Source organism: Ranitomeya variabilis, chromosome 1 (assembly GCF_051348905.1).
Source record: "Ranitomeya variabilis isolate aRanVar5 chromosome 1, aRanVar5.hap1, whole genome shotgun sequence".
NCBI lineage: Eukaryota > Metazoa > Chordata > Amphibia > Anura > Dendrobatidae > Ranitomeya > Ranitomeya variabilis.
This window is the reverse complement of record NC_135232.1, coordinates 29,091,296-29,235,474: the sequence shown is the minus strand read 5'-3', so window position 1 is coordinate 29,235,474 and position 144,179 is coordinate 29,091,296. Positions and strand designations below refer to the sequence as shown.

Below are 144,179 nucleotides of genomic sequence, written 5' to 3'. Positions count from 1 at the left end.
TCTCTCATCTGGGGGACTGCCCGCCTCTCATTTGGGGGACTGCCCGCCTCTCATCTGGGGGACTGCCCGCCTCTCATCCTGGGTGTCTGCCCGCCTCTCATCCTGGGTGTCTGCCCGCCTGTCTCGCGCTGTATCTGTGGTCACTATCCAGGCATACAGAATGTGCCAGGGTGAAATGTAATGGTGGCCGTAGTCCACTTTCAGACAGACGTAATACAGGTGTAAATTCCAACCGTCTAAAAACTCGTCAGCTTCACATTCTTGGTCAGGACGAAACTTTTATTCGTGATCCCATCACACAGAAGTGGCCTTCATATGCTCGACAGAAACTAGTCATAATGGATTAAAGCCAGAAGGAGTTACAGGGGTTCTCCAAAAATGTAACAGAATGTCAGCCTGTCCTAGTCACGTGTCAGGACAGGCTGCAGTATGAAGAATTCCAGCTCCCGAGACCTGTGTCTTAACTGACAGCGAGCTGTATCGTAAGCACACTTACAACTGAGCCAAGGAGAAGGGCAGTGACAGGAGATGAAATAAATCTTCTCGGTTGTCTGAGTTTGGACGACTGAGCCTGGAGTAAAAAATCCTCTGCGCTTAGTCAGTGAGTAGATTTATTTCCTCTCCTATCACAACCCTTTTCTGGCGTCTCCAGTATGTGTATGCTTACCATACAGCTCCTCTGACAGTTGAGTCTCAGGTTTCAGGAATTGTTTCTTCAGACTGCACCACGTCCTGACACATGACTGGGGTCGGCCTGCTGTTTGGGATATTTGACAGGGGCCATTTTATTACAGTTTTAGAGAACCCGTGTAACTCCAGGATGTTTTTATCCTTTCGAGGAGAGTTGTGCTTTCACATGACACAAGTACGATCTGTGTGCAGTGATGCACAATAATGACGCACTGGTATATTATTAACTTTCTCTCTCTGGGACGCTTCCAGTCATTCATACTGGGAGGTCAGGAGATGAGATCGGACAAAAATCAAAGTTATGGAAGTGATCATCGTTACAGGGACTTTATTGCGCAGACGTTACCCTGGAGTCTAAAAACCTGCTGACAGGTTCCCTTTAAATATGGAAAGTTGTAGAACGTTTCCTCTATACTCTTATTGGGCTATATTTGTATAAAATCCTGTGTGCCTGGGATCCATCTGGAAAGGACAGTTGGGATGAGCAGAGTTAGCCAGTCATCATCACTGAGGACGTTAGCAGGCATGCTGATTGGCTGGGAGCTGCTGACCTCACAAGGCTCCTCGCAGATGTCCCTTTCAGTTGGATGCTCGCTCAGGTTTTCAGCTTCCTAGAACTGCGGCGTTGTATTGGTGCATCTTACAGTAACCGGGCTGGAAAGTGACAAACCTACAAGTGTCGTGAGCCCGACACTGAGACTTTTCAGGGAATCTGCACAGTAATAATTGTTGCCGACAATCCATACTCTGAAACGTTTTGAAGAAAACATACTTTGAAAACCCATAAAGCCACAGTGCGAAGGAGCAAAAATTAACAATTAGGTGGTTGAGAAAAAAGGGAGCCGGGACAGGTTATTATGGGATTAAATGACTTCCTCGCTGCTATTTCTAGTCCCGCTTCCTAGTAAGTATTTCGGGTGCACTGTGATGAGTTATGGCTTACAGGGTGTACTTTATTATTGCAGTATCCAGGGTGGGGTCAGGAGGGTGCACGTGTTTATCCTTCCCTGTGATAATCTGCTCTGTAATGAGCATTTCACAACCCCTGAGCTGCCTCCTGTATATAGGAGGCCGCGGGTGTACAGTCAGTAATGGAGCCATGTTGGACTCATTATAGCTCGTACTGCAGTGACCGGAGTGGGCAGCGCTGCCATAGAAGTGTATGGAGGGGGCTCATACGAGGGGCCGCCTCTCTGGTCACTCTTTGTTGACTGGGGAAGCCTAAGGCCACCGTTATGTAGATGGCTTCAGGTCCCAGAGGTGACTGATATCGGTCAGAAATTATTAGGGTGTCAGGTGCCTGTGGTGGGAGTCCCCCCTATAGTTTTTAGAGCTTCCTTGTTGCGGATTAATGTTTGTATTTCTTTGTATATGTTGCGCTTCCCGCTCCCAGCAGCTTTCCTGTATGTGTTATGTTGTGCACAGTAAACCTTTCCCATCTTCCGCTCCCGCAGGATTGACCCCGGACTGCTGTCCAGTATCCTGGCGGGTTGGTGACAATGAGCGGCGCTGCCCTCGGTATAGAGGTCGTCTTCGTCTTCTTTCTTGCCCTTTTCCTTCTGCATCGATATGGTGACTTCAAGAAGCAGCACCGCCTGGTTCTGGTGGCCACCCTGCTGGCCTGGTGCCTGTGCTTCCTGATCGTATTCATCATCCCGCTGGATGTTAGCGCGGTGAGTAGTAATGTTCTGCCAGGATGTACGGTGTATAATGTGCCGGATTGGCTGAACACACAGATTACGTACCTGTCAGCCTTTTCTACAATACACTTGCATATTTGATATATGTTCTGTATGGGGAGAGGGGAGTAAGCAGCTGCCAGTCTCCTCTTCCCTCCTCCAGAGGCACCCCTATCTTCTCTCTTTTTCCCTCTCCTCCGTGGCCCCCTTTGTCTTCCCTCCTTTTCCCCCCCATCTCCTCCGGGGCCGCCTCCCTCTTCCCTCCTTTTACCCCCATCTCCTCCGGGGCCGCCTCTCTCTTCCCTCCTTTTGCCCCCATCTCCTCTGGGGCTGCCTGTCTCTTCCCTCCTTTTGCCCCCATCTCCTCCGGGGCTGCCTCTCACTTTCCTCCTTTTTCCCCCATCTCCTCTGGGGCCGCCTCTCTCTTCCCTCCTTTATCCTCCATCTCCTCTGGGGCCGCCTCTCTCTTCCCTCCTTTTACCCCCATCTCCTCCGGGGCCGCCTCTCTCTTCCCTCCTTTTGCCCCCATCTCCTCTGGGGCTGCCTGTCTCTTCCCTCCTTTTGCCCCCATCTCCTCCGGGGCTGCCTCTCACTTTCCTCCTTTTTCCCCCATCTCCTCTGGGGCCGCCTCTCTCTTCCCTCCTTTATCCTCCATCTCCTCTGGGGCCGCCTCTCTCTTCCCTCCTTTTGCCCCCATCTCCTCCGGGGCCGCCTCTCTCTTCCCTTCTTTTGCCCCCATCTCGTCCAGGGCAGCCTCTCTCTTCCCTCCTTTATCCTCCATCTCCTCTGGGGCCGCCTCTCTCTTCCCTCCTTTTTTCCCCCATCTCCTCCGGGGCCGCCTCTCTTTGTCTTGTGATACTGACTGTTCGGCTCTAGTGAAGTGATGCACAGATGCTCGTGTCATGGCTTCCGCTAATACAGGAGCTGATCTGTCAGAAGTCGTGACTTGTGTGCGGGAACTGCTTGGCGGTTAGACTGGTGCGATTGTGATCAGGGAGGAGTAAAGCTTTGCCTTTTCTCACTCCTTCAGACAATATACAATCGATGCATCGCAAGGAACGCCGTCACCCCCGCCACCATCAACGTGAGCCAGCTGACCACCACCACGAGAGCTGCTATCGCCAACGCTTCCGCTCCTGACGTGACGACCAGCGCACTAAGGTACGACACATGTGACCGGCGATGACATCTTTTATTTTCCTGCCGATGAAGCGGGGTGAGGACTTGTATTTTACATGTCAATTTTAGTTTTAAAGGAACCAGTTTGGCTTTCTAATGTTTTTATTGCTTCTTTTTTCTTTGCATTTTTGGGTCAGAGATGTAGCGACTGAAAACTGCGATTCTCAATGCTTTATTTTGGCATTTAAATCATTTTATATAGTGATCGGAGGCGTCTGTACCAAATATTTATTTTAATTTTTTTAATGTGGGGGGAAAAGAGCAGACGATGTGATTATGTCCTTGTGATTATGTCCTTGTGGGCCGATGCTTTTTTGTGGAACCGATGGGGCCGGACGGAGGATACGATTTCGGCATTGTCCTTTTTTTTCCTTCTTTTAAATTTGGTTTAGCAGAAAAGAACAGCAAACACATTTAATGACTGACTGCGAGATCTGCCGCAAACAATGCAGTCAGTTTACACAAGTCTGATTAGCCCTTTTGTGTCCAGATTTTAAGCCAAAAATCCCGCCCCTGACCAATGGGGAGGAGGGAGCAGCCTCACAATATTTGGGTTAGATGGGGGAGGTCGGTGCACCTCTAAACTCACCATCCCCAGTGGAAAGTTGCTGACTCCATCCACTTTAATGCCGCCATTATGATTGACAGCAGCATCGAAGGGGTTAATCGGGGGCCAGCTCCTGGCAGGCGCCATACATCTGGTGCACATAGGCGCTGTACCTGTATGGCGGATGTCGCCATAGCGTTACACTTATATTTAGCCATTTTTTGGAGGGTTCTTTGTAGCATATATGACTTTTTGCCGAAGTTGTAAAAACTTTTTCCAAGTCTGTTTATCGATGTGTCCAGCTGTCGCCTATGAGGCAGCTTTTACTCCCCAGTTATTACTTGCTGTATACCTGAGATTTGGGCCGGGGTGACTTCGTCCATGCACTGATTTTGGCTCCTTTTTTTTTTTTCTTGTCAGCACGGAGAGCCCTTCACCCCAGGAATGCTACAAGCCATGGAGCTACATCCCGAAGGGCATCATGCCCATCTTCTGGCGGGTGGTCTACTGGACATCCCAGTTTCTTACTTGGTAAGTATGAGAAGGCAGCCGTGATCAGAGACATAAAGGGCTGCTGCATATCACTGGGGATCCAGCAATTAGGTACTCCGCCAGTCACAAGAATATCACTGGAAATGGTTATCACTCCCCATTAAAGGGATCCCCCATTTTTGATGCTCTCTTCTTGGTATAAGTGTCCCAACAGGGATCTGTTGTAATCTCTGGGGAAACCTGGCAGTTATTGCTCTGTTTCCCTGCAGCTCCCCCACAGGTGACATAAGGTATTACACATCATCCATTCTTATCAATGGATGTGTGTGTAATCTAGGACAGCTCGGGTCCTCCAGAGAGAGAGACGCTTTTTATAACCGCGCTGGTCGTGACCTGACCCTCCTGAGCACGGGCATCCTTTCATTAGCTCAGTATTAATTAGTTGAGCCCCATAGCATAACAGTGAGATTTGTGGCCCGTCCTGCCAACATTAATGAGCCGGTGACCTTATTAGTGGCCTTGTATGTAGCCGTCCGCTGTGCAGTCTAATGCTGGGTGTCTCTTATTTTGCAGGATCGTCTTGCCCTTCATGCAGTCGTATTCTCGATCCGGCGGCTTCTCCATCACTGGAAAGATTAAAACCGCCCTGATTGAGAACGCAATCTACTACGGCACGTACCTGTTGATCTTCGGCGCTCTTCTAATTTATGTCGCAGTGAATCCGAAATTTCACCTGGAATGGTAAGAAGTCTGCCACCCTCAATATCACTCATTACTGCTCCATTGTTTGCATGAACACGCGCCTACTAATCAGAGGAGGACTGATCGCTGGGACCGGCACTGATCGGCACGAATGGCTGAACAATCGGCTGCTAGTCCTTGAAGGCAATGGACGCCTTTGACTTTTTACATATGTTAGCGACCACCTGTAGCTTATAACATGGCATTGTTTCTTTCTGCAATCTTCAATGATTCATTCATTTTCAGATCCTCCCTCATATGCAGTTTGCAGCCTGATCCAAGTTTTAGACTTTTGTCATGCAGCCTGCCAGTAATACAGGCTGAATGTGCGGTCTGTGGGGGGAAGGGGGGTGATTGATCAAGACTGGTGTTTTGTCCTATAACCTGGATAATAAATGTGACCGATATTTGGGCTGTTAGTGCATCAGGAAAGTAATCTTTCCATCCATGAGCTGGCGTCGATTTCAACTACAATGTTTGAGGTTTTATGTCTTTTTGTGAAGCAGCACAGCTTCATTCCTGCAGTGATTTCCACCTTACTGCTCATATAGGATCATGTGCTTTCCTCCCTATTTACAGTCTGAGTGAGCTGCCCTCCATAATAACTCGAATGCTTTCCCCTGTCTTTTTCTGATCTGTGTACACTTCATTATCTGTTGGTATCATTTGGAGCAGTTTGTGTTAGTTTTTGCAAACCAGATAGGTGGGAGAGGAACTCGGAAGAAGAAAAAAGGATGGAACTTTGTATTAAACACTTTTTTTTCAAACTTTTTTTTAATTTTTTTTTAATGTGGGAAGCAATAAAAAAAAAAAAAAATCTGTGCACTTGAGTACAAGACCTTAATTTTTTTCTTCTTGTCGTTTTTTTTTAAGGTACCAGCTTCAGACTATAGGAATCGCTGCAGCCAACACTTGGGGTCTCTTCCTCCTTGTGTTGCTCCTGGGGTACGGCCTGGTAGAGATCCCACGGTCCCACTGGAACGGCGCGAAGAAAGGCTATCTGCTGATGAAGACCTACTTCAAAGCAGCCAAACTCATGACCGAAAAAGCAGACGCCGAGGAGAATCTGGAGGACGTCATGGAGGTGAGGTCAACTTGATGATCACCACCAGGCGGCACACGTGACCCATACAGTCTCTCTTCAATATTATATTTTTATTTATTTATTTATTTTTTAACAGGAAGTTCGTAAAGTTAACGAATGTATTAAGTACAACCACCCCTTGCGGAAATGTGTGGACACCATATTAAGAAAGGTAATTCTGACTTCCTAGTAGACTTTTCCGTTCCGCATGTGTGCGTACAATGGAGGCCGGGCAGGAACGATGCAGCATTAGTAATCTGGACGCATCAGGCCCCAGCGAGGACATGTCTCCGCCACGACTCCCAGTGTTTGGCGTTGGAGGTGGCACTGACGTCATGTCGGCTCTGCTAGCATACACGGATCTCAACGTTCAGCTGCTGAGCTCCCTGATCGGCTATCGCCTTATTGACATGACGCAGTGCCACAGCCTATGTAAGACACCGAGAGGTTTATGGTTTATTGTTTTTTGTTTTTTTTTAACAAACTGCAGTTGAGCGCTATACGTTATGTAAATTGGAACATCCTCTTTAAATGACCGGGATCAAAGGTTTCTCCAATCCTGGCCATAAGAACAAGTATCTTGGGACGCCTGTGCAGGACTTAATGTTCCTCTCTAGGATAAGGCCTCTAAATGACTAAAAATGTGTATTTATTGTTGTTTATTAGGGTGATAATAACATCAGATTTGACACCATGATTTCTATAAATTATTAAATGGATCTGATGAGACTGGTGTATTTATTATGAAAACCAGAATGGCTGTATAATCCTAATTTGAACCTGGTCAGGTTGACAGCTCCTCAGTGTCCCTCTTCCCTGCTGCTCGCACACTGCTGAGTATAAGCTGTTGACTTATAGCGCAGTCAGGCTGGGGGTGGGCGGAGACTGAATAGCGCAGTCAGGCTGGGAGTGGGCGGAGACTAAATAGCGCAGTCAGGCTGGAGATGGGCGGAGACTGAATAGCGCAGTCAGGCTGGAGATGGGCGGAGACTGGATAGCGCAGTCAGGCTGGGGGTGGGCGGAGACTGAATAGCGCATTCAGGCTGGGGTGGGCGGAGACTGAATAGCGCAGTCAGGCTGGGAGTGGGCGGAGACTGAATAGCACAGTCAGGCTGGGGGTGGGCGCGAGAGAGGACGTATTTTTACTTTTTATCTGGACTCATAAAATGAAATAATTAACTTGATAGATTTGTTTTTCACTTTTGTTTCCTTCCAGTGTCCCACCGAGTACCAAGAGAAAATGGGGAGAAACATGGACGACTACGAAGATTTTGAAGAAAAAAACATCAACTATCCAAGTGAGAAGACGCTGGTAAAACTTCATAAGCAGGTAGGGCTGCACTCACACCGGGTCCTGAGCTCAGGTTCTCCTGTTCTGTTCTAGCAGCAGAAGAACGAAACTCTTACAAGGAAACATCTGACGCATGAAGGACACAACTAAGCCTGACGGACCCTATTGACTACAGTGGGCTCTACTGAGTCTCTGTGGTGGGTGTTCTGACCCCCTGCGCCCCCCACAGATCAGCTGATTAAAGGGAATGTGACGAACCCTACATTCCCGTCATTATTTCCCTCCGCACAGTGCCAAATTATCAGCTGTGTCACATTCTTTCCAATGGACCCAGAGTCTAAAGTCTTAAAAACCCTTTTAAAATAAACTTTACAAGACGTTATGATTAGATCAAACCTCTGCAAGTCTCCTCGTCTGGATTCACACTTGCCATTGACACCCGCTTTTATTACCAGATTTATGTCCGAATTTTTTTTTTTTTCTCTAACCCATCTGCAGGTGATCTATGCGGTGCAGAGACATAACCGCACCCAGGTGCAGTGGCGGATGCTTCTGGAACAGGCCTTTCACCTGGAGGACGTCGCAAAGAACGAGACCAGTGCGACCAGACTGTTCGTGCACAGCTTTCCCCCCCTGGAGCCAGAGAGCTGGACCACCAGACACTTTTACACCCCCGCTGTCGGTGAGTACTCTAATCTGTCCTCCAGATGATGCTGGGCCATTTTTCACTATTTGTTTGGGATTTTCTATGCACCGCGCACATCATAGTCTGCAGTTCCTGGTCCAGTCCTTTCTTTACTACTTTACTTTATCTTTTCGTTGGGGGACTCAGAAGACTGATGTCAGTGATTAATAGTGGCATTTCAGTGGTCAAACGGCAGCAATCGGAGCTAGTTCTGGTCGCTGCTGTTACAGGAAGTTGTCGGCTCATTAGCCTCTCCATACATCGGCACCGTACTTGTGACGCAGAAAGGTTCAGGGTTCCCAAATGATCAGATTTTTCCTGCTGTGATTGTTTTCTGTTTTCTTCCCCAAAGAGTGGTACTGGGAGTGTTTGTTGCGCCCCTGGTGTTCTCGCATCTTGGCCATCATCCTGGCGATATTCTCCGCCATAGTCGTGTGGTCGGAGTGCACGTTCTTCAGCACACACCCGGTCCTGTCTCTGTTTGCCGTGTTCATCCAACAAGCCGAAAGAACCTACAACTATATTTATATTGAGGTAAGGACACAAATGTGCGGCACACGATGGGACCCTGGTGCCACCGGCAAGGGAATAGTGTCAACTATGGGAAATCTGCATGTAATCCCTTATCATGGATGTACTTATAGAATTTTTCCACCATAGTCATTGATGACAATTCCAGGCAATATTCAACCTTTCCTATAAAGTCACCACCCCAATACTTGATGGCAGGGGTGCAGATAAGTTGCCATGTCACCGCCATGTTGGTCTTGTGAAGCCAGGCTGGGCTTCATAGGAAACTGTGATTGGTACGAAACTACTGAAAAAGCAATTTCTTTGGGTTCCTGGATCCATTATCTCCAGGACCCTTAGATCCGTCTTTGTGCATTATAGTGCACCATGCTGTGTTGTTGGGTGGGTGGGCGGCCGGTAGACAAGGGCAAGGACCGTTCACCTGATTGCAGACTGCATCATTGTATATGGTCCTGCCATCCAGACCAGAGAGAGGAAAAGGAAAATCCCTAAGACCTCTCCTGGGAGGGGACTTGCACATATAGCTGGAGAAGAGCTGACACTTCAAGATTCTTTTGAATTCGGATTAATTACAGCTAGGGAGAGAGAAACTAATTAAACACCCTTTTGAAGCAGAGATCTCTTGCCGTGGACAGGTGATTAAAACAGGAAATCTGCTGTGGAAAAAGACAGTAAGCTTTGAGATCTGTTTATGCACGAGGAGAAGTACAGGCAGCTGCCTTTGTTCCAAGGAAGAAGCATCTTGGGTTCGAAGGATTTTTCAGGCTTTGTATCTCCACTGTCTAGATATGAATATTGTGGTTTTGTATTGATCCAATATTTATGGGATATATATTTTCAGTTTCCTAGCAAAGGGAAAGATGTGATGCATTCACTCACATCGCTGTGGGGCCACTAGAACTCATCCAACTTAATAACGGTCCGATAGATGATGTGAATCAGGCCATGTTTGATCTCTATGTAACGGTAAAATCAGGATAAGAAATATAACGTTAATATCTAATGCCAGGGATTTTTAGGGAGAAGATATCCTGTAAGTTAGGGATCTCAAAAAAATTCAACAGACCCAACACATCCCACACTCCACCCCCACATGAGCTCCTCAAAGGAAGAGGTATGAGGGCGTAACTTTAAGCTAATAAGAGGCAGTGTTTGGGTCATTTGTCAGTCCTTGGAAGACATAGTTTGCTCTGGTTCTGTCCGTTTTCCTTAGGAGTGCCCCCCTCTGCTAAGGTCTGAGCCATTTCCTTGACATCAGGTTTAGTAATTCTCTTTCGTCATTCCTTTATATTTCATGTAATTGTATATATTGTATTGTTTTTTGGGTTTTTTTTTTCCATTTTGTATCATCTTTGTATATTTTTATATACTCTGCCTACCTTCCTGGATTAAATTGATAAAATTTAATAGCTCTGTTCTTCTTGTTCTGTAAACCGCACCCATGAAGCCATACACTGCCTGTAACGGGTGTCCAATTGGCCTGATGGTGGTGGCAGTTAATAGTTCCTTTTTGTTATTGTCGAGTGCATCCCATGGTTCCTGCATCTCCCTGATGAAGCCACCAAGAACAATTTATAGTGGAGAATACAGAAATGTCCGTGGCTGATAGGAGGCTAATATCTAACAATCGTCATCTGGTTTATGCAGTGAACAATCGTTTATTTTCCCAACATTTGCGACCGTTCACAGCTCCAGTTGATGATCTGTATCTTCGTCTGGAAAAAAAAAAAATCTGATATTTGCTGATTAGGTCAGAGGTGTATTTGGCCGTGCATCATTCCTTCAGCCCGCTTTCATCTATCGTGTATGGGGCTTACAGATACTGCACGCAGCTCCCTGCCATCCTACATATGTTGTGTCCTTGCTCCGCAGGTGGCCTGCTTCCTCACCATATTCTTCTTGAGCATCTGTGTCTATTCCACGGTCTTCAGGATCCGGGTATTTAACTATTACTATTTCGCGTCCCATCACCAAACGGACCACTACAGCCTCCTGTTCAGCGGGATGTGAGTATGTCGCCAGTTCTCGGTCTGCAGAGCATCGCTCCTCCAACGTACGTTTTACTCACAGGTCGCATGCAGGGGGTTACATGGAGGTCGAAGAGCTGAAGCCCACTCAATAAGGGGCAGATACCGGCAGTGACTGGTGCTTGCTAAAAAAAAAAAAACGTAAAAAAAAAAAAGTGAAAAACAAAGTTAAAAAATATGTATATATAAAAGTTAAAATCTCATCCCTCTCATTTAAAAAATAAAAAGTGTTAAAAATGAAATAAATAATTTTTTTTTATTTATTTTTTTTCTTGCAATAAATGTAAATTTATTTATTGCAATTTTGCTGCACATTGAGCGCCATAGAACTAACGGCAAAAACACCATTTTTTTTCCCACTTGAAATTATTTGTGTAAGAACATTACATGGTAAAGTGAAGTCATAGGAGACTACAAATCATTGCACAAAAGAACGAGCCCCCATACAACGATGTCAGGGGGAAAATTAAAAAGGTTATGGTTCTTGGAAGCTGGGCAGCAGTGAGCATGTGCAGTCTATGGGAGCATTGGTGGCACTCGCACCATTCACACAAAGAAGCGTGAGACCCCCCCCTCCTCGATTTTGGGATCACTGAGGGGGTCTCTGCAATAAAAGAAATAACAGCCTTCACATGCCCCGACCCAATCACACTACATAGATAAATATGTGCTCTGATCCGTCCCCCTCCAGGTTGTTCTGCCGGCTGACGCCTCCGCTGTGTCTGAATTTTTTGGGTCTGACGCACATGGACGGGTCAATATCCCACCAGAACGCGGAGCAGACGGCGTACACGTCGGTAAGTACGGGGTCGTGTGCTGACCGCTCGGTCGGTGATGGAAACCTTCTAATGTTACTTATTTTCTTGCCCACAGATTATGGGATCCCTGAAGGTCCTGCCGGTGATCGCCGGTGGATTCTACATCTATTACCCCATGCTGGTCGTCATTCTTTGTATCGCCACTTATTTTAGGTAACAAGTTTGTCTTTTTCACTCTCACTTTTCCTACTTTTTGTGACTGTATGGAGCGGGTTCAGGTCCGTATAGCTGGTGGGCGCATCCTCCGTACCTGTTACATAAGGGAATTAATATAAAGTGCAGGATTAGAGATCAGCGGCGGTCCGGAAAGCAGTCGGACTTGTTTTGGGGGTGTCGGACACTAGGACGCCCCATGTGTTTGTCACTATGAATTGCTCTCTGTGCTCACTCCGTAGTTTGGGGACGCGCTGCCTGAACCTACTAGGATTTCAGCAGTTCATGGGAGACAACGACATGACGTCCGACCTGACCGACGAGGGGAAGGAGCTGATCAGGAGAGGTACGTGCTCGAAAGCGAAATGTCAGAAAATAGCCCGGACCTGTTCGTATCACACGGCATCACCGATCGTCAGGTCACCTGCATTTTATATCTCTGGACCATCCCTGGTGTAGAAGTAACAGAACACATTACCTCTTATTGTAGAGAAAAGAAAACGTCAGAGGCACGAGGATGGCGAAACGCGCAGACGGGTGAGACGCAGCAGCGAGTCCTAATCACCCTTCATCACCCGAGGAGCCACCGAAAAGCAAACGTTCAGCTTTCCTGCAGCAATCGCTTTATCTTATTTTAATAATTTTTTTTTTTTTAGATACATATAGCATACGGTACCCGATTCATTCAGACTGGTATTATCCCTTTCACTTCCAGACGATTTTCCGTTTTTGTTTGTTTTTTTATTTCTGTTTTTTCATTCTTTTTTTTGCAAGAGCAATAACTTTTTTTTATTTTTCCATCAATATGGCTGTATGAGGGCTTGTTGTACATTTGAATGGCACCATTCATTTTACCATATAGTGTACTGGAAAATGGGAAACAATTTCAAGTGAATGGCAAGTGCAAAAGAAGTGCAACTACACCATTTTTTTTATTTTTTTAATTTACCATGATTAGTGATGGATGAACCCGAACAGTGCAGGGTCTGTACCAAACACCTCGTGTCTGTGCAGGGACCCCGAACACTGACTTCTCCACGGTGTCCGTGTTACTGTTAGTGTTTGGCACCCTGAACATCATCTGTTTCCAATTCTGTAATCTGCATGACCGCTCTATTTGGCCGTGAGTTTGGTTCCGCAGGGCAGAGAGCTGCGGTTCCAACGCTGTCAGATCACATCATGAGCCAGCAGCTGTGACCGGTGGTAAAAAGGTTACCGCCAATCACGTGTACTACTCTCATCATCCCAGAGCTGGCAAGGCTGATGAGAGTATTAAATAATTAAAAAAAAATGGCATGGGTTTTTCCCCCCTTATTTTTGACAACCAGCCAAGCTAAAGCAGACAATTGGAGGCTGATATTCTTAAGGTGTTAAGGAGCCATAGATATTGGCCCTCCACAGCCTAAAAATGGCAGCCCACAGCCGCACCAGAAAAGGTGCATGGGGGACCTTGTTTTTAGACATTTTAAAGTGTTTTTCCGCCTGAATTTTTGTATCAGCGTCTCAATGAATCGGGCTCGTAGATTTAGCACATCATCCGTAGACAATGACGTCTTATTGCTCTGTTTTCGCAGGAGTGGAAGGAGCGTTACGCCACCAGCAGGGAAGACACCAGCCGAAACCGCAACGTCAACTCTGAGCCGAAAGAGCCGACGTACACCGAGATGACCAGCAGCCGATGTGAGCGTCGCCCGTATAGCGGGAGCACCGCTGTTTTATATTCTTTTCGGGCTGTGATACGTGGGATTGATAAGTGGAGCTTTACTCAAACTTGCTCTGTCCTGTTAAGTGACCTTAAAATCATATTATCATGGCTCTTGGAGGGTGTAAAGAGGTTGTGCAGCGCCTCATCTCGCATGCATTATCGTCCATTTCATGGAAGATAATGAGATGGTCACCTGTGGGGCAGCATCTCCCCCCGCGTTGGACGGTCGCCTGTGGGGCAGCGTCTCCCCCCGCGTTGGACGGTCGCCTGTGGGGCAGCGTCTCCCCCCGCGTTGGACGGTCGCCTGTGCTGTGTGCAATCCGCTTTCTTCCCCGTCCGCCATCCTGACACTTCCACACAACATTATCCCTTTCAGCCTCGAAGTACACGCGGTCCAATAACCGCACGGAGCGGGATCGGATCGAGCTGTTGCAGGACGCCGAACCCCTGGATTTTAACGCAGAGACTTTTACCGATGATCCACTGGATGCAGAGTCCGGCAGGTCAGTTTTCTACGCTGGGATCCATGTTGTTGTTGTTTTTTTTTTTCACAATCAGCCATTTGAGTGTATGGGAGTGAGACAAAGTAGCAAAAGAAAAAATTGGCTCCATGAATATAAGGTATCATTGTAAGTGCACTTTGTGGTCTGCATAACCGCTTAGACCAGTGATTGGCTGCAGCGGTCATGTGTTGTACTTTAACCATTTCCTGCCATGTAGATGTTTTTCCCATTTGTTATGTGAGGTGTCCCCCCTGGACGTCCTCCTCTTACCCCGCAGGGTACCGCTGTATCACTGCCATGTGTTACCTTTGGTTTTGCAGGTACCAGCCGGCCGGCCGCTATTTATCCATGTCCAAGTCAAACAGCAGAATATTCGATGACGTATAATGGCCGCACGGGACCCGGAGTGCGAACTCCTCGAACCCTACAGGTCTCCTGCGAGCGTCCTGCCTCACACTCCCCACATGGGATCCGGGGCGGCGGCAGGATTTCCGTTTACAGGCGCACAACACACTGGGATCCGGCCGCCGGCACAGACGGTTATGGCGCAGCGCAGGGGGAGGGAGCGCTCACATGTACGGACCGCGGCGTCTCCAGCTACTGCATGCACAAATTCACAACCTGCTCCGCCAGGCGAAACGGGAAACCTGCTGTACAGGGATTTCTGATTGTCACCTATATATCATCTGTGCAAATACTGCTGCTTTATTTATTACCTTTACTCTGAGGTTCTCCTGCTTGGACTCGGCGGCTGTGTGACCTGGTCCTGGATCGCAGCCTGCCCTGTTTGTCGCGGCGGCCTTTTTCCTGTACGTATCCGGTTAGTTTCTGTGAACGGCGCAGATGTTGTGACTCAATTCCGCATCCTCGTATACATTTTTCTTCTCTTCCTGCAATCACCACCAGGGGGCGCTCTCTGCACACCGTCTACACAGCAAGCTCAGTATCCGCACACAATGCAGGGAGCTCCCTCTAGTGGTGGCAGAGAGAATGCTCTCGTTTACCTCTGTACAGGAGGATTTTTGAGCTCCGTACCAGGGGGGAAATAAACAATGTGATGACTGCTATGAAGATAGTAGATAAATTAGCCCAGAATATCAACCTCAAAATGGTGACAAAATATGACAATTCACTGTGTATAGTGTGCACCTGTGTGATATGGAACTACAACCTATGTACTGCTGGGAGTTGTAGTTTGCCCAACAACCTGAAATCCAAATGTGAGGGATGAGTGCGTTAGGATCTAGTGTGCCGCCAGTACCCGCCACTAGGGGGTGCCCAGATCCCAGCCAGTATGGGAGCCGCTGTGTACATACAAGGTGTATATAGTATCATGTACACTCAGTATTGGGATGGGGAGAAAGGAGTCTAGGGATTGTCTTTCAGGAATTAAGTTTGTTTTTTTTATTTTCTCATAAGTGACCATTTTTGCACTATTGATACGGATGACAATTTTTGCATAATTCCACTATTGCGGCTTCCTAGAACCATTCTCTCTTTCTCTCTGGTCATCCGGTTTCTTGGGATTTTTATAATCATTCTGTCCAGTAATGAAATTCATCTGTCTATAATGTACCAGTGAGGAGAGCTGCAGTGTAAAGTATGGGGGAAAGGCCAGAACGGGCCATGTGGGGAGTCGGAGGCACACGTGCACATATATCCTGATAATGGCAGACCCCGCACCTTCTAAGAACACCCACAAGGAATTTTAATTTTTTTTTTTTTTTTTTTTTTTTTAATTTTACCTCCTTAACATTTGCTATGAAGACAATTTTATTCTTATGTTTTTGTGAACTGGAAAATGGAAATGCAAAGTTATTGCACAACTTCTGCTCCCTACCAAAGTTTGGTAAATGGAGCACTGAGCTTGTGAGGTCGTCTTTTTTTTTTATTTATATATTTTTTTTTATTTCATTAGTTTATTATTTTTTTTTTTAAATTTCATTATTTTATTTATTTATAATTTTGTTTTATTTCATTTTCTTTTCTTTTTTAATTTCATTATTTTATTTTATTTTTTTTTTTTTTAGAATTGCTCAAGTTGTCCAGGAAAAAAAAAAAGCTGATTTCTTAAAAAAAACAAACAAAACCACAGCGCCACACCCGTGCACTGGTTGGGAGTGGTATTACAGCTCGGCACCATTCACTTCTATGAAGCTAGGGAATTAGTCACAGCCTGTAGAAAGCTACCTTTCTGGATAGCCATTTTTAATGTTTGCTTGCCGCAGCTGCTGGTGATTAGCTAGTTGCAGTTATGATCCGTCTGATTACTGCTGATGAAATCACTTTGGAAATTATTCATAGAAAATTGTAAAATGTATAGTTTTTTTTTTTTTTTTTTAGAATATACAGTGCCCCATGTGGTGACTGCTGAGCATCGCTCCTCTCTTCCTCTACACACCAAAAAAACTTGTGAAAATATTGTCCGCCTGATGCGACCACTAGAGGGCAGTGTATATGCGGCTGTCTGCTCATCGGCCCTCCGGTGGCGGTAAGCGTGAACTGACATCTGTACACTTCTGTTTACGGAAGAACAGAGGGCGTCGGTAGTAAAGAAATGGTGCATTTTTTTTGTATACAGCTCCAGTGCAGACTAATGTCTCCCCGCAACTATAATTTCCTCCATCCGTCCTCTACCACTCACATACATTGGGAAGCATAGCGAGAAGTAGATAGAATAGAACACGACTGGCGGATCTGACTACAGAGGGTTTGTTTGTAGTCTGTTACCATGGAGACACAGGTCTGCATAGTAGAAGTAGGAACTAACCATTAGTTGAGACCTGTTGCAAATTTGGTTCATTTTTCTTTTTTGACGCATTGACAAATACAAACATAAGTTTTAGCAATTTTAATGAAGGGTTATGAATTCTTTCTAATTAGATTTAAGCCGACTGATATGATACATACGGGGTCTCGTCTACCAAATCGGTCAGAAAATCCGACTTTGTTGTCTGCAGCGCTGCTCCTCCTCCCCTTTTTTATGTTTGGTTTAGTCCTGGCTGTATATATTTCAGATGTATAGTTACATAGTTCATCTTAAGTCTGTGATTAGCGGGTGACACCATTCCGAATAATGGGGCCGACAAGATCTGTCTACTGCGTCGTCTCGGGCTCTTCTCTTTGCCTTAATAGTCCGGCCGGTGTGAAGGATTTTTAGGATTCTATTTATTGAGAAATCGCTTAACACTGTTAATTTATTTTGTGGAGTATTTTTTTTTTTTTTTTTTGTGGATTTTTTTTTCTTAGTGGATTTTTTTTTCCCGATTTGTCATGCAGCGACCTGTTATTTGTATGCATGGAATAAAATCCTGTATATAGAAAATTGTCTGTTTCTGTACACGGTTACACAGGATATCTACCAGGATATAATCAGAGGAGCACATGAGGTTGGTAAGTGGGTGCGGGGTGTCCAAGATAGATATAGGTATGTATTTGTGTGTGTGTGTGTATATATCATTACATGCAAGAAAAAACAACACTTTACACAAATCCTGTAGATGTGAATATAGAGTTTTGGAGGAAAAAAAAAGTGCCCTCCAGTCTCCACTCCCCTCTATATAGGGAGCTGTAGAAACATTGTAATATATAGAGGGATGTGGGTCATTGAAATGTATGTAGGGGGATGTAAAGGCCATCATACTGTATATAAGGAGCTGTGGGGTCATGCTGTGTACAGGAAGTTGTGGAGACTTGTACTGTATATAGGGAACTATGGGGACATCATACTATACAACGCGTGCAGAATTATTCGGCAAGTTGTACTTTGATTACATGATACTTTTTATACATGTTGTCCTACTCCAAGCTGTTCAGGCTTGAGAGCCAACTACCAAGTAAGTAAATCAGGTGATGTGCATCTCTGTAATGAGGAGGGGTGTTGTCTAATGACGCCAGCACCCTATATAAGGTGTGCTTAATTATTAGGCAACTTCCTTTCCTTTGGTAAAATGGGTCAGAAGAGAGATTTGACGGCTCTGAAAAGTCCACAATTGTGCGATGTCTTGCAGAGGGAGGCAGCAGTCTTGAAACTGTTAAACTTTTGAAGCGTGATCACCGAACAATCAAGCGTTTCATGGCAAATAGCCAACAGGGTCGGAAGAAGCGTGTTGGGCAAAAAATTTTGCGTGTTGCGCAAAATAACTGCCCAAGAATTGAGGAAAATCAAGTGTGAAGCTGCCAAGATGCCATTTGCCACCAGTTTTACCATATTTCAGAGCTGCAGCGTTACTGGAGTAACAAAAAGCACAAGGTGTGCGATACTCAGGGACATGGCCAAGGTAAGGAAGGCTGAAAAACGACCACCTGTGAACAAGAAACATAAGATAAAACGTCAAGACTGGGCCAAGAAATATCTTAAGACTGACTTCTCAAAGGTTTTATGGACGGATGAGATGAGAGACGCCAGCAAGGTGGAGGTGGGGTACCGGTATGGGCTGGGATCATCAAAGATGAACTTGTGGGACCTTTTCGGGTTGAGGATGGAGTGAAGCCCAACTCCCAGACCTACTGCCAGTTTCTGGAAGACAACTTCTTCAAGCAGTGGTACAGGAAGAAGTCGGTATCGTTCAAGAAAAACATGATTTTCATGCAGGACAATGCTCCATCACATGCCTCCAACTACTCCACAGCGTGGCTGGCCAGTAGGGTTGAGCGACCTTTAGTTATTTAGGGTCGAGTCGGGTTTTGTGAAACCCGACTGTCTTAAAAGTCGAGTTGAGTGAAATCGGCCGACCACCGTGAAAAGCCGGGTTTCGGCTGAAACACGAAACCCAATGAAGAAATTTTGTGAAGAAATTTTTGTTATTATTTTTTTAATCTCTCTCTCCTCCGTCCCAGCACAGAAAATTTCGTATTGCAAATCGCTACTGCGCACAAGCGATAACATGACGATAGGCGTTCACTCCCCTAAGACCTATGTCATCACTCTGCCCACACTCATTCATTGGCTGAAAAAATGGCGCTTAACGCGTCATACGAAACGCGACTTTGGCGCCAAGATCGCGTACCGCATGGCCGACCCCACACAGGGATCGGGTCGGGTTTCATGAGACGCCGACTTTGCCAAAAGTCGGCGACTTATGAAAATGAACGACCCGTTTCGCTCAACCCTACTGGCCAGTAAAGGTCTCACAGAAGAAAAAATAATGACATGGCCTCCTTGTTCACCTGATCTGAACCCCATAGAGAACCTGTGGTCCCTCATAAAATGTGAGATCTACAGGGAGGGAGAACAGTCCACCTCTCGGAACAGTGTCTGGAGGCTGTGGTGGCTGCTGCTCGCAATGTTGGTCATAAACAGATCAAGCAACTGACAGAATCTATGGATGGAGGCTGCTGAGTGTCATCATAAAGAAAAGGGCTATATTGGGCACTAATTTTGGGGGGTTTTGTTTTTGCATGTCAGAAATGTTTATTTCTATATTTTGTGCAGTGATATTGATTTACCTGGTGAAAATAAACAAGTGAGATGGGAATATATTTGGTTTTTATTAAGTTGCCTAATAATTCTGCACAGTAATAGTTACCTGCACAAACAGATATCCTCCTAAGATAGCCAAATCTAAAAATACCCCACTGCAACTTCCAAAACTATTAAACTTTGATATTTATGAGTCTTTGGGTTGATTGAGAACATAATTGTTGATCAATAATAAAAATAATCCTCTAAAATACAACTTGCCGAATAATTCTGCACATACTGTATATAGGGAACTATGGGGACATCATACTGTATATAGGGAACTATGGGGACATCATACTGTTTATAGGGAGCTGTGGGGACACCATACTGTATATAGGGAGCTGTGGGGACATCATACTGTATATAGGGAACTATGGGGACATCATACTGTTTATAGGGAGCTGTGGGGACACCATACTGTATATAGGGAGCTGCCTTGGCTAGACTTCATCTAGGCACGGTGCCCTTCCCTATAAGCAACCAGACAAACCCCATTGCTATTTTCTGCTACAGAAGGAGAAAATCCTTCAGAGTGTAATCTGCTCCGGCAGTTGTATACCCCCATAAACCCTAAACATGTAAAGGCCAATGGAGTTAGCCCCCTATCCCGGGAATTACACGTTTCCAGAGTTTAACAGGTTCCTCGTCCTGCAGTCTCACCACCACCACTAACTTGGTACAAGGTCATGCCCTCCTGATCCAGGCAGTAGCTAGGGCTGAGGCTTGGTGGATGTGTGGCAATGGTGACTTTTATCTAATACTGCCAGCGGGACGGGAGGATACACGTGCCATCGTTAAATTCCTGATCCCATTCCAGATTGTGACTCCAAATACAGACAAACTCCACAAATATGCAACGAAAAACCAGAGACACAAGCGTGACACCACCATTCCTACTTCTTTCGACCCTCACATGTACATTTACTCTATTGGGGTTCCAAGAGGATGAGTTTAAAGCCAGAGCTCATGTAGCAGCCGGGGGGGTTTGAATACTTATTCCGCATCGTTACAGCAAATAAAAATGTGGACTGGATAAATTATATCTACTACAACCAACAAAGATTTGTTAATTTTAGTAGGGATCCATTCAAGGGGATAGCTGAACAGTTGGGTGCCATCGGCCATGCCCTTTCAGAATAGACTCAACCTTGACATGATTCTAGCAGAGGGGGGGTATGTAAGATGGTTGGGGCATCATCATCTTGTACTTTTATTCCCAACAACACTGCTCCGGATGGTAGCATAAGTAAAGTCCTGAGAAGAATCGATGCCCTGTCCAACAACTTCGGTGAAAAGTCAGGTGTTAGTAACCCCTTCAGTAAGTGATGGTAAATGGGGATCTCTTCTTAGTAACATAGCGTGTACTTTGGTGATGGTTCTGGTGGCCATTGCGGTGCTTGGTTGCGGCCTCATACCCTGTGTTTGAGGCATTGTTTCTAAAGCTATGGACAATGCCACAGAGACCATACCTGGTGCAGGATTGCGCCCAGTGATAGCGAAAGATGGTAAGTACTATGGCCAACTGTTGGATGCCAACTCTGACCAGCGCATGAATGTGGCACCTGTATAGTTTCTTTGCTTGTTGTGGCTTGTGTGTGTCCATCTGATGGTGTGACACCCAGAAATGGTGTAGGAAGACCGGCTTCTTCTATTGGAAGAGAATGTATCTGGGGGACGCTGTAGACGGACACTTCGGCTGGAACAGCCACAAGACAAGGGAACTGATTATGGGGTTAAGGTCAGGTGAGTTTGCTGCCAATCAAGCACAGTGATACTGTTATTTGTACACCAGGTATTGGTACTTTTGGCAGTGTGGACAGGAGCCAAGTCCTGCTGGAGAATGACATCTCCAAAAAGCTTGTCTGCAGAGGGAAGCATGAAGTGCTCTAAAATCTCCTGGTAGACGGCTGGTGGCCTACACCAGCAGATGACATGGCTCCCCAAACCATCACTGATTGTGGACACTTCACACCAGACCTTCAGCAGCTTGGATTGTGTCCTCTCCACTCTTCCTCCAGACTCTGGGACCTTGATTTCCAAATGAAATGCAACAATTACTTTCATCTGAACACAACACCTTAGAACACTGAGAACAGTCCAGTTCTTTTCTCCTTGGCCCAGGTAAGACGCTTCTGGCGTTATCTATTGGTCATGAGTGGCTGACAAGGAATGCGACACTTGTAGCCCATGTCCTGGACACGTGTGTGTGGTGGCTCTTGAAGCAATGTCTCCGGCAGCAGTCCACTCATTGTGAATCTCCCCCACATTTTTTAATGGCCTTTTCTTAACAATCCTTTCAAGGCTGCAGTTATCCCGGTTGCTTGTGCACCTTTTTCTACCACACTTTTTCCTTCCACTCAACTTTCCATTAATATGCTTGGATCCAGCACTCTGTGAACAGCCGGCTTCTTTAGCAATGACCTTTTGTGGCTTCCCCTCCTTGTGGAGTGTGTCAGTGACGCCTTCTGGGCATCTGTCAGGTCAGCAGTCTTCCCCATGATTGTGGAGCTACTGAAACAGACTAAGGGACCTTTGTAAACGCTTAGGAAGCCTTTGCAGGTGTTTTTTGATAATTATTCTAATTTACTGAGATTGGCTGTAAGCCATAATCATCGACATTAACAGAAATAAACACGTGAAATAGATCACTGTGTGTAATGACTCTATATATGAGAATCACTTTTTGTATTGAAGAACTGAAATAAATTAACTTTTTGATGATATTCTAATCTTGCGAGGAGCACCTGTAATTCTGGAGAAGTTTCTACCAATTCTAACATGGATAGATCCACAGCGATCCCAGCAATACAGGAGATTTGATGGGCGCTGGATATATCACGATAAATGGCCGGTAACTAGGACGGGATGATACTACTATATAAAATCACTCATTTCTGGATCCGCTGCTGCTTTCCTCAATAATCGTAATTACATCACCAAGAAGGAAAAGTGGTGGCATGACGGAAAACCTAGGATGGAGATGTCACTGATCTACAAACGGTGGAAAAATGGAAACATTTCTAAGCATCTCAATTTTTGCAGACTGGAGTCTGAGCCACGTGCAGAAATCCCGGCACCTCCAGCCTCAGCTGCCACCAGTGAGGTTATAAATGGTCATCTGAGGAAGATTCTTCTGCAAATCATCTCAGGTTTAAACTGACACATTGTAACAAACGCTCAGCTGTGTCTGCAGGACTAAGTATGAAGGTTTCAGGGTATGTGCACACATTGCGGATTTTGCTGCGGATCCGCAGCAGTTTTCCCTGAGTTTTCAGTACCATGTAAACCTATGGAAAACAAAATCCGCAGTGCACATGCTGCGGAAAAAAACGCGCGGAAACGTATTTTCTGCAGCATGTCAATTCTTTGTGCGGATTCCGCAGCGGTTTACACCTGCTTCATAAAAGGAATCCGCAGGTGGAATCCGCAAAAAAATAGCGGTAAATCCTCAGTGCGGATTTACCAAAATCAGTCCGGAAAAATCCGCAGAGTAATCCGCAGCGTGTGCACGTGGCCTCAGTTTCCTAGTCTTAAGGTTGAAACAAGACACAAACTCATCGTGTTCAACCTATTTCCAAATATGTTGATCCAGAGTAAGACAAAACCCAAGAAGGGAGACACTAATTGCCACATATTAAGGAAAAAACTCCTGCTTTACTTCAGACAGTTCTACAATGTCACTGCTGGTACAGTAAAGAATCCATAGTCTCACTGCTCACACGCTAAAGAATCCAGTCTCACTGCTCGTACAGCAAAGAATCCATAGTCTCACTGCTCACACAGTAAAGAATCCATAGCCTCACTGCTCGTACAGCAAAGAATCCATAGTCTCACTGCTCATACAGTAAAGAATCCATAGTCTCACTGCTCACACAGTAAAGAATCCAGTCTCACTACTCGTATAGTACAGAATCCAAAGTCTCACTGCTCGTACAGCAAGGAATCCATAGTCTCACTGCTCATACAGTAAAGAATCCAGTCTCACTACTCGTATAGTACAGAATCCATAGTCTCACTGCTTGTACAGTAAAGAATCCATAGTCTCACTGCTCGTACAGCAAGGAATCCATAGTCTCACTGCTCGTACAGAAAAGAATCCATAGTCTCACTGCTCGTACAGAAAAGAATCCATAGTCTCACTGCTTGTACAGAAAAGAATCCATAGTCTCATTGCTTGTACAGCAAAGAATCCATAGTCTCACTGCTCACACAGTAAAGAATCCATAGTCTCACTGCTCACACAGTAAAGAATCCAGTCTCACTACTCGTATAGTACAGAATCCATAGTCTCACTGCTTGTACAGTAAAGAATCCATAGTCTCACTGCTCGTACAGCAAGGAATCCATAGTCTCACTGCTCGTACAGAAAAGAATCCATAGTCTCACTGCTCGTACAGAAAAGAATCCATAGTCTCACTGCTTGTACAGAAAAGAATCCATAGTCTCATTGCTTGTACAGCAAAGAATCCATAGTCTCACTGCTCACACAGTAAAGAATCCATAGTCTCACTGTTCGTACAGTAAAGAATCCATAGTCTCACTGATCACACAGTAAAGAATCCAGTCTCACTGCTCGTACAGTACAGAATAAATAGTCTCACTGCTCGTACAGCAAGGAATCCATAGTCTCACTGCTCGTACAGAAAAGAATCCATAGTCTCACTGCTCGTACAGAAAAGAATCCATAGTCTCACTGCTCGTACAGTAAAGAATCCATAGTCTCACTGCTCACACAGAAAAGAATCCAGTCTCACTGCTCACACAGCAAAGAATCCATAGTCTCACTGCTCACACAGTATGGAATCCATAGTCTCACTGCTCACACAGTAAGGAATCCATAGCCTCACTGCTCGTACAGTAAAGAATCCATAGTCTCACTGCTCGTACAGTAAAGAATCCATAGTTACATAGTTATTAAGGTTGAAGGAAGACTTTAAGTCCATCTAGTTCAACCCATAGCCTAACATGCCCTAACATGTTGATCCAGGGGAAGGCAAAAAAAAAACCCATGTGTAAGAGTAAGATCCACCATGGGGAAATAAATTCCTTCCCGACCCCACATACAGCAATTCGACTAGTTCCCTGGATCAACACCCTATCAAGGAATCTAATATATATACCCTGTAACATTATACTTTTCCAAAAAGGTATCCAGTCCCCTCTTAAATTTAAGTAATGACTCACTCATTACAACATCATACGGCAGAGAGTTCCATAGTCTCACTGCTCTTACAGTAAAGAATCCGCGTCTGTTATTATGCTTAAACCTTCTTTCCTCCAGACGTAGAGGATGCCCCCTTGTCCCTGTCACTGGTCTATGATTAAAAAGATCATGAGAAAGGTCTTTGTACTGTCCCCTCATATATTTATACATTAACATAAGATCACCCCTTAGTCTTCGTTTTTCCAAACTAAATAGCCCCAAGTGTAATAACCTATCTTGGTATTGCAGACCCCCCAGTCCTCTAATAACCTTGGTCGCTCTTCTCTGCACCCGCTCTAGTTCAGCTATGTCTTTCTTATACACCGGAGACCAGAACTGTGCACAGTATTCTAAGTGTGGTCTCACTGCTCACACAGAAAAGAATCCAGTCTCACTGCTCACACAGAAAAGAATCTATAGTCTCACTGCTCACACAGTAAAGAATCCATAGTCTCACTGCTCGTACAGTAAAGAATCCATAGTCTCACTGCTCACACAGAAAAGAATCCAGTCTCACTGCTCGTACAGAAAAGAATCCATAGTCTCACTGCTCGTACAGTAAAGAATCCATAGTCTCACTGATCACACAGTAAAGAATGCAGTCTCACTGCTCGTATAGTACAGAATCCAAAGTCTCACTGCTCGTACAGCAAGGAATCCATAGTCTCACTGCTCGTACAGAAAAGAATCCATAGTCTCACTGCTCGTACAGTAAAGAATCCATAGTCTCACTGCTCGTACAGTAAAGAATCCATAGTCTCACTGCTCACACAGAAAAGAATCCAGTCTCACTGCTCACACAGAAAAGAATCCATAGACTCACTGCTCACACAGTAAGGAATCCATAGCCTCACTGCTCATACAGTAAAGAATCCATAGTCTCACTACTCGTACAGTAAAGAATCCATAGTTAATAAGGTTGAAGGAAGACTTAGTCCATCTAGTTCAACCCATAGCCTAACATGCCCTAACATGTTGATCCAGGGGAAGGCAAAAAAAACCCATGTGGTAAGAGTAAGCTCCACCATGGGGAAATAAATTCCTTCCCGACCCCACATACGGCAATTCGACTGGTTCCCTGGATCAACACCCTATCAAGGAATCTAATATATATACCCTGTAACATTATACTTTTCCAAAAAGGTATCCAGTCCCCTCTTAATTTTAAGTAATGACTCACTCATTACAACATCATACGGCAGAGAGTTCCATAGTCTCACTGCTCTTACAGTAAAGAATCCATAGTCTCACTGCTCTGCTCACACAGTAAATAATCCATAGTCTCACTGCTTGTACAGTAAAGAATCCATAGTCTCACTGCTCGTACAGCAAGGAATCCATAGTCTCACTGCTCGTACAAAAAAGAATCCATAGTCTCACTGCTCACACAGAAAAGAATCCAGTCTCACTGCTCACACAGTAAAGAATCCATAGTGTCACTGCTCACACAGTAAAGAATCCATAGTCTCACTGCTCACACAGTAAGGAATCCATAGCCTCACTGCTCTCACAGTAAAGAATCCATAGTCTCACTGCTCACACAGTAAGGAATCCATAGCCTCACTGCTCTCACGGTAAAGAATCCATAGTCTCACTGCTCGTACAGTAAACCATAGCCTTAGTGCTCTCACGGTAAAGAATCCACAGTCTCACTGCTCGTACAGTAAAGAATCCATAGTCTCACTGCTCACACAGTAAATAAGCCATAGTCTCACTGCTTGTACAGTAAAGAATCCATAGCCTCACTGCTCACACAGTAAATAAGCCATAGTCTCACTGCTTGTACAGTAAAGAATCCATAGCCTCACTGCTCACACAGTAAAGAATCCAGTGTCACTGCTCACACAGTAAAGAATCCATAGCCTCACTGCTCACACAGTAAAGAATCCATAGTCTTACTGCTTGTACAGTAAGGAATCCATAGCCTCACTGCTCTCACGGTAAAGAATCCACAGTCTCACTGCTCGTACAGTAAAGAATCCATAGCCTCACTGCTCACACAGTAAAGAATCCAGTGTCACTGCTCACACAGTAAAGAATCCATAGCCTCACTGCTCACACAGTAAAGAATCCATAGCCTCACTGCTCATACAGTTAAAAAGCTACATCTGTGATGATGAATAAACGTTCTTTCCTCTAGTTGAAGAGGATATCTCCTTTTTATCATTTCAGGCCGAGGCTTAAAAACCTCACTATAAAGATCTGTGTATTTTCCAGTGATATATTCGGACATTGTGATACGATCGCCCCCTCGGTGATAGACAGCAGCAATCCCCACTGACCACCATCACTGTAAGGGGAAGGAGCAGGAAACCTCCCAGGACGTGGAGGGAAGGCAGCTGCTGTCATGGAAACACTGAACTTTTTGCCCTGCAAGACGTATCGGTACATCCAGTGTCAGGAAGTGGTTAAAGCCAGCAGTGCGGGCTCAGCAACTGGGACTGAAGAATCTGAGCCCAAGGCAAGGAGCCGATGTCCCTTACAGGCAGCCGTTATAGGAGATGGCTCCTTTAAGTATTAGAACTTTTACTACATAGAGATTAAGGATGATTCACAATAACACAGAAAACCCCTTTAACTCAATGGCGGTGACTTGGACCTGGTGAGGGGGAGCTCTACTAGATCTATTAACACTTAGTGCAATGATCCTTTTCTTCTGGCCCACGGCGGTGACGTGGTCCTGGTGAGGGGGAGCCATACTAGATCTATTAACATTAATGCAATGATCCTTTTCTTCTGGCCCCTGGCAGTGCCGTGGACCTGGTGAAGGTGAACATTAGTAGATTTATTAACATTAATGCAATGATCCTTTTCTTCTGGCCTGTGGTGGCGACGTGGACCTGGCGAGGGGGAGCACTACTAGATCTATTAACACTTAGTGCAACGATCCTTTTCTTCTGTCCGCCGGCCCCAAACTCATTTATGTCCTATGCAAAAGAGAAGACGACCGTGGAAAGAAAACAGCGACCATTCATTTTCGACTCGAGTTATATATTTAACAGGAATTTGTCAGCAGCCAAAACAAACATTTGGTTTAGCTGTAAATTCCACAACGGATTTTGCTAGAAAAAAAAAAATCTTATCAAAGGAAAGTAAAGCTAAAAATCGCCTACTGCAGAATGAACAAGCTGTAAAAATTGCATCTTGTGGCCATAATACATCATTTCTTTACAAATGTACAACAGTCGCTGATGGCGGTGACAGCAGGTCTCTGTAACAGACGTCATATCTTCTGTGGTTGGACTGATCCCGCCTTGCACATTATCTGAGGGTCCTGAGGATATGGGGGGGATTAGGACAAGAGGTTCCGCAGTTTTCCTGGAGGTGGAGGTTCCCTGCTGTTCACTCATCCAGAAGCACGGTGCACAGAGCGTCCGCGCCGTCCATGGATATCGTCACAATTGCACCGTCATTGAATTCAAAAGATGTACCTCCGTCCACCACCATACAAGCGTCCCAACACCGGGACCGCACACTCACCCTGCAACGCAAAACACAACATAGTCAGTGTGACATTCTCAGTTTTAAGGGCTCCCCTCTATGGGGGTCAGACTACCCCTTATTCCCACATATATACACACACGTGAAGGTCAAAGGACAGGATCTCCGTGCCAGGAGCTTTATGAAAATGTCCTAATTATATAGATCATTTGTGTCCAAAATTCTACCCTTATTCTGTCTGTAGTCACCACTAGGGGGAGCTCCCGTATATAGAGATACATGATAAGATTCTGTCTGTAGTCACCACTAGGGGGAGCTCCCTGTATACAGAGATACATGATAAGATCCTGTCTGCAGCAACCACTAGGGGGAGCTCCCGTATATAGAGATACATGATAAGATCCTGTCTGCAGCAACCACTAGGGGGAGCTCCCTGTATACAGAGATACATGATCAGATCATGTCTGCAGCCACCACTAGGGGGAGCTCCCTGTATACAGAGATACATGATAAGATCCTGTCTGCAGCCACCATTAGGGGGAGCTCCCTGTATACAGAGATACATGATAAGATCCTGTCTGCAGTCACCACTAGGGGGAGCTCCCTGTATATAGAGATACATGATAAGATCCTGTCTGCAGCAACCACTAGGGGGAGCTCCCTGTATATAGAGATACATGATCAGATCCTGTCTGCAGCCACCACTAGGGGAAGCCCCCTGTATACAGAGATACATGATAAGATCCTGTCTGCAGCCACCACTAGGGGGAGCTCCCTGTATACAGAGGTACACGATAAGATTCTGTCTGCAGCCACCACTAGGGGGAGCTCCCTGTATACAGAGATACATGATAAGATCCTGTCTGCAGCCACCACTAGGGGGAGCCCCCTGTATACAGAGATACATGATAAGATCCTGTCTGCAGCCACCACTAGGGGGAGCTCCCTGTATACAGAGATACATGATAAGATCCTGTCTGCAGTCACCACTAGGGGGAGCTCCCTGTATATAGAGATTCATGATAAGATCCTGTCTGCAGCCACCACTAGGGGGAGCTCCCTGTATACAGAGGTACACGATAAGATTCTGTCTGCAGCCACCACTAGGGGGAGCTCCCTGTATACAGAGATACATGATAAGATCCTGTCTGCAGTCACCACTAGGGGGAGCTCCCTGTATACAGAGATACATGATAAGATCCTGTCTGCAGCCACCACTAGGGGGAGCTCCCTGTATACAGACATACTTGATAAGATCCTGTCTGCAGCCACCACTAGGGGGAGCTCCCTGTATACAGAGATACATGATAAGATTCTGTCTGGAGCCACCACCAGGGGGAACTCCCTGTATACAGAGATACATGATCAGATCCTGTCTGCAGCCACCACTAGGGGGAGCTCCCTGTATACAGAGATACATGATAAGATCCTGTCTGCAGCCACCACTAGGGGACGCCCCCTGTATACAGAGATACATGATAAGATCCAGTCTGCAGCCACCACTAGGGGGAGCTCCCTGTATACAGAGATACATGATAAGATCCTGTCTGCAGCCACCACTAGGGGGACCTCCCTGTATACAGAGATACATGATAAGATCCTGTCTGCAGTCACCACTAGGGGGAGCTCCCTGTATACAGAGATACATGATAAGATCCAGTCTGCAGCCACCACTAGGGGGAGCTCCCTGTATACAGAGATACGTGATAAGATCCAGTCTGCAGCCACCACTAGGGGGAGCTCCCTGTATACAGAGATACGTGATAAGATCCAGTCTGCAGCCACCACTAGGGGGAGCTCCCTGTATACAGAGATACATGATAAGATCCTGTCTGCAGCCACCACTAGGGGGAGCTCCCTGTACAGAGATACATGATAAGATCCTGTCTGCAGCCACCACTAGGGGGAGCTCCCTGTATACAGAGATACATGATCAGATCCTGTCTGCAGCCACCACTAGGGGGAGCTCCCTGTATACAGAGATACATAAGATCCTGTCTGCAGCCACCACTAGGGGGAGCTCCCTGTATACAGAGATACATGATCAGATCCTGTCTGCAGCCACCACTAGGGGGAGCTCCCTGTATACAGAGATACATGATAAGATCCTGTCTGCAGCCACCACTAGGAGGAGCTCCCTGTATACAGAGATACATGATAAGATCCTGTCTGCAGCCACCACTAGGGGGAGCTCCATGTATACAGAGATACATGATAAGATCCTGTCTGCAGTCACCACTAGGGGGAGCTCCCTGTATACAGAGATACATGATAAGATCCTGTCTGCAGTCACCACTAGGGGGAGCTCCCTGTATACAGAGATACATGATAAGATCCTGTCTGCAGCCACCACTAGGGGGAGCTCCATGTATACAGAGATACATGATAAGATCCTGTCTGCAGCCACCACTAGGGGGAGCTCCCTGTATACAGAGATACATGATAAGATCCTGTCTGCAGTCACCACTAGGGGGAGCTCCCTGTATACAGAGATACATGATAAGATCCTGTCTGCAGCCACCACTAGGGGGAGCTCCCTGTATACAGAGATACATGATAAGATCCTGTCTGCAGTCACCACTAGGGGGAGCTCCCTGTATACAGAGATACATGATCAGATCCTGTCTGCAGTCACCACTAGGGGGAGCTCCCTGTATACAGAGATACATGATAAGATCCTGTCTGCAGTCACCACTAGGGGGAGCTCCCTGTATACAGAGATACATGATCAGATCCTGTCTGCAGCCACCACTAGGGGGAGCTCCCTGTATACAGAGATACATGATCAGATCCTGTCTGCAGTCACCACTAGGGGGAGCTCCCTGTATACAGAGATACATGATAAGGTCCTGTCTGCAGTCACCACTAGGGGGAGCTCCCTGTATACAGAGATACATGATCAGATCCTGTCTGCAGCCACCACTAGGGGGAGCTCCCTGTATACAGAGATACATGATAAGATCCTGTCTGCAGTCACCACTAGGGGGAGCTCCCTGTATACAGAGATACATGATAAGGTCCTGTCTGCAGTCACCACTAGGGGGAGCTCCCTGTATACAGAGATACATGATAAGATCCTGTCTGCAGTCACCACTAGGGGGAGCTCCCTGTATACAGAGATACATAATACAATTCTGTCTGCAGTCACCACTAGGGGGAGCTCCCTGTATACAGAGATACATGATAAGATTCTGTCTGCAGCCACCACTAGGGGGAGCTCCCTGTATACAGAGATACATGATAAGATCCTGTCTGCAGCTACCACTAGGGGGAGCTCCCTGTATACACAGACACATGATAAGATCCTGTCTGCAGTCACCACTAGGGGGAGCTCCCTGTATACAGAGATACATGATAAGATCCTGTCTGTAGTCACCACTAGGAGGAGCTCCCTGTATACAGAGATACATGATAAGATCCTGTCTGCAGTCACCACTAGGGGAGCTCCCTGTATACAGAGATACATGATCAGATCATGTCTGCAGTCACCACTAGGGGGAGCTCCCTGTATACAGAGATACATGATAAGATTCTGTCTGCAGTCACCACTAGGGGGAGCTCCCTGTATACAGAGATACATGATAAGATCCTGTCTGCAGTCACCACTAGGGGGAGCTCCCTGTATACAGAGATACATGATAAGATCCTGTCTGCAGTCACCACTAGGGGAGCTCCCTGTATACAGAGATACATGATCAGATCATGTCTGCAGTCACCACTAGGGGGAGCTCCCTGTATACAGAGATACATGATAAGATCCTGTCTGCAGCCACCACTAGGGGGAGCTCACTGTATACAGAGATACATGATAAGATCCTGTCTGCAGCCACCACTAGGGGGAGCTCACTGTATACAGAGATACATGATAAGATCCTGTCTGCAGTCACCACTAGGGGGAGCTCCCTGTATACAGAGATACATGATAAGATCCTTGTCTGCAGCCACCACTAGGGGGAGCTCCCTGTATACAGAGATACATGATAAGATCCTGTCTGCAGCCACCACTAGGGGGAGCTCACTGTATACAGAGATACATGATAAGATCCTGTCTGCAGCCACCACTAGGGGGAGCTCCCTGTATACAGAGATACATGATAAGATCCTGTCTGCAGCCACCACTAGGGGGAGCTCCCTGTATATAGAGATACATGATAAGATCCTTGTCTGCATCCCGAAACAACATGTCGTTAATTACATCCCAGCAACAGATAGATCTAATGATTATGTACAGTATGTGGCCAGTTCACCTGCTGATGACATTCCCTTTAATCTTGGACAATCCCCTTAATTGAAAAATGAGATGTCACCAAAGTAATGGATTCGGTGAAAAGCTCGGTGAATTAGCTCCTTAGATGAAAGGAACAAACAAGCTGTGATTGCGCGGCCATCAGCTGCAGCATCTCTACATGGCCGGTCACAGCGGGTTACACAGCAGCACAGGATCCTGTTTTTCTGTATTTATCGGCACAGGAGATATATATATATATGCATATACATACATACATACATACATACATACATACATACATACACACACACACGTATTTTTATTTTTTTTAAATACAACAAACTGTGGAATTTTTTAATTTTACACAATTTAGTAAAATACACTTTTGTTCGGGCGAGCATAAAACTCATCATTATGAGAATCGCTTACTTGGAGGTAAAACCGCGCTGACGACTGCTGGAAAATACTCTATTTGCGATGGGTTCCCGGACACTGAAAAACATTCTTTGCTCCTCAGGGCTGAATATTAAAGAGTCGTTGTATTCGTTGGTCACTGCGGGAAAAAAAGGAAAACCATTCACTTACAATGGGATACTCTACAGGAGGAGAAACGGAAAACACCCATTTTAAAGTCAAGCTGTGACTTTCTCTAGGCTCAGGAGTCCAGTGGGCGGAGCTACAGTGACTGTACACTGGTCAGTGCCATGTAACATGGTAAGGACATGAGCACTGAAACATGTCGGCTTTCTTCCACAAACAATAAATGCCACACCCTGAGCAATGGAGCAGAGCTGTAATACCAGTCATCACCCATGAACACGTGTGGCGCTAGCTCTGAAAAACATTTTATCAACTCCTCATCGAACGCTGCTCCAGCCCCTTCACTTTAGATGGTTTCCTCTGGTGAACAGCGATCTTCACGTCTGACCACAGATTCCCCATTGGATTAAGGTCTGGGCTGTGACTCGGCCACTCCAGAACATTCACACGTTTCCCCTTACACCACTCCAGTGTTGCTGTAGCAGTATGCTTTGGGTCATTGTCTTTTTGGAAGGTGAACCTCCGCCCCAGTCTCAAATCACTGAGACAAATGGGTTTTTCCTCACGAATATCTCTATTTCACACCATCCATCTTCCCCTTGACTCGACCATTTTCCCTGTCCCTGCTGCCGAAAAACATCACCAAAGTATGATGCAGCCACCACCATGTTGCACTGTGGGTATGGTGTTCTCGGAGTGATGAAGTGTGTTGGTTTGGCGCCAAGAATACCGCTTACTTTGGTAGCCAAAAAAGTTAAACTTTTGTTTTCATCTGACCACAGCACCTTCCTCCATACATTTCGGGAGTCTCCCACATGTCTTTTGACAAACGCAAAACAAGTCTTACAATTTTTGTGTCGAAGTAAAGGCTTTTTTCTGCTCACTCTTCCATAAAGGACACCTCTATGGAGTGTACGGCTTATTGTGGTCGTATGTGCTGCCTCTCCTTGCCCAGGCTGAGAGTTTTGGTGGGCGCCCTCTCTTGGCAGGTTTGTTGTGGTGCCATTTGATAATGGATTTGATGGTGCTCTGGGGGATAATCAGATTTGGAGATTTTTTATTTTTTTAACCCCTTAGTAACAGAGCCAATTTGGTACTTAATGACTGGGCCAATTTTTACAATTCTGACCACGGTCACTTTATGAGGCTATAACTCTGGAATGCTTCAACGGATCCCACTGATTCTGAGAATGTTTTTTCATGACATATTGTACTTCATGTAGTGGTAAAATTTATTCGACATGACTGGCATTTATTTATGAAAAAAATGGAAATTTGGCAAAAATTTCAAAAATTTTGCCATTTTCCAATTTTTAATTTTCGTACCCTTAAATCACAGAGATACGTCACACAAAATAGTCAATTTCCATGTCTACTTTACATCAGCACAATTTTGGAAACAATTTTTTCTTTCTTTTGCTACGAGGTTATAAGGGTTAAAAGTTGACCAGCGATTTCTCATTTTTCCAACAAAATTTACAAAACCATTTTGTTAAGGGACCATCTCACATTTGAAGTGATTTTCAGGGGTCAATATAACAGAAAATACCCAAAAGTGACCCCATTATAAAAACTGCACCCCTCAAGGTGCTCAAAACCACAATCAAGAAGTTTATTAACCCTTCAAGTGCTTCACGAGAACTAAAGCAACGTGGAAGGATAAAAAAAATTAAAAAACGAACATTTAACTTTTTTCTCAAAAAACAATTTTTTTTTATTTTCACAAAGGTATCAAGAGAAAATGGACCACAAAATCTGTTGTGCAATTTCTCCCGAGTACGCCGATACCACGTATGTGGGGGAAAACAACTGTTTGGGTGCATGGCTGGGCTCAGAAGGGAAGGAGCCAATTTGACTTTTTGAACGCAAAATTTGGCTGGAATCAATGGTGGAGCCATGTCGCATTTGTAGACCCCCTGATGTACAGGGGTTGGACAAAATAATGGAAACACCTAACGTTTTGGCATCATAATGTTCGAACATGTTATAAACATGCAATCCATGCCATATAGTAATGTTTTGTAGTTGATTATTTGTGTTATGTGATATGTGTATGTAAATTAACTTTGTTTTGCATAATTGTAAGAACATTGATGAGAACCTGATACCAATGGCAGACCTCTCGGATTTTCAAAGAGGCCAAATTGTTGGTGCTCGTATGGCAGGCGCTAGTGTAACACAGTGCCCGAATGCTTGGCGTGTCGAGAGGTACTGTCTCCAAAGTAATGACTGCGTTTGAAAGAGAAGGAAAAACGTCCGCAGCAAAGCACAGGTCCGGCCGAAAGTCAAAGGTGACTGAGAGAGATCATCGGACTCTAAAGCGAATTGTGAGAGGATCGCAAGACCACGGTTCCGAAAATCACTGCTGAGCTCAATGAACACCTACAGAACCCAGTTTCCACGAAAACTGTTTGTCGGGAGCTGCACAAATCTGGATTCCACGGAAGAGCTGTAATTAGAAAACCGCTGCTCTCAATGACAAATGTTTCCAAGCGTTTAGAGTGGTGTAGAAACCTCCAGAATTGGTCCCGCGAGCAGTGGAAACATGTGATATTCTCAGACGAATCATCGTTTACCCTATTTCCGACCTCCGGCCGAGTGTACGTTTGGAGACCGCCGAAAGAAGCATTCCATCCAGACTGCCTTCTCCCAACCGTAAAACATGGCGGAGGTTCTATGATGATCTGGGGTGCTATTTCATAGAGATCCGCCGGGCCAATGATATCCCTTCATGGAAGAATAAACAGCCGAGATTATTTAGGCATTTTGGGCGACCAAGTGCATCCAATGGTTCAAGCACTGTTCCCGGAGGGGAACGCCATCTTTCAGGATGATAATGCACCAATTCATACACCTAGAATCGTTAAAGCATGGCACGAGGAACATTCTAATGAAGTTGAGCATCTCATCTGGCCCCCACAATCCCCAGACCTCAACATTATTGAGCATTTATGGTCGATTTTAGAGATTCAAGTTAGACATCAATTTCCGCCGCCATCATCGCTCAAAGAACTGGAGGGTGTTTTAACTGCAGAATGGGCTAAAATTCCTATGGAAACAATTCACACCTTGTATGAATCCATACCTCGGAGAATTGAGGCTGTAATTGCCAAAAAAAGTGGACTTACACAATATTAAACTAACTTTTGTTGATGTTTCAAGGTGTTTCCATTATTTTGTCCAACCCCTGTACCTAAACCGTGGAACCCCCCCAATTCTAACTCCAATCTTAACCGTAAACCCAACACTCACCTAACTTTCGGCCAACCCTAATGTAAAAATGGAAATAAATAAAATGTATTTTATTATTTTTACCTAACTAAGGGGGTGATAAAGGAGGGTTTGATTTACCACTTTTTTTTTATTCTGATCACTGTGATTTGATCACTGTGATAGGGTCTACCACAGTGATCAAAATAAACCAATAGGAAAATGTTGCTACTGTTGCCGGCTGGCAGTTCTCGGCAGGCGCACTGCACCTGAGCTAGCCATTTTCTGTCCGGAAGACAACGCAGGCCGGGGATATCACAGGGGGATCCAGGGACACCAAAGGTACTGGGGGGAGAATCAGGGGACCCCATTTCTCTATCCTCTGATGAGAGAAATTAAATGGGAAAATCACACCTTTTTGTTTTTTTTGCGGTCAACGTTATTAACGGTGATCGCAACACTGGGGTGAGTAGAAACCAACCCGAATCATGTTCTCTGGGATGCCAGCTACGCTCTGTAGCCGAGACCCTGGAGAAATTTCGACTCTGGGGGACGCTATACACTTATTTCTCAGCGCTGTTAAAAAGGGGTGCTGAGGCGTAAGTACCCTTAACTGCCGTTAAATGGCGTATCGGCGATCGTTGAGGGGTTAAATAACCCAACCCTGACTTGTACTTCTCAACCACTGTGTCCTTGACTTGACTGGAGATCTCCTTGGTCTTTATGGTGTTGTCTAGAGATCTCCTTGGTCTTTATGGTGGTGTTTGGAGATCTCCTTGGTCTTTATGGTGGTGTTTGGAGATCTCCTTGGTCTTCGTGGTGGCGTTTGGAGATCTCCTTGGTCTTCGTGGTGGCGTTTGGAGATCTCCTTGGTCTTCGTGGTGGCGTTTGGAGATCTCCTTGGTCTTCGTGGTGTTGTTTGGAGATCTCCTTGGTCTTCGTGGTGTTGTTTGGAGATCTCCTTGGTCTTTGTGGTGGTGTTTGGAGATCTCCTTGGTCTTCATGGTGGTGTTTGGAGATCTCCTTGGTCTTCGTGGTGTTGTTTAGAGATCTCCTTGGTCTTTATGGTGGTGTTTGGAGATTTCCTTGGTCTTCATGATGGTGTTTGGTTAGTGATACCTCTTGTTATTGGTGCTGCAGCCTCTGTGGCCTATCCGAGAAGGTAATGTGTATATACTGACAGACTTGTGACACTTAGATTGCACACAGGGGGACGTCCTGTCACTAAGCATGGGACATATGAAGGGAATTGCTTGCACCAGAAATTGTTAGGGGCTTCATCGCAAAAGGGTGAATAAATATGCACATGCCAATTTTTAGTTTTTTGATCCAGTAAATTTAACTTTCACCTACATTTTTCTCACTTCACCAACTTAGTCTATTTAGTGCTGATGCATCACACACAAATTAGATTCCAAAATTAGGTACAGAGGTTGTAAGGTAACAAAATAGGTAAAAATCCAATGGGATGAATACTTTCTCAAGTGACTGTATAGAAAACTCACCTTGCTCTATCAGGTCGCTGTCCAGAGTCCGGTTCACAATGTTATAACGTTTCACTAAAAAAAAAAAAAGTTTGATTAAAGCAAATGTCTCGTGTATTTAATTCCGTCAGTATTCTGTAATAATCTGATGACTCTGCTCACTCTGGCATAGTCTATACAGCAAAGCTGATAAGCCACACAAAGGGTGAGGAAGAGATGAAGTCTAGGGGGGGGGGGGGCTGTATACAGAGTATTGTAAAAAATATAGTGCTACCATCCTTCAAAATCTAAACCTCCAGCAGTGCAATACAGCCATCACTTACCATTTCGCCCGCTAATGATAACTCTGTTCAACCTCTCTGAGTCTACACAGTAGAGCCGTCAAGTGAGCCACTCAAAATGGGAAAAAGTGATGGGTACAGGAAATCCCCCAAGAGACCTGCATACAATGCCTTATTCTCCAGGGGGCTCGACCCCACTCGGGGAAAGGACACAGCCCCCCAGTGAGCTCTACTCAGACTGCAAGAAGCCATTCCAGGTGACGACCGGCTGAGGCTGCCAGAGAGAAAGCCAAGGGGGTGTAAAGCCGTCATTAGGGTAAAAGTGGGGGACTGTGGGGAATCTAAGGTGTAATAGTGTGTGCATGACGTTAAGAATCCGTATCTACAGGGACGACACTCACCAACATGCAGTATTTCTTCCACCGTCTGTGGCGCCATCTTGTTTATGTTGTAAGACCTATAAACCAAGAATATACAGCTCTGACTCCTATATATCTTGTATATGAGGTGTATATAGAGCGGCAAATGTAGTGCTATGGAAAAGCTAGGTAACACTATGGGACATTTTCATCCATTTTCGCCCAGTTGTCTGCCCCCACTGCACATAGCGCTTCATTGTCACTGCAGCTGCATCTCCCTCCTCCCCCTCTTCTAGGTTTTTGAGAAATGAAGGTTATGAACATTTGCACAGAGTTAAAGGGGAACCAACGACCGCCTGCTGCTCTCCTCCGACACTGGAGGCCGCCTATACACAGAGTCAGAGGGTGGCCGCGGTCCCCTCCTTGGTCTACAGTGATCGGTGACGGGCGGCGTACTATTCCCAGACGTTACCAGGCTTTCGATCCTGTCCCAGTGCAAACGTTCAGTCCTGAGCTCTTCTGCTTCTCCCAGGGCCCGTCGTCCACTGAGATCTCGTAGTAGGACGCCCTATGAAGCGAGAAGGTAAAACGAGGTTTGCAGAATTTATAGTTCGCCCTAAATGAGACAGAACATAAGTGTGTATCAGGGGGACTAACCTCACAGCCGAGGGGGTCACATGGAGAGTAAATTACAATACAGCAGGGCAGAGAAGCCGAAGGAAGCGGCAAAGTCAGAAAGTCTGTGCAACAACCGAATAATGAGGGTATTTAAAGGGAAACTTCAGGCAAACTTCCAGTATCACTAAAATTAATCTATGAGGGTCATGTGACACATTGGGATCATTAATTATTTTACCCCTGGTCCCTGAAAAGCAATTTACAAAGCTGCTCTGTAACTTATAAAACAGGAAGTGATGACTGCTGCATGTTCCTGGATGTGTCAAACCACGCCTCCAAGTGACATCACTTCCTGCTCTGCAGCGATTGGCTGAGGCAGCATCACACAAGCCTTCCAACTCTGCAGCGATTGGCTGAGGCAGCATCACACAAGCCTTCCTGCTCTGCAGCGATTGGCTGAGGCAGCATCACACAAGACTTCCTGCTCTGCAGCGATTGGCTGAGGCAGCATCATACAAGACTTCCTGCTCTGCAGCGATTGGCTGAGGCAGCATCACACAAGACTTCCTGCTCTGCTCGCCACTGCAGGAACTTTGCACGTGACACCAGTCATACTTTGAGCTCTTTGCTTTCTGTGAGAAGTCTGTGTGATACAGCCTCAGCCAATGGCTGTAGAGCAGGAAATTAGTGAGGAGCAGCTTCAGCCAATGGCTGCAGAGTTGGAAGTCAATGAGGAGCGGCCTCAGCCAATGGCTGCAGATCGGAAAGTCAGTGAGGAGCAGCTTCAGCCAAAGGCTGCAGAGCGGGAAGTCAGTGAGGAGCAGCTTCAGCCAATGGCTGCGGAGCAATGAATGGGGCACTATTTTGGTATTTTTTGCTATATATGGAGGAACTAGAGTTTATCTTCCGCAGTCCTGTAATGTAACGTGACCACAGTGGCTCCATCTTGCGAATTATGAAAATTTGCCCGGAGTTTCTCAATAAAGACTGAGGGGAATTGTTGCTGTAGATGTATAGTGCAGAGCAAAGAATAAAGCAACAGGGGTTTCAGTGAAGAATAAGATCTTTCCCTTTAAGATGGGGGGAGACCATGAAGTGAAGAATCGGAAGCCTTGCAGAGAACAGCGGAGTGCAGGCTGCCACAATGTCACAGCCCAGAATAACAGCAGAGAACAGCGGAGTGCAGGCTGAGACAGCCCAGAATAATACAGCAGAGAACAGGACATGCTCAGACGATGCACCCAACAGCCCTGTGCACAAGCCCCAAACATCGAGCAAAGGCCAGCGATGGTACCTGGAGGACAGAGACTCCCCGATAAACACTTCATTCAATGCTCTTACGGGCAGCAGGTGGGGCCCCGAAACAGTCGCAGATGCTGGGAAACAAAAACCAGAAGGTGAATAAACCCACGACAGACATTGTGCAGTCACAGAGTACAGGCTGCTGCACGCGACACTGATCTGATGGTTACACTGTCACTCCGTGTTCACACACTGTTAACGCTGCTGTTTTTGTGCAGAAAATCTGACGCCCTTAACAGTTTAAGCAAAGTGGATGTGATTAGATGAAAACATCCGCCCGCTGCGTTCTAAGACGCTGGTGATCGGTGCGTTTTTGGTGCACTTTTTACTATAAGTTTATATGAGGAGCCAGAAAAGAAACTGCAGTTATGTTTTTAGTGCAGAATCCCAGTATTTGTGCTCTAAAAATACGCAAGAAAAGGTGTACAGAAAACGCAAAAAAACAAAAAAAAGCAGTAATCAGAGTACTTTTGGTGCAGGCGCTATCGAAAGGCTACAAGGGAAAACAAAAAACAATGGTCGTAGCTGGCACATAGCCCCGGGAGACAGAACATAACGATCCTTCTGTCCCCATGCAGCCTTGCTGGCCAATAAACAACCACAATTCGAGCTGGTTAATGGGAAGAAACACCAAACCAAAATTAATTTTTTTACAGCATATGCAGCGGTGCAGACAAAGCTAGGGCCGTTTCGCGCTGCCTGATGCTTCCTCTGGCGTCCTGAAGGCCAGAGGAAGCATCAGATGTCGCGAAACGACCACGACCTTTGTACGCGTCTCCACTGCTCCTGCTGGATTTAGCAACATCGGTGAGTGCCGCAGTTTTTTCCTCCACCTTTATTGGTGGACGACTAATACTATAAGTCACCCCTAGCCCTACTCTTATCACTGAAGTCCCTTCTGCGTGAATTACAACATATCCACTGACATTTTTTGTGTTCCCAGCCATGTGCAGTGTCAAGTACAGCCGATTCTTCACCTTACTTTGCTCTGGATGACCTCCGGCACTATGGGCCTTGCTGTGCTGTTCCAGGCTCAGTTGCTGCTCATGTAGGTCTACGGGTGTGAGGTTTATTCCGGTGCCTTCCAGGAACAGTCTGATCCGCTGACGCCACTGCCACCTAAAAAATAAAAGAAATATCCTGAAATCACCTTCATACGAACTAACCAGGTCTGGACAATGCCCTAAAGCAGCAATTGGAGCTCGGCTCCGGTCGCTGCTGTTACCGGCAGGTGCCGGCTGTGTGACACAGCTCTTCAGCCGGCTCCATATACCTGTGCAATGTATGTACGGGCGGATGTCAGGAAGGGGTTAATTGGCTTAGACTTTGCAGCACGTCGTAAATGAGGGAAACCTCTGTCAGAGAATTTGTCAAGAATATTACCTGAACTCACCGCGATAAAGCTTGTGCAGAGCTTCGGGGAAGGAGCGAGTGTACCGCACCGGTAGGCAGAGGTGTCCTTCAGATCTGGGGGAGATAAAACACATAAGAGGTATATTACTGATCGGGTAATGTGAACAACGGCTACAGGCACAGCCCAATCTTCAGATCTACGGAGGTCTCCCCATTCTGAGCCATCATCTGAGCCATCACTGCCTATTACTGGGCGTTTTATAGGTTTCTGCTTGCTCAGCATTCACCTGACAGTCACGTCTCGTTACCTCTCCGGATCGGTGTTCACTCCGATCACTGGCTTGGACTTGTCCAGCACTTTACTAGCAGCGAGGAGCATCGTCCCGTCCCCTAACGAAAAAAAAAAAGAAAAAAATACAATAAATTGTGGTGCAGAAACGCACGCATGCACCACTTGTTTAAAGGGGAGGTCCAGTACAGAAAACATTTATATACTCCATTATTAAATAGAGGAGGGATTATCTCAAGACTCTGGAGGACCCGACAGGCATTGATAAGAATCGACACTGTGTAATGCCTCATTTCTCCTATGGGGGTGCTGTAGGGAAACGGAACAATTCCTGCTAGGCGATCACATAAAAGTGGACGTCTCATCTTTTCGTCAGGAGCGCATCGCTCCCCTGCATCCATGCTCCTGTTTGCCAAATGGAAGGTGCGCTCCATCAGCGGACCCCCTCGCGCCGCGCACCTCCAGCGGACGCCATCGCGCCGCGCACCCCCAGCGGACGCCCTCGCGCCGCGCACCTCCAGCGGACGCCCTCGCGCCGCGCACCTCCAGCGGACACCCTCGTGCCGCGCACCTCCAGCGGACGTCCTCGCGGCGTGCACCAGGTCAGCCATTATTGCCTTTTGGATGCATTTTGTAGTCCATCACCAGGTCCTCATGTGGCCACATGATCTGCTCTCGAATAATCAAGCTTGTGTTTTGCATTTTTGCATGTGTAGGGGCGCGGAGGGCGCCAATCGGGCAGGTGCAGCCGTGATCCTATTTGTAGGGGGTCAGGCCAGGTGACATCTCACGTACGATCACTTGGCTCACTCCCTAAATATGTCGTGTTGTGAAATGCTGCTGTCAGGTGCTCGGTTGCATTTTGTGCCACTTTGTGTTTTTTGGCAGATCACACCAAGGTCAGGGGATGCGGCCGGTCCTGTGACACGGATCTGACGGGGTGAGAGGCCTGGGACGTGCGTCTCCTACAGGGACAATGCTCCCTGGGAAAAGGGCATGCAAATCAGCTCTCCTCCTAGAGGACAAAGCTGAGCAATAACAAGGGATGTGAACCCCAAACCAAGGCAGGCTACACCTCCATATACTGAAGGTTCTGGTAGATATTCCACCCAGGGGGTCCAGAACACGCCCTATGCCCAGATTGTGCCCCTTTAAAGACTGAGCGACGATGCAGTAAAAGTCGTTCCATCAGTGCAGTATAAATCTGTACCTCCTGCGGAGATGACGGCGTCGGCCCATCGCACCGTCTCCTCGTCGTAGTCTCTCCTCCTCACCACCCGCACGTCGATGCCTTCATTCCTGCAAGAAAACAAGCGATTGCATAAATCACAGCAGAGCAGAGATCGTCTGAGCGGGAGCCGCACTTTCTTAGATGCTCTGGACGTCTTCTCCATGCATAAGTCAGAAATGAGGGCAGCGCATATTCGGGGGCAGGAGACACGGACCTGAGGCTCTGCACCACGTGCTCCACGTTCTCCGAGTGAATGTTGTGTCGCTGTAACAGGCCGTTGTAGCTGGAACCTTTCAGGGCGAGCTGGAGAAGAAAAGAGGTGACACTGAGTATAAGGATCAGACGGGAGCATCAGCCGGAGCTGGAATCACAGCGCTGCACACTGAGAAAGGAGCAAACGTTAGAGATGTCATTTAGCACCGGCCCTTTCAATGAGTGAAGATTTATTAAGCCGCTGGGGATGAGCCATGAATGACGGGGTTAAACATGGATGAACACAACATAATCCTGAAGAGTATTATGTCTGGGCGCCCGGTGTGACACTCAGGGGGAGATTAAACCGTCTGCAGGAACTGGTGTCGACCCGCACAATCCAAGAGTACAGTCAACAGTGTTCTGGAGGAGCGGAGAGCAGTGCGCGCCGGAGGTGTGGGGCGCAGGAGCAGAGTGCACCGGGGGAGCGGAGGATAGTACAGCACTGGGTGTACCGGAGGATAGTACAACACCGGGTGTGCAGGAGGAGCGGAGGATAGTACAACACCGGGTGTGCAGGAGGAGCGGAGGATACTACAGCACTGGGTGTACCGGAGAATAGTACAGCACTGGGTGTGCAGGAGGAGCGGAGGATAGTACAGCACTGGGTGTGCAGGAGGAGCGGAGGATAGTACAGCACTGGGTGTGCAGGAGGAGCGGAGGATAGTACAACACCGGGTGTGCAGGAGGAGCGGAGGATACTACAGCACTGGGTGTACCGGAGAATAGTACAGCACTGGGTGTGCAGGAGGAGCGGAGGATAGTACAGCACTGGGTGTGCAGGAGGAGCGGAGGATAGTACAGCACTGGGTGTGCAGGAGGAGCGGAGGATACTACAGCACTGGGTGTACCGGAGAATAGTACAGCACTGGGTGTACCGGAGGATAGTACAGCACTGGGTGTGCAGGAGGAGCGGAGGATAGTACAGCACTGGGTGTGCAGGAGGAGTGGAGGATAGTACAGCACTGGGTGTGCAGGAGGAGCGGAGGATAGTACAGCACTGGGTGTACCGGAGGACAGTACAGCACTGGGTGTGCAGGAGGAGCGGAGGATAGTACAGCACTGGGTGTGCAGGAGGAGCGGAGGATAGTACAGCACTGGGTGTGCAGGAGGAGTGGAGGATAGTACAGCACTGGGTGTGCAGGAGGAGCGGAGGATAGTACAGCACTGGGTGTGCAGGAGGAGCGGAGGATAGTACAGCACTGGGTGTGCAGGAGGAGCGGAGGATAGTACAGCACTGGGTGTGCAGGAGGAGCGGAGGATAGTACAGCACTGGGTGTACAGGAGGAGCGGAGAAGAGTACAGCACTGGGTGTGCAGGAGGAGAGGAGGATAGTACAGTACTGGGTGTGCAGGAGGAGAGGATAGTACAGTACCGGGTGTACAGGAGAGGAGGAGGATAGTACAGTACTGGGTGTACAGGAGGAGAGGAGGATAGTACAGCACTGGGTGTACAGGAGGAGAGGAGAAGAGTACAGCACTGGGTGTACAGGAGGAGAGGAGAAGAGTACAGCACTGGGTGTGCAGGAGGAGAGAAGCATAGTACAGCACTGGGTGTGCAGGAGAGGAGGAGCATAGTACAGCACTGGGTGTGCAGGAGGAGAGGAGCATAGTACAGCACTGGGTGTGCAGGAGAGGAGGAGCATAGTACAGCACTGGGTGTGCAGGAGAGGAGGATAGTACAGCACCGGGTGTACAGGAGAGGAGGAGGATAGTACAGCAGAGGATAATACAGCACAGGGAATGATGCATTATTCGGCGGCCTCCTGCACCTTGCACACTCCCGGGCGGGCAGCTGCTCTTGTCTTAGACATTGCTGGGCTTCCTTGGCGTCCCCTCCCCCTCTCCCAGTTAGAGACCTGATGACAAGTTCACTTTAAGAGTGCACAGATTTAGGGGTGAGCAGTGCAGCCCCGGACCGACGGTGTGCAGGGAAGTGAATGGTTTCATACGGGGCTGGTCAGATCTCAGGAGCCGGCGTCACCGAGAACAGGAGCCGACTTCTATCCAAGTCCATGGAAACTGCAGTTATATTCCCCAGACCCCTGGAGGGGTGTGAGCGGTTCCTAATGTCTGCAGTAACGAGCCCACCCCTGGCAGATTCCGCCTATTTGGGCATATAACCAGTACAACTTGTTCTGGGCACTTTGCTTTCTCTGCCCCCTCCTGGCACAGAACCCGACATCTCCAGAGCAGCGCTCCAGACAGAGCAGGAATCCGGACACTGAACAAAGGAACAGAATCCCCCAAATAGTTACAATGTTTCCGAAAAGTCCCATAGAAGTGTAGGATTGTGTGTGTGGCCCCTGAGCCTGGGACATGATGGAGGGGCCACAGCACTTGCAAGGTAGGGATTAGACATTGCAGATGGGCCTTGCGGGTGGGTGGATGGTGAGTGCGCACCATGGCGGTGAATTTCTAAATTAAGCATCCCCCACCACACACAACTTATGATTCCCACACCCTCCCCCACCATCAACTCAATTTTTTCCCCAGAAACTTAATTATAGAACAATAATCTATTTTTACGATTGGGTGTCTTAGGGAAACCAATAACAATAAAAAAATTACCTTTTTTTTAATCACCATTCCAGTTTTCCACCCAAAAATAAATAAATAATAATAAAAAAAAAGCATTACCGTATATGTAAATGTAGAACTGATAAAATATTATAGTATCTATCCCGTATGGAAGACGGAGGCTAAAAAAAACTGCGGCAATAAAGGGGAAAAAAAAAAAAAGTGTCTACTAGTGGTCGCCCATTTCTCAGCTCTGGTGGTTGCCCATCTCATCTCTCAGCACTGGTGTTCGTCCATATCTCGGTCTCATCGGTCGCCCCGTTCTCGGTCTCATCGGTCGCCCCGTTCTCGGCCCCGGCGGTCGCCCATCTCTCGGCCCCGGCGGTCGCCCATCTCTCGGCCCCGGCGGTCGCCCATCTCTCGGCCCCGGCGGTCGCCCATCTCTCGGCCCCGGCGGTCGCCCATCTCTCGGCCCCGGCGGTCGCCCATCTCTCGGCCCCGGCGGTCGCCCATCTCTCGGCCCCGGCGGTCGCCCATCTCTCGGCCCCGGCGGTCGCCCATCTCTCGGCCCCGGCGGTCGCCCATCTCTCGGCCCCGGCGGTCGCCCATCTCTCGGCCCCGGCGGTCGCCCATCTCTCAGCTCTGGTGGTTGTCCATCTCTCGGTCCCGGCGGTCACCCTGGTCTCAGCGGTCACTCTGTTCTCAGCCCCAGCATTTGCCCATCTCTCAGCTCTGGCGGTCGCCCATCTCTCAGCTCTGGCGGTCGCCCATCTCTCAGCTCTGGCGGTCGCCCATCTCTCAGCTCTGGCGGTCGCCCATCTCTCAGCTCTGGCGGTCGCCCATCTCAGCTCTGGCGGTCGCCCATCTCTCAGCTCTGGCGGTCGCCCATCTCTCAGCTCTGGCGGTCGCCCATCTCTCAGCTCTGGCGGTCGCCCATCTCTCAGCTCTGGCGGTCGCCCATCTCTCAGCTCTGGCGGTCGCCCATCTCTCAGCTCTGGCGGTCGCCCATCTCTCAGCTCTGGCGGTCGCCCATCTCTCAGCTCTGGCGGTCGCCCATCTCTCAGCTCTGGCGGTCGCCCATTTCTCGATCCCGGCGGTCACCCTAGTCTCAGCGGTCGCCCCGTTCTCGGCCCTGGCGGTCGCCCATCTCTCAGCTCTGGCGGTCGCCCATCTCTCAGCTCTGGCGGTCGCCCATCTCTCAGCTCTGGCGGTCGCCCATTTCTCGATCCCGGCGGTCACCCTAGTCTCAGCGGTCGCCCCGTTCTCGGCCCTGGCGGTCGCCCATCTCTCAGCTCTGGCGGTCGCCCATCTCTCAGCTCTGGCGGTCGCCCATCTCTCAGCTCTGGCGGTCGCCCATCTCTCAGCTCTGGCGGTCGCCCATCTCTCAGCTCTGGCGGTCGCCCATCTCTCAGCTCTGGCGGTCGCCCATTTCTCAGCTCTGGCGGTCGCCCATCTCTCAGCTCTGGCGGTCGCCCATCTCTCAGCTCTGGCGGTCGCCCATTTCTCGATCCCGGCGGTCACCCTAGTCTCAGCGGTCGCCCCGTTCTCGGCCCTGGCGGTCGCCCATCTCTCAGCTCTGGCGGTCGCCCATCTCTCAGCTCTGGCGGTCGCCCATCTCTCAGCTCTGGCGGTCGCCCATCTCTCAGCTCTGGCGGTCGCCCATCTCTCAGCTCTGGCGGTCGCCCATCTCTCAGCTCTGGCGGTCGCCCATCTCTCAGCTCTGGCGGTCGCCCATCTCTCAGCTCTGGCGGTCGCCCATCTCTCAGCTCTGGCGGTCGCCCATCTCTCAGCTCTGGCGGTCGCCCATCTCTCAGCTCTGGCGGTCGCCCATCTCTCAGCTCTGGCGGTCGCCCATCTCTCAGCTCTGGCGGTCGCCCATCTCTCAGCTCTGGTGGTCGTTCATCTCTCGATCCCGGCGGTCGCCCTAGTCTCAGCGGTCGCCCTAGTCTCAGCGGTCGCCCCGTTCTCGCCCTGGCGGTCGCCCCATTCTCGGCCCCGTTCTCAGTGCTGGTGGTCGTCCCACAGCGCTCCCGGGGGCTCCCCACTCACCAGCTCCCGCAGCTCGTCCTCGGACAGCCCGGAGGACCGGTACCGCTGCTGCTCGAACTCATAGCGGCTGGTCTTGGTCACCACGGCCACTCTCTCCGGTCTGAAGCCTCCGCCCGGGTCACTGGGCCGCGTGCACACCCGCCTCTGGTGGAAAGCAGCGGGCGCCCGGCGGGTGAGGCGCCCAGAGCAGCCGGCGCACAGGAGGACCCGGCACGAGCTCATGGGTCACCGGAAAGCACCGGGCGCTGCTGCAGGCTCCGGCCGTAGACTTCCGGTTTACGGAGGGTGCAGGAGAGGTGACCCGCCCCGGCCGCTGCTGCTGCTGGGCGCTCCTCCCGGCTCCTGAGTGCAGAGAGGCGGCGGCGGAGGAGGAGGTCATTCATCACCGCCCTGTCCCCGGCTCTGGACGTCGGCCGCCATTTTCTTGTAGACCAATGTCTCCCGCAGAGCACGCATTGGGTTAGTTGCCGGGGTAACTGCGCCGTTTTTGCACCATTTGACCAGGGCTTGGATTATGCAGCATTTACTTCTTCAGTTTTTTTTTTAACATTGTTATTGATAGTATTTTGTAGTATGTACAGCTTTTTATTGCTCCTGTTTTAGGTTCTGGGGGAGGGGTGGCGACCAAAAACGGGCACACCGACACCGCTGCTACGTCCAGCAAGAGCGACAAGTGCGGCGGAGACAAAAAACGGGCACACCGACACCGCTGCTACGCCCAGCAAGAGCGACAAGTGTGGCAGCGACCAAAAACAGGCACACCGACACCACTGCTACGCCCAGCAAGAGCGACAAGTGTGGCGGAAACCAAAAACAGGCACACCGACACCACTGCTACACCCAGCAAGAGAGACAAGTGTGGCGGAAACCAAAAACAGGCACACCGACACCACTGCTACGCCCAGCAAGGGCGACAAGTGCGGCGGAGACCAAAAACGGGCACACCGACACCACTGCTACACCCAGCAAGAGCGACAAGTGTGGCGGAAACCAAAAACAGGCACACCGACACCACTGCTACACCCAGCAAGAGTGACAAGTGTGGCAGCGACCAAAAACGGGCACACCGACACCGCTGCTACACCCAGCAAGAGCGACAAGTGTGGCGGCGACCAAAAACGGGCACACCGACACCACTGCTATGTCCAGCAAGAGCGACAAATGTGGCGGATTCCAAAAACGGGCACACCGACACCACTACTACACCTAGCAAGAGCGACAAGTGTGGCGGCAACCAAAAACGGGCACACCGACACCACTGCTATGTCCAGCAAGAGAGACAAGTGTGGCGGCGACCAAAAACGGGCACACCAACACCGCTGCTACGCCCAGCAAGAGCGACAAGTGCGGCGGCGACCAAAAACGGGCACACCGACACCGCTGCTACGTCCAGCAAGAGCGACAAGTGTGGCGGCGACCAAAAACGGGCACACCGACATCGCTGCTACGCCCAGCAAGAGCGACAAGTGTGGTGGCGACCAAAAACGGGCAGACCGACATCGCTGCTACGCCCAGCAAGAGCGACAAGTGCGGGGGCGACCAAAAACGGGCACATCGACACTGCTGCTACACCCAGCAAGAGCGACAAGTGTGGCAGCGACCAAAAATGGGCACACCGACACCGCTGCTACGCCCAGCAAGAGCGACAAGTGCGGTGGTGACCAAAAACGGGCACACCGACACCGCTGCTACGCCCAGCAAGAGCGACAAGTCTGGCGGCGACCAAAAACGGGCACACAGACACCGCTGCTACACCCAGCAAGAGCGACAAGTGTGGAGGCGACCAAAAACGGGCACACCGACACCGCTGCTAGGCCCAGCAAGAGCGACAAGTGCGTCGGCGACCAAAAACGGGCACACCTACACCGCTGCTACGCCCAGCAAGAGCGACAAGTGCGTCGGCGACTGCGCTTTATGGCCCCGATTCACCATTGTCCCGTATTTTTGCCTAATTTGAGTGTTGTGCACTTTCTTTTGCACCCATATTCTATTTGCACCTTTTTTGTGTTATTGTTTTGTTTTCCGCTTTGTGGTCAGCGTTTAGTGACTCCAGATATTTTCAGCCGATTCTTTATGTGCGACTTTTTAAAACATTACAAAATTTGATGCATCTTTGCTCCAGTCCCGTCCTGCTCCCTCCCGCTGTGTTTTTGTGAATGCTACCTTTTGCCGACATTTTTGCCAAACGCGCGACTTTTTGCACTTAACAGTCCCAAATACTATTTCAGAGGGAAGAAAAAAACATTTTTTTTTTACTTTTCACTAAATTTGGGAACCGCACGCGCCATTTTAAAGAATTTGGCACAAGAAAAATGACAATGGATAAGAAAAATGGGACTTGGGGAAAAAATGCAAATGATGAGTCCACGGCTTCTGTGCCTGTCGGCAGCACGGTGTATATGGGTCTTATGTAAGTCTCATAGGAGGGTATGAGAGGGCTCATACTGTATATAGGAGGCTATGTGGGGGCTCATACTGTATATAGGAGGCTATGTGGGGGCTCATACTGTATATAGGAGGCTATGTGGGGGCTCATACTGTGCATAGGAGGCTATGTGGGGGCTCATACTGTATATATGAGGCTATGTGGGGGCACATACTGTATATAGGAGGCTATGTGGGGGCTCATACTGTATATAGGGGGCTATGAGAGAAGTCATACTGTATATAGGAGCTGTGTGGGGCCTCATACGGTATATAGGGGCTGTGTGGGGGCTCATACTGTATCTATGGAGGCTATATCAGGACTCATACTGTATATAGGAGACTATGAGGGCTCATACTGTATATAGGAGACTGAGGGCTCATACTGTATCTAGGGAGTTATGTAGGTGTTCATTCTGTACATAGGATGCTATGTGAGGGTGTGTACTGTCTATAGAGAGGCTATGTGAGGGTGTGTACTGTATATAGCAAGGCTGTGTGGGGTTCATACTGTATAAAGGGGGCTGTTTGTGGGCTCATGCTGTATATAGTGTATGTGCGCATGCTGTATTGCTATGTATGGGCTCATACAGTTTATAGGGGGCTGTGTTCTGGCTCATAGGGGGATTTAGGGGGATATCCGCATATTACAGAACCCCCCAGCACCAAGAATATGTTATGCAGTATATCTAATATATAATTGCCTAGAATACTACTTCCTGCAATTTGTGCCAACTTCCGTGGCTTTGTCCGGAGCTAATGTCCGGAGCTAATGTCCGGAGCTAATGTCCGGAGCTAATGTCCGGAGATAAGTGACGTCACCAGTGTCCTACACCCAGGCAGAGCACAGGGGCCCCAGGCAGCATATGGGGCCCCAGGCAGAGCACAGGGGCCCCAGGCAGAGCACAGGGGCCCCAGGCAGCATATGGGGCCCCAGGCAGAGTACAGTGGTCCCAGGCAGAGCACAGGGGCCCCAGACAGCCTATGGGGCCCTAGGCAGAGCACAGTGGCCCCAGGCAGAGCACAAGGGCCCCAGGCAGCATATGGGGCCCCAGGCAGAGCACAGGGGCCCCAGGCAGCATATGGGGCCCCAGGCAGAGCACAGTGGCCCCAGGCAGACCACAGGGGCCCCAGGCAGAACATGGGGCCCCAGGCAGAGCACAGGGGCCCCAGGCAGAGCACAGGGGCCCCAGGCAGAGCACAGGGGCCCCAGGCAGCATATGGGGCCCCAGGCAGAGCACAGGGGCCCCAGGCAGCATATGGGGCCCCAGGCAGAGCACAGTGGCCCCAGGCAGAGCACAGGGGCCCCAGGCAGAACATGGGGCCCCAGGCAGAGCACAGGGGCCCCAGGCAGAGCACAGGGGCCCCAGGCAGCATATGGGGCCCCAGGCAGAGCACAGGGGCCCCAGGCAGCATATGGGGCCCCAGGCAGAGCACAGTGGCCCCAGGCAGCATATGGGGCCCCAGGCAGAGCACAGTGGCCCCAGGCAGAGCACAGGGGCCCCAGGCAGCATATGGGGCCCCAGGCAGAGCACAGTGGTCCCAGGCAGAGCACAGGGGCCCCAGGCAGCTTATGGGGCCCCAGGCAGAGCACAGTGGCCCCAGGCAGAACATGGGGCCCCAGGCAGAGCACAGTGGCCCCAGGCAGAGCACAGGGGCCCCAGGCAGAACATGGGGCCCCAGGCAGAGCACAGGGGCCCCAGGCAGAGCACAGGGGCCCCAGGCAGAGCACAGGGGCCCTAGGCAGCATATGGGGCCCCAGGCAGAGCACACACCAAATCGGAGGCCGAGGGGCCCCGCCAACCAAATCGGAGGCCGAGGGGCCCCGCCAACCAAATCGGAGGCCGAGGAGCCCTGCCCACCAAATCGAAGGCCGAGCGGCCCCGCCCACCAAAGCGGAGGCCGAGGGGCCCGGCCCAGCCCACCAAAGCGGAGGCTGAGGGGCCCCGACCACCACATCGGAGGCTGAGGGGCCCCGCCCACCAAATCGGAGGCCGAGGGTCCCCGCCCACCAAATCGGAGGCCGAGGGTCCCCGCCCACCAAATCGGAGGCCGAGGGTCCCCGCCCACCAAATTGGAGGCCGAGGGTCCCCGCCCACCAAATCGGAGGCCGAGGGGCCCCGCCTACCAAATCGGAGGCCGGGGGTCCCCGCCCTCCAAATCGGAGGCCGAGGGGCCCCGCCCACCACATCGGAGGCCGAGGGGCCCCGCCCACCAAATCGGAGGCCGAGGGTCCCCGCCCACCAAATCGGAGGCCGAGGGTCCCCGCCCACCAAATCGGAGGCCGAGGGTCCCCGCCCACCAAATAGGAGGCCGAGGGTCCACACCATCCAAATCGGAGGCCGAGGGGCCCCGCCCACCAAATCGGAGGCCGACGGGCCCCACCCACCAAAGCGGAGGCCGAGGGTCCCCGCCCACCAAATCGGAGGCCGAGGGTCCCCGCCCACCAAACTGAAGGCCGAGGGGCCCCACCAACCAAATCGGAGGCCGAGGGGCTTCGCCAACCAAATCGGAGGCCGAGGAGCCCCGCCCACCAAATCGAAGGCCGAGCGGCCCCGCCCACCAAAGCGGAGGCCGAGGGGCCTGGCCCCGCCCACCAAAGCAGAGGCCGAGGGGCCCCGCCCACCACATCGGAGGCCGAGGGTCCCCGCCCACCAAATCGGAGGCCGAGGGTCCCCGCCCACCAAATCGGAGGCTGAGGGTCCCCGACCACCAAATCGGAGGCCGAGGGGCCCCACCAACCAAATCGGAGGCCGAGGGGCCCCGCCCACCAAATTGGAGGCCGAGGGTCCCCGCCCACCAAATCGGAGGCCGAGGGGCCCCGCCCACCAAATCGGAGGCCGAGGGGCCCCGCCCACCAAATCAGAGGCCGAGGGTCCCCGCCCACCAAATCGGAGGCCGAGAGTCCCCGCCCACCAAATCGAGGATAAGGGGCCCCGCCAACCAAATCGGAGGCCGAGGGGCCCCGCCAACCAAATCGGAGGCCGAGGAGCCCCGCCCAACAAATCGAAGGCCGAGAGGCCCCGCCCACCAAAGCGGAGGCCGAGGGGCCCGGCCCCGCCCACCAAAGCGGAGGCCGAGGGGCCCCGACCACCACATCGGAGGCCGAGGGGCCCCGCACACCAAATCGGAGGCCGAGGGTCCCCGCCCACCAAATCGGAGGCCGAGGGTCCCCGCCCACCAAATCGGAGGCCGAGGGTCCCCACCCACCAAATTGGAGGCCGAGGGTCCCCGCCCACCAAATCGGAGGCCGAGGGGCCCCGCCTACCAAATCGGAGGCCGAGGGTCCCCGCCCACCAAATCGGAGGCCGAGGGTCCCCACCCACCAAATTGGAGGCCGAGGGTCCCCGCCCACCAAATCGGAGGCCGAGGGGCCCCGCCTACCAAATCGGAGGCCGAGGGTCCCCGCCCACCAAATCGGAGGCCGAGGGTCCCCGCCAACCAAATCGGAGGCCGAGGGTCCCCGCCCACCAAATCGGAGGCCGAGGGTCCACACCAACCAAATCGGAGGCCGAGGGGCCCCGCCCACCAAATCGAAGGCCGAGGGGCCCCGCCCACCAAAGCGGAGGCCGAGGGTCCCCGCACACCAAATCGGAGGCAGAGGGACCCCGCCCACCAAATCGGAGGCCGAGGGGCCCCGCCCACCAAAGCGGAGACCGAGGGTCCCCGACCACCAAATCGGAGGCCGAGGGTCCCTGCCCACCAAATCGGAGGCCAAGGGTCCCCGCCCACCAAATCGGAGGCCGAGGGTCCCCGCCCACCAAATCGGAGGCCGAGAGTCCCCGCCCACCAAATCGGAGGCTGAGGGGCCCTGCCAACCAAATCGGAGGCCGAGGGGCCCCGCCAACCAAATCGGAGGCCGAGGAGCCCCGCCCACCAAATCGAAGGCCGAGCGGCCCCGCCCACCAAAGCGGAGGCCGAGGGGCCCGGCCCCGCCCACCAAAGCGGAGACCGAGGGGCCCCGCCCACCACATCGGAGGCCGAGGGGCCCCGCCCACCAAATCGGAGGCCGAGGGTCCCCACCCACCAAATCGGAGGCCGAGGGTCCCCGCCCACCAAATCGGAGGCCGAGGGTCCCCGCCCACCAAATTGGAGGCAGAGGGTCCCCGCCCACCAAATCGGAGGCCGAGGGTCCCCGCCCACCAAATCGGAGGCCGAGGGGCCCCACCAACCAAATCAGAGGCCGAGGGGCCCCGCCCACCAAATCGGAGGCCGACGGTCCCTGCCCACCAAATCGGAGGCCGAGGGGCCCCGCCAACCAAATCAGAGGCCGAGGGGCTCCGCCCACCAAATCGGAGGCCGAGGGGCCCCACCAACCAAATCGGAGGCCGAGGAGCCCTGCCCACCAAATCGAAGGCCGAGCAGCCCCGCCCACCAAAGCGGAGGCCGAGGGGCCCGGCCCAGCCCACCAAAGCGGAGGCTGAGGGGCCCCGACCACCACATCGGAGGCCGAGGGGCCCCGCCAACCAAATCGGAGGCCGAGGAGCCCTGCCCACCAAATCGAAGGCCGAGCGGCCCCGCCCACCAAAGCGGAGGCCGAGGGGCCCGGCCCAGCCCACCAAAGCGGAGGCTGAGGGGCCCCGACCACCACATCGGAGGCTGAGGGGCCCCGCCCACCAAATCGGAGGCCGAAGGTCCCCGCCCACCAAATCGGAGGCCGAGGGTCCCCGCCCACCAAATCGGAGGCCGAGGGTCCCCGCCCACCAAATTGGAGGCCGAGGGTCCCCGCCCACCAAATCGGAGGCCGAGGGGCCCCGCCTACCAAATCGGAGGCCGGGGGTCCCCGCCCTCCAAATCGGAGGCCGAGGGGCCCCGCCCACCACATCGGAGGCCGAGGGGCCCCGCCCACCAAATCGGAGGCCGAGGGTCCCCGCCCACCAAATCGGAGGCCGAGGGTCCCCGCCCACCAAATAGGAGGCCGAGGGTCCACACCATCCAAATCGGAGGCCGAGGGGCCCCGCCAACCAAATCGGAGGCCGACGGGCCCCACCCACCAAAGCGAAGGCCGAGGGTCCCCGCCCACCAAATCGGAGGCCGAGGGTCCCCGCCCACCAAATTGAAGGCCGAGGGGCCCCACCAACCAAATCGGAGGCCGAGGGGCTTCGCCAACCAAATCGGAGGCCGAGGAGCCCCGCCCACCAAATCGAAGGCCGAGCGGCCCCGCCCACCAAAGCGGAGGCCGAGGGGCCTGGCCCCGCCCACCAAAGCAGAGGCCGAGGGGCCCCGCCCACCACATCGGAGGCCGAGGGTCCCCGCCCACCAAATCGGAGGCCGAGGGTCCCCGCCCACCAAATCGGAGGCCGAGGGTCCCCGACCACCAAATCGGAGGCCGAGGGGCCCCACCAACCAAATCGGAGGCCGAGGGGCCCCGCCCACCAAATTGGAGGCCGAGGGTCCCCGCCCACCAAATCGGAGGCCGAGGGGCCCCGCCCACCAAATCGGAGGCCGAGGGGCCCCGCCCACCAAATCAGAGGCCGAGGGTCCCCGCCCACCAAATCAGAGGCCGAGAGTCCCCGCCCACCAAATCGAGGATAAGGGGCCCCGCCAACCAAATCGGAGGCCGAGGGGCCCCGCCAACCAAATCGGAGGCCGAGGAGCCCCGCCCAACAAATCGAAGGCCGAGAGGCCCCGCCCACCAAAGCGGAGGCCGAGGGGCCCGGCCCCGCCCACCAAAGCGGAGGCCGAGGGGCCCCGACCACCACATCGGAGGCCGAGGGGCCCCGCACACCAAATCGGAGGCCGAGGGTCCCCGCCCACCAAATCGGAGGCCGAGGGTCCCCGCCCACCAAATCGGAGGCCGAGGGTCCCCACCCACCAAATTGGAGGCCGAGGGTCCCCGCCCACCAAATCGGAGGCCGAGGGGCCCCGCCTACCAAATCGGAGGCCGAGGGGCCCCGCACACCAAATCGGAGGCCGAGGGTCCCCGCCCACCAAATCGGAGGCCGAGGGTCCCCGCCCACCAAATCGGAGGCCGAGGGTCCCCACCCACCAAATTGGAGGCCGAGGGTCCCCGCCCACCAAATCGGAGGCCGAGGGGCCCCGCCTACCAAATCGGAGGCCGAGGGTCCCCGCCCACCAAATCGGAGGCCGAGGGTCCCCACCCACCAAATTGGAGGCCGAGGGTCCCCGCCCACCAAATCGGAGGCCGAGGGGCCCCGCCTACCAAATCGGAGGCCGAGGGTCCCCGCCCACCAAATCGGAGGCCGAGGGTCCCCGCCAACCAAATCGGAGGCCGAGGGTCCCCGCCCACCAAATCGGAGGCCGAGGGTCCACACCAACCAAATCGGAGACCGAGGGGCCCCGCCCACCAAATCGAAGGCCGAGGGGCCCCGCCCACCAAAGCGGAGGCCGAGGGTCCCCGCACACCAAATCGGAGGCAGAGGGACCCCGCCCACCAAATCGGAGGCCGAGGGGCCCCGCCCACCAAAGCGGAGACCGAGGGTCCCCGACCACCAAATCGGAGGCCGAGGGTCCCTGCCCACCAAATCGGAGGCCGAGGGTCCCCGCCCACCAAATCGGAGGCCGAGGGTCCCCGCCCACCAAATCGGAGGCCGAGAGTCCCCGCCCACCAAATCGGAGGCTGAGGGGCCCTGCCAACCAAATCGGAGGCCGAGGGGCCCCGCCAACCAAATCGGAGGCCGAGGAGCCCCGCCCACCAAATCGAAGGCCGAGCGGCCCCGCCCACCAAAGCGGAGGCCGAGGGGCCCGGCCCCGCCCACCAAAGCGGAGGCCGAGGGGCCCCGCCCACCACATCGGAGGCCGAGGGGCCTCGCCCACCAAATCGGAGGCCGAGGGTCCCCACCCACCAAATCGGAGGCCGAGGGTCCCCGCCCACCAAATCGGAGGCCGAGGGTCCCCGCCCACCAAATTGGAGGCAGAGGGTCCCCGCCCACCAAATCGGAGGCCGAGGGTCCCCGCCCACCAAATCGGAGGCCGAGGGGCCCCACCAACCAAATCAGAGGCCGAGGGGCCCCGCCCACCAAATCGGAGGCCGACGGTCCCTGCCCACCAAATCGGAGGCCGAGGGGCCCCGCCAACCAAATCGGAGGCCGAGGGGCTCCGCCCACCAAATCGGAGGCCGAGGGTCCCCGCCCACCAAATCGGAGGCCGAGGGTCCCCGCCCACCAAATCGGAGGCCGAGAGTCCCCGCCCACCAAATCGGAGGCTGAGGGGCCCTGCCAACCAAATCGGAGGCCGAGGGGCCCCGCCAACCAAATCGGAGGCCGAGGAGCCCCGCCCACCAAATCGAAGGCCGAGCGGCCCCGCCCACCAAAGCGGAGGCCGAGGGGCCCGGCCCCGCCCACCAAAGCGGAGGCCGAGGGGCCCCGCCCACCACATCGGAGGCCGAGGGGCCTCGCCCACCAAATCGGAGGCCGAGGGTCCCCACCCACCAAATCGGAGGCCGAGGGTCCCCGCCCACCAAATCGGAGGCCGAGGGTCCCCGCCCACCAAATTGGAGGCAGAGGGTCCCCGCCCACCAAATCGGAGGCCGAGGGTCCCCGCCCACCAAATCGGAGGCCGAGGGGCCCCACCAACCAAATCAGAGGCCGAGGGGCCCCGCCCACCAAATCGGAGGCCGACGGTCCCTGCCCACCAAATCGGAGGCCGAGGGGCCCCGCCAACCAAATCGGAGGCCGAGGGGCTCCGCCCACCAAATCGGAGGCCGAGGGGCCCCGCCCACCAAATCGGAGGCCGAGGGGCCCCGCCCACCAAATCGGAGGCCGAGGGTCCCCGCCCACCAAATCGGAGGATAAGGGGCCCCGCCCACCAAATCGGAGGCCGAGGGGCCCCACCAACCAAATCGGAGGCCGAGGAGCCCCGCCCACCAAATCGAAGGCCGAGCGGCCCCGCCCACCAAAGCGGAGGCAGAGGGACCCCGCCCACCAAATCGGAGGCTGTGGGGCCCCGCCAACCAAAGCGGAGGCCGAGGGTCCCCGCCCACCAAATCGGAGGCAGAGGGACCCCGCCCACCAAATCGGAGGCCGAGGGGCCCCACCCACCAAAGCGGAGGCCGAGGGTCCCCGCCCACCAAATCGGAGGTCGAGGGTCCCCGCCCACCAAATCGGAGGCCGAGGGTCCCCGCCCACCAAATCGGAGGCCGAGGGGCTTCGCCAACCAAATCGGAGGCCGAGGAGCCCCGCCCACCAAATCGAAGGCTGAGCGGCCCCGCCCACCAAAGCGGAGGCCGAGGGGCCTGGCCCCGCCCACCAAAGCGGAGGCCGAGGGGCCCCGCCCACCACATCGGAGGCCGAGGGGCCCCGCCCACCAAATCGGAGGCCGAGGGGCCCCGCCCACCAAATCGGAGGCCGAGGGTCCCCGCCCACCAAATCGGAGGCCGAGGGTCCCCGCCCACCAAATCGGAGGCCGAGGGTCCCCGCCCACCAAATTGGAGGCCGAGGGTCCCCGCCCACCAAATCGGAGGCCGAGGGTCCCCGCCCACCAAATCGGAGGCCGAGGGGCCCCAACCAAATCGGAGGCCGAGGGGCCCCGCCCACCAAATCGGAGGCTGAGGGTCCCCGCCCACCAAATCGGAGGCCGAGGGGCCCCGCCAACCAAATCGGAGGCCGAGGGGTCCCGCCCACCAAATCGGAGGCCGAGGGTCCCTGCCCACCAAATCGGAGGCCGAGAGTCACCGCCCACCAAATCGGAGGATAAGGGGCCCCGTCAACCAAATCGGAGGCCGAGGGGCCCCGCCAACCAAATCGGAGGCCGAGGAGCTCCGCCCAACAAATCGAAGGCCGAGCGGCCCCGCCCACCAAAGCGGAGGCCGAGGGGCCCGGCCCCGCCCACCAAAGCGGAGGCCGAGGGGCCCCGACCACCACATTGGAGGCCGAGGGGCCCCGCCGACCAAATCGGAGGCCGAGGGGCCCCGCCCACCAAATCGGAGGCCATGGGTCCCCGCCCACTAAATCGGAGGCCGAGGGTCCCCGCCCACCAAATTGGAGGCCGAGGGTCCCCGCCCACCAAATCGGAGGCCGAGGGGCCCCGCCTACCAAATCGGAGGCCGAGGGTCCCCGCCTACCAAATCGGAGGCCGAGGGTCCCCGCCCACCACATCGGAGGCCGATGGGCCCCGCCCACCAAATCGGAGGCCGAGGGTCCCCGCCCACCAAATCGGAGGCCGAGGGTCCCCGCCCACCAAATCGGAGGCCGAGGGTCCCCGCCCACCAAATCGGAGGCCGAGGGTCCACACCAACCAAATCGGAGGCCGAGGGGCCCCGCCCACCAAATCGGAGGCCGAGGGGCCCCGCCCACCAAAGCGGAGGCCGAGGGTCCCCGCACACCAAATCGGAGGCAGAGGGACCCCGCCCACCAAATCGGAGGCCGAGGGTCCCCGCCCACCAAATCGGAGGCCGAGTGTCCCCGCCCACCAAATCGGAGGCCGAGGGTCCACACCAACCAAATCGGAGTCCGAGGGGCCCCGCACACCAAATCGAAGGCCGAGGGGCCCCGCCCACCAAAGCGGAGGCCGAGGGTCCCCGCACACCAAATCGGAGGCAGAGGGACCCCGCCCACCAAATCGGAGGCCGAGGGGCCCCGCCCACCAAAGCGGAGGCCGAGGGGCCCCGCCCACCAAATCAGAGGCCGAGGGGCCCCGCCCACCAAAGCGGAGGCCGAGGGTCCCCGCACACCAAATCGGAGGCAGAGGGACCCCGCCCACCAAATCGGAGGCCAAGAGTCCCCGCCCACCAAATCGGAGGCCGAGGGGCCCCGCCAACCAAATCGGAGGCCGAGGGTCCCCGCCCACCAAATCGGAGGCCGAGGGGCCCCGCCCACCAAAGCGGAGGCCGAGGGTCCCCGCACACCAAATCGGAGGCAGAGGGACCCCGCCCACCAAATCGGAGGCCGAGGGGCCCCGCCCACCAAAGCGGAGGCCGAGGGTCCCCGCCCACCAAATCGGAGGCCGAGGGTCCCTGCCCACCAAATCGGAGGCCGAGAATCCCCGCCCACCAAATCGGAGGTCGAGGGTCCCCGCCCACCAAATTGGAGGCCGAGGGTCCCCGCCCACCAAATCGGAGTCCGAGGGGCCCCGCCTACCAAATCGGAGGCCGAGGGTCCCCGCCCACCAAATCGGAGGCAGAGGGTCCCTGCCCACCAAATCGGAGGCCGAGGGGCCCCGCCAACCAAATCGGAGGCCGAGGGGCCCCGCCCACCAAATCGGAGGCCGAGGGGCCCCGCCCACCAAATCGGAGGCCGAGGGTCCCCGCCCACCAAATCGGAGGATAAGGGGCCCCGCCTACCAAATCGGAGGCCGAGGGGCCCCACCAACCAAATCGGAGGCCGAGGAGCCCCGCCCACCAAATCGAAGGCCGAGCGGCCCCGCCCACCAAAGTGGAGGCAGAGGGACCCCGCCCACCAAATCGGAGGCCGTAAGGGCCCCACCAACCAAATCGGAGGCCGAGGGTCCCCGCCCACCAAATTATTCTTACATTTGAATAAATAAAGTATATATGGATTCTAGACTCCCGATTCTTTAGAATCGGGCTGCCATCTAGTGTATGTATAATAGGTTCCATGTGAAATGAATCAGTCCACAGGCTGCGCCCCTGGGCAGAGGGGACAAGATATTCTCCTTCTGTCCTCCCCCACCTTTGTAATTCCCACAGTAAATATCGGCAGGCTCCGGCCACCTGCGGCTATTGTAATGTATGTCTGGCCTGCTGTTTTTCTATTGGCCTGCCCTCTGTATCTGTGTTATATATTCTGTGTGCTGTGAATAAAGTGTGGTTAGACTGGAAATATGTGGAGAAGCAGTGAGATTTTATATGCACCCATGTAACCAAAGAATTCCAGCCAGCGTCCTTCATTCAGAATCCAGCCAAGGCAGAGTGGACCTCCTGAAACACGGGGTGATGCCTAAAGAGGTACTACAGCACAGTAGACCCCGTTACACTGGTGGCAGACAGCAGGATGTGAGACCTCTTCTACAGGAGGAAAGGAATGAATGGAAAACAACTACCAGAAGTTAAAGAGGACTACATTAAAAGATCTGGTGGAAGCCCGAGGGTTAATCGCCAGCAACAAAACAAAAGCGGATTTGATAGCAGCCATCATGGAACACAACAGTGCAGCGCCCCCCAATGTGAACGTGGAGGAGACTGAATTCCAGAGGGAGGTAAAGAACAGACTGGCGATCTATGGCCCAAACCCTGCAGTAGAGATCATACGAGAGGTGATGGCTGATGTGCGTACTGATCTGAAGGAAAAGATGGCCGAGCGGACCAGGATAGAGCTAGTCAAGGTGGAGATGGCAGAGCGGACCAAAGTGGAGCTGGCCGAGATGGAGATGGCAGAGCGGAGAGAGGAGAGTCAGCGAGCAGGGGGAGCTCTGGCCTCCGCCCACGTACCTTCAATCGTAAGCCACAAAAAGATCCAGTATAATGCCTTCCGACAGTTGGGGGAGGCTGAGGAAGACATTGATGGCTTTCTGCAGGACTTTGAGCGGCAGTGTGCCCTTCACCAAGTGAAGCCGGAGGAACGGGTTCAGATTCTGGCCAGCAAGCTGACAGGCCGGGCAGTGGACGCCAATCGCACGGTACCTGATGAGGACTGTATGGACTATGAGCGGATCAAAGAAGTGATCTCGGCCCGGTATGCGCTGACACCAGAGGCATACCGCCAAAAGTTCAGCGGACTTATAAAACGAGTAATCGATACCCACGCTGAATGGGCCTGTAAATTATGGCGGTCACTGCTACAGTGGGTACAAGGGAGCCAAGCAACCACTAAGGAGGACGTCCTCCAGCTCTTCTTGTTAGAACGATTCTTTAATGGACTAACCCCTGAGACAAAGGAATGGCTTCGGGACAGGCGGCCAACGACTCTTGAGGAAGCCGCTGGTCTGGCCGATGAACATCATGATGCCAGGAGGCCTCAGTTGTCCGGATCAAAGATGGTCACTAGGGGTCCGCCCATGGACCTGGAGGGCCCCAAACCACCGAATATTGTAGGGGGACCAGCTAGAAACCCGGCCTACCACAGTTCCCCTGGGGCGCGATGCCACACCTGCCGTCAGCTGGGCCACCTGCAAAGACAATATCCCAACCGGACTCAGCATACCCAGTGGCCAAAGGCGGGAACAGCTACCTTCAGCCGGGCCGCTGTACACTGCTACCAAGGCGAAGCTGACCCAGCATTGGGGGCTACAACTAACCAAGGGGTGGAAGAAATGGAGGAAGTGCTGCATGAAGTGGACCCCGTGCAGGCAGCCTGGGCAGATAATCGACAACAGCATCGACAGGTCATGTGGGTTAATGGGAAACGTATGCAGGGAGGGACTAAGAGATTCCGGGGCAACTTTGACCCTTGTGAAGCCTCATCTCGTCCGGGACCAAGAGAAGACAGACCGGACAGTGGCAGTCCGTGTAGCAGGGGGAGCCATACATCGACTGCCCACTGCCCGGATTCACCTGAACTGGGGAGTCGGGGATGGCCTTGTTGAGGTCGGCTTGATGGAGGATTTGCCTGCAGACGTCTTGCTGGGAAATGACTTGGGGCCCATGTTGTCTGCCTTCTCGGTCGGCCCTCTGGCTGAGACATATCCTGTGACCACCCGGAGACAAGCTCGAGCTGCGGAAGTGGAATCACACACAGAGGAGGCCCAGGTAAGACATCCCAGCCCTACACGTATTCCCATAGCCAGGCACATTTCTTGGGCCACACCAGATGAATTTAAGAGGGAGTTACTTGAGGATCCTTCATTGGAGTGATATCGTGGGAAGGCACAAGAGGGGAGAGGGGTACTGGAAGGGGAGCAGTTTGTATGGAAGCAGGGACTCCTCTACCGGATCACAGAGCAGCACCACACAGGGACGAGCCCCACTATAAAACGACAGCTGGTAGTTCCCAAGAAGTATAGGCAGGAGTTACTGCGAATCTCTCATGACATACCCTTGGCCGGGCACTTCGGCGTCAGTCACACCAGGCATCGTCTGACACAAAACTTCTTTTGGCCGGGGGTAACCTATGATGTTCGTCAGTACTGCCAGACCTGTGACAGTTGCCAGCGCATTGGCAAGAGGGGAGATCGATGCAAGGCCAAATTACGCCCCCTCCCCATTGTGGAGGAACCATTTAGCCGAGTAGCGGTCGACCTGATAGGGCCGTTAGCCAAACCCAGTCCGTCAGGGAAAAGGTATATATTGACAGTGGTAGATTATGCCACACGGTATCCAGAGGCGGTTGCGTTACCTAACATATTGGCAGAGACGGTGGCGGCTGCCCTGCTCCAGGTTTTCTCACGGGTTGGATTTCCCCGGGAGATTATCTCGGACCAGGGTACGCAGTTTACAGCAGAGGTGACCAATCAACTGTGGAAGTTGTGTGGCGTAAAGTCCATTAGAAGCGCCCCGTACCATCTGCAAACCAATGGGTTGTGTGAACGCTTTAACGGGACGTTAAAACAACTCATTGGGACTTTTACCAGGACCTACAGGGTCTGGGAGAAATTCTTGCCTCACCTCCTGTTTGCCTATCGGGAGGTGCTCCAAGAATCCACGGGGTTCTCCCCGTTCGAACTGGTATACGGGAGACGGGTAAGGGGACCCCTAGACTTAGTGCTAGAACACTGGGAAGGGGAGGGCATCATAGAAGGGGTACCTATTGTACCCTATGTGCTGGAATTCCAGGACCGCCTACAGGAGCTGACCCAGGCTGTACGTGGGAACATGAAGGAGGCTCAGCGGCGCCAGCGCGTATGGTACGATAGGAGGGCCAGAGAGCGCACCTTGGAAATAGGACAGAAGGTCCTGGTGTTAGAACCCACTAGACAGAACAAGTTCCAAGCTGCATGGCAGGGGCCCTACCAGGTAGTGGGGAAAATAGCCGACACCACCTATAATGTCGCCGATTGTGACGACCCCAGGGTTATCCGCATGTTCCACGTGAATATGCTGAAGCCCTACCGGGAGCGCCCTGAAGAGGTAGTGGCCATCTGTGCACCTGAAGCAGAGGATTTAGCCGGACTTTCCTTGCCTGATGTTTTAGGGGAAAGGACTCAGTCTAAAACATGGGACCAGGTACACTTGGGTGAAGACCTAGGTCCCCGGGAGAGACAGCAGGCAGAGGCGTTGTTGAGGCAGCGACAGAGGATGTTTTCAGGGAGACCAGGGTACACTCGCCTGGCACAACACAAGGTTGAGTCCCAGGATCAGACCCCCCTGCGACAACCCTCCTTCCGCGTCCCTGAGTCTGTACGAGAAGGGATGCGACAAGAGATACAAGAGATGTTGCGTTTAGGGGTCATTGAAGAGTCAGATAGTCCCTGGGCATCCTCCGTAGTGTTAGTGCCCAAGAAGGATGGGACTACACGGTTTTGTGTAGACTATAGTAAGCTCAATGAGAAAACAGTGACGGATGCGTATCCCATGCCGCTTGTGGATGAGTTGTTAGACCGGCTGGCAGGGGCAAAGTATTTGACCACCATCGATCTATGCAAAGGCTACTGGCAGATTCCCCTTAGTCCTGACGCTATTCCCAAGTCTGCATTTGTCACCCCGTTCGGCTTATTCCAGTTTCGAGTTATGCCATTCGGGATGAAGACTGCCCCGGCGACCTTCCAGAGGCTGGCTGACCGGCTTCTGGATGGTCTCCAGGACTATGCGTATGCCTACCTGGATAACATCGCCATCTACAGCGCGACATGGAAAGAGCATCTAAATCACATAGAGACAGTATTGGACAGGATCCACAAGGCCGGAATCACCCTGAACCCAAACAAGTGTCACGTGGGCAAAGCAGAGGTTCAGTATTTAGGGCATTGGGTGGGAAGTGGGAAACAGCGACCAGAACCAGCCAAGATTGAGGCCATTGCCAAATGGCCCACCCCACGCACTAAAACCCAGGTCATGGCGTTTCTAGGGATAGCGGGGTATTGCAGGAAATTCGTTCCCAATTACAGCAGCGTAGCCAAGCCCCTCACTGATCTGACCCGTAAGAACCAACCCCGCCAGGTAACCTGGACCCCAGAGTGTGAGGAAGCCTTCCGCCAGCTAAAGGATGCCCTCACCAATACCCCTGTATTGGCCGCACCCGATCCAACTAAACGTTTCCTTGTTCACACGGACGCTTCTATGTTTGGTTTGGGGGCAGTACTAAGCCAAGTCGGGCCGGACGGCCAAGAACACCCGGTAGCTTACCTGAGTTGGAAACTACTGCCCCGTGAAGTGAGCTATGCGGCCATCGAGAAGGAGTGCCTGGCAATAGTATGGGCACTCAAAAAAGTACAACCATATTTGTATGGACGACAGTTTTCCCTCCTAACGGACCATAATCCCCTAGTCTGGCTTAATCGGGTCTCCGGAGACAACGCCAGACTACTGCGGTGGAGTTTAGCCCTACAACCTCTGGACTTCACCATCCACTACAGACCCGGCAAACAAAACAGTAACGCCGATGGACTAAGTCGACAAACGGAACTTGTACCAACCCCGTAAACTTCGGTCATCCCCAAACCGATCCGTTAAAGGGACACTGTCACCTGAATTTGGAGGGAACAATCTTTAGCCATAGGGGCGCGGTTTTCGGGTGTTTGATTCACCCTTTCCTTACCCGCTGGCTGCAATATGGGATTGAAGTTCATTCTCTGTCCTCCATAGTACACGCCTGCGCACGGCAAGATTGCCTTGTGCAGGCATGTACTACGGAGGACAGAGAATGAACTTCAATCCCATATTGCAGCCAGCATGCAGCCAGCTGGTAAGGAAAGGGTGAATCAAACACCCAAAAACCCCGCCCCTATGGCTAAAGATTGTTCCCTCCAAATTCAGGTGACAGTGTCCCTTTAAGGATCAGACTGTGTATGCCGATCGCGTCGCTGAAAAGGGGAGCCGTGTTACAGAACCCCCCAGCACCAAGAATATGTTATGCAGTATATGTATGTATAATAGGATCCATGTGAAATGCGTCAGTCCACAGGCTGCGCCCCTGGGCAGAGGGGACAAGCTATTCTCCTTCTGACCTCCCCCACCTTTGTAATTCCCACAGTAAATGTCAGCAGGCTCCAGCCACCTGCAGCTATTGTAATGTATGTCTGGCCTGCTGTTTTTCTATTGGCCTGCCCTCTGTATCTGTGTTATTTATTCTGTGTGCTGTGAATAAAATTTGGTTAGACTGGAAATATGTGGAGAAGCAGTGAGATTTTATATGCACCCATGTAACCAAAGAATTCCAGCCAGCGTCCTTCATTCAGAATCCAGCCAAGGCAGAGTGGACCTCCTGAAACACAGGGTGATACCTAAAGAGGTACTACAGCACAGTAGACCCCGTTACAACGCATACTTAATTCTGCTTAATATTAAGTGAATATTAGTTTAAAATAATGATTATAATAAATATATTAAGCAGAATTAATTTCGGTCTGTTGCTTCGGCCTCCATAACAATCATGGTCTATGTCGCCCCATGGGAAAATTAATTTCCCATCTCTGCTCTGTTATGTATAGCGCTACACATAGGGGAAAGAAACATAGAGAATGGGGGCCTATGTCTTCTAAACTACAAGGGGCTCGGGCTACTCTTAATCCGCCCATGCTCTCCACCCAGATCACCCATCTGTACATCAGCAGGGTTCCCCAAAACGAGGATACCAAGGTTCTGACGCTTGCCCGCTACATGCTGTCTTAGATGTGGTGCTGAAGAAATGAGAGATTCCACCCAATGTCTCTTTCATCATGGTACTCCCAAATTTCAAAGCCTGAGAAATTGGGTGTCATTCCTACCTGTCCATTAGATTCCCCCTTTATTTCAGGAGTTCTGGAAGGGTAGAGATGGATTTGTTGTGTTTTTCCGCCTTGATCACATTCTCCCTTCCCCATTTTTCCTCCTTAGAGATCTCCTCAGTTCTCCTGGGATTTTCTGGTGTTGGACATTACGAGAAACTAATGAAATTGACACTTGCTTCATGTTTCCTGAGAACTGGAATGATTTATGTCTGAGGCTATGTCGGTCTACGGCACATGGTTCCTTCTGATCTTGGTCTTGCCATATCTGACTATATTCTGACCATCTTGAAGTTCATAAAACCTAATAACGAGGGTTTATCCACCCCAAAAGTATTCTAGTTGCTTACTATAGATCTACAGTTTACAGCTCGTTGCTATTGCTATTGTCCATCTTGGTGGCGGATGGTTTTTCTAGGTGGTCGAGCACGCCCGCAAGCTGTTCTATGAAGCTGGCATTATCTCTTTAGTGCTCCCACACTAATCCGGTACCACAGAAGCAAAGTGTCCTCTGCTAGCAGAATCCGAGAAGTCACAGTTTGGGACAGCCGGCCCAAACGGACAGTCTTCAGGAGCAAGAAGGAAGCAGGGGAGAGGTGCGCTCCTGAAGAAAGATGAGTAGATGCCTTTGAAAGTTTATCCTAGGACAAGATTGCATAACGGATCAACATCGGTTGGATGAAACAAGCCCTGCTGTATGGAAATAAGGAAATATTGTTAATTGGCTGCTTGACCCTGAAAAAGGTTGGAGACCAGTTTGTTGGACCCTTCTGGTATGGCTTCCAGAGAATTAAGGTTTAGATTAGATCTTGTCTGGAGGTCTACTCTAGGTGAATATTTTACCCTTGGCTTCTACTTCTAACATCAGTGGTTGGCATTTCTAACTGTTGATGCTCCTGGTGCAGTGGCATAACCTGAAGCTCTGGGCTCCGATGCAAAATCTTCAACAAGGACCTTAGCTATCACGGGTCTTTAATAGTATTACTCTTCTTATATCGGCCAAAGGGACCTTTTGCTCTAAAATCCTGGTACTAAAATGAACATTTTATGAGTCCAGCTAAAGAGTGTGAGAGCTCAGGAGTACCAAGTGTATGCAGTTTCTGCCTACCCAGCCTGATTGACAGCTGCATGTGTACTGAGCAGTGCAAGATCTTATTAGGGAGGAGGGACAATGAGGAGCTATCAATCAAGCTACATGGATGGAGTTTCAGCAGTAGAAAGGAAGAGGGAGACTAAGAAGCTGTCAAATAGGCTAGGGGGTTGGGACAGCACCGAGGAGCTGTCAATCAAGCTTGGTGGATATTCAACAGTAGCAGTGGGGATGGGCACTGAAGAGCTGTCAATCAGGTTAGGTAGGTGGAGTTTCGGCAGCAGCAAGGAGGAGGGACACTGAGAAGATTTCATTCAGGCAAGTTCTGGAGAGATTCAGCCCCATCAATAAGGAAAGGCAATGAGGAGCTTTCAGTCAGGCTCTGTGGATGGAGTTTCAGCAGCAGAGAGGAGGAGGACTGAGGAGCTGTCAGTCAGGCTCTGTGGTGGAGGTTCAGTGGCAGAGAGGAGGGGCACTGAGGAGCTGTCAGTCAGGATCTGTGGGTGGAATTTTAGCAACAGAGAGGCGGGGCACTGAGGAGCTGTCAGTCAGGCTCTGTGGGTGGAATTTCAGCAGCAGAGTGGAGGAGGACTGAGGAGCTGCCATTCAGGCTCTGTGGGTAGAATTTCAGCAGCAGAGTGGAGGAGGACTGAGGAGCTGTCAGCCAGGCTCTGTGGGTGGAGGTTCAGCAGCAGGGAGGAGGAGCACTGAGGAGCTGTCAGCCAGGCTCTGTGGGTGGAGGTTCAGCAGCAGGGAGGAGGAGCACTGAGGAGCTGTCAGCCAGGCTCTGTGGGTGGAGGTTCAGCAGCAGAGAGGAGCACTGAGGAGCTGTCAGCTAGGCTCTGTGGGTGGAGGTTCAGCAGCAGGGAGGAGCACTAAAGAGCTGTCAGCCAGGCTCTGTGGGTGGAGGTTCAGCAGCAGAGAGGAGCACTGAGGAGCTGTCAGCCAGGCTCTGTGGGTGGAGGTTCAGCAGCAGGGAGGAGGAGCTGTGAGGAGCTGTCAGTCAGGCTCTGTGGGTGGAGGTTCAGCAGCAGGGAGGAGGAGCTGTGAGGAGCTGTCAGCCAGGCTCTGTGGGTGGAGGTTCAGCAGCAGGGAGGAGGAGCTGTGAGGAGCTGTCAGTCAGGCTCTGTGGGTGGAGGTTCAGCAGCAGAGAGGAGGAGCACTGAGGAGCTGTCAGTCAGGCTCTGTTGGTGGAGGTTCAGAAGCAGAGAGGAGGAGCAGTGAGGAGCTGTCAGTCAGGCTCTGTGGGTGGAGGTTCAGCAGCAGAGAGGAGGAGCACTGAGGAGCTGTCAGTCAGGCTCTGTGGGTGGATGTTCAGCAGCAGAGAGGAGGAGCACTGAGGAGCTGTCAGTCAGGCTCTGTGGGTGGAGGTTCAGCAGCAGAGAGGAGGGGCACTGAGGAGCTGTCAGTCAGGCTCTGTGGGTGGAGGTTCAGCAGCAGAGAGGAGGAGCACTGAGGAGCTGTCAGGCTCTGTGGGTGGAGGTTCAGCAGCAGAGAGGAGGAGCACTGAGTAGCTGTCAGTCAGGCTCTGTGGGTGGAGGTTCAGCAGCAGAGAGGAGGAGCACTGAGGAGCTGTCAGTCAGGCTCTGTGGGTGGAGGTTCAGCAGCAGAGAGGAGGAGCACTGAGGAGCTGTCAGTCAGGCTCTGTGGGTGGAGGTTCAGCAGCAGAGAGGAGAAGCACTGAGGAGCTGTCAGGCTCTGTGGGTGGAGGTTCAGCAGCAGGGAGGAGGGGCACTGAGGAGCTGTCAATCTGGCTCTGTGGGTGGAGGTTAAACAGCAAAGAGGAGGGGCACTGATGAGCTGTCAGGCTAGGTGGGTGTTGGTGCTGTCAATTAGCATTGATTTTCATAATGAGTACACCAGCCTCATCAGGTCTAGAGATCCATTTGGAAATGTACGATATTTGTATTGTGAATTATGATCTGCTTTAATTCTTAGAGAACCAATTCTGCTCATCACTTGCACTGTTAATTTACAGAAGGAAATAAGGAGACAACGTAAATGTAACCGGACTTTATTGGACTCGGAATAAAGTAAACCTTCCCCCATTCCAGCTCCTTCCTGTGATGACAATGTAACTAAAACTGTTATATAAAAGACAAGATGTACAATGTATCCCTGCGAAACCGAGCGCTGCCTCCTGATACATCTCCATAAAGAATGGATGACGCGGGGGCATCAGTCTACATCCGCGAGGTCATAAAGCGTCACATGTAAACAGAATATCTGTTATAATATCATGTCAAGCGCAAACCTGTTAAATTATCAATCTTATATTACACTAGCCTTCCATAAAATAGAAATATATATATACTTATAAGTATACAACAATTTTAAATACACATAAGATTAGATATACATATATATAGTTTACAATTAGCCCTCAAAAACCTTTGAATTGAAACTCCAACTGTAGAGTTAAGGAACGGTATTTCTAGCAATTCTCCAATACTATTCCCGGACAATCATCGTAGGGATCTCCCACTGTAACGAGGTATTTATGGAGTATCCACTTTTTGATTTAAGGGTTCACCAATGGTCCCTCTTCTTGAATCCCTAATGATCGCTTTCGATCTGTGAGGACAAGTGTTCAAATCTCCTGCAGTGCCCCCGTAGGAGAAAATAAGTATTACACATTTTTTACTTAAATTATTGGCAAGGATTTTCTGCCGGAAATAATGGATATAACAAGAGAACGTTTAAAAACTCTGATAAAGGAGTTTTCTTAATTCTCAAATTAATAACCATTTTGCCAAGGACTGGTTGAAATATGGCTGCAAGTTGAAATTGGAGTTGAGCAAAAAGATTTGCAGGACGCTGGTCTAACGGTTTCATCAGCAGTCCATGGCCATCGGACCAGAACCTCCAATACCTGCTGGAATCCCCAGTAGCTCTTCTGGTTGGTTACCCCCCCATGACTTTATATGTATGACACGCCACAATGTTCTGATGTCAGAATGCCGGAGGTTGAGGAGGAGGTTTGTAGTCTTCTGGTCCGGTGGCGTGGGACTAGCGAGGAGTCCTCTGGACCAGGATCCAAAACATCTCTTTTCTCAACTCTTGTAGGAACATATCTCCTTTTGATCTTCTATCGTTGCGCCAGTGCTGGATTATCAGACTGTCTAGAATATTGGAAACTGGATTTAAAGGGGTTGTCCTCTCCAGCACCACCGATCATACAGAATAGAGTGGGAAAATAACTAGTCACCCAACTGCTGTAGGCAATCTCTGACCTCAGCGGCGGGGTGACCGAGGAACCAGGGCTGTGGAGTCAGAGTTGTGTAGTCGGAGTCGGTGTCATGGAAATTGAGGAGTCGGAGGTTTGGCTTACCGACTCCACAGCCCTGCGAGGAACGGGACATGCTCCCACCCAGTCCTGGCTGGTGGAGCAGGAAATTATAGGTTCACTTAGTGTTTTATGATTTTGAACTGTTTTTAAGTCGGACACCCTCTTAAAGGAAAACTATGGATTTGCATTGGAGAAGTGCTAGTAATCCGCTCCGGAGTAATGCTCCACTTTGGTGGTGGCCGAGCAGTACATGGCGCCAAATGTAATATTATTATATAACCAAAGAAATCCCAACACTTATAAAAAGTAAACTCGATCCATCAATATGATGCACAATCCTCGCTTCATCTATGTGTGAATTTGCGCTCGGACATCGGATGGATTCTTGAAGCAGATGAATGATCACAGTAGCGCGCTTTGAAAATTTTGAAAATAAAAAATTTGGGAGGGATTTTGGGTAGAAACCCACTGACAGAAGGAATGCTTCTCTTAGGATCTGCCTTACAAATAGTAAGGTGCATTCATAGTCGTCGTCCTTGAGGTATCTGTGTTGCCCGCGAGTCCTGCCTGCTGCGGTGTGTGGACTGTGGCGGACGGCTCCCGGACTGTGTCTGCATCTAGACATCGCAGTCTGTTCATACAGTTCCTGGTCGCAGTCCACGACTTCGGTCCACACAATTTATTTTATTTTTTTCCTGTTTTGTAGATTTGTGGATTTTTCCAGATGTGCATTTGCTGGATTGTGTCCTTAGAGTGTGAAGATGTGAGGCCGAGAAAGGCTTGGAATGATGGCTGATTGTCAGGAGTAGAGGACGGGCTGACGCCGGATCCACTGGTGATGGGCTGCAAGGAACCAAGAGGTCATTTGTTGTAGGGTCATACAGAAAGGAGTAGAAAATACAGGCACGATGCATGGAAAAAGTGTATTCAGTAGAGTAAATCGGATAGAATGTATCAGACTCAGCGTGCATGATGTAAAGGAGTGTGTCCTGGAGAATGTATCTTGTAGAGAGTCTCATGCTGAGCGTGCATGATGTAAAGGAGTGTGTCCTGGAGAATGTATCTTGTAGAGAGTCTCATCCTGAGTGTGCATGATGTAAAGGAGTGTGTCCTGGAGAATGTATCTTGTAGAGAGTCTCATGCTGAGCGTGCATGATGTAAAGGAGTGTGTCCTGGAGAATGTATCTTGTAGAGAGTCTCATGCTGAGCGTGCATGATGTAAAGGAGTGTGTCCTGGAGAATGTATCTTGTAGAGAGTCTCATGCTGAGCGTGCATGATGTAAAGGAGTGTGTCCTGGAGAATGTATCTTGTAGAGAGTATCATCCTGAGCGTGCATGATGTAAAGGAGTGTGTCCTGGAGAATGTATCTTGTAGAGAGTCTCATGCTGAGCGTGCATGATGTAAAGGAGTGTGTCCTGGAGAATGTATCTTGTAGAGAGTCTCATGCTGAGCGTGCATGATGTAAAGGAGTGTGTCCTGGAGAATGTATCTTGTAGAGAGTCTCATCCGGAGCGTGCATGATGTAAAGGAGTGTGTCCTGGAGAATGTATCTTGTAGAGAGTCTCATGCTGAGCGTGCATGATGTAAAGGAGTGTGTCCTGGAGAATGTATCTTGTAGAGAGTCTCATCCTGAGTGTGCATGATGTAAAGGAGTGTGTCCTGGAGAATGTATCTTGTAGAGAGTCTCATCCTGAGCGTGCATGATGTTAAAGAGTGTGTCCTGGAAAATGTATCTTGTAGAGAGTCTCATCCTGAGCGAGTCTCATCCTGAGCGTGCATGATGTTAAAGAGTGTGTCCTGGAGAATGTATCTTGTAGAGAGTCTCATCCTGAGCGTGCATGATGTAAAGGAGTGTGTCCTGGAGAATGTATCTTGTAGAGAGTCTCATGCTGAGCGTGCATGATGTAAAGGAGTGGGTCCTGGAGAATGTATCTTGTAGAGAGTATCATCCTGAGCGTGCATGATGTAAAGGAGTGTGTCCTGGAGAATGTATCTTGTAGAGAGTATCATCCTGAGCGTGCATGATGTAAAGGAGTGGGTCCTGGAGAATGTATCTTGTAGAGAGTATCATCCTGAGCGTGCATGATGTAAAGGAGTGTGTCCTGGAGAATGTATCTTGTAGAGAGTATCATCCTGAGCGTGCATGATGTAAAGGAGTGTGTCCTGGAGAATGTATCTTGTAGAGAGTCTCATCTTGAGCGTGCATGATGTAAAGGAGTGTGTCCTGGAGAATGTATCTTGTAGAGAGTCTCATCCTGAGCGTGCATGATGTAAAGGAGTGTGTCCTGGAGAATGTATCTTGTAGAGAGTCTCATCTTGAGCGTGCATGATGTAAAGGAGTGTGTCCTGGAGAATGTATCTTGTAGAGAGTCTCATCCTGAGCGTGCATGATGTAAAGGAGTGTGTCCTGGAGAATGTATCTTGTAGAGAGTATCATCCTGAGCGTGCATGATGTAAAGGAGTGTGTCCTGGAGAATGTATCTTGTAGAGAGTATCATCCTGAGCGTGCATGATGTAAAGGAGTGTGTCCTGGAGAATGTATCTTGTAGAGAGTATCATCCTGAGCGTGCATGATGTAAAGGAATTTGCCCTGGAGAATGTATCTTGTAGAGAGTATCATCCTGAGCGTGCATGATGTAAAGGAGTGTGTCCTGGAGAATGTATCTTGTAGAGAGTATCATCCTGAGCGTTCATGATGTAAAGGAGTGTGTCCTGGAGAATGTATCTTGTAGAGAGTATCATCCTGAGCGTGCATGATGTAAAGGAATTTGCCCTGGAGAATGTATCTTGTAGAGAGTCTCATGCTGAGCGTGCACGATATACACACGTGGTCAAAATTGTTGGTACCCCTTGTTTAATGACAGAAAAACCCACAATGGTCACAGAAATAACTTGAATCTGACAAAAGTAATAATAAAAGATCTATGAAAATGAACAGATGAAATTCAGACATTGCTTTTCAACCATGCTTCCACAGAATTAAAAAAAAATAAAACTGATGAAATCGGCCTGGACAGAAATGATGGTACCCCTGAAAATAATGTGACAAAAGGGACATGTTAAATCACGGTGTGTCCACTAACAAGCATCACAGGTGTCTACAGTCTTGGAATCAGTGAGTGGCCTGTACATAGGGCTGCAGATACTCACTGTGCTGTGTGGTGACATGGTGTGTATCACACTGAACATGGACCAGAGGAAGCGAAGGAAAGAGTTGTCTCAGGAGATTAGAAAGAAAATTACAGACAAACATGTTAAAGGTAAAAGGTATAAGACCATCTCCAAGCAGCTTGATGTTCCTGTGGCTACAGCTGCACATATTATTCAGAAATTTAAGATCCATGGGACTGTAGCCAACCTCCCTGGATGTGGCCGCAGGAGGAACATTGGTGACAAATAGTGTTGAGCATTCCGATACCGCAAGTATCGGGTATCGGCCGATATTTGCTGTATCGGAATTCCGATACCGAGTTCCGATATTTTTGTGATATCGGAATCGGAAGTTCCCAGTGTATGGTTCCCAGGGTCTGGAGGAGAGGAGACTCTCCTTCAGGCCCTGGGATCCATATTCATGTAAAAAATAAAGAATTAAAATAAAAAATATGGATATACTCACCCCTTCGGCGGCCCCTGGACCTTAGCGATGTAACCGGCAGCCTCCGTTCCTAAGAATGCAGTGAGTTTAGGACCTGCGATGATGTCGCGGCTTGTGATTGGTCGCGTGAGCGGTCACATGAGCGGTCACGCGACCAATCACATGCCGTGACGTCATCGAAGGTCCTTCACTCCTCATTCTTAGGAACGGAGGCTGCCGGTTACATCGCTAAGGTCCAGGGGCCGCCGAAGGGGTGAGTATATCCATATTTTTTATTTTAATTCTTTATTTTTTACATGAATATGGATCCCAGGGTCTGAAGGAGAGTTTCCTCTCCTTCAGACCCTGGGAACCATCCAGGATACCTTCCGATACTTGTGTCCCATTGACTTGCATTGGTATCGGGTATCGGTATCGGCGATATATGATATTTTTTGGATATCGGCCGATCCCATCCGATACCGATACCTTTGAGTATCGGAAGGTATCGCTCAACACTAGTGACAAATCAAAGAGACGAATAATAACGAATGGTAACAAAAGAGCCAGAAAACTTCTAAACAGATTAAAGGTGAACTTCAAGCTCAAGGAACATCAGTGTCAGATCGCACCATCCGTCATTATATGAGTCAAAGTGGACTTCATGGGAGGCGACCAAGGAGGACACCATTATTGAAAATAAATCATAAAAAAGCCAGACTGGAATTGGCCGAACTACATGTTGACAAGCCACAAAGCTTCTGGGAGAATGTCCTATGGACAGATGAGACAAAAATAGAACTTTTTGGCAAGGCACATCAGCTCTATGTTCACAGACGGAAAAATTAAGCATATCAGGAAAGTAACACTGTCCCTACTGTGAAACATGGAGGAGGCTCTGTTATGTTCTGGGGCTGCTTTGCTGCATCTGGCACAGGGCGTCTAGAATCTGTGCAGGGTGCAATGAAATCTCAAGACTATCAAGGGATTCTAGAGAGAAATGTGCTGCCCAGTGTCAGAAAGCTTGGTCTCAGTCGCAGGTCATGGGTCTTACAACAGGATAATGACCCAAAACACACAGCTAAAAGCACCCAAGGATGGCTAAGAGGAAAACATTGGACTATTCTGAAGTGGCCTTCTATGAGCCCTGACCTGAATCCTATTGAGCATCTTTGGAAAGAGCTGAAACATGGCGTCTGGAAAAGGCAACCTTCACACACGAGACAACTGGAGCAGTTTGCTCTTGAGGAGCGGCCAAAATACCTGTCGAGAGGAGCAGAAGTGTCACTGACAGTTACAGGAATCGTGTGATTGCAGTGATTGCCTCAAAAGGTTGTGCAGCAAAATATTAAGTTAAGGGTCCCATCACTTCTGTCCAGGGCTATTTCATGAGGTTTTTTTTTTTTTTTTTAATTCTGTGGAAGCATGGTGGAAAAGCAATGTCTGACTTTCATCTGTTAATTTTCATAGATCTTTTATTTATTATTACTTTTGTCAGGTTCAAGTTATTTCTGTGACCATTGTGGGTTTTTCTCTCATTAAACGAGGGGTACCAACAATTTTGACCACGTGTGTAGGTCGTCAGTATCAGATCTGTGAGGGTCCGACAACTCTCACCCCCACTGATCAGCTGTTACCAGGTCTGGTTGGGGTCCGATGCGCACAATGCATGGATCTGTAACTGCACAGCAGTAGCAGTTCTCGATACTGCAGCTCAGATCACATTCACTTTCATAGGAGCTGAGCTGCAGTACTTAGAATGACCACTACATAGCATATGGCGCTATTCTGTCCCGACCCTTTATACTGTATAAATTTTGCCACCAGTAGATGTCGCCCTCCCTCCCAATTATCTGATGTTGATGAAGTAAGAGCGTACGATATGACGACTACGAGTGCAGTCAGGGTTGTGTGCGGCTCGGGCTGAGCCTAGGTGTCTGCCGATCCGTGGTGATCGGTCTCGCGTTTGATTTCCTGCTCTGGTGTCAGATTTTAGTCGACGTACCCGCGATCTTGCTGGGAAAAAGCAGCATTTCATCGTCTTCATCATCCTCGCTGTCGCTGTTTAGCGGACGTATGCGTGATTCCGTCTCCGGGTTGGGGTCGCTCTGCTCTTGGTCCTGGTCCCGTTGGCTCCTTAGCGCGATCAGGCGGTGATGAATGGCGGCGTAGAGACGAGCGGCGTCCTTTACACTTGCCTGAGAGATACAATATTTTGGTTTGTGCGGTGTAACGTGGACGGTGTTACATTAGTGAGTTCTTCCGAGCAAAAACTTTTGAGATTTGGAGAAGGATTTGGAGAGTTTCCGCTCAGATTCTGCTCCAAAAACTCACATCCCAAACTGGTTTTCATCCATCGGGGCCAGCAAACTACGGCAGTAGCCATAATCGTTTTTTGACACCCACCTGAGTCCCTGCCTCCGTAATTGAGGATTCTGCACAGTGGCCCTTACGAGTGGCCCTACATGAGTTGTGTAGGAGGATTATTGCCCCTGACGTTCCTCCGAGCCCTGGTTCTGATAGCGGGGGGTCTTACCTGCACCAGGAATATCTTGAGGGTCCGCTCCGTCAGGTCGGTGGCGGTGATGCGCACACTTCTCCGGTTCGCCCTCTCTAGTATCATCTCGTCATAGACTTTACTGTTCAGGATCAGTTTCAGATTCCCGTGGTTTCTCATCACTAAACCCAAAAAAATAATAATAATAAAAAAAAAAAACAGAAAGGAAATGTTTAGATTTGATATAAAAAGCGAGAAAGTACAAAAGTGTCGCGTAATAACGAGCTAGTAATTATACCAGGAGCCACATTCATGAGTCATTAGCCACACACATCAGATAGCCGCAAGCGTGGATGGACGGCCGGCTAGGTGGAGTAGCCCATCAGACCCCGTACAAACGAGATTGATATATGGATCCTCAGGAACCTGGTCCAGTGGTCGCATCGGTAGTCCGTGGCCACCGGCCCTGAGCCCCGCGAGCCTCCGCCTGCCTATCGCCATTTACTGATTAATGGGGTCAGTAGCGAAGACCCTACTAATCAGAAGAACTGCCGTGGAGGTTCTCAGGTGTCTGGATCGATGGCCACGGACGACCAGCGCGACTGCAGGTCCTGAGAATATATCAATATGGCGAGTGTTACCTTATCTGTGCACATGCGTGCTCAGTGCGTGCGTGCTCAGTGCGTGCATGCTCAGTGTGTGCAGGTTCATGTCTCTAGGGATAGAGAAAAAAAAGCTGCAAACCCTTATGTAAAGCCAGGAGCTGGTACTATGGGGGGCACTGGGAAATAAGAAACTGGGAGGAGTGGGAGGAAAGCACTGACTGCAGATAGGAGACCGCTGGGAGGAAGATACGTTACATTCTGGAGGTTTTTTTGTAACTTTTTGCAGGTTTTGATCAAAGTTTAATGTTTTGATTAACAAAGACGAATGTATCGGAGACCAGCCACCACAGACGCCCCCCAAAGTCTGTGACCCATACCAATCAGTGCAACACATATTAGAACCATTGCTGCAGAAGGGAGGACCGCCCCGGTCCGGCTGTCGTATAGGACCGAACATTCAATAACGAAAGCCATCACTCCCAATCCAGGATGGGGCAGAGAAACATTTACATGCCCCATCTTTGTCTTCCGGGCACAGGCTGAACGAACGGCGGCTGAAAAGCCAATACAGATTAGCTGTGTATCAGCGGCGCGGGCAGCCTCAGGCTAATGTGTATGGCCAACTTACAACTTACTTGGACACTCACTGCACTCTTACCAGTTTCCTTCATTTATATAGCTGTTCTTTGGTGGCATTATTTCAGCCCTGTATGGTAGGATATTATTTCGGCTCTGTATGGGGGTATTATTTCAGTGTAGTATTAAGGCATTATTTTAGCACTATGTGGTGGTATTGCATTGTATTGCAGTACTATGTCAGCTCTGTAGTATGGTATTATTTCAGCATTATATTGTTTTATTATTTTAGCTCTGTATGGTGGTAGTATTTCAGCATTGTATTATGATATTATTTCAGCACTATATTATGGTATTGTTTCAGTGTTCTAGTGCAGTATTATTTCAGCACTGTATGGTGGTATTATTTTAGTGCTGTATTGCAGTATTATTTTATCACTGTATGGTAGGATATTATTATTGTGATATTATTTCAGAGCTGTATTGCAGTATTATTTCAGCACTATATGTTGGTGTAATTTCAACACTTTATGGTAGGGTATTATTTCAGTGCTGTATTGCCATATTATTACAGCACTGCATGGTGTTATTTTTTAAGCTCTGATGGCAATATCATTTCAGCACTGTATGGCGATATTATTTCAGGACTGTATTATGGTATTATTTCAGTACTGTATGGTGGCATTATTTCAGCACTTTATTGCAATTTTATTTCAGAATTGTATTATGGTATTATTTGAGCACTGTATGGTGGCATTATTTCAGCACTGTATGGTGGTCTTATTTCAGCACTGTATGGTGGCATTATTTAAGCACTGTATGGTGGCATTATTTCAGCACTGTGTAGCTGTATTATTTCAGCACTGTATGGTGGTCTTATTTCAGCACTGTATGGTGGCATTATTTCATCGCTGTATGGTGGCATTATTTCAGCACTGTATGGTGGCATTATTTCAGCACTGTATGGTGGTCTTATTTCAGCGCTGTATGGTGGCATTATTTCAGCACTGTACGGTGGTATTATTTCAGCACTGTATAGTGGTATTATTTCAGCACTGTATGGTGGCATTATTTCAGCACTGTATGGTGGCATTATTTCAGCACTGTGTAGCTGCATTATTTCAGCACTGTATGGTGGTCTTATTTCAGCACTGTATGGTGGCATTATTTCAGCACTGTATGGTGGCATTATTTCAGCACTGTATGGTGGTCTTATTTCAGCACTGTATGGTGGCATTATTTCAGCACTATACGGTGGTATTATTTCAGCACTGTATAGTGGTATTATTTCAGCACTGTATAGTGGTATTATTTCAGCAATGTATTGCGGTCTTATTTCAGCTCTGTATGGCGGTGTTTATTTCACAATTCTTAGGCTCTGTTGTTTAGGCTGCTTTCACACATTTGAGTTTCACGGTCTGTGTATGGATAATGATTTCTGACCCAAATTTGACAGCCTCGTATATACCTACGAGATTGTTGCGTTTGGATCAGGAGACCCGGCGCCGTTCTGGAAATCACGGTCTGTACGCCGCCTGCGAAACTCAGATGCTTGAAATCGTCCATGGGCTCTGGACATTATATAGCGGTCATTCTTTATTAGGCAGCTGTATCTATACGATCTATGGCACTGATGTATCGGCACCATATAATATGGACATTCGTCCAGTAGAAGGTACCAGAGCACCGTCCAAAAGGTCAATCCCTGCTTTTATTTTAGGGGGCTACATTGTGCTGCGGGAAGTGCCCCGGGCTGATTGCTCAGGGTAGCATTATGGCGGGTGTAACCTGCAGAAGGCACATTGCAAACATCGGCCAAGCGTAGCACAGGGGGCCATAAGCTAAAGCAATATGGACTGATGAGACACACGATCTGTAAGATTAACCTCAGAGGCGTCCTCCTTGGCCCCTACACGCTTCTCCGTGCCCCCAGGACGTAAGTATTTATCAACCTGACCAATGTGCAATCCTGACCCCTCTGGAATCCACAGTGGAGCGCTATAGAATAAAATGTCGGGTGTACACGGATGCCCAAGATAAAAAATGCCTTTTACCTCTCCCTTTGGGGGGCCGTCACCTTTTGCTGCTACCTAGCGGGAGTTTTCTGCTTTCACAGTGCCCAAACTTCCCCACCATGCTGATTCGATAAGTCGGGTACAGCAAGTCACTGGGAGGAAAAAGCCGACACAGTATTTAAAGAAGCAGCGAGGCCATCGCGGAGGCTTCGGATATGGCCATTTGTAGGATTATCATGATTAGAAAGAGAAAAGGCAATAAAAGATGGGATTGTGAAACCAGATGGAAAGAAGGTTCACCGGCGGCTCAACTTTTTGGGTTGGGATTCAATGGACCACCTGTGTTTGCAATGTTAGTTTTCGGGGGTCTAACTGTTGATATGGTGGACAAGTCCCAACACTAGAAGCCTCTTTATACCCCTTTCAATGTAACTTCATGTATGTCCACATAAGGGGCAGGTGGTGCCATCGCCTGCCCAAAGTTACCACCTATATCAGCCACTTGCAGGACATGATGCCAAGTGAACCCCAACCATCTGCTGAATACCCCCAGGCACTTTCCATTTCAGAGAGAAATAAAAAGCCAGGGGGCAAGGGTGTGTCAGTACTGATATTGCACTTTTATGGCCCCCTGTCCTGGCTGAATGGGACCCCTTTATTGGGGAGCTGATGAGGCACAAAGGTGGCCGTTCATGGCTGCGGCTGTCTGGCTATCTTTATTGTAGGGTATGGGAGCAGTGATTCACCTACAGTGGAGAAAAGGGCAAAGTAGGCAGTGGCATAGGGCACAAATAAAGGTGGGAGCGTCAATGTACCACTATGCTTCGCCTAGCCTTGTAATGCCTGACCGTCTACAGCGATAGTGATCGTACATGTACACCAGCTATCACATAGACGGCCGGTGCCCGCTCCTGTTCACCTCTCCCTTCACTATGATGAATGTGGCTCTGATGGCGACACCTCGAGGCTCCATCCTCTACCTATTCGAGATCTGAATAATCCGCTGCCATTGCTGGCCGTGTCATTAAGTCTTAGGTATCCACGTCCTCGTTCTGTCCACGACTGGTTCTCCTTGTCGAACACAAACAGCTTACAATTAACCTAAAAAAAAAAAGAATAGCGAGTGCAGCTCTGAAGTATAATACAGGATGTAACTCAGGATCAGTAATGAAATGTATGTAAACAGTGACTGCACCAGCAGAATAGTGAGTGCAGCTCTGGAGTATAATACAGGATGTAACTCAGGATCAGTAATGTAATGTATGTACACAGTGACTGCACCAGCAGAATAGTGAGTGCAGCTCTGGAGTATAATACAGGATGTAACTCAGGATCAGTAATGTAATGTATGTACACAGTGACTGCACCAGCAGAATAGTGAGTGCAGCTCTGGAGTATAATACAGGATGTAACTCAGGGTCAGTAATGTAATGTATGTACACAGTGACTGCACCAGCAGAATAGTGAGTGCAGCTCTGGAGTATAACACAGGATGTAACTCAGGATCAGTAATGTAATGTATGTACACAGTGACTGCACCAGCAGAATAGTGAGTGCAGCTCTGGGGTATAATACAGGATGTAACTCAGGATCAGTAATGTAATGTATGTACACAGTGACTGCACCAGCAGAATAGTGAGTGCAGCTCTGGAGTATAATACAGGATGTAACTCAGGATCAGTAATGTAATGTATGTACACGGTGACTACACCAGCAGAATAGTGAGTGCAGCTCTGGGGTATAATACAGGATGTAACTAAGGATCAGTAATGTAATGTATGTACACAGTGACTGCACCAGCAGAATAGTGAGTGCAGCTCTGGGGTATAATACAGGATGTAACTCAGGATCAGTAATGTAATGTATGTACACAGTGACTGCACCAGCAGAATAGTGAGTGCAGCTCTGGAGTATAATAGAGGATGTAGCTCAGGATCTGTAATTTAATGTATGTACACAGTGACTGCACCAGCAGAATAGTGAGTGCAGCTCTGGAGTATAATACAGGATGTAACTCAGGATCAGTAATGTAATGTATGTACACAGTGACTGCACCAGCAGAATAGTGAGTGCAGCTCTGGAGTATAATAGAGGATGTAGCTCAGGATCAGTAATGTAATGTATGTACACAGTGACTGCACCAGCAGAATAGTGAGTACAGCTCTGGAGTATAATACAAGATGTAACTCAGGATCAGTAATGTAATGTATGTACACAGTGACTGCACCAGCAGAATAGTGAGTGCAGCTCTGGAGTATAATACAGGATGTAACTCAGGATCAGTAATGTAATGTATGTACACAGTGACTGCACCAGCAGAATAGTGAGTGCAGCTCTGGAGTATAATACAGGGGGTAACTCAGGATCAGTAATGTAATGTATGTACACAGTGACTGCACCAGCAGAATAGTGAGTGCAGCTCTGGAGTAAAATACAGCGATTGCTTGGACCTATAGAATCTGATAGCTGTGTCTACAGAAGGAATATGTGACTCACCTGCAGCACATTGCGCTCAGACTCCTCTCCGGTGACCACATCCACTCGGTCCAGTTCGTACTTCAGTTTGGGTCTGGCCGTATACGCTGCGGCGGACTCTATAAGGCTTGTCTGCGTCCTGCGTCCTATAATACAGAGAAATCACAGGAAATCATAAGGGCGATGTGTATGATCATCTACAGAGCACCATGGAGGTGGCGATCCCAGAGGTGGAACCAGTATTAGAGAATTAACTCATTATATGGGGGATAGTGTTTTAGGATAACATAAGTAAATTATTCACACTGCCGTAGCTACAGAGTGTATGAATCCACCGCATGCACATGATCTACTATTAGTAGGCACCATACTACAGTGCTGCAGATAATGCTGTAGATAATGCTGCAGATAGTGCTGTAGATAATGCTGCAGATAGTGCTGTAGATAATGCTGCAGATAGTGCTGCAGATAGTGCTCAGACAGTGCTGCAGATAGTGCTGCAGATAGCGCTGTAGACAGTGCTGCAGATAGTGCTGCAGATAGTGCTGCAGATAGTGCTGCAGATAGTGCTGCAGATAGTGCTGCAGATAGTGCTGCAGATAGTGCTGCAGATAGTGCTGCAGATAGTGCTGCAGATAGTGCTGCAGATAGTGCTGTAGACAGCGCTGCAGATAGTGCTATAGATAATGCTGCAAATAGTGCTGCAGTTAGTGCTCAGACAGTGCTGCATATAGTGCTGTAGATAATGCTGTAGATAGTGCTGTAGACAGTGCTGCAGATAGTGCTGTAGATAGTGCTGCAGATAGTGCTGCAGATAGTGCTGCAGACAGCGCTGCAGATAATGCTATAGATAATGCTGCAAATAGTGCGGCAGATAGTGCTCAGACAGTGCTGTATATTGAGGTCTCTCCCGCTCAGATCGTGGCTTACGCTGATAGGGCCAGTCCCTGTTACAGGACACTCTGGGCGCTGGGACTTCCCTCTTGGATGTGTTGGTCTGAGTCGCCGTCGGCCTCTTGGGGCTCTGCAAATAGAGAGATCAGTTTATCTTACGCCCGGCTAGAGATAGGAGGCCGGGGTTTGTACTAAGCACAATTTCCTTTTCGGGTCTCCTCCATGAAAACCAGATAAAATACCCCGAAGTCTTTCTACATTTCTGGCTCAGTGGTCACAGAGTATTTTGGGAACCATATTAGCCGTCCCCCCATCCAGACACAAATCTGATGGAAGTGGATCGGTCAGCGGCTCCGGTCCCATACACCTGATCGGAGAGGGTTGTGCCCATAGGGGGCCACATCTCCATCCATTCTTTGCTTTTGTGGCGTCAGTGGCCATCAGGGAGCCCCCATGTTTCCCGTAGGGGGTCTCTGGTTAGTAGATCTCCCCATTTCAATTGAATAAATTAAACTTTGCATCAAGCAACAAAGAAAAAAAAAAGAAGCTAAAAACAAGCGAAAAGCTTGTATATCTACTATATAATTGTCTAAGGGGTACTTCCGTCTTTCTGTCTGTCTGTCTGTCGGTCACGGATATTCATTGGTGGAGGCCTCTGTCTGTCATGGAATCCAAGTCGCTGATTGGTCTCGCCAGCTGCCTGTCATGGCTGCCGCGACCAATCAGCGACGGCCACAGTCCGATTAGTCCCTCCCTACTCCCCTGCAGTCATTGCCCGCCGCCCGCTCCATACTCCCCGCAGTCAGCGCTCACACAGGGTTAATGCCAGCGGTAACGGACCGCGTTATGCCGCGGGTAACTCACTCCGTTACCGCCGCTATTAACCCTGTGTGACCAAGTTTTTACTATTGATGCTGCCTATGCGGCGTCAATATTAAAAACATCTAATGTTAAAAACAATAAAAAAAATTAAAAATTATTATATACTCACCTTCCGCCGCCTTTCCCGCTCCTCGCGACGCTCCAGTGACCGCTCCATGCAAGCGGCAGGTTCCGGTGGCAACCATGGTATGCGAGAAGGACCTGCCATGACGTCACGATCATGTGACCGCGACGTCATCACAGGTCCTGCGCGTTTGCGCGAGAAGGACCTGCGATGACGTCACGGTCATGTGACCGCTACGTCATCCCACCCTGGGACCGGAAGCTGCCGCCTGCACGGCACACAGGCGACAGAACTACAAGGGGCCCTCGGAAGGTGAGTATATGTTTATTTTTTAACCTGTGACATACGTGGCTGGGCAATATACTACGTCACTGGGCAATATACTACGTCACTGGGCAATATACTACGTCACTGGGCAATATACTACGTCACTGGGCAATATACTACGTGGCTCTGTGCTGTATACTACGTCACTGGGCAATATACTACGTGGCTGGGCAATATACTACGTAACTGGGCAATATACTACGTGGCTGGGCAATATACTACGTAACTGGGCAATATACTACGTGGCTCTGTGCTGTATACTACGTAACTGGGCAATATACTACGTAACTGGGCAATATACTACGTCACTGGGCAATATACTACGTCACTGGGCAATATACTATGTGGCTCTGTGCTGTATACTACGTCACTGGGCAATATACTACGTCACTGGGCAATATACTACGTCACTGGGCAATATACTACGTCACTGGGCAATATACTACGTCACTGGGCAATATACTACGTAACTGGGCAATATACTACGTAACTGGGCAATATACTACGTCACTGGGCAATATACTATGTGGCTCTGTGCTGTATACTACGTCACTGGGCAATATACTACGTCACTGGGCAATATACTACGTCACTGGGCAATATACTACGTCACTGGGCAATATACTACGTGGCTCTGTGCTGTATACTACGTGACTGGGCAATATACTACGTCACTGGGCAATATACTACGTAACTGGGCAATATACTACGTAACTGGGCAATATACTACGTCACTGGGCAATATACTATGTGGCTCTGTGCTGTATACTACGTCACTGGGCAATATACTACGTCACTGGGCAATATACTACGTAACTGGGCAATATACTACGTAACTGGGCAATATACTACGTCACTGGGCAATATACTACGTCACTGGGCAATATACTACGTCACTGGGCAATATACTACGTCACTGGGCAATATACTACGTCACTGGGCAATATACTACGTCACTGGGCAATATACTACGTCACTGGGCAATATACTACGTCACTGGGCAATATACTACGTCACTGGGCAATATACTACGTCACTGGGCAATATACTACGTGGACATGCATATTCTAGAATACCCGATGCGTTAGAATCGGGCCACCATCTAGTCCCTTATAATGACTTGTCACAACGTTTCCCTTTCCCAGATGCCCGTCTTCAGCTCACCATGACTCTTCTATCCATGTTCTGTCCAAAAACAAAATCCACATTATATTTGTGCGGCATAAACATTTGCTGGAAAGTCTGCATCCTGGATAAAGAGAAGAAGGAGGGGATCGTCATACAATAATCCGACAGTCTCGAGAATAAGAGTTTACTATATAAAATGCTTTAAAGGGACAATAAAACTTTAAAAAAAAGTATCACATGTAAAGTATAAGGGATAGGTAGAATGCAGACATACAGTCTACACCTGTGGCCGGGAGGAGACTTTCTGCAGCAGAAACCTTCCCTCGCTATATTATTCCCACCCCTACCAGTATTATAGCCCCTCAAAGCCCTGTGGATCTGTCGGGGTCCAAGTTATGAGACCCCCATTGATCGCTTAAACCATGGCACAGAAGTTCTCAGATTATGGATCAGCATGCACACAGTGGTGTATAGGCTCAATGAAAAGTCTTTGGGTCTGTCCTTCACTGCGGGCTGAGCTATTGCTGGGGGTCTCGGGATGTGGACCCCAACGATAAACACCACTTTTTAAAGATAGTTCTAACTTTAAAGGAACTTTCAAAATGTAGAAACTATATCCCTGTCCTTTCTCCCTTCATTTGGATCCTTTTGGTCTGATATTACAAATAATACTGTGAAATCTAACAATAAATGGTCTCTGGTCAGCCTTTCCAACATTATGAATCTTTATAGCATAATCTATTACCTTATTTTGCTTCCATCTCTCTCTTTCTCAACACCGTTGCTGAAAGTGCAGTTTTACCTGCTTATTTCATCCTCTTTTACGTGCTGCTTTGAACTGCTGCCCTAATGAAAAATACGCACTCAAACGCTATTTACAAAGACTCTCCTTTGTGAACTCCTCGGCTCCTCTTGCCCAGGCTCAGACAGTGATAGTGTCTGTAAACAGAGGCCGAGTACGGATTCTCCATAGAGCAGCAGTTCAAAGCAGCATGTAAAAGAGTATGAAGTAGGCAGTTAAAACAGTGCTTTCGGCATTGCGTTTGAGATAGAAAGAAGGAAAATCAGGTAACGTTGTAAATTAGAAAAATTCACAACTTTGATTAATATTTAACTAGAAAAAATGTGTTCGGCTGAAACTTGCCATTTTGGAACTACTTTTGGGTGAGGGACACAGTATTGGGTATATGTCTGCATATAGCACAGGAAGCTCAGCTTTAATTGAGAGGAAGACAAGTATACAAGACTATCAACAGATGTTGCTCTGCAGGTGGTTTCCTACACCCCCAAGGCTTTGATGGGTTCCATAAAATTCCTACTGATCAATAAAGATCCTAGGCAGATTCTTGTCACTCGGCGGTAGCACTTATGCTTCCCCTCCCCCACCTTACAGACACTTCTTGCTTATCTCACCTTATTCCAATGCCAGTGGTGCACGCAGGTCCAGGAGATGATTTCGGCTGATCAGCGTTGCTTGCTGGTGCGCTGCTTTTATCTACGTGTATCTGCCAAAATTAATAGGAAACTGTAGTCTCGTCTGTACAGAGTTACAGAAAGTGCCCTAAATCTGGAGTTTCCTTTGTTGGAGAGGGTGAGGGGCTGCAGACAGTCCTTTTTTTGTAAGGATTACCCAAAAATAGGCCGATCACAGATGCCCCAGCAATCATTTGTAATATGTTGGTCTTCAATTTCCCAGCAGCTCCCCCACAGGGGAAATCAAGTATTACAGAGTCAGGTCCTCCAGAGCAACACCGGCACTGAAGCTGCTCTCTACTCTGAAAATCTCTCCAATGGAAAGTTCTACAATTTCTGTTCCCTATTGATTTCTTGCTGTTCATGAACATTATGGCTGAAAACCTACAGTTGTATCCAGTCTAAGCAATCAACTAGAAGCTAAATCATATCAGCCGAGTCTGCTACAATGTATCAGTGCAGGAAAAAATGTAGCAACCTGGAGTCCACACTTGTGAATCACAGGACTGGCTACTACTGTAGCAGACCCTCAGCTGTGAGAAGTGTTGGGTCAGGAGCTTGGAATCTGAAATACAACGTTACCTTACTGTCTGGTCTGGTGGAGACGGCGGCGGCTTCTGTCTCCTCCACATCCCTGCGCACGGTGATCGGCGGAGGCTGCAGCGTCGCCGGTTTGATCACCGTCCAGGAGGGAACATTTCCTGCAGAATGTGGACAGTTACTTATCATGGACGTTACTCCCGGGGTAAGAGGACGTCATATGGCTAATGTGGCCGAGAGGAGGATGATAGAACCGCAGGGAGCTACGTCTCCACTAATGTGCAGAAATAAAAAGCATCGACAGGGAGAAGCTGGAGCGGAGGATGAGAGGTGTACTACCGGGTGCGCCGTCATCCTCAGCTAATTAGGAAATCTGCTGAGTGCAAGGTAGTGAGGCGATCCGGAGGGATCAATGGTCCTGACACAAGTCAGCTGAGTGCAGAACAACAACTCATCAATCTCACATCCACCCACCCATCTATCTATCATCTATCATCTATCATCTATCCATCCCCCCATTCATCCACCCACCCACGCATATATTCATCCATCCCTCCCTGCATCCATCCATCTATTCACCCATCCATCCACCCATTCATCCGACCAACCACCCATCCATCCACGCATCCCCCCATCCATGCACCCATCCATCCATCCCCCCATCCATCCATCCATGCTCCCATCCATCCAACCACCCATCCATTAATCCACACATCCATCCAACCACCCATCCATTCAACTACCCATCAATCCACCCATTTATACATCAATCCACACATCCACCCACCCATCCATCCATGCATCCACACACCCTTTCCCTCATCCACCCATCCATCCATCCACGCATCTACCCACCCATCCATCCATCTATCCATCATCCCTCCCTGCATCCATCCATCCCTCTCTGCATCCATCCTTCCATGATGAATCTGTCCGCATCAGTTTTTCATAAAATTATTTTTTGGTTTACAATATAAATGTGAATCTACTAAAAATGATAAACCCGGGTGTGAAACGAGCGAATGACTGGCTGTGCCATCCCCTCCCTGCATTCCCGGCTCAGCCGGATGGTGGAGGATGCGGGCAATGCTGGATCCGCTGATTTCAGCTCCAGCTTCTGCCTGAATAATGGATGAACAGAAGTGATGATAATGGCACAAACCTGCATCTGCGCTGCTCCTCTGCCCCTGCAGGAGTGTGGCCGGCATGAACACATTGTTCTTCAGCACTGTAATCACAGGACATGACAGTGATGAGGACTGGTCTGCAGGTCCATGATCACCCATATATACCCAACACATGGTATCACTACACCCAGACTTTCCAGGGCTTTTTTTGGATGTCAGCAGTGACTGTGATGGAGGGGTGATAACAAACGGGCAATTTATAGTTTTTATGTCCCCTGAGCTCCATGATGCTACCGGCGGCCGTGCCCTGCACACAGCGGCGCTGATCACTGAGGTCGATATACATTATCGCACTTACCGGGCTGATTGGGAGGAAAACTCGACAGCAAAGTAAAGGAGGAGGAGCGGACACGTTTCTCCAACAATCTGTGATCTGGAGAGTGAATGAGAACATGTATTACAAAGGGAAGAAAACAGCTTCCGACCTAATAAATTATCATTGGGGACCCTTATCTGTGACTACAAAGAGCGGCTATCCTCGGAGGACTCAGTAAGCCACTGCTTTATATGGACAGCCCATTCATTTCCATTGGAACCGTGCAGTGCTTCTTTTCTCCTGTGGTGGCGCTGCAGAGTCCCCCACAAACATCCAAAATATCGACCATCGCCCTCATCCATGGTCCTTGTCGGATATTGCAGGGATTACGCCGCTACCAGAGACTTGTTGAGCCCCTTATTCAAAAGATCAGATAAATAGAAGGTACCTGTATCGTAAGAGGACTGGCTTGGCCTGAACGTGAAGGAGGACGATCGGAGCCTCTTCTCAGGATGCACACAGAGACCTGCACAACGGGGAGAGAAGGACATCGTCTTATATCTGGAGACTATAACTCATTCTTAAAGGGCTGAGTATCTGCTGGCCGCCCGTTGCCTCCATCATCAGATTCTGGTCACCGCCCGTCGCCTCCATCATCAGTATCTGGTGACCGCCCATCCCCTCCATCATCAGTATCTGGTGACCGCCTGTCCCCTCCATCATCAGTATCTGGTGACCACTCATCACCTCCATCATCAGTATCTGGTGACCACCTGTCGCCTCTATCATCAGTATCTGGTGACCACCCGTCCCCTCCATCATCAGAATCTGGTGACCACCTGTCGCCTCTATCATCAGTATCTGGTACCGCCCATCACCTCAGTCATCAGTATCTGGTGACTACCTGTCGCCTCCATCATCAGATTCTGGTGACCACCTGTCGCCTCCATCATCAGTATCTGGTGACCACTCGTCACCTCCATTGTTAGTATCTGGTGACTTCCTGTCACCTCCATCATCAGTATCTAGTGACCGCCCATCGCCTCCATCATCAGTATCTAGTGACCGCCCGTCCCCTCCATCATCAGTATCTGGTGACCGCCCATCGCCTCCATCATCAGTATCTGGTGACCACTCGTCGCCTCCATCATCAGTATCTGGTGACTACCTGTCGCCTCCATCATCAGATTCTGGTGACCACCTGTCGCCTCCATCATCAGTATCTGGTGACTGCCCATCGCCTCCATCATCAGTATCTGAAATCTTTGCATTGTGGAGCCCCTGCTGATGCAGTATAACTACCTTGTGTCTTGTTGTTGCGCTCAGCCATGACATGGTGTTTGACCAGTGACATGAATCTGTCTTCTATAACTTCACCTCACCCTCCAACTGTTTCTGTGCCAGCTGTTTCCCCTTTGCTATGAAAATGTAATTGGTGACTTGCACATTTGAGCATAGTCCTATAACATCTCTGACTTTGTGCTGAGAAGAAATGATGGAGGCGACGGGCCCTCACCGGATATTGATGCTTTTTAGGTTTCTCTTTTGCTCATTCCCTTTGCATTTTGGTAATTGCTAAAAATTAACTCCTAACACTTCTATTATGAAAGTTTCTTACTTTGCAATTTTTTTTAGAACCTCCTAATAATTTTGCACCGTGCTGTATCCCACTTTAAAGGGAACCAGGCTGTGCGGTCATGCTTCATCTACACCTGCAGGAGGCAGCGCCCCTAGAAGACAATACTGACCCTTTAAGGAGCCAATCTAGAATCTTCTGTGCAGACATTTGCAGACAGCTGTTTCGGGGTTCTAGAATGCGTCAAGGTTCTTTTAAAGGGTCAATTGTATCTCGTAGCGTTACTACCTGTCGTTCTCTTCCTCAGTCATGGCATGGCTTTTTCCCCAGGGAGCCTCGCATGAACTATAAGGTCCCCAAATATCATCTTCACAGTATCATCAAGAAGAGCCTTTACCCCTTAGACCATTACTGGCTCTAGCACTTTGCAATCAGGAAACATAAATGTTGCTAAACTCTGAGTATAAAAGTCGATTGCAAAAAATTGTAACAATGTTGCTTTTTTGACAATCGCTATATCCCAAAATAATTGCAAAAACAAAAAATTGCAGAACGCGTGGGATTTTGCTGCGGAGCCCAATGATAGGCGTCTCCTACCATTCTCGCACCGCTCATGATTTAGGTCTACTATAAAAACAAACGACTTACTATTTTCGGCCTCCGTGGCGAAGTCTCCGGCGTGTCTCTATACGGGAAGACAGAAGGAACATTCTTACTACATTTACTGTTCACAAATGTTGCTCCAATCACACTGCTAACTTCAATCCCTTCACAAAAATGTACAAAAGCATAACACAAATGTGAGTAGATCCCGAACACCACCGACAAAAAGACAAAGCAGTTTCTGCCTTTAAAGCCCATGTTTCTGATTACTCCGATGCATGAAAAATTAAGCAACTTGACAAAGTCTTAACTAAAAATCTGCGTCTCCAAAGTTACAGACTACAAACAATGAGTAGTATACACATGCTGCATGTATACCAAGTTAAACCAAGCTCAATTTTTGTGTTTTTTTCTGTGCAAGCCAAGGTGTGGCCTCCCTTTCCTGAGTTGGAAATTACATTTAAAGGCTTCCCCAGACTGGTGTTCACGGGACGGGACCCGGTCCTTTTGTCTTCCCTCACACACTGAGGTCAACTCTGACACATGGTAAGTTTTTTAATATTGGACAGCTTAGGACCGTCCCGATCAGAGTCACCTTGTCGTGGTGGGATGGCTTTTATGCTATTTTTGATCAAAAACAGTGTTATTAAGAACCCTTAGTTATTTAAATGCACTTTTGCTTTTTTTACTTATTTAGTTACAGCAGGGTTTTTCTCATTTTGTTTCTTGTAGGTTTTGTATACAAACAATGAATAGTCAGCTCCACTCCCTGCTATCTGGCCGCTGCTTCTTGGCAAAACGCCAGGATCCCGTGCCTGAACTTTAAAAAAGGACGGGATCTAGGGGATTATCGGCATACCTTAAACGGACGATCCTTCTCGTGCAGGATCGCCGGCTGGGCGGGCCAGGATTTATCTGCAAAAGAAGAGAGAGGTGCGTTACGTGTGCATGTCGCGTTTCGAGCGCGGGGTAAACAGTCCCGAGCGACTAATGAATGTTTACAGCACGAAGATTTACGTAATTACAGCGGCACGCCATCTGCTGCACATACAATAGAGAGGTGCAGCATCTTCTCCAACCGGTAATTATCTGGATCAATTGTCCTTACATCAATAGACCATTACATCACAGTCCTAAAAACACATCTGCTGAAGACGAGCGCATTCCTACACGGCGGAGGATCCCTGCAGCCGATCCGGACGGATCAGCACAGCATGAAATTAATGCAAAATTGGAGAATTGCTTATGACAAACATATTCCAAGGGTAAATTATACAGTAGAAATATTCGGAGCTCACAACTGTTTCGTATTCCCTGCTGGTTCAGTGTCTGCAGAGGGCATGCTCTGTGGATTTGCATTTTGGAAGATTTCCTATCATGCATTGCTAATTGTAATGCTGCCACAGCGTTTGATCGTGCCTCCAATACCAGGGGGTGCTGGAGAGGGAAGATAGGTTGCATACATGGCGTAACACTACAGTGCAGCAGTGCAGGTGCCACTAGGTGGCGAGAGAGTGGTCAGACAAGCCAGGTCAGGAACGGACAGAAGATTCAGTACCAGGGGAAACAGCAATACACGTGGTCAGATACAAGCCAAAGAAGTCGGAGCCAGTCGGGAGCGGAGATGCCAGAGATGTGAGACAGAAAACAGGTCAGAGGACGAGCCGGGTCAGATACCAAAGGTCACAGCATATGGACTACACAGCAAGATGAGCAGGGAGCAGGAATGGGAAGGCAGGGGAACTGAGTAATCAGGGCAGAGGACACATCAGGGTGTCGTCATTCGCTCAAGCCGGGGGGGGGGGGGGGGGGGGGCAAGAATTATAGCTGACGGCCAGGCAGCCGTGGACTGAAATAGCAAAACAGATCCCAAAAAGAAGGCAAAGAAGGTTAACCCCTGCATAACCAGACCAGGGAGAGAATAATAAGAAACAAACCCCGGCCTGGATCATGACACTAATAACCGGTGGAAGTATGGATGAGAACTACCCGGCCAAGAAGTATACCAAAAACTGAGGTAGGTTGCAATATGGGGCATGTTTCCTTGCAGTTCTTATAAATGCACCATAGAAATGGTGTAACGCCACATCTATATATATATATAATTGTCTAAGGGGTACTTCCGTCTGTCTGCAACTTCCGTCATGGAAATCCCGCGTCGCTGATTGGTCTCGCCAGCTGCCTGTCCTGGCTGCCGCGACCAATCAGCGACAGGCACAGTCCGGCCAAGAATTAGTCCCTCCCTACTCCCATCCAGTCAGTGCCCGGCGCCCGCATACTCCCCTCCAGTCAGCGCTGACACAGGGTTAATGACAGCGTTAACGGACCGCGTTATGCCGCGGTGTAACGCACTCCGTTAACGCTGCTATTAACCCTGTGTGACCAACTTTTTACTATTGATGTTGCCTATGCAGCATAATAGTAAAAATATCTAATGTTAAAAATAATAAAAAAATGAAAAAACCTGCTATTATCACCTTCCGTCGTCCGACGAGGCGCGCGCGCCAGCTTTCGTTCCCAGAGATGCATTGCGAAATTACCCAGAAGACTTAGCGGTCTTCGCTGGATGCAGGTGGGTGAGTATAGAACTATTTTTTATTTTAATTTTTTTTTTTTTTTAACAGGGATATGGTGCCCACACTGTTATATAGTACGTGGGCTGTGTTATATACTGCATGGCTGCTATATACTACGTGGCCAGTGTTAGATACTGCGTGGGCTGTGTTATATGCTATGTGGGCTGTGTTATATGCTATGTGGGCTGTGTTATATGCTATGTGGGCTGTGTTATATACTGCGTAGGCTGTGCTATATATTACGTGGGCAGTGTTATATACTGTGTGGGCTGTGCTATATACTACATGGGCTGTGTTATATACTACGTGGGCTGTGTTATATACTACGTGGGCAGTGTTATATACTGCGTGGCCTGTGTTATATACTGCGTGGGCTGTTCTATATACTACGTGGGCTGTGCTATATACTACGTGGGCTGTGTTATATACTACGTGGGCTGTGTTATATACTGCATGGCCTGTGTTATATACTGCGTGGGCTGTGCTATATACTACGTGGGCTGTGTTATATACTACGTGGGCAGTGTTATATACTACGTGGCTGCTATATACTACGTGGGCAATACTACATGGGCAATGTCATATACTGCGTGGGCTGTGTTATATACTGTTTGGTAAGTGGCCTGTGCTATATACTATGTGGCTGCTATATGCATACATACATACATATTCTAGAATACCCGATGCGTTAGAATCGGGCCACCATCTAGTACAGTGTATAAATAGCGATACCACCATACAGCACGGTGTCGATATAGTGCCATAAATGCTGTCATACAGTTGCCTAAATAGCAACACGATAAAATGCAAACACCGACATACACTGTAGGATGTCATACTATAAATACTGCCTACAGAGCTCAAATAATACCAACATACAGCGATAAAAAAAAAAACAAAAGAAGAAGAGATAGAACAAAAGTAATAACCTAAATAAAAGATAACATAACACAAAAATAGAAATCAATTAAAAAAATAATATAGTAAAAAACCCAGTCAAAGAAATACAAAGCACCGTCCCCCATGTTTTGAGCCCCCTTACTAATGAACCACTGGCACCGAGTCTCCTCCACCAGCCCAGTATTGACCCCAAGTCTCCCAAGTATTGTAATTAGAGGAAAATACTAATGTCATTATAGTTCGTGCTTTGAACTACTTTTTTTTCTGCCTTTTTACTGAAATCAGACAGAATTTTAAAAATAATAATTTATTTTACTATTGAATTTTTTATCTACTAATGTTATTACCCTAAACGTAACTTTAAAGCTAAGGCTACCCCTATGTCATATCCTAGGGGAATCTAACCCTAACCCTATGTCTAAGCCTAGCCCTAAGCCTAAACCTAGCCCTGTATCTAACCCTAGCCCTATGTCTAATCTTAGCCCTAAGCCTAAACTAAGCTCTATATCTAACTCTGGCCCTAAGCCTACGCGTAGCCCTATAATTAACCCTAGCCCTAAGCGGAGTCCTATGTCTAATCTTAGCCCTAAACCTAAACTAAGCCCTATAATTAACCCTAGCTCTAAGCTGAAGTGTAGCCCTATGTCTAATCCTAGCCATAGCCCTAACCTTAGCTCTTTGTCTAACTATAACCCTTTGTATAAACCTAACCCTATGCTTAACCCTAGCCCTAAGACTAACCCTAACTCAGTGTCTAACCATAGAGCTATATCGAACCTTACCCATAAACTTTGGTCTCCGGGACAACCATCCCTATGTCCTAATCCTAGCCCTATATCTAGCTCTAAGCCTAACCTTAGCCCTAAGCCAAACTAGCACTATGTCAAACCATAGCCCTATGTTAAACCCTAGCTCTAAGCCTAACCAATGTCTAACCAAAGACCTATGTCTAAGTCTGGCCCTATGTCTAAACCTAGCCCTAAGCCTAACTCGAGCCCTAAGTCTAACCATAGCACTGTATCTAGCGCGGTGTATAGAGAGCGACGCGTGCAACCGTGCCCCCGACACTGATCTAATTATGACCCTGCTGTAAGTCTGTACACAGAGCAGTGACTGAAACCATGCCAGCGCCATCCACGCCGTGATTACATGTAAGGGGTCTTGAAGGTATCTAGGACTGGGGCCACAAGTATCCCTGGTCCCAAAGGTACCTCTAAAGGTGAGGAGGTTTGGGCCACCAGCCTTACTGTTCTCCTGTTATTCCATAAGCTGTCCCCTACCTCTCCGCCAGGAAGCCTGGGACAGAAATGCTAGTGTTTTGACATGTAAGACAGAAAGGGATAACAGAACAACTAAAATACAAGCACCAAAGGTAGAGAGGTGTATAGGGAAGGGTAGGAATGTACCAAACAAATAGGAATAGGACAAAAAGGAAAGCATACACCCTAAAACACCAACAATCTCCAGCAGCAACAACCTCCAACTCAGCACGGTGACATCAAGGAGCTAGGAAGCAAAACTCTCACTGGCAAGAAAGAAAAGGTCTGACCACATTTTATGGGGAGAGGAAATGACCAGGTCAGGAACAGCTGTGAGATGGAGCTGCAAGTTTCTGGCCAGCATAGAAAAGGTCACTAACCTCTTCAGCACCAAAGGAAACAAAAATCCATTTAATATGAAACACAAACGCACCGGCTAAATGGAAGATCTGCGATTCTCAATACGTTGTGATCTTCTAACCGCAGATCTCCCTGGAGGACGTGAAACACTCGTGACACCTCGTGACTGAAACCAGAACACTGCCAGGCAGAATAAAGCTAATTTATTCCTGGCCTCGGGGGTGGGGGTATTCCGAGTGCGGTGGGAAGGTTCAGAGCTATTTACCTGCAGATTAACCCTATATCTGCAGGTTAATATTTTTTTAAAGTGCCAGGTTCCCATTAAAGGGATAGGAAAAACATGATTTATTTTGTACAAAACCAGCGCCTCACCTTCCATGGGTTGTGTCTGGTATTGTATTTCTGCTTCACTGAAGTGTATGGGGCCGAGCTGCAATATCAAATGCAACCTGTGACTAAGAGGGGCGCTGTTTTTGGTAGAAAGTGGTCATGTTTTTCTAATCCTGTTCTAAAGGGTTAAAAAAAAGGGTAAAAACAAGCACAACATTTCATGACCTGTGATGACAGCGCACAAGTTACATAGTGGCGGTGTGTATAATGTGGATTACTACTATATAAACATCCTCCGTCACTCCGGCCACGAGGGAGGGCGGTGGTGGTAAACACCGGATCAGGCTGGGCCCGGCTGGTTCTCAGCTCTCGGCAGAAGCATTACTGGGACAAAGAAAAGGATCAAGAGAGAGGACATGACTGGCACTGCAACTGGCAGCCGGACAGCAATGCCTGCGCCTGCCAGGAGATGACACAATGTACATTAATAGTGCACTAAGCCGCCCGCTGTCACACACAGGATCCCGCCTGCACCGCTCAGGGAAATGCAGAGGAAAAGACGGACAAGAGGTGATCAGCACAGACAAAGGGTCATCACATCCCACCGGTCACATCGTGTTACATACTGCTAGAACGTATCAACGGAACACAGAATATACTGCGGGAAGAGCAGAACTCCGACTACAGCAAATAAAGGATACAGTCCGGAGTATAATGTAACTCAGGATCAGGAATGTAATGTATGTACACAGTGACTGCACCAGCAGAATAGTGAGTGCAGCTCTGGGGTATAATACAGGAGGTAACTCAGGATCAGTAATGTATGTACACAGTGACTGCACCAGCAGAATAGTGAGTGCAGCTCTGGGGTATAATACAGGATGTAACTCAGGATCAGTAATGTAATGTATGTACACAGTGACTGCACCAGCAGAATAGTGAGTGCAGCTCTGGGGTATAATACAGGAGGTAACTCAGGATCAGTAATGTATGTACACAGTGACTGCACCAGCAGAATAGTGAGTGCAGCTCTGGGGTATAATACAGGATGTAACTCAGGATCAGTAATGTAATGTATGTACACAGTGACTGCACCAGCAGAATAGTGAGTGCAGCTCTGGGGTATAATACAGGAGGTAACTCAGGATCAGTAATGTATGTACACAGTGACTGCACCAGCAGAATAGTGAGTGCAGCTCTGGAGTATAATACAGGATGTAACTCAGGATCAGTAATGTAATGTATGTACACAGTGACTGCACCAGCAGAATAGTGAGTGCAGCTCTGGAGTATAATACAGGATGTAACTCAGGATCAGTAATGTACTGTATGTACACAGTGACTGCACCAGCAGAATAGTGAGTGCAGCTCTGGGGTATAATACAGGAGGTAACTCAGGATCAGTAATGTAATGTATGTACACAGTGACTGCACCAGCAGAATAGTGAGTGCAGCTCTGGGGTATAATACAGGAGGTAACTCAGGATCAGTAATGTATGTACACAGTGACTGCACCAGCAGAATAGTGAGTGCAGCTCTGGGGTATAATACAGGATGTAACTCAGGATCAGTAATGTAATGTATGTACACAGTGACTGCACCAGCAGAATAGTGAGTGCAGCTCTGGGGTATAATACAGGAGGTAACTCAGGATCAGTAATGTATGTACACAGTGACTGCACCAGCAGAATAGTGAGTGCAGCTCTGGGGTATAATACAGGATGTAACTCAGGATCAGTAATGTAATGTATGTACACAGTGACTGCACCAGCAGAATAGTGAGTGCAGCTCTGGGGTATAATACAGGATGTAACTCAGGATCAGTAATGTACTGTATGTACATAGTGACTGCACCAGCAGAATAGTGAGTGCAGCTCTGGGGTATAATACAGGATGTAACTCAGGATCAGTAATGTAATGTATGTACACAGTGACTGCACCAGCAGAATAGTGAGTGCAGCTCTGGAGTATAATACAGGATGTAACTCAGGATCAGTAATGTACTGTATGTACACAGTGACTGCACCAGCAGAATAGTGAGTGCAGCTCTGGGGTATAATACAGGATGTAACTCAGGATCAGTAATGTAATGTATGTACACAGTGACTGCACCAGCAGAATAGTGAGTGCAGCTCTGGAGTATAATACAGGATGTAACTCAGGATCAGTAATGTAATGTATGTACACAGTGACTGCACCAGCAGAATAGTGAGTGCAGCTCTGGGGTATAATACAGGATGTAACTCAGGATCAGTAATGTAATGTATGTACACAGTGACTGCACCAGTAGAATAGTGAGTGCAGCTCTGGAGTATAATACAGGATGTAACTCAGGATCAGTGATGTAATGTATGTACACAGTGACTGCACCAGCAGAATAGTGAGTGCAGCTCTGGGGTATAATACAGGATGTAACTCAGGATCAGTAATGTAATGTATGTACACAGTGACTGCACCAGCAGAATAGTGAGTGCAGCTCTGGGGTATAATACAGGATGTAACTCAGGATCAGTAATGTAATGTATGTACACAGTGACTGCACCAGCAGAATAGTGAGTGCAGCTCTGGAGTATAATACAGGATGTAACTCAGGATCAGTAATGTAATGTAATGTATGTACACAGTGACTGCACCAGCAGAATAGTGAGTGCAGCTCTGGGGTATAATACAGGATGTAACTCAGGATCAGTAATGTAATGTATGTACACAGTGACTGCACCAGCAGAATAGTGAGTGCAGCTCTGGGGTATAATACAGGATGTAACTCAGGATCAGTAATGTAATGTATGTACACAGTGACTGCACCAGCAGAATAGTGAGTGCAGATCTGGAGTATAATACAGGATGTAACTCAGGATCAGTAATGTAATGTATGTACACAGTGACTGCACCAGCAGAATAGTGAGTGCAGCTCTGGGGTATAATACAGGATGCAACTCAGGATCAGTAATGTAATCTTTGTACACAGTGACTGCACCAGCAGAATAGTGAGTGCAGCTCTGGAGTATAATACAGGATGTAACTCAGGGTCAGTAATGTAATGTATGTACACAGTGACTGCACCAGCAGAATAGTGAGTGCAGCTCTGGGGTATAATACAGGATGTAACTCAGGATCAGTAATGTAATGTATGTACACAGTGACTGCACCAGCAGAATAGTGAGTGCAGCTCTGGAGTATAATACAGGATGTAACTCAGGATCAGTAATGTAATGTAATGTATGTACACAGTGACTGCACCAGCAGAATAGTGAGTGCAGCTCTGGGGTATAATACAGGATGTAACTCAGGATCAGTAATGTAATGTATGTACACAGTGACTGCACCAGCAGAATAGTGAGTGCAGCTCTGGGGTATAATACAGGATGTAACTCAGGATCAGTAATGTAATGTATGTACACAGTGACTGCACCAGCAGAATAGTGAGTGCAGATCTGGAGTATAATACAGGATGTAACTCAGGATCAGTAATGTAATGTATGTACACAGTGACTGCACCAGCAGAATAGTGAGTGCAGCTCTGGGGTATAATACAGGATGCAACTCAGGATCAGTAATGTAATCTTTGTACACAGTGACTGCACCAGCAGAATAGTGAGTGCAGCTCTGGAGTATAATACAGGATGTAACTCAGGGTCAGTAATGTAATGTATGTACACAGTGACTGCACCAGCAGAATAGTGAGTGCAGCTCTGGAGTATAATACAGGATGTAACTCAGGATCAGTAATGTAATGTATGTACACAGTGACTGCACCAGCAGAATAGTGAGTGCAGCTCTGGAGTATAATACAGGATGTAACTCAGGATCAGTAATGTAATGTATGTACATAGTGACTGCACCAGCAGAATAGTGAGTGCAGCTCTGGGGTATAATACAGGCTGTAACTCAGGATCAGTAATGTAATGTATGTACACAGTGACTGCACCAGCAGAATAGTGAGTGCAGCTCTGGAGTATAATACAGGATGTAACTCAGGATCAGTAATGTAATGTATGTACACAGTGACTGCACCAGCAGAATAGTGAATGCAGATCTGGATTATAATACAGGAGGTAACTCAGGATCAGTAATGTAATGTATGTACACAGTGACTGCACCAGCAGAATAGTGAGTGCAGCTCTGGGGTATAATACAGGAGGTAACTCAGGATCAGTAACGTAATGTATGTACACAGTGACTGCACCAGCAGAATAGTGAGTGCAGATCTGGAGTATAATACAGGATGTAACTCAGGATCAGTAATGTAATGTATGTACACAGTGACTGCACCAGCAGAATAGTGAGTGCAGCTCTGGGGTATAATACAGGATGTAACTCAGGATCAGTAATGTAATGTATGTACACAGTGACTGCACCAGCAGAATAGTGAGTGCAGCTCTGGGGTATAATACAGGATGTAACTCAGGATCAGTAATGTAATGTATGTACACAGTGACTGCACCAGCAGAATAGTGAGTGCAGCTCTGGGGTATAATACAGGATGTAACTCAGGATCAGTAATGTAATGTATGTACACAGTGACTGCACCAGCAGAATAGTGAGTGCAGATCTGGAGTATAATACAGGATGTAACTCAGGATCAGTAATGTAATGTATGTACACAGTGACTGCACCAGCAGAATAGTGAGTCCAGCTCTGGGGTATAATACAGGATGTAACTCAGGATCAGTAATGTAATCTTTTTACACAGTGACTGCACCAGCAGAATAGTGAGTGCAGCTCTGGAGTATAATACCGGATATAACTCAGGATCAGTACAGGATATGTAATGTATGTACACAGTGACTGCACCAGCAGAATAGTGAGTGCAGCTCTGGGGTATAATACAGGATGTAACTCAGGATCAGTAATGTAATGTATGTACACAGTGACTGCACCAGCCAAATAGTGAGTGCAGCTCTGGAGTATAATACAGGATGTAACTCAGGATCAGTAATGTAATGTATGTGCACAGTGACTCCACCAGCAGAATAGTGAGTGCAGCTCTGGGGAATAATACAGAATGTAACTCAGGATCAGTAATGTATGTACACAGTGACTGCACCAGCAGAATAGTGAGTGCAGCTCTGGAGTATAATACAGGATGTAGCTCCTAGAGGATCAGTTCCTATAAGTAAAGCCTGTTAAATGCAGAAGTGCTGAACAATACTTGGTGATTATTGCAATTAACAACTGTGATGTGTAGTTGGAGTTTTCCTTTAGGACAACAGAGTAGATACAAGTTATTTACATAAACACAACTGATTTCTTTCATAAGAAAATTGTCCCACTATAGAGATTCAGAATACACAGGATTATCCTGCACAGCCCCAGGGAGGACGTGGACTGCGAACGCCGGCTCTTCACCCGTACAGAGTAATCTTTCATTCTGAAGTGCCGACCAGAAGAATCCTGCCAGTAGGTTAATGAGAGAAGATACCTGCACAACCAGCACGTTTCAGATGACTGGTGAGAGGACTCTGCTGCAGGAAAAGCCAATCTGCATACAGTTGTGCTCAAAAGTTTACATACCCCAGCAGAATTTTTGCTTTCTTGGCCTTTTTTCAGAGAATATGAATGATAACACCAACACTTTTTCTCCACTCATGGTTAGTGGTTGGGTGAAGCCATTTATTGTCAAACTACTGTGTTCTCTTTCTAAACCATAATGACAATCTAAAATATCCAAATGTCCCTGATCAAAAGTTCACATACCCTGGTGATATTGACCTGATAACATGCACAGAAGTTAACACAAATGGGGTTGAATAGCTACTGAAGGAAACATCCTCACTTGTGACCTGTTTGATTTTATGCACACACTGATTACAAGCTGAATGAGTTTCTGGGCTCCAGACAGACTCTTTGTCAGAATTCTCAATGGATCTACGGGAAAAATTAGTTGAACTGTATAAAACAGGAAAGGGATACAAAAAGATATCCAAGGAATTGATAATGCCAGTCAGCAGCGTTCAACATGTGATTAACAAATGGAAAATCAGGGGCTCTGTAAAAACAAAACCATGGTCAGGCAGAAAAACAAATGTCGTCCACAACTGCCAGGAAAATTGTTCGGGATGCAAAGAAAAACCCACAAATAACATCAGCTGAAATACACGACTCTCTGAAAACTAGCGGTGTGGATGTTTCAAGATGCAGGAGGAACTTGAAGAAAAATGGGCTGCATGGTCGAGTCGCCAGAAGAAAGCCATTACTGCACAAATGCCACAAAGTATCTCACCTACAATACGCAAAACAGCACAGAGACAAGCCTCAAAACTTCTGGAACAAGGTAATTTGGAGTGATGAGACCAAAACTGAACTTTTTGGCCACAACCATAAACATTACATTTGGACAGAGGTCAACAAGGCCTGTGATGAAAGGAACACCATTCCTACTGTAAAGCACGTAGGTGGATCGCTGATGTTTTGGAGATGTGTGAGTTACAAAGGCAGAGGAAACTTGGTCAAAGGTGAAGGAAAGATGAATGCTGCACGTTATCAGCAAATACTGGAGGCAAATTTGCCCTCATCAGCCCAGAAGCTGCGCATGGGACGTACTTGGACGTTCCAACATGACAACGATCCAAAACACAAGGCCAAGTTGACCTGTCATTGGCTACAGCAAAACAAAGTGAAGGTTCTGGAGTGGCCATCTCAGTCTTCTGACCTCAATATCATTGAGCCACTCTGGGGAGATCTCTAGCGCGCAGTTCATGCTAGACAGCCCAGGAAATTACAGGAACTGGAGGCTTTTTGCCAAGAAGAGTGGGCAGCTTTACCATCTGAGAAAATAAAGAACCTCATCCACAACTACCACAAAAGACTTCAAGCTGTCATTGATGTCAGAGGGGGCAATACGCAGTATTAAGGAATGGGGTATGTGAACTTTTGATCAGGGTCATTTGGATGTTTTGGGTTGTCATTATGATTTAAAAAGAGAAAAAACAGTAGTGTGACAATAAATGGCTTCACCCACCACTGACTGAGTGGAGAAAAAGTGTTGGTGTTATCATTCACATTCTCTGAAAAAAGGCCAAGAAAGCAAAAATTCTGCCGGGGTATGTAAACTTTTGAGCACAACTGTTTGTGTATATTGACCTCTATGGGCTGCATATTACAGCTCAGTTCACATTGAGTTGTTACTGTCCTTACAAGAAACTTTCCATAAATCTACAGTAGAAGTAAAAATTGGAAACTTTGCAATATACCTTATAAGAAAAATCTGCTTTTTTATCTCCTGAACTCACGATTGTGAAATACTGCTAGAATCTGTCCTGCTTAATCTAAATTAGATAGGCTGCCAGGTCACTGAGGGAGCAAGAGTTAAGGCCCCGTCTCACATAGCGAGATCGCTAGCGAGATCGCTGCTGAGTCACAAGTTTTGTGACGCAACAGCGACCTCCATAGCGATCTCGCTATGTGTGACACGTACCAGCGATCAGGCCCCTGCTGCGAGATCGCTGGTCGTGTCGGAATGGCCTGGACCTTTTTTTGGTCGTTGAGGCCCCGCTGACATCGCTGAATCGGTGTGTGTGACACCGATCCAGCGATGTCTTCACTGGTAACCAGGGTAAACATCGGGTTACTAAGCGCAGGGCCGCGCTTAGTAACCCGATGTTTACCCTGGTTACCAGCGTAAATGTAAAAAAAAACAAACAATACATACTCGCCTTCTGATGTCCGTCAGGTCCCTTGCCGTCTGCTTCCTGCTCTCACTGACTCCCGGCCGTACAGTGAGAAGTGAGAGCACAGCGGTGACGTCACTGCTGTGCTCTCAGCTCTCAGTGTACGGCGGCTCAGTCAGTGAGAGCAGGAAGCAGACGGCAAGGGACCTGGACACCGAAAGGCGAGTATGTACTGTTTGTTTTTTTTGGTAACCAGGGTAAACATCGGGTTACTAAGCGCGGCCCTGCGCTTAGTAACCCGATGTTTACCCTGGTTACCCGGGTGCTGCAGGGGGACTTCGGCATCGTTGAAGACAGTTTCAACGATGCCGAACTCGTTCCCCTGATCGTTGGTCGCTGGGGAGAGCGGTCTGTGTGACAGCTCCCCAGCGACCACACAACGACTTACCAACGATCACGGCCAGGTCGTATCTCTGGTCGTGATCGTTGGTAAATCGCTATGTGAGACGGGGCCTTTAAGTTGTTTGTGCAAAGCTATGAAAAGGAGAGCAGGAGAAGGAGGAAGGCGCAGAGTGAAAGAGAAACTCAGACACACAGGTGTAGCTGCCTGCTGGTATGTGTTTTATTGCAACCAAAGCTGGATTCACAGCTACACTGCTCAGTAATTCGGTATTATGTCATGAATGCTGCTACCTCCTATTAAAGAATATTTGCCACCTGGTCAAAAGTGTTCAGTTTTTGCGCTCATCTTATGTCTGCTATTACCCCGAGTATTATCTTATTTCCTTTTTTTACTTTTTAAATCAGATATGGGCCCTTTTATTTTGTGCCAATTTTTATAAAATTTACCAAGGGGGTGTGACTCACATAGTAAAAAAGCACAGCAGCCTAAAGACACGCCCCAGAGGATCCTGTGAGCCACGTCTCCTTGTAAAGACCATAAAAATTAGAGATAGATAAACTGTCTCTCTGGAGCCATATGTCCGGTTTAAAAAATGTAATATTCAGGGCAGTGGTGGGAATTAAATAAGAGTACAAGCTGGTCAATTTTCATTGCTGGATTCACAGCTACACTGCTCAGTATTGCTGTTAATATCCTCCCTGCTGCTGCTCCTGATCATGCACTCTATGGAGACACAGGAGAGCAGGAATCTCTCATGTCTGTCTGCGCTGTTAACGGGAGAAAGGTTCAGTGCCCAAATTGATGCTGGGAATAATCCCATAAAAATCTTAGGGATCGGATGTCAGTTTTGTGCCAACGTTTCTACCAGACTGGAGGCAAAAAACGAGTGTTCGGTTTTATGGGAATGAGGACTTGGACTTCAGAAGAGAGTCTACACCTATACCAAATTGATGAACAACTATTTTGGGGACCCCTGTTATCCTGGGGGTCCAGATAGAAGAGATGCCAGCCTCCTCTTAGGATGGAACAGAATCATTCACATTAACTATTTTTGGAAACGATCGCATGGGCTTGTAGTAATCGTACCACGGAGGGACTGGTGCCGGGCCAAGCACATATAGTCCCCTGATATCCCCGTAGTCCTGCCCGGATTGGTGCCAGCTGTAACCGTACAGTTTAGTAAGACCGTCGCTTATTAACCTTTTCATTCCCTCCTTGGCTCGGCGGTTACATCTCTGCACTGGAATCAGTTCAGACTTCATTTTACCAACGCTGCATCTAATTAGCACTTGTTTTATCAAATGCAGTGAGTTATAAATGTGGGCACGTAAGTTCTGATAAGTACAATAATCTGTCATTCTAAGCTATTACCAGCGTCAAGAGGAAGGCGAGAAAGCGTTATCACAAGCAAATTATCTCTAGCTGTCCTGAATGGCATTACTAATGCATTAATGTAATACGGGAACCAATAAGGAGCAAAACGATACCACTAAAAGAGAAGCACTTACTGCTTCTGTACATATGCACGACCAACCGTACCGCAATATAATGCTACATTTTATTATACAAAGATGATAAAACATAGTATTCCTACAGCCACCACTAGAGGGAGCTTCTGAGCTTAGTGCAGACTACGTGAAGGAGCAAGCCTAGGGCTCCTCCTAGTGGTGGCAGCAAGAAATCAGATTTGTAACATTTTGTTTAATCAGCATTTAATGCAAATTTTACGATATCGTTTTAGAATGGTCCATGGTGGATTTGGCATTAACTATTAGTGACAAAGTCTAAAGTATAAACTATGCAAGGTCTGAATAGCACCTATAGGCAGCACCCAAGCATAGCCAAATGGCACTACATGGGGGTCCGTACAAAACATGGGTGATGCTCATCACCACTGATTTTATGGGGTCACCACATTCTAGACTCGTCAAAGTAAGGAAAGACTTATAGAGAGAGGGAGCACTGCGACCCTAGCCTGCAAACTCTCATACGGGTGAACCATGCTGTGCACAAGGAAGAGATCCCTGCATGTGTTGGGCTGTCTAAAATGCGAGACATGCAGCCTCGGGGACTCTTGAGCACACCGAAGACACTCGGACAACACCTGAGCATGCTCAGATCACACTATATCCGAGCCGCTCGCTCATCAGCCGCTCGCGAATTTCACACGTCGGTCGTTCTTGTATGTTCCCATCGCAGTCAGCACAAACAATTTCCTGCATCTTTCCTTCTCCCACCTTAGTAGGATTAGATGGTAAGTGCAGGCGCTCCGGTCTCATCAACAGCTGATATAACGGGCGTGAGTTATTGTGCATTATCGCCAAACACTTCTGAATTCGGTCCTCCACTACCTCCTCAAAAGTGGCAAGATGGTGGCCGGCAAGATGGTGGCCGGCAAGATGGTGGCCGGCAAGATGGTGGCCGGCAGCGGAGCTTGCCTTCCTGAGGAGCTTATTGGCATCAGACACCCGCACACGACCTCCCCACCATGTGATGACGAAAAAGATGGCACTCTTCTATACGGACTGGTAGAACATTTCTAACATTTTGCTGCACACAATATATGACCTTAGTTTCCATAGTAGAAATGAAACCTTGCACTCAACTTAATGGCGTGATGATTTATTGCAGCATGCTTAACAAACGTTTTGGTCACGTTTGACCTTCATCAGTGACGTACTACATTAGGTATTGAATTAGGATATCGGTGGGGATAGTTCCTAGTACGCCCGTATTTATAGAGGATTTGGATGTTAGTAATTGCGTGGTATTATGGTCTTAATCTTGTGATGCTAGGGCGCAGGCACCTCAGCCGCGGTATACACCGCCTTCCTATATTCCTCCTCACCTCTCCTACACCACCCTCCTATATTCTTCCTCACCCCTCCGACACCACCCTCCTATATTCCTCCTCACTCCTCCAACACCACCCTCCTATATTCCTCCTCACCTCTCCTACACCACCCTCCTATACTCCTCCTCACCTATCCTACACCACCCTCCTATATTCCTCCTTACCCCTCTGACACCACCCTCCTATATTCCTCCTCACCTCTCCTACACCACCCTCCAATATTCCTCTTCACCCCTCCGACACGACCCTCCTATATTCTTCCTTACCCCTCTGACACCACCCTCCTATATTCCTCCTCACCCTTCCGACACCACCCTCCTATATTCCTCCTCACCTCTCCTACACCACCCTCCCCATCCCTCCGACACCACCCTCCTATATTCCTCCTCACCTCTCCGACACCACCCTCCTATATTCCTCCTCACCTCTCCTACACAACCCTCCTATATTCCTCCTCACCTCTCCTACACCACCCTCCTCATCCCTCCGACACCACCCTCCTATATTCCTCCTCACCCTTCCGACACCACCCTCCTATATTCCTCCTCACCCCTTCTACACCACCCTCCTATATTCCTCCTCACCTCTCCGACACCACCCTCCTATATTCCTCCTCACCTCTCCTACACCACCCTCCTATATTCCTCCTCACCCCTCCTACACCACCCTCCTATATTCCTCCTCACCCCTCCGACACCACCCTCCTATATTCCTCCTCACCCCTCCTACACCACCCTCCTATATTCCTCCTCACCCCTCCGACACCACCCTCCTATATTCCTCCTCACCCCTCCTACACCACCCTCCTATATTCCTCCTCACCTCTCCTACACCACCCTCCAATATTCCTCCTCACCCCTCCTACACCACCCTCCTATATTCCTCCTCACCCCTCCGACACCACCCTCCTATATTCCTCCTCACCCCTCCGACACCACCCTCCTATATTCCTCCTCACCCCTCCGACACCGCCTGTTGCGTGTACAGTGGTTCGATCATTGTCCATAAAGGAATGTACTGTATGTAACGGAGGCATAACAACATCGTCCACTTCCAATCTATTCAGGTAAGCAAACTGTAGGGGGTCAGCAGAGGCCCTCACCCTACGACTAAAGTAAGCAAGCACTAACCTGCCAAGGACTTCACAGTGATAGTTTATGATTGCTGGAAAGTAGTCCTAGGAACCGGATACCACATTTAAATCGTTTTATGCAATGACCATTTTATAGAAAAAATAATTATTTTTGCATCGCTTTATTCTGACAGCTATTATTGTTTTTTATTTTTCGCTGATTGAGCTGCATGGCGGCTTGTTTTTTTGCGGGACAAGATGTCGTTTTCAGCTATTGCTTTTTTAAAAAAACATTTGTCTTTTTGATCGCATTTTATTCCTCTTTTTGTTCGGTGGTAGAATGAAAAAGCATTATTTTTTGACTCAATTTTATTTTTTAAATGTAAGAAGAGTAACCGGTTAGACAGTTTTATAGGTCGGGTCAAGGCAGCTGTGGTGATACCAAATATGTGTACATTTTTTTCTTTATAAAAATATTTATTTATTGGTGCAATATATATTTTTTTTTTAATTATTTTGTGATATTTAAAAAAAATATTTTGACAATTTTTTTTTCTACTTTTTTACCAAGCCCTTCCATGGGAATTTCACTTTCTGTAGTCTGATGGCAGTTGTGGTGCATTGCAATGCATTAGATATGTCTGCGCTGCACTGACACATTAGATCATACACTGAGGATGTTGTAAGTAACTTGCTAGTGACTGGTGACCTGTATGACATCGGTGCGCCATGAAAACGACTGGCCCCCTGCGATGATGTCATGGGGGCGCTGATCGGAGCGCAGAGGGAGCTTCATCCCTCTGCCTGCCTGCTAAATGCTGCAATTGTAGTATTTAGGGGGTTAAAGTGCCGGGAGCGGTGCGGGCACTGCTCCTGCACTGAGTGCCGGGTGTCAGCTGTCAGAATCAGCTGACACCCGGCGGCGATTGCTCGCGCACAAAATCGCCATTATGTATCCGTATCCAAACACCTAATCTTCTTTTCAGCCACTGGCATAGCAGTAAAATGTTAATACCACCATAAGTGCACAAGGAAAAGATCCACGCAGTGCCCGAGTAATGCAAAGGCATCCAAATATCACCATAACGCGCCCAAGTAATAGCACTAAAGTAGAAACACAGGAAAAAATATCATTTGCAGTTGATTTTTATTTATTTTTTTACAGTACCGTAAGTTATGGAGTCGGAGCCCTCAGCCCCATAAGAGGAGACCAGTAATAGAAGCGGCACAGATATGACATTGTGGCAGCATTTGCAGCTCGGCCTCAGTCTGTTAATGACAGCCAATACGTCTTTTAACTGACCTGAGATATAAGAGAACAGCCTCCCCATACAAGTGACAATCCAGCATCTGTCAGCTGTGCACTATAGCTGACAACTTGCTGCATCAGCCACGATCAGTGTTTGCACCGTCCAAATCTGTTTAACCCCTTAGATGCTGCTGTCAATAGTGACTACATCATTGTAAATGGTTAACAGAGTGTGGGGGCTCCCTCTTTATACAAACCGGTGCCCTCAGATCATGATTTTGTGGTCCTGATGTTTGCGATGGCAATTCATAACCAAATAGCGGACTTAGAGTCTGACGGCTGTAGTAATCTGTTCAGAAGTTAGAGACATTTAGGTGATAAAAATACACATTTTCATTCCTATCATGCCACTTTGCATTAATTCCTGTAAAGCACCTGAAGGGTTAATAAACTACCTGACAGCAGTTTTCAATATGTCAGGGGGTGCTGTTTTAAAATGGTATCACGTTTGGGGGTTTCCCAATATATGAGACCCCTAAAGTCACTGCAAACATGGATAAGTCCCTAAAAAAATAAATTTTGTAAATTTCTTGGAAAAAATGAAAAATTGCTGCTACATTTTTAAACCTCCTAAAATGCAAACAAAATAAAATAACATTTTACAAATGGTGCTGATGTAAAGCCGACATGTGGTAAATGTTATTTATTAATGGTTTGTTGTGGTATGACCATCTGGATTAAAGGGATAATCATTCAAATTTAGAAAATTGCTAATTTTTTAACATTTTTTTAAAATTTTTGATATTTTTTATAAATAAACACAAAACATATTGACCTAAATTTACCATTATCATAAAGTATAATGTGTCATGAAAAAACAATCTCAAAATCACGGGGATTTGTTGAAGCGTTGCAGAGTTATTACCACATAAAGTGACACTGGTCAGATTTTAAAAATTTGGCTCCGTCACTAAGGGGTTAAAGTCAATGGCCGTCCATGTCCCCATCCTAAAACAAACCAACACCCTGCGCTCTAGAGCTCAGTGGGAGTCACACATGTCGGGCCCTAGATGAACAGACAATGGCGGCCTGCGATCATTTCAGAAAATCTAACCCCAGAGTAAATGCAAAACAAAGGGGTAAAACAGTGAAAAAAAAACAAATATTCACTCAGCAAAAGAAATCAAAAAGTAAATATTTACATAGAGAAGCAAATAACAATGAACCAACCCTCATAAAGCTGAGATGTTCAGTCACTTGTGAGAAAGCTGAGTGATAACTGATACAAAGTCCAGACTCCAGACTGATACATTGTAACAAAGCAGCAGAGATCTGTGCAGCAGCTGTAGTCACATAGCATTGTCTGCACTGGATACATTGTATCAGTCTGGAGTCACAGAGCATTGTCTGCACTGGATACATTGTATCAGTCTGGAGTCACAGAGCATTGTCCGCACTGGATACATTGTATCAGTCTGGAGTCACAGAGCATTGTCTGCACTGGATACATTGTATCAGTCTGGAGTCACAGAGCATTGTCTGCACTGGATACATTGTATCAGTCTGGAGTCACAGAGCATTGTCTGCACTGGATACATTATATCAGTCTGGAGTCACAGAGCATTGTCTGCACTGGATACATTGTATCAGTCTGGAGTCACAGAGCATTGTCTGCACTGGATACATTATATCAGTCTGGAGTCACAGAGCATTGTCTGCACTGGATACATTGTATCAGTCTGGAGCCACAGAGCATTGTCCGCACTGGATACATTGTATCAGTCTGGAGTCACAGAGCATTGTCCGCACTGGATACATTGTATCAGTCTGGAGCCACAGAGCATTGTCCGCACTGGATACATTGTATCAGTCTGGAGTCACAGAGCATTGTCTGCACTGGATACATTGTATCAGTCTGGAGTCACAGAGCATTGTCTGCACTGGATACATTGTATCAGTCTGGAGCCACAGATCATTCTCTGCACTGGATACATTGTATCAGTCTGCAGTCACAGAGCATTGTCCGCACTGGATACATTGTATCAGTCTGGAGTCACAGAGCATTGTCTGCACTGGATACATTGTATTAGCTGAGAGGATGGACAGGAATATACAGGATCAGTGTCTCTGAATGGAGACAAGAGAGTTCTCATTCACTGACAGCAAGCAGAGATCCCGTAAATAGTGATTAACTGGAACGTGAAGTTTATAAGAAAGTTGCATAATTTCTACAAACTAAAGTAAATATTTTTGTTTTATTTGTTACGGTCCCTTCTTTAGGTGGAAATATTATGCTCTAAGGTCCACTTAGTGCATAGACTGCGCCTCTTGAATGGGGATAAGTTGCAATACCAGTCATAACCTGTAGTCAATAGTGGCGCTGTTTCTGTGTAAAATAGCAATAGGCAATTCCTTTTTTTTTTTTTTCTTAACCCCAGACAACCTCAGGAGGAACTGTAAGTGAAAACAAACCTAAAGTAACCAGAGATATAGCAGGAAAGTGTATCAGAGGCCTCGCCGGTGACCTCGTAATTTAATTCCATGTAGGTTAATGAGATGTGCGGCAGACGTCACCGGTCAGCTGCTGCTGTAACCAAACTCCTTCAGTTGCAGCTTGGTGATAACACTGACAACTGGTTCTCAGTGGTTGCAGCAGGTTCTCTACACCTGGGGAGGGAGATAAGATTGGACAGAGCCACATTGTCCTGATGATCCCAGATGACATCATTTAGTGCACACCTGCCAAGGTCATCTCATGGGTCTGGACACCTCCAGCATCTACTGTTAGGTTTAATTTTGCACATAGCTACAGGGCAGCGTTGCATGAAATTTCTACTGCATACACCCAATTCTATGGGATTGTGTCATTCTCCTTCGTATGGCTTATGTGTGATCGAATTGGAAAAGGGAACATTATAGCACATACTGCACCCAACGGAGCCTATACAGCAGTACCCAGGGGCGAGTCTATGCAGCAGCACCCAGGGGCGAGTCTATACAGCAGCACCCAGGCGCGAGTATATGCAGCAGCACCCAGGGGCAAGTCTATACAGCAGCACCCAGGCGCGAGTCTATGCAGCAGCACCCAGGCGCGAGTCTATGCAGCAGCACCCAGGCGCGAGTCTATACAGCAGCACCCAGGGGCGAGTCTATACAGCAGCACCCAGGGGCGAGTCTATACAGCAGCACCCAGGCACTAGTCTATGCAGCAGCACCCAGGCACTAGTCTATGCAGCAGCACCCAGGCGCGAGTCTGTGCAGCAGCACCCAGGCGCGAGTCTATGCAGCAGCACCCAGGCGCGAGTCTATGCAGCAGCACCCAGGGGCGAGTCTATGCAGCAGCACCCAGGGGCGAGTCTATATAGCAGCACCCAGGCGCGAGTCTATGCAGCAGCACCCAGGGGCGAGTTTATACAGCAGCACCCAGGCTCGAGTCTATACAGCAGCACCCAGGCGCGAGTATATGCAGCAGCACCCAGGCGCGAGTATATGCAGCAGCACCCAGGGGCGAGTCTATACAGCAGCACCCAGGCGCGAGTATATGCAGCAGCACCCAGGGGAGATCTTTGTAATCCTGCCACTGATAATGAACCTGCTGAAAACTGTTTCTGAATGGACAGGATGATAAATCTAAAAAGGTCCCAGTGGCCAGAGTAAAAATTGCAAGATTAATAATTTTTTAAAATAATTAACAAGATATGTAAACAAAAAAACTATTTTTGTAAAAATGCAAGTAACGTAAAAACCTGATTTAAAGAATGAGTAATTTTCTGATGATATCTGCCATTTAAATTGGATAAATATAAAAAGAGTCGTCCCCCAACCTCCACACTGCAAAGCAAGGAGGCCGCCTGCTGCATACAGGGGGAGACTAAATAAAGAGATGGGGTCATGGTTTTCCCTTTTAAGTCTATGGGAGTCACAGAAACACCCAAGTACAGGCCAGGGGTGGACATATCATTGGTGCAACCTGTGCGGCCGCACAGGGGCCCAGGAGGTAAGAGGGCCCATTTCACCTCCAAAGCAGGTGGAATTGAGCATTGTTATGAGCTCGGGGGCTGCTCGTGATTCAGGCACTTTCCTTGTACTTCTATGGACTAGAGAAGAGTTGCAGCAGAGAGATACTTCAGAGAGTATCTTTTGTAGAGCTAGCTACATTGGAGTGCTATGTAGCTAATTATAGAGATCTGAGACATAGATGTGATGAAATATTACAGTTGTGGCAGCAGGCTACGGCAGAGAGCTGCTGCAGAGAGCTGAGACAGAGCTTATGCAGAGCAGAAAGCTGCTGCACAGAGCAGAGACAGCTTCTGCAGAGCAGAGATAGCTGACAGAGATGCTACAGAGAGTTGCTGCACAGAGACGAGACATAGAGTTGAGACAAAGAGCTGCTGTAAAGAGCTGAAAGAGAGCCTCTGAAGAGAGCTGAGACAGAGCTGCTGCAGAGATCTGAGAGAGAGCTGCTGCAGAGATCTGAGGCGGAGAGCTGCTACAAAGATCTGAGAGCTGCTGTAGAGAGCTGCTGTAGAGAGCTGAGACAAAGAGCTGCTGCAGAGAGCTGAGAAAGGGCTGCTGCAGAGAGCCGAATCAAAGAGCTGCTGCGGAGAGCTGAGACAAAGCTGCTGCAGAGGGCTGAGACAGAGGGCTTCTGCAGAAAGCCGAGACAGCTGCTGCAGAGACAGGGAGCTGCTGCAGAGACAGAGAGCTGCTGCAGATGGCTGAGACAGAGCTGCTACAGAGAGCTGTGGCAGAGAGTTGCTGCAGAGAGCTGAGATGGAGAGCTACTACAGAGAGCTGAGAGAGTGCTGCTGCAGAGCTGAGCCAGAATATTGCTGCAAAGAGCTGAGACAGAGTGCTGCTGCAGAGAGCTAAGACAGAGAGCTGCTGCAGAGAGCTGAGACAGAGAGCTGCTGAAGAGAGCTGAGACAGAGAGCTGCTTCAGAGAGCTTCTGCAGAGAGGTGAGACAGAGCTTCAGCAGAGAGAGCTGAGACAGAGAGCTGCTGCAGAGAGCTGAGACAGAGCTGCTGCAGAGAGCTGAGATAGAGAGCTGATGCAAAGGGCTGAGACAGAGAGCTGCTGCAAAGGGCTGAGACAGAAAGCTGCTGCAGAGAGCCGAGACAGAGCTTCTGCATAGCAGAGAGCACTGCAGAGCTGAAAAAGCTGCTGCAGAGAGATGAGACAGATGCTGCAGAGAGCTGAGAGATGCTGCAGAGAGCTGAGACAGAGCTATAGAGAGCGGAAACAGCTGCTGCAGAGAGAAGTGACTGGGAGATGAGACAGAGAGCTTCTGCAGAGCTAAAAGCTGCTACAGAGAGATAGGACAGAGCCGCAGCCGAGAGCTGAGATAGATGCTGCAGAGAGCTGAGACAGAGAGCTGCTATAGAGAGCTGAGACAGAAAGATTCTACAGAGAGAGAGACAGAGCGCTGCTGCAGAGAGCTGAGATAGAGAGCTTCTGCAGAAACCTGAGATGAAGAGCTTCTGCAGAGCTAAAAGAGCTGCTACAGAGAGATGAGACAGCTGCAGCAGAGTGCAGTGACAGATGCTGCAGAGAGCTGCTAAAGAGCTGGGACAGAGAGCAAAGATGGAGAGTTGCTGCAGGGAGCTGAGACAGAGAGCTGATGCAGAGAGCTGATGCAGAGAGCAGTGATAGAGCTGAGACAGAAAGCTGAGACAGCTGTTACAGAGAGCTGAGAGAGCTGCTGCAGAGAGCTGAGACAGAAAGCTGCTGCAGAGAGCAGAGACAGAGCACTGCTGCAGAGAGCTGAGACAGAGAGCAAAGAGTTAATGCGCTCATATAACCTATCTATTTGAGTGAGCAGCACCCTATACTACCCCATTACAATACATGGGGGAGATCTGCACAAAATGGAGAATCTTTCTTAATTTCTTCCTTCACACTGGCACATACCATGGGGCACAGGACTGTCCTCAGCAGTCCCAGGAGCCACCAGGCCGGACACAGGAGGCACAGACAGTGCAATATTAGCCGGTATTTGGGCAGGCGGCCTGCAGACAGTGAACGCTATATAGGGGCAATATATGCCGGCTCGTACAGATTTCCACGTATGCTCTGATTGCACACAGAGGTATCCGGGCCCCGGGGCCCCTCCGCCACATCAGGAGGCTCCAGTACAGCACATGATGCTACAGATTTTGCATTGGGCCCCGGGCCTTACAGTTACACCTCGGCCAACATAGAAGCTCTCTTGTATTAATGTGGACAATGCAACTTTTGAGAAGATTTTCTTATTTGCCAAGAGTGCACTTTAGGCGCAGATTGGGCCCCTTGTGCCCCGGTGCTACAACAATGACCCACGATCACCCCCAACTAATGGCCCCTGACGGCACTTCTGGTCCCTGCAATCATGGCCGATCCATCAGCTCGTTAACATCAATGTGTGATTAGTAGAGCACCGCCCGGCGATGAATCAACCGGAGAAAACGCGCCCGGCCTCTTTAAGGGATTTTGTCTTTTCCGCTTCCTATTGTCTACGTTTATGGGGAAATGTATCAGTATCGGACGTTGTTGCCACGTTCAGGATACATACTTCACATGCCACGAAAGTTCTCGCATTCCTTCTTCTATAGGTCAACGCTACAGAAACGCTCTGAAGTTTCCCCCTTTTTTTTCCTGTTCTACAAGTTTCATTTCTTTATTCTTTCACCTCTTGGAGGAAGGGAGTCTAGGAACACAAACTGATGGGCAGTCTGTGCCGGGGCCCCCGCGGCCTACAAGGGCCAAACGCAGCCTGCCTGGAAAGTTCATACATTGTTACAATCATCCAGAAAAGTTTTTAGACAGCTGGAGAGGGAGGCGCAATGATTTCATGTACGGGGGCCCAGAGAGGGGCGGACGTATCACTGCAGCTGCACATTGGCCCTAGAGGCCAGGGGGCCACTACCAGCCCCAGGGGGCCACTACCAGCCCCAGGGCAGGTGGAAGTGTGCATTATGATGAGTTATTGGACTGCAAAGGGCCCATATACTGTTCTTGCACAGGGGCCCGTATACTGTTCTTGCACAGGGGCCCGTATACTGTTCTTGCACAGGGGCCCGTATACTGTTCTTGCACAGGGGCCCGTATACTGTTCTTGCACAGGGGCCCGTATACTGTTCTTGCACAGGGGCCCGTATACTGTTCTTGCACAGGGGCCCGTATACTGTTCTTGCACAGGGGCCCGTATACTGCTCTTGCACAGGGGCCCGTATACTGCTCTTGCACAGGGGCCCGTATACTGCTCTTGCACAGGGGCCCGTATACTGCTCTTGCACAGGGGCCCGTATACTGCTCTTGCACAGGGGCCCGTATACTGCGCTTGCACAGGGGCCCGTATACTGCTCTTGCACAGGGGCCCGTATACTGCTCTTGCACAGGGGCCCGTATACTGCTCTTGCACAGGGGCCCGTATACTGTTCTTGCACAGGGGCCCGTATACTGTTCTTGCACAGGGGCCCGTATACTGTTCTTGCACAGGGGCCCATATACTGTTCTTGCACAGGGGCCCGTATACTGTTCTTGCACAGGGGCCCGTATACTGTTCTTGCACAGGGGCCCTTTTCTGAGGTCCTGGGAAATAATATATCTAGGTGCATTTCCCCTTTAAATGACGACAAAATATGCCAAGATTTTTAGTTCCACCCCAGTTACTGCTTGTTTACGTTGACATGACATGCTGGAATCTGTAGTTCTATCATACAAAAAATGGATTTACGCAGTAAATACAACTCGCCCCTCACTTTATGCAGTTATGGTTAGCTGGGACTTATAGTTCCACAATACCAGGCCTATGTAAACTGTATACATTATTTTATACAAGTTCAGTCCTGTAAAATTCGACAATTAATGCAAATATTAACATAATCACCACATCATCGGGAGACCGCCGTGACGTTCTACCCCTCATTCCTATATTTTAGCGATAATTGAATCTTTGAATCGAAACAGTTTGAAATTTTGTATCAAAATTTTCAAAATATTTTGATACGAAACCAAAAAGTTTAAACATTTAGAGACAAAAAGTTTAAATAGTTGGATACATAAAAAAAAATCAGAAAGACAAAATGTTTCGATACAAAAAAGTTGAAAAGTTTTGATACAAAAAAACAAAGTCTAAATGTTTCGATACAAAAAAAACATAAAAAACAGAAACCTAAAGAACATAAAAAACAGAAAGACAGAAAGACAAAATGTTTCTATACATAAAACAAAAAGTAAACATAGATTAGTAAACATAAATTCTAAACAAAAGAACTTCGTAAATTCTATACAAAAAGCTAAAAGTCAAAAGGTTTGATACAAAAAACAAAGTCTAAATGTTTAGGTACAAAACAAACAAAAAGTAAAAATATTTCGATACAAAAAAGGAAAAAGAAAAAGTAAAAATGTTCCGATACAATTATTGAAAACTTTTCGTTTTTTGGGGATTTGTAGAAGTGAAACAATCGGAAGTGCTTGATTTTGGGTCCCGGAGGGTGCACTCACCTCTCGGACAGTCTGCTTGGCTCTCCGGTTGGCACACCTCATTTTTCACGCTCCCGACTTGCGGCCGGTCAGATGCGGGCTGCCGTCGTCCGGCGGCGCCGATGCACATGGCGACTTTTTCCCGGTCGTTCTTGTCTGGCGGTCCGGAGTCGTGGCAATGAGGTTTTATCTCTGGGTAGAAAACATTCTCTCTGATTATAGAAGTTTGCTGGCTTCTCATACCGACCTATTCAGACCGATGGGGAAAGTGAAGTTTGGCGGCGACAGCTTTGACGCTACGGCGCGGTGAACGCAGAATAGCAGATTGCTTGCAAGTTTGCACCGGGACAAAGCACAGCAGCGACCTGACTCATTCCCCTGCTCGGGTCACTGGTTATTATTCACCCCTGTAGGGTTAGGGCTCCAGCAGGCGACGTGCAGATCTAGTGACTGGAGTCAGCCTGGCTGGGAGCTCAGCTCCACTAGATCTGTGGGCAGGGATCTGTGGGCAGGGATCTGCTGCTCCTCCCCGCTCGCCACCAGTAAGGAGATCGGGTTACTCCATGGCGTCACACAATCCAGATTGTCCTGGCAAAGACTCATACTCACTCAGATTTATAAATGGACCATCACAAATCTGGAAAAAAAATTAAAATAAAAAATCCCAGAAAAAAATACAAACAGTAGTAATGATCTGTGGCACCGACCTCCTCCGCAGCGCGGTACAATGCACTGCCGTGTTCCACGTATCTAAGATTCCGCGACTTCGCGCATTAAAGCAGTCAGTTTTAGGCAAAATTCGATTGAAATGTTTTTACTTTAGAATAAATCAAACTTTTGTCTGATCGATGTCTTTGCAAGTGCTGACACGTCCTGGGGATGGTACCTGCGGAGGGGAGGTCTGGGGTCTGTATACAGAGGGACATGGACTGTATAAGGGTCTGGTCTGGGGTCTCTATACAGGGCGAGTCTGGTCATGTCCCTGTGTTTATGGTCTAGAGTATGGATTTTGGGGAGGGGGCTGATGTGAGGTCTTTATACAGAGGGATCTAGTCTGGGGTCTGATAAGTCCTGGGGAGGGGAGGTCTGGTCTGTGGTCTGTATACAGGGGGTCTGGTCTGGGGTCTGTATTACAGAGGTGTGATATGGGGTCCGTGTATAGGGTTCTGATCTGGGGTCTGTAAAAAGGGGTTTCTGATCTGGGGTCTGTATACAGGAGGGGTCTGGGCTGAGGTCTGTATACAGGGTGATCTGATATAGGGTCTGTATACAGGGTGTCTGGTCTGGGGTCTGTATACAAGGGGTAAGGTCTGAGGTCTGTACAGGGGAGTCTGATCTGGGGTCTGTATGTAGGGGGGCCTGGTCTGGGGTCTGTATACGGGGGTCTGGTCTGGGGGTCTGATCTTGGGTCTGTATACTAGGTGGTCTGATCTGGGGTCAGTATACAGGGTGTCTGGTTTGGGTTCTTTTTACAGGGGGTCTATTAACAGGGGGTCTTACCTGGGGTCTCTATACAGGGGTTTCTGATCTGGGGTCTGTAAAATAGGGGTCTGGTCTGGAGTCTTTATACAGGGGGTCTGGCTGGGGTCTGTATATGAGGTCTTACCTTGGGTCTGCATACAGGAGGGTCTGATCTGGGGTCTGTATACAAGGGGTCTGGTCTGAGGTTTGTATACAGGGGGTCTGATCTGGGGTCTGTATATGGGGGTCTGGTCTGGGGTCTTTATACAGGGGGTCTTGTCTAGGGTTTGTATACGGGGTCTAGTCTGGGGGTCTGTATACAGGGGACCTGTCCTGGGGTCTGTATAGAGGGGGTCTGGTCTGAGGTCTGTATACGGGGTTTTTATACAGGGGGTCTGATCTGGGGTCTGTATACAGGGGTCTGGTCTGAGGTCTGTATGCAGGGGGGTCTGGTCTGGGAGTCTGTATACAGGGGGGTCTGATCTGGGGTCTGTATACAGATGGTCTGGTATGGGGGTCTGTAGGGGGTCTGGTCTGGGGTCTGTATATGGGGGGGGTCTGGGCTGTGGTCTGTATACAGGGTTATCTGATATGGGGTCTGTATACAGGGTGTCTGGTCTGGGGTCTGTATACAAGGGGTCTGGTCTGAGGTCTGTATACAGGGGAGTCTGATCTGGCGTCTGTATGTAGGGGGGCCTGGTTTGGGGTCTGTATATGAGGGGTCTGATCTGGGGGTCTGATCTTGGGTCTGTATACTGGGTGGTCTGATCTGGGGTCAGTATACAGGGTGTCTGGTCTGGGATCTGTATACAGGGGTCTCGTCTGGGGTCTGTATACAGGGGTGTCGTCTGGGGTCTATACGGGGGTCTGTATACAGGGTGGTCTGATCTTGGGTCTGTATACAGGGGGTCTGATCTGGGGTCAGTATACAGGGTGTCTGGTCTGGGGTCTGTATACAGGGGGTCTGGTCTGGGGTCTTTATACAGGGGTTCTGGTCTGGGGTCTGTATACGGGGGTCTGATCTGGGGTCTGTATACAGGGGGTCTTAACTGGGGTCTGTATACGGGGGTCTGATCTGGGGTATACAGGAGTTTCTGATCTGGGGTCTGTAAAATAGGGGTCTGGTCTGGAGTCTTTATACAGGTGGTCAGGCTGGGGTCTGTATACGGGGGTCTTACCTTGGGTCTCTATACAGGAGGGTCTGATCTGGGGTCTGTATACAGGGGTCTGGTCTGAGGTCTGTATACAGGGGGTCTGATCTGGAGTCTGTATTACAGAGGGGTCTGATCTGGGGTCTGTATATGGGGGGTCTGGTCTGGGGTCTTTATACAAGGGGTCTTGTCTGAGGTCTGTATAGAGGGGATCTGGTCTGGGGTCTGTATACGGGGTCTGTATACATTGGGTCTGGGGTCTGTATACAGAGGGTCTGATCTGGGGTTTATATACAGGGGGTCTGATCTGGGGTCTGTATACAGGAGGTCTGATCTGTGGTCTTTATACAGGGGTCTGGTCTGGGAGTCTGTATACAGTGGGTCTGGTCTGAGGTCTGTATACAGGGGGGTCTGATCTGGGGTCTGTATACAGGGGATCTGATCTGGGGTCTGTATATAGGGGGTCTGGTCTGGGGTCTGTATATAGGGGGGTCTGTATACAGGGGGGTTTATCTGGGGTCTGTATACATGGTGTTCTAATCTGGGTCTATACAGAGGATCTGGTCTGGTGGTCTGTATACAGGGGGATCTGATCTGAGGTCTGTATACAGGGGGTCTGGTCTGGGGTCTGTATACAGGGCGTCTGATCTGTGGTCTGTTTACAGGGGAGTCTGATCTGGGGTCTAGATATAGAGGGGGTCTGTATACAGGGGGGTTGATCTGGGGTCTGTATACAAGGGGTTTGATCTGGGGTCTATATATAGGGGAGGTCTGTATACAGGGGGTTCATCTGGGGTCTATATATAGGGGGGTCTGTATACAGGAGGTCTGATCTGGGGTCTATATATAGGGGGGTCTGTATACAGGGGGTTCATCTGGGCTCTATATAGAGGGGAGGTCTGTATACAGGGGGTTCATCTGGGGTCTGTATACATGGTCTTCTAATCTGGGTCTATACAGAGGGTCTGGTCTGGTTGTCTGCATAAAGGGGATCTGATTTGGGGTCTGTATATACGGGGTCTGGTCTGGGGTCTGTAAACAGAGGGGCTGGTCTGGGGGTCTGTATACCTGGGGGTCTGATCTGGGGTCTGTATACAGAGGGTCTGGTCTGGGGGTCTGTATACAGGGGTCTGGTCTGGGGTCTGTATAGAGGGTGGTCTGATCTGGGGTCTGTATACAGAGGGTCTGGTCTGGGGGTCTGTATACAGGGGTCTGGTCTGGGGTCTGTATAGAGGGTGGTCTGATCTGGGGTCTGTATACAGGGGGTCTGGGGGTCTGTATACAGGGAGTCTGGTCTGGGGTCTGTATAGAGGGTGGTCTGATCTGGGGTCTGTATACAGGGGTCTGGTCTGGGGGTCTGTATACAGAGGGTCTGGTCTGGGGGTCTGTATACAGGGGTCTGGTGTGGGGTCTGTATAGAGGGTGGTCTGATCTGGGGGCTGTATACAGGGGTCTGGTCTGGGGGTCTGTTTAGCGGGGGTCTGGCATCACAGTCCCATTCAGGTGAAGCAGGGGGCTGTCTGGGGTCTATATAGAGGGGGGTCTGTATACAGGGGGGTTGATCTGGGGCTGTATATGAGGGGTTTGATCTGGGGTCTATATATAGGGGAGGTCTGTATACAGGGGGGTTGATCTGGGGTCTGGATACAGGGGGTCTGATCTGGGGTCTATATATAGGGGGTCTGTATACAGGGGGTTCATCTGGGGTCTATATATAGGGGAGGTCTGTATACATGGGGTTCATCTGGGGTCTGTATACATGGTGTACTAATCTGGGTCTATACAGGGGGTCTGGTCTGGTGGTCTGCATAAAGGGGATCTGATCTGGGGTCTGTATATACGGGGTCTGGTCTGGGGTCTGTATACAGAGGGGCTGGTCTGGGGGTCTGTATACCTGGGGGTCTGATCTGGGGTCTGTATACATGGGGTCTGGTGGTCTGCATAAAGGGGATCTGATCTGGGGTCTGTATATACGGGGTCTGGTATGGGGTCTGTATATAGGGGGTCTGGTCTGGGGTCTGTATACAGAGGATCTGGTCTGGGCGTCTGTATACCTGGGGGTATGGTCTGGGGTCTGTATACAGGGGGTCTGGTGGTCTGCATAAAGGGGATCTGATCTGGGGCCTGTATATACGGGGTCTGGTCTGGGGTCTGTATATAGGGGGTCTGGTCTGGGGTCTGTATACAGAGGGTCTGGTCTGGGGGTCTGTATACGGGGTCTGATCTGGGGGTCTGTATACAGAGGGTCTCGTCTGGGGGTCTGTATACAGGGGGTGTGATCTGGGGTCTGTATACAGAGGGTCTGATCTGGGGGTCTGTATACAGATGGTCTGGTCTGGGTTCTGTATATAGGGGGTCTGCATAAAGGGGATCTGATCTGGGGTCTGTATATACGGGGTCTGGTCTGGGGTCTGTATATAGGGGGTCTGGTCTGGGGTCTGTATACAGAGGGTCTCGTCTGGGGGTCTGTATACAGGGGGTCTGGTCTGGGGTTTGTATAGAGGGGGGTGTGATCTGGGGTCTGTATACAGAGGGTCTGATCTGGGGGTCTGTATACAGATGGTCTGGTCTGGGGGTCTTTATACGGGGTCTGATTTGGGGGTCTGTATACAGAGGGTCTGGTCTGGGGGTCTGTATACAGGGTCTGATTTGGGGGTCTGTATACAGAGGGTCTCGTCTGGGGGTCTGTATACAGGGGGTGTGATCTGGGGTCTGTATACAGAGGGTCTCGTCTGGGGGTCTGTATACAGGGGGTGTGATCTGGGGTCTGTATAGAGGGGGGTCTGATCTGGGGGTCTGTATACAGATGGTTTGGTCTGGTCTGGGTTCTGTATATAGGGGGTCTGATCTGGGGTCTGTATACAGGGGGCCTGGTCTGGGGGTCTGGTATCACAGCCCCATTCAGGTGAAGCAGGGGGCCGTGTGGGGATCCTTGTCCTGTATTTTTCCGGGTGGATAGATATGGTGGGTGTGATCAGCGGTGCACTGAGCCGCTTATCTCCGTGGCCATCACTATACTGATCTGTATGATTATGGAGGATGATGGCTTGGCTGAGCACTATAATAGATGGCTACTGACACATATCTCAGCATTGTATGCCCCGCTAGACCACCAAGAATAATACTGTAATCCACTTAAAGGGGTTGTCCACTTATGAAAGCGCATTTTCCATGGCACTGCTCTCCCTTGATATGGAATTTATTGATCCTGGTGTCAAAACAATTTTGATACAAATTTTCTTAATTTTTAAAAATTAAATATCAGCTAATTAGAAGAAAACCTCAATTCTAACTATATTGGAAATAGTGAATATAATTTATTTACATAATATGTATGAAAAAAAAGTCTCAATAAGAATGTCATTTTATTATAAATATTGACAAAACTGTTATTTTTATTTTAATTAACCTTTTACTTCCCTTCCTCCCTCCATATTTCTTTCCTGATTTCCAGGGTGTGTATTTTTTTTGTTTGTTAAAAGTGTTAAAAGTAATAAAAATTATTTCTAAAAAAAACCCCACAAAAATGTTTTCTTATCCCCCATTAGAACATTATAAGTTGGGGGGTCCTCTGTGCGGGACCCTCATCTCTTGGTCAGATGGAGAGCAGTTACAAAGAACGTTTTTCTCTCTGGGGGTCCGGTCCCATCCTGTGTAACACAGTGTAATACCTCGTTTCCCCTGCGGGGGCAGTGCAGGGAAGGTGAGCACTTCACAGGATGGTCGCTTCCCCCATAGCACTAGTGATAATAGCAGAAACATCGTCCATCTCCTCCCCACGCTCGGTATCCTGCAGGACGGTGCCCGTGTGCCACGTACACCACGACGCTCGCCGCCGGCTGCACTCATCCTTGTTAAAGTTAAAATAAGGTCACATATAAATGTGTAACCGAGCCGGGGCCGCTATTTATACACCGCTATATGGGGCTGCGCGCAGCTGTCACTCATCAGCTCTCCTGCGTTTACATTGCACGGGGGTCCGACAAGGACTTTATCATTTCAGCAGCCATGTTGTCATTTCACAGATACATTCTTCCAGAAACAGCGCCACCCCGGTGCATGGGCTGTGTCCGGTACTGCAGTGCCGCACTACTGAAGTGATGAGTCTGAAGGGCAGTGACACCCAGGAGCTGTACAGAGGGCGGCACCGATTATAGAGGGAACACCAACAAGTGTCTACTATCTATTATCAATCATCTATCATCCATTATCTATCACCTATCTACTATCTATGTATCACCTATCTATCTATCTATCTATCTATCTATCTATCTATCTATCTATCTATCTATCATCTATCTATCTATTATCTATCTATCATCTATCTACTATCATCTATTATCTATCTGTCTATTATCTATCTGTCTATTATCTATCTATCTATCTATCTATCTATCTATCTATCTATCTATCTATCTATCTATCTATTATCAGACTCTCTCTCCTCACTGTGCGGCGCCCCCTAGTTGATGGATGTGGTATAATAAGTGACTTGTTCTGTCCTTATTATTATGTTTTATTGGATTCAGGAGACAAAGAAAATGAAATTGACAGATATTTTTTTTCTCTTTTTATTTTATTGTCTTGCCCCTAGAGATGATGAGATGTGGATCTTGTCCCGTCCATCCTGCGGAGGTTGCGGAGCGCTTCTGCTCTTGTGCGGAGGTTGCGGAGCGCTTCTGCTCTTGTGCGGAGGTTGCGGAGCGCTTCTGCTCTTGTGCGGAGGTTGCGGAGCGCTTCTGCTCTTGTGCGGAGGTTGCGGAGCGCTTCTGCTCTTGTGCGGAGGTTGCGGAGCGCTTCTGCTCTTGTGCGGAGGTTGCGGAGCGCTTCTGCTCTTGTGCGCAGGTCCCAGGTCACGATCTCCTCTTTTTGTGACCACGATATCTGGACCCCGAATAAAGGCATAAATCGTCCATGACCAGTGCGCCATCTCCAAGAAGACAGGAGGGAACGTGCAGCGCGGACACCTGAGTGACACAACGTGCGAGATCAGAGCTGGAAAAGGTTTTCAAGATAAAACTTCTTTTTTTTTTTTTATAAATCTCAAACATTTCAATCGCTTCCATTTTACAAAAATGTAAATAGTAATCATTACCATTCATTAGGCTTTTTAATGCTGTAAAAGTCCAATATATAAAAATACAAAATGATGAAACGCCGCAAAGAGAAAAACCATTGGAGCGCAGGAATAAGGGTTTTTCGGTCACTGTCACAAAAATCAAAACCTCTTACCTCTCCCAAAATGGAACCATAAAAACCAATAAAAACCATGGAATAAACAATATAAATGTGTTATCACTGTATTTAACCTGGTCTGCAAGGAACAAGGAAAAGACAGCATTAACCCCTTAAGGGCTGCGCGATATTGTGGGTTTTTTATTTTGTGATTTCCCCTTTTTCTCTGCCTCCTTTAATTTTTCCATCGACCTAGACGGATGAGGGCTCATTTTTCTTTTTTTTCCTTTTTTTTAGGACAAGTTTTAGATTATTGATTGACGACATTTATTTTACCGCTGATGTTCTTGAAAAGCAACGGAAATAAAAATAGTGAAAAAAAATAAATAAATGCAATTTCGACATTGTTTTCCGGGTTTTATTTTTCCAGAATTGATTACAGGGAAACCAAATTTGTGTCTTTTTTCTTATATATATATATTATTTTAGCGGGTAAAAATATTCAGAACTTTGATAAAAAAAAGTGGTTTTGTCACCGTTTTCTGAATTTTTATTTTTATGTTAACGGAGCTTATTTTTGGCGTTTTGAGCATTTTTTTTTAATCACGAAGCTTTACCAAATATATGGTATTTATTTTATATTTTTTTTTTTTTTTTTTTTTTTTACTGCGAAGCAGCATATAAAGGGTAAAACACGGGGCTCCTGTCGCTGCTGGCATCGGACGGACGCCTGGGCGTTGGGCTGAGCGGATCCCAAGGGTTTAACAGGACAGTGAACGTCATAAAAACCTGCAATGGAGGAATTGCATTATTTTCCTCCATCCAACTCATCCTGCAACAACAACAACAACAACAAAGAAGCATAAGTTATGACTCCTGGAAGAAAGCGAGGGAAAAAAAATAAAGGAAAAAAAAATTGCAATGGCAGGAAGGGGTTAAAGCAGTGTGACTGTCTGCAGCCTTTTCCCTCCTGCCCGGGCGCCGGTGACATCTGCACCTCGCCCCGTGTATCTTTGCTCTTTAGCAGTTCTCATCATCCTAATACCAGCAGATTCCTCCGATTATTACCCCTATGGGGCGCGCTCACCTCGTCAGCTGGGTGACATTTTTTTTGCAGACTTCCACCTGCAGCTATGAATTATAATTCATCCGTCGCTCCGGGGAAGTCTCAGTACATTTCCACTCACCTGTGGTTGGCCAGCACTTGGCTCGCCTGATGTCACGAGAAGTTGTAGCGTCAGGTTTCATTTATGATGGTAGCAATTACTGAAAATAAGTTACTGTCACTCATGTCCACGCGAGGAGGATCGCTAATGAAGCCAGAACTTATCACGTGCAAAGACGGTCGGAGATTAATTTTTCCACTTAAAATCCAACGCACAGACCTAGAGATAAAGAAATAAAATGTAGGCCGCCTGGAGTCACCACTAGGGGGAGCTCAGGAACTATAATGCACTAATCTATGGTCTGCATGGAGTGAGCTCCCTCTAGTGGTGACTGCAGGCAGCCCAGATTTAACCCCATAACCCCCCGGCCATTTTCCATTTTTTGCATTTTCGTTTAACTAGTTGGCCAGGATCACTGAAGTGCACCATTACCTCCAAATCCCCCTCCCCCCCGGCCAGCTTCAGAGCAGCACTCACAAGCTAGACAGCAGCAGTGGTCTGTCTCCTAGGCAACGAGCTGTAAACAATAGAAAAATGTTAATATCTCAAGAACGGCTGCAAATTTTAATGAGCAGTAAAATACAAATGTGCTCGTTTTTATGAGCACTATCTGAAAATATCCCTCTATAAAAACGGAAAAACCCCTTTAACTCCTTAACAGTCGGAGGTATTTTCATTTTTTGCTCCCCTTCTTCCCAGAGCCATATTTTTTTATTTCTGGGTCAAAATGGCCATTTGAGGGCTTGTTTTTTTTTGGAACGACACCATTGGTTTTAACATATCGTGTACAGGAAAACAGGAAAAAAATTTCAAGTGCGTTGAAATTGCAAAAAAAATGCAATTTCACACTTGTTTGTTTTTTGTTTTTTTTTACCATGTTCACTAAATGCTAAAACTGACCGGCCATTATGATTCTCCAGGTCATTACGTGTTCACAGACATCAAACATGTCTAGGTTCTTTTTTATTTAAGTGGTGAAAAAAAAATCCAAACTTTGGTTTAAAAAAAAAAATGGCGCCATTTTCCAAGAACTGTAGCATCTCTATTTTTCATTTTTATATCATTTTGGTGCAGATACGATCTTTTGATCGCCCGTTATTGCATTTTATTGCAATATAGTGGCAACCAAACAAAGGAATTATGGCGTTTTGAATTTTTTTCTCGTTGCGCCGTTTACCAATTGGGTTAATTCTTTTTTATAGTGATAGATCGGACAATTCTGGTGGCTGTAAGTCTGGGGCAGATTGCTGGACACACTGGGGGCAGTGCTGCACAGTGGGGCAATGCTGGACACTGGCGCAGATTGCTGGACACTGGGGCAGATTGCTGGACACACTTGGGGCAATGCTGGACACTGGGGCAGATTGCTGGTCACACTGGGGGCAATGCTGGACACTGGGGCAGATTGCTGGTCACACTGGGGGCAATGCTGGACACTGGGGCAGATTGCTGGTCACACTGGGGGCAGTGCTGTACACTGGGGCAATGCTGGACACTGGGCCAGATTGCTGGACACTGGGGCAGATTGCTGGACACTGGGGCAGATTGCTGGACACTGGGGCAGTGCTGTACACTGGGGCAATGCTGGACACTGGGGAAGATTGCTGGACACACTGGGGGCAGAATGCTGGACACTGGGGCAGATTGCTGGACACACTGGGGGCAGTGCTGGACACTGGGGCAATGCTGGACCCTGAGGCAGATTGCTGGAAACTGGGGCAGATTGCTGGACACACTGGGGGCAATGCTGGACACTAGGGCAGATTGCTGGACACACTGGGGGCAGTGCTGGACACTGGGTCAGATTGCTGGACAACCTGGGGGTAATATGCTGGACATACTGGGGCAGATTGCTGGACACACTGGGGCAAATATGCTGGACACACTGGGGCAGATTGCTGGACACACTGTCTGGGAGCAATGCTGGACACTCTGGGGCAGATTTCTGGACACTTGGGGAAATGCGGGACACACTGGGGCAATATGCTTGACATACTGGGGCAGATTGCTGGACACACTGGGAGCAATGCTGGACACTCTGGGGCAGATTTCTGGACACTTGGGGAAATGCGGGACACACTGGGGCAATATGCTGGACATACTGGGGCAGATTGCTGGACACACTGGGGGCAGGACTGGAGGCATGGGCAGAATGTAGACACGGGGCATGATTGGAGACACAGGGCAGAATGAAAGACATGGGGAAGGATTGGATCATGGGGCAGGATGGATACGATGGAGACAGAATGGGGAAGGATGGGGAGATCATATGGTGTAGAATGGATACTCATGAGTGCAGGATGGGAGAACATATGGCTGGAGCCAGGAATGAGATAAACGGGGCCAGGGTGGGGAATATTATTACCATAGGGGCTAATTAAGGGATATTATTACTGCAGTGATGTATTTATTTTATTTTTTGAGGATACTGTTTTAAATGGGGGGGCGGTCCTGTTAGTGTGCAGAGTGACACTATATCGCCTTTTTTTCTTCATGTGGTGTAATGTAGAAGTTGTGAAAAATTAAGTAATGTGTTCTGTAAGCGGAGCTCGAGATAACTGTGTTATTTCCTGCAGAAATGAGTCCTGGCTGGATGAAGTAATGGCGGTCTGTGCTGGATGAAAGATGAAGGACTTCACCTAGAGACGTCACTGGTGAGTCAGTGTTACCTATACACTGACACTGTACACTGTATACTATATACAGAGGTCCTGTGTACAATGTCACCAGTGATCACTGTATTACCTATACATTATATACAGAGCTCCTGTGTATAATACCACCAGTGATCTCTGTATTACCTCTACACAGACACTGCATACTAAGTACAGATCTCCTGTGTATAATGTCACTTAGGCTGCCGTCACACATTCAGTATTTGGTCAGTATTTTACATCAGTATTTGTAAGCCAAAACCAGGAGTGGGTGATAAATACAGAAGTGGTGCATATGTTTCTATTATACTTTTCCTCTGATTGTTCCACTCCTGGTTTTGGCTTACAAATACTGATGTAAAATACTGACCAAATACTGCTAGTGTGACGGCAGCCTTATGGTGATAGTATTGTGTTTTGTTTTTTTATTTCTGATCAGTATTGTAGTATTCAGTCACTATGTGGTGGTAATATGTGGTCTTGACATGGTGTGGTGGTATTTGTCCCTTGTATGTGCTATTTGGTCACCAAATGGTGGTAATATGTCGTGTGGAAATGGTGTTGTGGTATTTGTCCCTTGTATGTGCTATTTGGTCACCAAGTGGTGGTAATATGTCGTCTGGAAATGGTGTTGTGGTATTTGTCCCTTGTATGTGCTATTTGGTCACCAAGTGGTGATAATATGTGGTCTTGACATGGTGCGGTGGTATTTGTCCCTTGTATGTAGTATTATTCGGTCACTATGTAGTCTGGTCATGGTGTGGTGGTATTTCTTCCTGTATGTGGTAATATTGGTCTTGGTATAGTGGATTGTGTTGTGTATGGCGGTCATTTGTTCTCTCTGATATTAATTAGAACATTCTTTATTTCCATTAGAGTTTCAATGCTTTGTACACAGCGGCGGAGATGCACTTACAGAGGGTTTCCTGTGGAAAAAAGTAATCACCTATCCACAGGATAAGTGATAACATATTGATTGGTGGGGTCTGACTGCTTGGACCCACTCAGCAAAAATGTGGAACTTTTTATCCCCATTAGACTGGAGTGGCATGTCTGACTAGATCACTGATCCATTCATTCCCTCAGTGGCTGCACTTGTTTTTTTCTGGAAGCCCCAAAGAGAATGAATGGAGCTGCGGTCAGAAATCCCACCTGCCGCTGCATTTTAAAATAGTGATAAAAGTGTCCTGTCAGGGATAAAACTTCCCCATTCTTCCGATCGGTGCAGTTTCTAATGGTCGGATCTAAGCGATCACCTATCCTGTGGAGCCGATGGATCAGTGATAACTTGTTTTAACCAAGAACCCCATTAATGTAAACTACCGTAATTATACATCCCAGTTATTGGGGCACACGGTAGATGTGCAGCAGCCGCCGGTGTTTTACAGCCGATGCTCCACTATAATGACAGATATTTGCATATAGCTGTAGGGTGGGCCCCTAGAGTCCATTCCTCTGGTGGGCCCCAGACACCCCAGTCCGACGCTGGCTATGCCCAGCTATCGCCCCATATCACTGCTTCTGTTTGCTTCCAAACTCCTTGAGCAGCATGTCCATGTTTAACTTTCCTCCCACCTCTCATCTACCTCTCTCCTTGACAACCTCCAATCTGGCTTCTGCCCCCACCACTCCATCGAAACTGCCCTGACCAAAATTACTAATGACTTATGCAGCACCCCAGGGTCCTGGTCGTTGCAGTAATGTCATTTTCCTCTAGGGGAGGGTTATATTACGTTTGGAGGCAAAGAAGGACAACTGTATCCAGGTATCACGAACATGCAACACATTTCGTACTCCAGGCCGCCAGGGGGAGCTCTGCTCCTATTTATTAGAGCACTTCTTACACTTTGGTAAAACTGGTTGCCTGGGGAGGAAGTCAGTGAGTTGCTGGCTGAGCTTCGCTCAGGTAGTTGGTCCCTCACAGGGGTGGGAGCCTGTCAGAGATCGAGACAGAAGGACACGGAGCTGTGCATGCCCTGAGAGCTGCAGCTTCTAGAAAGAGACACTGAAAGAGAACTGTATTGCAGAGAGGGTGAAAGAAGTCGTAGCAAAGGAGTGGATATCAGCGGTGTTCTGCCCTACACAGGCTGCCTCCTTCTGAGGTGCAGGATCCCGGTAGCCGGAACACCGAGGGAGCAACGATCCTTTATGCCTTGCTCCAGAGACCGTCAGGACAGCTAATTTCACGTTACCTGTCCGCCCCTACACCCAGGAGGCAAGGTGGCACCCCTTAGAGGCTGGGGCATGATAGAGTCCCTGTAAAACGCCTCAAGCCATCGGTCATACGGGTTTGTCCTATCCATCTGGGGGACAGAAAGAGAGAGACATAACATCTACAACATCTGTGAGGACCTCATGAGAAGCTTAGCAGTAAGGGACTATAACACTACGGCACTAGAGGAAGGCTACTGATTTCCACCTGGATAAGGGGACTCTGGATTTGCCTCCAAACCGGCCGGACTCTGTCTGCCCTGTGATCTGGTGCTCTGGACTGTGGATGCTGAAGCCTTCAGTAAAGGTAAAGAGACTGCAACCTTGTGCCCTCATTCTTCACTTCGCCTCTCACCATCCACCATCTACATACTGGGAAGCCCTGGGGACACACTTCACCTGTGGGAAGGTATACCATCTAGCTGCCATAACATCACCCCAGGGGACCCCTTAAAGCAGCGTCGGTCACCCTGACCGAATACCACAGGTGGAGTCACGAACATTCCCCTTAAAGACCTTTCCCTTTTAATACGGATGTTCCCGGGGCAACGGACCGAAGGACCGGTAACAAGTACCCCACTGCCCGATGGGGGGCTCCACTTACAGCCAAAGCTAACAGACAGTTCTCCATCCTCCTCCTTCTCGATCTGTCCTCTGCTTTCAACACAGTCGACCACTGACTACTGCAAATTCTTTCTTCCCTTGGCATCAAAGGACTGTCCTGGATTGCCTCATAGCTTTCCGACTGCACATTTAGCGTTTCCCACTCCCACACCAACTCCTCATCCCGCCCTCTCTCTGTTGGAGTCCCTCAAGGCTCTGTCCTAGGGCCTCTACTTTTTTCCATCTATACCCTTGGCCTAGGACAACTCATAAAGTCCCATGGCTTCTAGTACCACCTGTATGCGGACGACACTCAGATCTACCTCTCTGGCCCAGATGTCACGTCTTTGCTGTCCAGAATCCCGAAGTGTCTATCAGCCATATCCTCCTTCTTAAACTCTCGCTTCCTAAAACTCAATGTAGACAAAACCGAACTCATCATCTTTCCCCCATCTCACGTATCCCCCCACCTGATCTATCTATTATGGTAAACAGCATCACGCTCTCTCCCGCACCTGAAATCCGCTGCCTCAGGGTAACTCTCGACTCTGCCCTGTCTTTCAAACCACACGTCCAAACTCTTGCCACCTCCTGTCGCCTCCAACTCAAAAATATTGCCAGAATCCGTCCCTTTCTCACCTCACAATCTACTAAAACTCTTGAGCATGCCCTCATCAACTCCTGCCTCGATTACTGCAACACCCTCCTCTGTGGCCTCCCCGCTAACTCTCTTGCACCACTCCAGTCTGTCCTCAACTCTGCTGCTCGGCTAATCCACCTCTCTCCTCACTACTCCCCTGCTTCTCCCCTCTGCAAATCCCTCCACTGGCTCCCAATTCCCCAACGAATCCAGTTCAAAGTACTAACACTGATCTACAAAGCCATCCACAACCTGTCCCCTCCCTATATCTCTGAACTAATCTCCCAATATCTTCCCTCATGTAATCTCCGATCCTCCCAAGACCTCCTACTCTCCTCCACACTTATTCGCTCCTCACACAACCTCCTCAAAGATTTCTCCCGAATATCCCCCATCCTCTGGAATTCCACGCTTCAACACGTCCGATTATCCAACACCCTCGGATCCTTCAGACGGAACCTGAAAACTCATCTCTTCAAGAAAGCCTACAGTCTACAATAACCATTCTGCCGCCTCACCAACCACTCGAGCTGCCGCCACACCAACCGCCCAAGTTGCCGCCTCACCAACCGCCCGAGCTGCCGCCTCACCAACCGCCCGAGCTGCCGCCTCACCAACCACCCTAGCTGCCGCCTCACCAACCACCCGAGCTGCCGCCTCACCAACCACCCGAGCTGCCGCCTCCCCACCACCAGAGCTGCCGCATCCCCGACCTTCTGTCTCTTCCCCGTATCCCGTAGAATGTAAGTCCGCAAGGACAGGGTCATCTCCCCTCTGTACCAGTTTGTCATCATAAATTTGTGTACTGTAAATAATATTTTTAACCCTGTACACTGTGTTCCAAATTATTATGCAAATAATATTTCCTCATATTTTCTCTAAATTACCTATCTGAATTACAGTCATTGTTATTTTCCAGTCATCTACTATTCTAGTATAATTTCAATGTTTTGGAACAAACTGCCTATGAAAACAGTATCTTTTTTAAAAAAATAAACACTCAAAATGCATGTTCCAAATTATTATGCACAGCAGAGTTTTCAACCTTTTTTTTTATTTTGAACAAAAAAACGGTCAATTGTGAAGTTATAAGCATTATCAGCTTATTACAGAATTAAATCAAACAGTTTTCAAGTGAAAACTTTATTCTAGGTGATGTTACATTTGCACATAGGACCCCTTGTTCGAAAGAAGCTTCTGAACTCTCTCGTCCATTGAATTTGTCAGTTTTTGGATGGTTTCTGCTTCAATTGTTTTGCATGTGGACAGAATACCCTCCCAGAGCTGTTGCTTAGATGTGAACTGCCTCCCGCCATCATAGACACTCCTTTTGATGATGCTCCAGAGGTTCTCAATGGGGTTGAGGTCAGGGGAAGATGGTGGCCACACCATAAGTTTGTCCTCTTTTATGCCCATAGCAGCCAGAGATGCAGATGTGTTTTTTGCAGCATGAGACATGAGACATGTGCATTATCATGCATGAAAATTATCTTGCTGCGGAAAGCACGGTTCTTCCTCTTGAACCATGGCAGGAAGTGTTGTTTTAGAAACTCCACATAGATTATGGAGTTCATCTTTACCCCTTCAGGGATCATAAAGGGGCCGACAATCTCTCTCCCCATGATTCCAGCCCAAAACATTATTCCACCTCCTCCTTGTTGGCGCCTTAGCCGTGTTTTCATGGGGTGTCCATCAACCAGCCATCCTCCTCTCCATCCATCTGGACCATCGAGGGTTGCACGGCACTCATCGTTGAACAAAACAGTTTGGAAGTCAGTCTTCATGTATCGTTTGGCCCACTGGAGCCGTTTCTGCTTGTGTGCAGTGGATAGAGGTGGTCGACAGGATGGCTTACGCACAGCTGCAAACCGCTGAAGGACCCTGCATCTTGTTGTTCTGGGGACGTTGGAGGCACCAGCAGCTTCAAAAACTTGTCTGCTGCTATGACCAGGCATTTTTGCAGCTGCTCTTTTAACCTTACACAATTGCCTGTTGGAAAGAGTCCTCAATTTTTCCTTATCAGCACGCACACGTGTGTGCTGGGAATCAGCTACATACTTCTTGATTGTGCGATGATCACAATGAAGTGTCTTGGCAATATTGATTGTAGTCATGCCTTGACCTAAATACTCCACAATTTGTTGCTTCTCAGCAGCCGACACAGTTAGAAAGGACCTCCAGGGTCATTGTGTCCAACTCCCTACTCAATGCAGGATTCACTAAACCATCTCAGACAGATGTCTGTCCAGCCTCTGTTTGAAGACTTCCATTGAAGGAGGACTCACCACCTCTCGTGGCCGCCTGTTCCACTCATTGCTCACCCTCACTGTCAAATAGTTTTTTCTAATATCTAATCTGTATCTTCTCCCTTTTAGTTTAATTCCTTTGCTGCTCATGTTTCCATGTGCAGATGAGAATAATGATGATCCCTCTACACTGTGACAGCCCTTCAGATACTTGTAGACAGCTATTAAGTCTCCTCTTAGTCTTTTTATGCAATCTAAACATTCCCAGACCCTTTAACCGTTCCTCATAGGACATAGTTTGCAGTCCGCTCACCATCCTGGTCACTCTTCTCTGAACATGTTCCAGTTTTTCAATGTCTTTTTTAAAATGTGGTACTCAGAACTGGACACAGTATTCCGGAAGAGGCCTGACCAAGGAGGCGTAGAGAGGGATAATTACTTTACGTGAACTAGACTCTATGCTTCTGGAGCGCCCCCACACCGCCGCAGGGCCGAGGGGTACCCGGAGCCGGGCCTCTGAGTCTCTGCTCTGGGGTTGTCACGGTGGCTAGACCCGGTCCGTGGCCCTGTCTGTCAGTGGGGGACATCCGGTGCAATAAGTGGTGTTGTAACGGTGCAGTTGTGGGGTGCAAGTCGCGATAAATAACGAGGACACCAGGTTGCAGTCTCTTTACCTCTTTACTGAAGATCTCTGAGTCCTCAATCCAGAATACGGCTCACCAGGCTGCACAAGTCCGGCCGATCCAATGGCACTTCCAGAGTCCTCTTCACAGGAGGAAATCTGTGCCTTCCCCCTAGCGCTATGTGTTGTAGTCCTTCCCTGCTGTGCTTACGGAAAGTACCCCACAACTGTTGTGTCTGTTTCTGATGTTCCCTTACAACTCGATTAGATGATGTTCTGCTAATCCTCCGTCCCTCCCTGAGGTTCGGGTAGGAACGGCACCCGTTTGACGGGTAGGCCTGGAGTTCTTCCGGGACCATAGAGACGCCCCTCTCCCACAATTGCCTCCCAAGACTTCATAGGTGATTTGAGTTAGACAGCCCGCCTGAGACTGACTGTCCTGCCGCTGTTTGGAGTATTGCTTGAAGCTGAATGTTATTCTACTCCCTCGGCGTTCCGGCCACCGGTAGTGCGCCTCAGTAGGATGTTGCTTCGGTCTTACAGCACGACTCCTACTGGTATTTCTCCTTTTGCGTGATCCCGTTTCTCACTCAGCACAATCTATCTCTCTTCTAATCCTTTCTTGGGCACCGCCGCTACCCGGAGCAGGCACGGTCCCGTTTCGTTCGTTCTCGTTGCCAAGCCTCTGTCAGGATCCCACCCCTGACAGAGACCCTACTGTATCTTCCCCTACAACACCCTCTGCCACAAGGTGTTGCCTGGTTCCAACCCAGTCAGCTTCTGATCTAACTTCCTGCCTGACCCCCAGTTTACCCACTATGGTGGGGAGTGGCCTAATGAATAGCACCCTTAGCTCCCCCCGGAGGCCCGGCTGTGAAATGTATTGGTGTCTGTGATACCTGATCAGATGAACTCCTTCAGTGCCATCGGACGCACCATAGCTCCCCATAGTGGCGGAGCCACAGTACTGCAACGACCAGGACTCTGGGGCGCTGCACTCCCCCCTGGTTAAACACAGTACTCCGGGACTGGGAAGAAAACAACAATACAAGTTTAGCAAAAAGACATACAATTTTGTTGAGTGCAAATAACAATACGTATACTTGAACAAGCTTCCCTTTATGGGAGGTGAGGACACTTGAACGTTACAAAACATGGTTAAACATTATAAATTACAGGCTATAAATAACTCCTGTTACCCAACCGGGTATTCTACTAAGTGCAAAAATTGCTGAACAATACTTTAACATTGCCCTTAAGGACATACACTCTGTATCCACCAAAGGCCTTCCTATAATCACATTATAAGGCAAGTTAACTTTTTCATTCTCCTTCTTTGAGTCTGCAGGACCGCCTGTCCTATCGGCACCAGACCTACTGCCTCTCCTTTCTGTTACAGGACCGCCCCGTTCAGCCAGGGCCTACTGCCTTTTCAACTGCTATACATAGTATAGGACATAACATACTTTCTGTTTAAGAGCACTGAGCCATCTACGTATAGCTCCTAGGAGGACTCACTACCTAACCCCTACGGGTTCACTTTCTGTCCTCTGTAACACATTACTAACTCTTTCTTTACATCAACTGACTTACTATGGAGGACTCAGGGTTTACCTTCTATCCCCATTTCTTATCAACATTATTAACTATTTCCTTATATCATCAACCTTCATTAATACTTTCTTACTTCCGACTATGCAGGACACTCTGTCTACCCCTACGGGCCTACTGCATCTTTCTTCTAGCTCTCACACTTTCTTCTAAGGGACATTATCAACATTTCTTTTCAGTTAACCAGTGGAATACATATATCTTTTACATGTCAACATTATAATTTCTTTAAGTGCAACACGTGAACATCCCCTTTAAGAGGGGACCAAGTCTTTATGAGGTAGCACTTCTTCTCTAGCTACCAGTCTTTACTCAGCAAAGGTTCCAGTGTGGTATCTTCACAAAGAGTCTTTAAGTAAAACCAGTAGGAAGCGCCTTTAATAAGGTGCAACTATTTACAAGAAGTTTGTATCATGCATTGTTCATGATTCAGCAGTTTTTATAACATTGTGGAACAAAAAAGCAAAAATGAAAGTGAAAGCAAAAATAAAAAGCAATAGGGATCCCGGGTAAACAAAGGGATCCCTTTAAGAGTTAACCCAGGACGGGTTTTAGCAGCAAAACAGCAAGGAAATAAACAGTTAACTATTTACAGTTTCAGGTTTCCGAGGCTTAGTTGAACGGCTTCCAGGGCTGCACCTGGCACTTAACCCCTCTTGGCCCGGGAAGGGTGAAGTCCAGGGTTGCACCTAGTGCTGGACACACGCCGTTAATCCGTCTCTCATATACAGTTAAATCATGCGCAGCGATGGAGGTCTGCGCAGCTTGAGTATGGGCATTTGCTGCAGCAGAGGTAGCGGCTGCTGCAAGATCAGTCACTGGAATGGAGTCAGCAGCTGTGGCACTAGCAGTCGCTGGAGTGGTGTCGGTCGTCAGGGCAGGGTCGTCCTTCATACCTGCTTCAGATGCGGTCCCTCCGGTGCCGGTCTGCTCCGCCTCCGCTGGGGTCTGGAACGCTGGTTGCGGGGCCTTGTGCTGCGGCGTTGTCATCTCTGCTTGCAGCATCTCGCTTTCCGGCAGGGCCCTGCTTTCTGGCTTCGGAGCGCTGGAACTTCTTTCTTGCTCCGGACCAGACGAGGCTGCCGACAGACGTCTGGCGAGGCTCCCGATGATGGTCTTCTTCCACCCGGCCTCAGTGCTCAGCTGCATCCGCCGGGGTTGGTGGATCAGCTCATCCGCTCCGGTCTGCAGGAGGTCAGCGTCAACTGTGGAGGTCTGGCTGCGGTGCCTCTCCGGGTAGCTGGGGGAGTCCTTGGCTCCGACCCCACGCTCCGGCTCCGAGCGGCTGGCCATGGCGTCCTCCATGTCGCTGACTTCTTCTTCCTGGTCCTTTTCCCACTCTCTCCTTCGTGGGCGGTTCCGTTTTCTCTGTCTCTGACCACCATTGAGGATCAGGAGGCGGATCTCGGCTGCTGACGGACACGTCCTCAAGGGGCCGAGATATTTAGACTGGGCGGCCATTGTCTTTCGCGCTCTTCAGCTTGTTCACGCCCACTTCCACGCCCTTCTTCTCCTGCGCTCTCCTTAGCGCTGTAATGGCGGCGGTTTTGGCGGGAACTTCTGGCGGCAAGCGGCAATACACGGCCCTTCTAATAAAGTACAGTCCAAGCACTATAAATCACAGTTCCAAGGCACACATGACCTGATTCTTCAGGCTTAAGTAGATCCTGTTCGTGACGCCAAATTGGAGCGCCCCCACACCGCCGCAGGGCCGAGGGGTACCCGGAGCCGGGCCTCTGAGTCTCTGCTCTGGGGTTGTCACGGTGGCTAGACCCGGTCCGTGGCCCTGTCTGTCAGTGGGGGACATCCGGTGCAATAAGTGGTGTTGTAACGGTGCAGTTGTGGGGTGCAAGTCGCGATAAATAACGAGGACACCAGGTTGCAGTCTCTTTACCTCTTTACTGAAGATCTCTGAGTCCTCAATCCAGAATACGGCTCACCAGGCTGCACAAGTCCGGCCGATCCAATGGCACTTCCAGAGTCCTCTTCACAGGAGGAAATCTGTGCCTTCCCCCTAGCGCTATGTGTTGTAGTCCTTCCCTGCTGTGCTTACGGAAAGTACCCCACAACTGTTGTGTCTGTTTCTGATGTTCCCTCACAACTCGATTAGATGATGTTCTGCTAATCCTCCGTCCCTCCCTGAGGTTCGGGTAGGAACGGCACCCGTTTGACGGGTAGGCCTGGAGTTCTTCCGGGACCCTAGAGACGCCCCTCTCCCACAATTGCCTCCCAAGACTTCATAGGTGATTTGAGTTAGACAGCCCGCCTGAGACTGACTGTCCTGCCGCTGTTTGGAGTATTGCTTGAAGCTGAATGTTATTCTACTCCCTCGGCGTTCCGGCCACCGGTAGTGCGCCTCAGAAGGATGTTGCTTCGGTCTTACAGCACGACTCCTACTGGTATTCTCCTTATTGCGTGATCCCGTTTCTCACTCAGCACAATCTATCTCGCTTCTAATCCTTCCTTGGGCACCGCCGCTACCCGGAGCAGGCACGGTCCCGTTTCGTTCGTTCTCGTTGCCAAGCCTCTGTCAGGATCCCACCCCTGACAGAGACCCTACTGTATCTTCCCCTACAACACCCTCTGCCACAAGGTGTTGCCTGGTTCCAACCCAGTCAGCTTCTGATCTAACTTCCTGCCTGACCCCCAGTTTACCCACTATGGTGGGGAGTGGCCTAATGAATAGCACCCTTAGCTCCCCCCGGAGGCCCGGCTGTGAAATGTATTGGTGTCTGTGATACCTGATCAGATGAACTTCAGTGCCATCGGACGCACCATAGCTCCCCATAGTGGCGGAGCCACAGTACTGCAACGACCAGGACTCTGGGGTGCTGCACTTCTCTTAATACATCCTAGTGTTTGCCTTTTTTGCTGCTGCATCACACTGTTGACTCATGTGCAGTCTGTGATCTATTAGTATACCCAGGTCTTTTTCACATGTGCTGTTGCTTAGTTCTATTCCTCCCATTCTGTAGATGTAATTTTCATTGCCCAGATGTAGAATCTTGCATTTTTCCCTGTTAAATACCATTCAATTAGTTGCTGCCCATTGTTCAAGCTTATCTGGATCGTTCTGAATCCTTTCTGTCTTCTCTAGTGTTAGCTATCCCTCCTAGCCTTGCATCATCTACAAGGGACCAGGACAGAGGCTTGTGGTACCCCACTTGAAATACTTTTCCAATTGGATGTGCAACCATTTAGTACCACTGAGCCAGTTATGAAACCACTTAACCGTAGCCTTGTCAATCCCATACTTGGTTATTTTTTTCTATAAGTATAGTATGAGATACTTTATCAAATGCTTTGCTGAAGTCGAGATATACTATATCTACCACATTTCCCTGATCCACACAGTCAGTGATTCAACCATGGAAGGAAATTAGATGAATCTGGCATGACTCTGGTTAATTACTGTATTCTTATCGAAGTACTTACATACATGCTGTTTAATAATTTGTTCACAGATCTCCTGGTATAGAAGTAAGGCTCACTAGCCTGTAATTTCCTGGCTCCAACTTCTTTCCTTTTTTGAAGTTAGGGACAACCTTTGCCCTTCTCCAATCTTCAGGGACTGTTTTCCAGGATTTTTCTTAGATTCTGGCCAGTGGTTCTGCACTTTCCTTTGCTATCTCCTTCAGTACCCTAGGATGTAATTAATCTGGACCAGGAGATTTAAATTAATGTAAATTAGCTAAGTGTTCCCTCACCATCTCTATAGATAGTGTGGATTCTTTTATTCTGTCCATGGCACCGTGAAGATCAGTTGACATTACATTTTCTTTCTTAGAGAACGCAGATGCAAGATAGGAATATAAAAGTTGGGCCTCTCCATAATTTTTGGCCACTTCTCCCTTTTCATCCTGTAAAAATCTTATAGCATCCTTGACTTTTCTTTTGCTTTTGACATAGCCCCCCCCCCCCCCCCAATCCTTTTTTGCTGCTTTTGGTATCCCTTGCAAGCCTCACTTCCTTACTGGCTTTAGCTCTTCTAACTCTTGCCCTGCATCCCCTGCAGACAGCATTATATTCTTCTTTAGCTATGCCCCCTCTTTCCATTTAATATGCTTTTTAACAAGTGATTAAGCACGCTTGCCACAGATCGATACTCGTTCAAGTACCGGCGTGCTCAGATATGCTTGTTACTCGATTGAGTATCGCGGGTGCCTGAGCGCCAAGTTTAAATCCCCGCCCCACATGTTTTGTGCCTGTTAGATAGCCAATAAACATGTGGGGACTCCCTGACATACACAGTAATACCGCAGCCTTGTTGGCTGCTGGCATTACTTTGATTGGCCAGCCCGGTGATGTCATGCTCGGCACACTGTCATCAGGAAGCAGTTCAGGGAGAGTTGTTATAGAAGGGTGAGCGTATTTTAGACCAGGTATATAGACAGGGTTTCATATTGCTATTGAAGTGCCCACTAGGACCGTGGGGTACTCGGGACAGGTGTTGTCACCGCAGCAGTGACCCGGTCCGTGGCCCTGGGCGTCCAATAAAATTAAAGAAATAAAAGGGAAATAAAGTCTATAGGGAGTTAGTTTGTGACGCCACCTGTGGTGTTCGGCAATGGATGTCCGACGCTGCCTAAGGGGACCGCTGGAGCCGATGGTGACGCAGCTGTGATAGTTCTGCTCCCCACAGGTGGAGGGGGGCCCAGGGCTACCAGTGCCCCAGGGCTACCGGTGCAGATGATAAGGGATCGTAGACGATGAGGTGCAGGACTGAGGGTGCGTGAAATGACTGGAGGACACAAGGATTGCAGTTTCCTTTACCTTTAGTTGTTAGTTGCAGGTGCAATCCGGAGCACGGGTAAAAAGTAATGATGGGGTCTGGGCAGCCTGGAAGCAACTTGGGATCCACTTAGCCAGGTGGGTCTGGAGGATTTCCTTCTGCGCTGTATTCTCAGATCCTTGCTGCCTGAAGCTCTGCACAAGTCCTCTCACTTTTCTGTTGCTCCTAACCCTTATGGCAGACAGTGTGAGCCTATCATGGGCACTGCCTTTTCACTGGCAGCCCCAGGCTACTGGTCTGCTGTGGTGCCTCTGAGTGTTCGGTGTGGCCAGGGAGCTTGCAGTTCCCTGCCCTCCAGATTCGTCTGTACAGCACCCACACAGCCAGGACTCTGGCGTCTTCTTGGTCAGTGCTCTGTTCTGGGGTGAGCTTGGTCACAGCTCCACTCCCCAGGTTCTCCTCGACTTCTCTCCTCTCCCTCTCAGACTAAGGCTACGTTCACATTTGCGGTGTGCGCCGCAGCGTCGGCGACGCAACGCACAACGCAAATGTGAACGCATGCACAACGCTGCGTTTTGCGCCGCATGTGTCCTTTTTTTCATTGATTTTGGAGGCAGCAAAAATGCAACTTGCTGCGTCCTCTGCGCCCGGACGCGTGCGCCGCAGTGACGCATGCGGCGCAAAACGCAA

The 144,179-nt window shown here is 49.0% G+C and overlaps 3 protein-coding genes across 5 annotated transcripts in view; 1 reads left to right on the top strand and 2 right to left on the bottom strand.

The window, feature by feature from the left end:
- The window catches only part of LMBRD2 (LMBR1 domain containing 2), a 16,603-nt gene extending 1,413 nt beyond the window's left edge, over positions 1–15,190 (top strand). Inside the window, exons 2-18 of the mRNA XM_077281649.1 lie at positions 2,145–2,363; positions 3,400–3,530; positions 4,516–4,626; positions 5,161–5,328; positions 6,202–6,412; positions 6,510–6,584; positions 7,629–7,742; positions 8,202–8,385; positions 8,741–8,922; positions 10,792–10,925; positions 11,638–11,743; positions 11,820–11,917; positions 12,160–12,263; positions 12,408–12,454; positions 13,492–13,597; positions 13,999–14,125; positions 14,446–15,190. Of these exons, the coding sequence (XP_077137764.1) occupies positions 2,190–2,363; positions 3,400–3,530; positions 4,516–4,626; positions 5,161–5,328; positions 6,202–6,412; positions 6,510–6,584; positions 7,629–7,742; positions 8,202–8,385; positions 8,741–8,922; positions 10,792–10,925; positions 11,638–11,743; positions 11,820–11,917; positions 12,160–12,263; positions 12,408–12,454; positions 13,492–13,597; positions 13,999–14,125; positions 14,446–14,512 (2,139 nt within the window). The 5' untranslated portion in view covers positions 2,145–2,189 and the 3' untranslated portion in view covers positions 14,513–15,190. The remainder of the gene's footprint in view (positions 1–2,144; positions 2,364–3,399; positions 3,531–4,515; positions 4,627–5,160; positions 5,329–6,201; positions 6,413–6,509; positions 6,585–7,628; positions 7,743–8,201; positions 8,386–8,740; positions 8,923–10,791; positions 10,926–11,637; positions 11,744–11,819; positions 11,918–12,159; positions 12,264–12,407; positions 12,455–13,491; positions 13,598–13,998; positions 14,126–14,445) is intronic.
- A 12,576-nt stretch (positions 15,191–27,766) lies between these two features.
- On the bottom strand, positions 27,767–48,307 carry NADK2 (NAD kinase 2, mitochondrial). 2 transcript variants are annotated; one of them, XM_077281641.1, is made up of 12 exons: positions 47,949–48,307; positions 43,343–43,431; positions 43,108–43,196; positions 41,917–41,998; positions 41,639–41,722; positions 41,238–41,374; positions 40,248–40,329; positions 38,808–38,903; positions 38,378–38,433; positions 37,717–37,770; positions 32,891–33,014; positions 27,767–28,273 (listed from the first exon to the last, which is right to left on the bottom strand). In XM_077281641.1, exons 1-12 carry the CDS (start codon positions 48,168–48,170, stop codon positions 28,135–28,137), a joined length of 1,254 nt encoding a protein of 417 aa, XP_077137756.1. In that variant the 5' UTR covers positions 48,171–48,307; the 3' UTR covers positions 27,767–28,134. The 2 variants fall into 2 exon arrangements, with proteins under 2 accessions (XP_077137756.1, XP_077137751.1); XM_077281636.1 differs by having other exon boundaries at positions 38,808–38,951; positions 47,949–48,306.
- A 21,870-nt stretch (positions 48,308–70,177) lies between these two features.
- Positions 70,178–119,792, bottom strand: RANBP3L (RAN binding protein 3 like). Of its 2 annotated transcripts, XM_077281625.1 has the most exons (15): positions 119,239–119,792; positions 93,000–93,055; positions 92,186–92,222; positions 90,410–90,487; positions 90,004–90,078; positions 89,681–89,746; positions 88,561–88,679; positions 87,919–88,010; positions 86,542–86,626; positions 84,141–84,234; positions 83,232–83,356; positions 81,716–81,836; positions 77,579–77,721; positions 77,048–77,240; positions 70,178–72,310 (listed from the first exon to the last, which is right to left on the bottom strand). In XM_077281625.1, exons 1-15 carry the CDS (start codon positions 119,456–119,458, stop codon positions 72,267–72,269), a joined length of 1,548 nt encoding a protein of 515 aa, XP_077137740.1. In that variant the 5' UTR covers positions 119,459–119,792; the 3' UTR covers positions 70,178–72,266. The 2 variants fall into 2 exon arrangements, with proteins under 2 accessions (XP_077137740.1, XP_077137745.1); XM_077281630.1 differs by lacking the exons at positions 70,178–72,310; positions 77,048–77,240 and adding an exon at positions 80,775–80,887 and having other exon boundaries at positions 77,584–77,721; positions 119,239–119,602.
- Positions 119,793–144,179: the final 24,387 nt, after the last annotated feature.

Coding starts and splice junctions, on each gene's coding strand:
- NADK2 (XM_077281636.1), bottom strand. CDS start 48,170: ATGAGCTCGTGCCGGGTCCTCCTGTGCGCCGGCTGCTCTGGGCGCCTC. Junction 38,952..40,247: donor GGGGAGTCTCTGTCCTCCAG/GTACCATCGCTG, acceptor TGTCTCATTTAG/GGCGAACTATAAATTCTGCA. Junction 28,274..32,890: donor CAGCGCGGTTTTACCTCCAA/GTAAGCGATTCT, acceptor TTTGCGTTGCAG/GGTGAGTGTGCGGTCCCGGT.
- RANBP3L (XM_077281625.1), bottom strand. CDS start 119,458: ATGAGAAGCCAGCAAACTTCTATAATCAGAGAGAATGTTTTCTACCCA. Junction 88,680..89,680: donor GAGGAGCAGCGCAGATGCAG/GTTTGTGCCATT, acceptor CACATTCTGCAG/GAAATGTTCCCTCCTGGACG. Junction 77,241..77,578: donor TCAAGATATTCCTGGTGCAG/GTAAGACCCCCC, acceptor TGTATCTCTCAG/GCAAGTGTAAAGGACGCCGC.